This window comes from Carcharhinus amblyrhynchos, chromosome 7, assembly GCF_965287045.1.
Source record: "Carcharhinus amblyrhynchos chromosome 7, sCarAmb.v2.hapA, whole genome shotgun sequence".
Lineage (NCBI taxonomy): Eukaryota > Metazoa > Chordata > Chondrichthyes > Carcharhiniformes > Carcharhinidae > Carcharhinus > Carcharhinus amblyrhynchos.
The window spans coordinates 10,877,748-11,005,779 of record NC_137330.1 but is presented as its reverse complement, the minus strand read 5'-3'; the positions used below and the strand labels follow the sequence as shown (position 1 = coordinate 11,005,779).

Here is a 128,032-nt window from a genome sequence, read left to right as displayed (position 1 = left end):
GCAGCAAGGTGCATTTTCTCAATCTACTGAATTGTTGCTGCAGATTGGAAAAGTCCATTTTTTTTTAGAAGGTGTTCTTCTATTTCTTTCTCTCTCTCCCCTCATCCTGTACCTGATTTGACTCTTATCGGTTTCCTTTCCCCCACTGCCCATAACGGTCACTTGGCATTACGGAACTAGATATTGTTGAATAAAGTGCCACGGTAGTTATTCATTCGTGGGACAGCCTCTGGCTGGCCAGCATTTATTGCCCATCGCTCGTTGCGCCTTTGAGGTTAGCACTGCTGCCTCACAGTGCCAGGAACCTAGGTTTAATTCCCAGGTTGGGTCACGATTAGTGCGGGGTCTGCATGTTCTCCCTCTGCGTGGGTTTCCTCCGGGTGCTCCTGTTTTCTCCCATAGTCCAAAAGACGCGCTGGTTAGGTGCATTGGCTGTGCTAAATTCTCCCTCAGTGTACCCGAACAGGCGCCGGAATATGGCAACTGGGGGATTTTCACAGCAACTTCTTTGCAGAGTTAATGTAAGCCCACTTGTGACATTAATAAATGAACTTTAACACTTAAAAATGTAAACACGTTGGAAGGTTTTTCTCTTACACTCATCAGGAGAAATGCAAGAATACAGAATTTCTAACAATTAAAATTTATAGGAGAAAAGGGTGTTGATTGGTTTGCAAGTTGACTCTGATTGGCTGGAGTCCCACTAGCTTAAAAAACCCTACATTGAAATAGCACCTTTCCTCACCGCAGGATAACTTTGCAGCCAACGAAACACTTTTAGAAGTTTCCTCTGTTATTGCAACAAGAAAAATAGCAGCCAATTGCTACACAGCAAGATCTCATTAAACAGCAATGAGGAAAGGTTGGGACAATCAGCCTGAAATATACTTACATTTCAGGGAAGTTTGTTTAAAAATTATGTTGGTTGCAGTTTACATTGGTTCCTTTTAAGGGAACTATGAATTTGAGTCAGCCATATGTACCACCTTCAATTCAGTTGACATGAATAACACCCATTATGTTTATGGGAGATTTTGACTTATTGTCACATATTGGGATGCAGTGAAAAATATTGTTTCTTGCTTGTTACTCAGACAAAACATGCCGTTCATAGAGAAGGAAAAGAGAGGATGCAGAATGTAGTGTTACGGTCATAGCTAGGGTGTAGAAAAAGATCAACTTAATATGGGATAGGTCCATTCAAAAGTCCGATGGGAGCAGGAAAGCTGTTCTTGAGTCCGTTGCTATCTGATCTCAGACTTTTGTGTCCATTTCTTGATGGAAGGTGGAAGAGACAATGTCCAGGATGTGTCTTTGATTATGCTGGCTGGCTTTCCAACGCAGCAGGAAGTGGAGACAGAGTCAACGGACAGAAGGCTGGTTTGTTTGATGGACTGGGCTACATTCACAACCCTGTGTAATTTCTTGCGGTCTTGGTCAGAGCAGATAGCCCAGCGTATACTCAAATGTATGATCGTGGGATCAGGATGACTAACACCAGTCCTCCTCATGATAAAAACCAGCTTAACATGTATTTTGTACACGTACATGTTCAATCTCTCTGAATTTGGGCAGAGCAGGCACTTAATGAGAGACTTGGTTCAGATGTTGTTCCATTTCATTACAACATGCTGTACGTACAAAAGCAAGAGTTATAAATCAGATCCACTTAATGTAATTGATATCACTTTGCCTTTGAGCAGAGAGTTGTAGGCAGAGCTAAAACACAAGTCCTTAATGAGATCCTGCAGCTCTGCTCATGTATTGAGCATTCTGGAGAGTTAAGGGTTAATAATCTAACTCCCTCATATCTTGGAATACCAGGCTTTCCAATAATAGGATGGCTCTGAAGTGAAAATCAGTGACAGCAATTAAAGTGTAATTTTCCTGGCAAGAATCATGTACGTAGGTATGGTAGGGGTGGTGTGGTAGCACAGTGGTTAGCACTGCTGCCTCACACAGTGTGCCAGCGACCCAGGTTCAATTCCTGACTTGGGCCACTGTCTACGTGGGGTTTACATGTTCTCCCCGTGTCTGTGTGTTTCTTCTGGCTCCTCAGGTTGCCTCCCACCGTCTGAAAGACGTGCAAGTTAGTTGCATTGGCCGTGCTAAATTCTCCCTCAGCGTACCCAAAGAGGCGCCAGAGTGTGGCAACTAGGGATCTTCCCAGTAACATCATTGCAGTGTCAATATAAGTCTACTTGTGACTAACAAATAAACTTAAACAGATGTCCACTGACTACAGTATAAAAAGATCATGATTAATAAAAGCCATTAATCAAAGTTAAGGAACAGGCAGGAAGTCTTGTTTGAAGAAAATAGCCCTGCAGTAAACAGACACAACCGTTTACATCAATACTGTCTTCAAAAGAATTTGCAAACAGGGTCATCATGAGGTCTTTCCAGTGACATGTAACTTTGATGTTGGTAAGGTATGGGGTATCATAGAATCCTACAGTGCAGAATGAGGCCATTGAGCCCATCGAGTTTACCCCAAACACAATCCCATTATGGTACGATCCCCATAACCCCATGTATTTACCCTAGCTAGTCCCTCTGACAGTAAAGGGCAATTTAGCATGGCCACTCCACCTAATCCATACATCTTTTGGACTGTGGGAGAAAACCGGAGCACCCGGAGGAAAACTACACAGACATGGACAACATGCAAACTCCACACAGTGACCGGAGGCTGGAATTGAACCCGGGTCCCTGGTGCTGCAAGACAGCAGTGCTAACCACTGTGCCACCCGAAGAAGGGGGAAAGAGAGTATGTCCAACGTGCATGGGGTCTTTAATTGCTACCACCACCTTCTTGAGCGCAATTAGGGTTAGGCAATAAATGCTATAAGAGATCTTGTTGCACAGTGGGTAGCGTCTCTGCCTCTGAACCCAAAGGTTCTGGATTTGAGTCCCACCTCAGATTGGCCAAGGAAGGTACACTCATAATACAGCCAAACAGTTTGAGTATCATCCTGCAATATTCTTCCAACATGCCAATGGCTGGCAGTAAGAGGAAGGGAGATGAGACTTCTGGGTCAGCCATGCTTGATGTGCAGTGGTGCCCCTCAAGCCATAAGCCTCTGGTGAAAGGCTAGTGACCTGCTCCAGGCAAAAACTCATGATGGAAACAGATGACAGTCCTGCACACTGTGGACTATTGTAACAACAGTAAATGCTGGCCCAGCCAACACCCACCACATCACTTCAACGAATAAAAAAAAATTGGCCTCTATCACAGCCAGTAGATGAGAACCTGTATATACAGAGTTCACAATTCTAACCTTTCCCTCTTGGTCCTCAACAGTGCTAATACTGAGGGAGTGCCGCATCATTATAGGTGTCACCACCTTTCAGATGAAATCTGACTGAGGTCCAGCCTTCCTCTCAGAGTCAGAGGTTTACAGCATTCCTCAGTACTACCTGTCCCTCTACATCTGCAAACTTAGCAAGAGTGTCTTCTGCTCCTTCCTCCAAATCGTTAATGTGTATTGTGAAAACTTGTGGTCGCAGTACTGACCCCTGAGGCACACCACTACTCACCAGCTGCCATCCTGATAAAGACCCCTTTAACCCCACACTCTGCCTTTTGCCAGTCAGCCAATCCTCTGTCCATGCCAGGATCTTAGCCATAACACCAGAGGCACCTAATTTAAGTCTCCTAATGCAGCACCTTGTCAAAGGCTTTCTAGAAATCTAAATAAATCACGTCCACTGGCTCTCCTTTATCTAACTTCCTTGTTACCTCCTCAAAGAACTCCCAAGATTTGTCAGATATGACCTCCCCTTGACAAAACTGTGCTGACTCAGTCCTACTTTATGGGCCTATATTTGGCCCACATTCCTCTCTACCCATATAACTTTCAAAATGCTTTTTAAAAAGAAAAAAATTGTACTAGCCTCTATTGCCTCTGGCAGCTCATTTCAGACACTCAACATCCTTTGTGTGAAAAAATTGCCCCTCTGGACTCTTTTGTATCTCTCTCCTCTCACCTGAAACCTATGCCCTCCAGTTTTAGACTCCTCTACCTTTGCAAAAAGATGTTGACTATCTACCTGATCTACGCCCCTCATTATTTCCACAGATCTCTATAAAATCAACCCTAAACCTCCAATGCGCCAGGGAAAAAGTCCCAGTCTATCCAGCCTCTCCTTATAATTCAAACCATTAAGTCCCAGTAGCATCTTAGTAAATCTTTTCCACCTTTTTCTTGTCTAATAATGTCCTTTCTGTAATAGGATGACCAGAACTATACACAGTATTGCAAGTGTGGCCTTATTAATGTCTAGTATAACTTCAACAAGACATCCCAACTCCTGTTTTCAACGTTCTGACCAATGGTGGACGTTAAAAGGTCCCACTACACAACTTCAAATAACAGTGAATCTCATCCTGGTTAATGTTTATATCTCAACCAATATCAATACACCAAAGAGTACATTGCCACTTGCTGTGCCAAAATGACGACACTTCAAAAGGAATTGGCTTGGAACCATCTTTGGGATGTCCCAAGATGAAAAATGGCGCAACATAAGCAAATTCCTTCATTTTCGAGCAAGGTTAGAGGTTCCTACGCTTGGCTGAGCTGAGCTAATTCAATGCATGCACCAGACATTCACTCAGTTTATTGAATCATGGAACGCTTACCGCACAGAAGGCCATTCAGCCCATCACGTAAGTGCTGGATCTTTGCAAATGCAACTCACCGACTCTGTTCCACTGCCTTTTTCGCACAAAACCTGCAAACATGAGAAGGCCTCGATTGATTCTGCCTCTGCCACATACTCAAGACTGTGGATTCCAGATCAACATCAAAACCCACCACCACTGAATTATCAGGAGGTCCGTAATCTTCCTTGTCTGTGTAAACCCAAGTGCCAATCATGCTCAGATGCTGTGGTATTCTAAAAGGGTGCCCATGCCATAGAAACATAGAAGATAGGAGGAGGATGACATTTGGCCCTTCGAGCTTGCTCCGCCATTCATTACGATCATGGCTGATCATCTACTCAACAGCCTAATCCTGCTTTCTCCCATAACCTTTGATCCCATTTGCCCCAAGTGCTATATCTAAGCACTTCTTGAACACATTCAACGTTTTGGCATTAACTACTTCCTGTGGTAATGAATTCCATAGGCTTGTCACTCTTTGGCTGAAGAAATGTCACCTCGCCTCCATCCTAAATGGTCTACCCTGAGTCCTCGGACTGTAACCCCTGGTTTTGGACTCCCCTGCCATCGGGTACATCCTGCCTGCATCAACCCTGTCTAGCCCTTTTAGAATTTTATAAGTTTCTATGAGATTCCCCTCATTCTTCTGAACTCCAGCAAAAACAATCCTAACCTAATCAATGTCTCCTCATATATCGGTCCCGCCATTCTCAGAATCAGCCTGGTAAATCTTCGCTACATGCCCTCGAGAGTAAGAACACGTTTCCTCAGAAGAGGAAACCAAAATGGCACTCAATACTTTTAGGTGTGGCCTCACCAAGGCCATGTATAATTGCAACAACATATCCCTGCTCCCGTATTTGAAATCTCTCGCAATGAAGGCCAACATGCCATTTACCTTCTTTACCATCTGCTGCACCTGCGTACTTACCTTCAGTGACTGGTGCACTACTCACCCAGGTCTTGAGGGAAGACTAATTTAGGGACAATTTGTTACAACAATCAGCCTAAGAGCACGTTTTTTGGGATGTGGGAGGAAACCGGAGCACCTGGAGAAAACCCACGCAATCACGGGGAGAACGTGCAAACTCCCACAGACACTGGCCCAAATCCATGTATCTGCACAGCAGTGATAGTCACTGAACTGTCGTGTTTGCCCATCAGATGGTCCAGTTTAAGCGTACACTAACAACGTGTTTACAGCCATTCAGGTAGTTATCAGCTTTCTTGGTTTTGCTTCCAAAGTGAATAACCTCACACTTGTACCCAAATTATATTACATCTAATTTGCCCAGTCACCCAACCTGTTCAGATCATTCTGAAGGATCTCTGCATCCTCATCACAGTTCACCCTCCCAACCAACTTGGTAACGTATTGAGACGTTAACATTTTGTTCCCTCATCCAAATCATTAATATATATTGTGAATAGCTGGGGTCCCAGCACTGATTCCTGTGGCACCTCACTAGTTACTGCCTGCCAATTTGAAAAGCACCCATTCATTCCTACTCTTTGTTTCCTCTCTGCCAGTCAATGAGGGTGACAATGGAACAGTTTGCACCAGAGTTGTTACTAATTTGTGTCGCACGGATCCCCTTCCTGTTCAATTTGTGTTTGAGCAGCATGGGCTTTCCAAGCTTTTGCAGAGATCAGTGATTGCTCAATTAACTGGATTTCTCACATTTTGCTTCCTTTATTGAAAATTAAGGTGTTAAAATGTACAACTGGCGAAATCCGCAACAGCAACTGCCCTCTCTGCTTGCCCTGTCTGCCTTCCAAACCCCTCATGATGAGAATTAAGGCAACAAGCATTTTCTTTAAAAAAAATATAAACATGCATTTTGTTTTTAAATGGTGGCAAATGTTCAAAACCTGCCCTCTCTTGCCATGTTATTTGTTGAACTGACTGGAAAATAAAAGTGTTGTTCTGTGCCCTGTTTTCTTTGATATACCACTATTCTTACTGTACAGAATATCTGCCTGTTTCTCGATGGCCGCACTCTCAAATAAACCCTGCCTCATCCTCCCCTCTGCACGCAAAGGTGGATAACATTTGCCACTGAACCCATCATGCTTGGTTGCTATGGCATCCCAAAGGGTGCCCCTGACGATGGAACACGAGAAACTTTGTAGAGTTGTGACTGTTACGTTGATGTCGGGTCAGAGTCCGTCTGCAAACAAGCCCTTATTGTTCTCAGCAAGCTGCCTCCATCAACTGCCATGGCAACCAGGCACTGGAGCCTGGCGTATGTTTAAACGCGCATCATGTGCCTCTACTCTCCCGCCATCTAGAAACGTCCTGTCCTTGTCCCTTGCAGGGAAGAATGAAAAGCTCCACCGGGCAATTAGCCGCAAGCAGCATCTCCTCTCGGCGAGAGGGGTCTGGGAAAGAAAGCTCCAGCTTGGAAAGTGCTTGCGTACTTTTCCTTCTGTTGTTCACAGTTTGTTCAACCCCCTCTGCGCTCATGCTGATCTGTCCGACAGGGCTTCCCATTTCCACTGCTCCCGCATCACTGTTCCTCCAGGCTCCGCAAAATAGCTTCTTCAACTGCGGCGTCTGAAATTTGAAAAAGAAACACAGGTGGTCAGGCAACTTGTGCTTTTGGTAAAATAAAACGCCAGAGGCCATTTGGCCTATTATACCCGTGGTGCAAGTGGAAAGTTCCACTCCCCAGAATCGTGCAAACATTTCACCCGGCCCACCACGGGAATCATAGCGACCTGGGGCGGGGAGTTCTCTGGTTTTGGGCTGGAGAATCCCACCCTTCCTTTCTGTCCAATTCCCTTTATGAAATTATTGAACCTGTGTCCATCATCCTGTCAGGCAGTGCATTCCTGATCGTAACTAAAACAAATGGCTACTCAAGTTACAGTCATAGAGGTTTACAGCATGGAAACAGGCCCTTCAGCCCAATTTGTCCATGCCACCTGTTTTTTGTAAACCATTAAGCTAGTCCCAATTGCCCACATTTGGCCCATATCCCTCTATACCCATCTTACCCATGTAATTATCTAAATGCTTTTTAAAAGACAAAATTGTACCCACCCTACCTTTGAGAAAAGATGTTGACTATCTAGCTGATCCCCATTATTTTATAGACCGCTATAAGATCACCCTGAAGTCTCCTACGCTCCAGGGAATAAAGTTCCAGTCTATCCAGCCTCTCCTTGTAACTCAAGCCATTAAGTCCCGGTAGCATCCTAATAAGTCTTTTCTGCACTCTTTCCAGTTTAATAATATGCTTTCCATAGCAGGGTGATCAAAACTGTACACAGTATTCCAAGTGGGGCCTTACAAAGGTCTTATACAACTTCAACAAGACGTCCCAACTCCTGTATTCAATGTTCTGACCAATGCTGAATGCCTTCTTCACTGCGACTCCACTTTCAAGGAGCTACGAACCTGTACCCCTAGATCTCTGCTCCATAACTCTCTCCAACGCCCAACTATTAACTGAACAAGTCCTGCCCTGGTTCAATCTACCAAAATGCATCATCCAGCATTTAAATAAATTAAACTCTTCATCTGCCATTGGTTGGCTCACTGGCCCAATTGATTAAGATCTCGTGCAATCCTAGATAACCTTCCCTCACTGTCCACTATGCCACCAATCTTGATGTCATCTGCAAACTTACAAACCATGCCTCTAAATTTGGATCCAAATCGTTAATAATATAAGTAACAAATAACAGTGGAACCAGCACTGATCCCTGAGGCACACCGTTGGTCACAGGCCTCCAGTTTGAAAAACTCTCTATAACCACCTTCTGTCTTGTCATCAAGCCGATTTTATATCCATCTGGCTACCTCAGCCCTGGATTCCATGAGATTTAATCTTATGCAATAAGGTCAAATCTACTGGAATTTCTTGAGGAAATTATTAGTAGAACCAAGGAGAACCAGTGGATGTGCTTTAATTAAACTTTCAGAAGGTCTCACGTAGCAGAGTATTATGTAAAGCTAAAGCACGTGGGATTGCAAGTGATGTCTTGAGATAGATAGAAAGCTAGTCAGTAGACAGGAAGCAAAGAGTTGACATAAATGGGTCTTTTTCTGATTGGCAGTCAGTAACTAGTGGGGTTCTGCAGGGATCCGTGCTAGGACCCCAACTTTCATGTTATATATTAATGATTTGGGAGAGGGAAATGAACGTATTATTTTTTCCAAATTTGCAGATGATACAAAGTTGGTGGGAGGGTGAGCTGTGAGGATGCAGGGATGCTTCAGTGTGATTTGGATAGGCTGTGTGAAGCATCAACATGGCAGACGCAGTATAACGTGGATAAATGTGAGGTTATCCACTTTGGAAGCAATAATAGGAAGACAGAGTGTTACTTGAATGGGTGTATAGCAACGAGAACTTGGCGTCCTTGTGCATCAGTCACTGAAAGTAAGTGCACAGGAACAGCAGGCAGTAAAGAAGGCAAATGATATGTTAGCTTTCATATTGAGAGGATTTGAGTATAGGGATAGTGATATTTTGCTGCAACTGTATAGAACATAGAACATAACAGCGCAGAACAGGCCCTTCGGCCCACGATGTTGCGCCGACCAGATTTTTTTTAAAAAAAAACACTGACCCACTAATCTAAACCAATCCCTTTTCGTCCATAAACCTATCCATAGATCTCTTAAACGCCCCCAAACTAGGCGCATTTACAACCGCAGCAGCTATGTACACATACACCTAGATCCCTCTGCTCCTCCACACTATTCAAAGTCCTCCCGTTAGCCCTATACTGAACACATCTGTTACTCCCACCGAAATGAATTACCTCACTCTTCTCCACATTAAACTCCATCCGCCACCTCGCGGCCCAGCTCTGCAACCTGTCTAAGTATAGGTTGTTGGTGAGGCCACACCTGGAGAATTGTGTGCAGTTTTGGTGTCCTTATCTGAGGAAGGATGTCCTTGCTATAGAGGGAGAATAGCGAAAGGTTTACCAAGCTGATTCTTGGGATGGCAGGTCTGTCATATGAGGTGACACTAAGTCAGTTAGGATCATATTCACTGGAGTTTAGAAAAGTGAAAGGGGATCTCAGAGAAACTTATAAAAATTAACAGGGTTAGATAGGGTAGATTCAGAAAGAATGTTCCCGATGGTGGGGGAGTCCAAAACTAGGGATCATAGTTTTATTGATGACCAATAAGGGAATTAAGGGTTATGGGGAGCAGGCGGGTTAGTGGAATTGAACCACTACAAGATCAACCATGATCTTAATGAATGGTGGGCAGGCTCAAGGGGCTAGGTGGCCTACTCCTGCTCCTATTTCTTATGTTCTTATAGTTTGAGGATAAGGACTAAACCTTTTAGAACTGAGGTAAGGGGAAATTTCTTCACCCAGAGCGTGGTGAATGTGTGGAATTCACTACCACAGAAAGTAGTTGAGGCCAAAACATGGTGTCTGATTTCAAGAAGAAATTAGATGTAGCTCTTGGGGCTCAAGCAATCAAGGGATATGAGGGGAAAGGTGGGGATCAGAATATTGAATTTGATTGATGAGCCACGATTAAGCTGAATGGCAGAGCAGGCTCGAATGGCCTATTTCTGCCTCTAGTTTCTATGTTTAAGATTCTTTTCAGAAAGATAGCAAGGAACACTTGAGGTAAAGTAAGTTATTAATAATGAAAACAAAGAGAGCACCTTCATGAGCTGTTCTCTGCTTTTCCTCTTGCAAGCTCAGCGTCAGTGTTTTCTGCAGAACTTCATCCTCATCATCACTGTCTGGAACCCAGGAAAGAAAATAAAATTAACAGCGTGACTACTGCAGCAGAGAGGAGCCAGGACTGTTTGTTATCTAACCAGAGACAAACATCCAATTCTAATCACTCACATTCATCAAAAGAGAGGGAGGTTCGTACATCACTGTATCGATTCAATAATAACTTAAAGAAAATTGGTTAAATACAAGTAGGGGAAGAGATTAAAGGGCTGTGGGGAAAGTGCAGTACAAACTAAGTGGAGAGCTCTTTCAGAGAGTTGGTACAGGCATGATGGACCAAGGGGCCTCCCCTCCTGTGCTGTTTGATTCTCCATAGTGCTAAATGAAAAACTTGACGCATGAGGAGCATTTGAGGACTAGGGATCTGTACTCTGAGTTTAAAAAGGACTGGGGGGGGGGGTGAAATCTCATTGAAACTTACAGAATACTAAAAGGCCTGGATAGAGTGGACATGGAGAAGATGTTTCCATTAGTCGGAGAGACTGGGACCCAAGAGCATAGCTTTAGAGTAAAGGGACGACCCTTTACAACTGAGGTGAGGAGGAATTTCTTCAGCCAGAGGGTGGTGAATCTGTGGAACTCATTGCCACAGAAGGCTGTGGAGGCCAGGTCTCTGAGTGTACTTAAGATCAAGAGAAATAGGTTCTTGATTGGTAAGGGGAATCAAAGGTTGAGGGGAAAAGGCGGGAGAATGGAGTTGAGAAACTTATCAGCCATGATTGAATGTGGAGCAGAGTCGATGGACCGAATGGCATAATTCTGCTCCTCTCTCTTATGGTCTTATGAGTCAGCAGCGTGGCAGTATTCCAGAGGGGAGATAGCAGTGAAGAGCATCACAGATAGAAACAGGTAATACCTGCTGCTTTGTATATCTATACCATGCAGCACAGGATGCCATTCAGCCCATGGAGCCCATTGCTCTTACAGCAATCCTGTTAGGCCCACTCTTTCCCCATATTCCTGTATTCCTTTCTCCTTCAAGTATTTATCCAATTCCAATTCCCTTTTGAAAGTTACTCCTGGATCTGCTTCCAAAGCACATTCAGAGCATTTCTGATCCCAAACAGTTAATTCACGATAAAACAATCTCATGCCGCCTCTGGTTCTTTTTCAATTTGTGTCCTCTCAGCCCTTGATAACAATGTCTCCATTTATTTACTCTAATCAATACCCTTCACCACCAACAACCTGTCCTGGTCCTTCCACGCCGATGCTATAGTTAAGAAAGCCTGCCAACACCTCTACTTTCTCAGGAGGCTAAGGAAATTCAGCATCTCCGCTACAACTCTCACCAACTTTTACAGATGCACTACAGAAAATATCCTTTCTGGATGTACTACAGCTCTGACCAAGACCGCAATAAATTACAAAGGCTCGTGAACCCAGCCCAGTCCGTCACACAAACCACTCTCCCACCCATCGACTCCATCCACACTTGCCGCTGCCTTGGAAAAGCAGCCAGCATAACCAAAGGACCCCAGACATTCTCTCTTCCAACTTCTTCCATCAGGAAAAAGATATCAAAGACTGAGGTCACATACCAACTTCTTCGCTGCTGCCACCAGACTTTTGAATGGACCTACCCTATATTAGGTTGATCTTTCTCTACACCCTAGCTCTGATAGTGCAGAATGAAGTGTTACATTCTCCTTTCCTTCCCTCTTACGTACAGCATAGAACATTACAGCACAGTACAGGCCCTTCGGCCCTCGATGTTGTGCCAACCAGTGGAGCGAATCTAATGACCCTCTAACCTAAACTATTCCAATGTTATCCATCTGCCTATCCACTAACCATTTGAACGCCCTTAAAGTTGGCGAGTCCACAACTGCTGCAGGCAGGGCATTCCACGCCCTTACTACCCTCTGAGTAAAGAACCTACCTCTGACATCTGTCCTATAATTACTACCCCTCAATTTAAAGCTATGTCCCATGAATGGTATGCTTTGTCTGCATAGCGCACGAGAAACAATACTTTTCACTGTACACGTATGACAATAATAAATCAAATCAAAATTTTAAACATCTCCATCAATTCTCCACTTCACCTTCTAAGCAGACAACTCCAGCCTCACCGATAACCTCACATAACATCCTTTTTGTTTTTCTGAGAATGTCTTAGTCGGTTTTGTTTTGAAAACAAGACAATAAACATGAGCTCATGGTGTCTTCCTCCTTTGACCCATCTAAAAAATATGGCAATAATGACTGTCGACAATCTTCCCAAAAACAGAAGCACCGTCAAGAAATCTTGCCCTAACACCAGAGAACATAGCCATCCAGATCTCCATCTCTTTACTCACTCAGTAGATCACTCACTATTTGTATTTCTTTATCTAATTCCCCGAGCATCAGCCCCAGGCTGTTGCAGACGGGAACAACTGCGCAAGAGGGAAGGAGATACTTGGCTCAACCATGTATATTTACAAGGTGTTCAAGTAGAATCATGCAAAAGAGGCCATTTAGCCCATCAAGCCTGCACTGACAGCAATCCCACCCCATAACCTCACATATTTACCCTGATAATCCCCCTGACACAAAGGGGCAATTTAGCATGGCCAAACCACCTAAGTCACACATCTTTGGAGCATGGGAGGAAACCAAAACATGCAGAGGAAACCCGTTGGTTCACCACATCTTCTGACATCACCCCTCGAGTCCTTTAATCATTTCTTCCCTGCAAACTTATTCCCCTTCTGTTTGTTTTTTCTTTGCTTTTGTTTAAAATATTTTACATCTCTGACTTGTTCCAATTATAGAATCCCTTCTGTGCTGAAGTAGGCCATTCGGCCCATCGAGTCTGCACAGACCAGAATCCAGGCATTTACCCTAGGCAGTCCCCCGACACTTATGGTCAATTTAGCATGGCCAATCCATGTAACCTGCACATCTTTGGAGTGTGGGAGGAAACCGGAGCACCCAGAGGAAACCCACGCAGACATGGGGAGAATGTGCAAACTCCATGCAAACAGTTACACCAAAGGCTGGAATTGAACCTGGGCCCCTGGCACTGTGAGACAGCAGTGCCACCCTTCTAATGGAATCTCATCGACCAGAAACATCATTTTCTCTCTCTCACTCCACAGATTCTGACAGAGGTATGAAGCGTCTCCAGCAGCAGACGCCACATTTTGTTTTTCTTCCCGCAGTCTAATCAAAACAGCCACATGGTTAAAAAAAAACTTCAGTGCATCGACAAAAAAAAATGCTACAGTCGTCAAACTTAAAAAAAAACTACATCTAACATCAATGTAGGAATCATAGACGCATTTATTCCAGTTAAGCAGTGTCATGGGATTTAACCTCTCTTCAATCATCTTATTGCTTCTGCCCCACCTTTCCCAATATCAGATATACTATTCAGTAAGGCACACATCAGCTCCCCTTCCATCTGGTGGGGGTTCAGAACGTGGCCAGGACGCATCGTTTTCTTCAACTGATTCTTCAGCTCCTCAAAGCCCTTGTCTCCAGAGAGCACGGTGAAGGGGATGTGCTTGGGCAACTGTTCATCCATACGCCCAGCCTGCAAAAGCGAGCAGGGACAGGAAGGTCACAGAGGAGAGCGAGAGAAGAAAGCAAAACATTACATCTTTAACCATTTGTCAGTCTCCCTATTCGCCACTGGTACAATTTAAATAGTACAACGTTCAAAGGGGGGGCCCCCCCCCAGACCGCAGAGTTGACATACACATGGAACTTGAAGGTGTGTGGGCAAGTTGAGAAAGTGGCTAACAAAGCACACGGGATCCTTAGCTCTATCCCTAGAGGGGCAGAGTAAAAATAAGATAAGGAAGCTATGCCAAGCTTTTATAAATGAGTGATTATGAGTCAGCTGCAATGTTATGGTCAATCCTGGATATTTTACTTTAGGAAAACTGAAGACTCAAGAAAGTTTTTTTTTATTAATTTGTCACTGATGGAGGCATTGCAATAGCTCTCAAGAGGGTGATGGTGCGCACCCTTCTTAAACCACTGCAGTCATGTGGTGTAGGTACACCCACAGTGCTGCTAGGGAGGGAGTTCCAGGGTTTTTATTAGACATCAGTCAGTTCATGCAGTGTAGGTGCACCCACAGTGCTGTTAGGGAGGGAGTTCCAGGATTGATACTGGACCTCAGTCAGTCCATGTGGTGTAGATACATCCACACTGCTGCTAGGGAGGGAGCTCCAGGGTTTTTATTAGACAGTCAGTTCATGTAGCGTGGGTACACCCACAGTGCTGTTGGGGAGGGAGTTCCAGGAATGGTATTGGACCTCAGTCAGTCCATGTGGTGTAAATACACCCACAGTACTGTTAGGGAGGGAGTTCCAGGATTGGTATTAGTCTTCAGTCAGTCCATGTGGTGTAGGTACACCCACAGTGCTGTTAGGGATGGAGTTCCAGGAATCTGACTCAGCAACAGTGAGTGGATGGCCATATATTTGTAAGTTAAGTTGACGAGTGCTTTGGAGGTGAATTTCCAGCTGTTAATATTCCCACGTGTAGGCTGTGCTTGTCCTCCCGGGTTGCAGAGATGTGGGTTTGGAAGGTGCTGTCTCAGGAAACTTGGCAAGTTCCTGCAGTTCATCTTGTAGATGGTACACACTGCTGTCACTGTACATCTGTGTTGCAGGGAGTTGATGTTTGTACATGTGGTGACAATCAAGCGGCTGCTTTGTCCTGCATGGTGTCAAGCTCCTTGAATGTTGTTGGAGCTTTACTTATCCAGGCAAGTGGGGAGTATTCCATCACACTCCTGAATGGTACAGTGTGGATGGTGGACAGGCTTTGAGGAGGTGAGAAGGAATCTGTGCAAGATTCCCGGCCTCTGACCTGCTCTTGTAGTCCATTCCAGTTTCTGGTCAATGGTAACCCCAGGATATTGATAGAGGGAGATTCAGCAATGATAACGCCATTGAACGTAAAGGGACGATGGTGAGATTCTCTCTCCTGTTGGAGATGGTCAGTGCCTGGCACTTGTGTGGCGTGAATGTTACTTGCCAGCTGTCAGCCTAAGCCTGGATGTTGTCCAGGTCTTGCTGCATTTGTATTTAGATGCTTCAGTATCTGAGGTGTCGCAAATGGTGCTGAACATTGCACAATCATCAGTGAACACCCCCACTTCTGACCTTATGATGGGAGCAAGGTCATTGATGAGGCAGCTGAAGGCATTTGGGCCTTGTGCACCACCCTGAGGAACTTTGAGGTATGGACGGAATTTACTACAATTGTACAAAGCATGAGAAACTTGAGTCAGTTTTAAACCGGAGAAGCTGGGGTTCTTCTCCCTACAGCAGTGGAGATCAAGTGATAGTAAGGGAGCTACGATAGGCTGTAAGGTGAAATTGGCAGGAGTTCAGCACAGACACCGGATTTTCCAGTCGGTCTCGGGGGTGGGATCGTTTGGGCCTGCCGACAGTGATGCATCACCGGGGAGACTCCGGTGCGAGTTACAGCAAATCCTATTGACAGTGGTGGAACCAGAAGGTCCCTTCTGCCTCTGCCACCGCAGCACACGCCATGGAGGTAGTGAAAAATCCTGCCCGGTTGGTGCAAGCGACCTCCTTTTGTGCTGTATTTCTCTCTCTTCTTTCCCCACTGGGGTTATTAAAATTGATTGAGGGGCACGGCTAATCTGAGGTTTATACGGGGTTCAGCAGAATGACTGATCCAGTTAGATACATTTATACGGCTGCCCCTTTTCTCATTAGATCTCCATCGACAGGGTCACGGGCTGAAATCTCCCCATCCTCCGTCAGTGTTGATAGGGTACATTAATGTTTATGTGACTTGCCTGCCGAATGCAGCAAAATCAAAAGCACCCAATTTTTTTTTTTTATTAGGGAACACTAATTGTCATCCAGTTGCACCGAAATGCTTATCCCTTCAGCTAACTGCACTTTCACAAGGTGTGAATAACTGGAACAGCAAGACACTGCCTTTTCCTCCACTACGATAGTGACTACACTTCAGAGTATTGGGCTGGCTGTAGGGCACTTTGGGATGTCTCATGGTCATAAAAACGCTAATATAAATGCAAGACTTTCTTTAAGACAGCAAAGCTTTTTAAAAATAGGTAAGTACTTAGCATTACCTCTAATAGCTGGTGAACTTAATACAAAATAAGTGACTTCTTTCTAACTGGCCCCTACAGTACTGTATATAGTACAAGTTCCTTCTTTATTTGCCACCATTCTACCTGTGGATGTAATTACATCCCAACTCAGTCCATAATTTCTGAGCTCCTTCCTGCATTCACAGTTTGCCCTCATGGACAGATCTTTCCCACTCGATAGCACAGTTTCACAATCCCATTCATCGATGTAAGTTCATGGCCCATTGACCCTTGTCTCGGCCCTAAACGCGAAGTTATCCTTTTTATTCTTCCATCCATCCACAGTTGCCCACGGAACTGAGTGTCTCGCTCAGCCATTTCGGTTAAAAGTCAAGCACATGGCTATAGATCTGGAGTCACACGTAGACCAGACTTGGTTAAGGACGGCTGATTGCCTTCCTGAAAGGATTCCCTAAGCCAGATGGGTTTTTACAACAATTGATGATAGTTTCATGGTGACCATTACTAACACTAGCATTATATTCCACTTCTTTTACAACTCCGTGGAATCCCTACAGTGCAGAAGGAGGCCATTCAGCCCATCAGGTCTGCACCGACCACAATCCCATCCAGCCCCTATCCCGTAGCCCCACATATTTACCCTGCTAGTCCCCCTGACACACTAAGTGACAATTGAGAATGGCCAATCAACCGAACCCATACATCTTTGGCCTGTGGGAGGAAACCGATGCAGACACGGGGAGAATGTGCAAACTCCACACAGGCAGTGACCCAAGCCTGGGATCGAACCTGGGCCCCTGGCGGTGTGAGGCAGCAGTGCTAACCACTGTGCCACCGTGCTGCCAGTGGAAAAGAATTGAATTGGGATTTGAAGCCGGGGCTTCTGGATGACTAGTCCAGTGACATTACCACTACAACACAGTCTTCCCCCGTAGCCCCTATTTATGGTTATTGATTGTATAAAAGAATCAAGTTTTAAAAAAAAGGGAAAGAACACAAACATGCATGCAGATGGCAAAATCCGCAGCATCCTTCCTAGTACTGCACCGTGGATGAAGGAAAAAACATCCAGTGTTGACAAGAAAATTGTAGACAGGACAGTTTTCTGGTGGTTTCCAATGATTCTTTCCACCTGGGAGAAAAAAGATCACATTAAAAGACATGGAATCGTGGAATAATACCAGGCAAGTTAAACATTTTCTTCCCATTCACCCGGACACCTAACCTGGTCCAATTTATTTTAAAGTAATAAGATCGGTTTATCTTCACCGTGTAATATTACTGGGCTGGGGAGAAAATAAGGTTAACGTTTGCACTTAGGGACCAAGCAGAGCTGCTGTGCTTTCAGACAGTTGGAGACGTTACTCAAGATTCAGTGAGGCCATTTTAGTGTCAGGTTCGTTTGATGCTAAACTTCACGAAAGATGCCATTACACACTTACGAATGGACCTCCCTCGCATTAAGCTGATCTTTCTCTACACCCTAGCTATGACTGTAACGCCACATCCTGCACCCTCTCCTTTCCTTCTCTATGTACGGTATACTTTGTCAGTATTGCGCACAAGAAACAATACCTTTCACTGTATCCCAATAGATGTGACAATAATAAATCAAATATAATTACAAGTTGTTGTATGTTAATGATTTGTAGACAAGCCCAGAGTGAGCAATGTTAAAAGTTCCAAGATGATTCCAAAACAAGAATTGCGGTTACCAAAAGAATTCCGCAAAGGGATTTTTTTGGATAAGCTGATGGAATGGGGCTAAAAAAAACACGAGAGAAGGGATTCTGTGCTATCAAGTGAAAGGTAAAATTACAATACAAACTGGAGTAATAATGCTCTGACTGAAAATCGGTGGAACGCAGAGATTTACTAGTACATGTCCATAGTGGGATTAATACCTGCTTTGACTCAGTGGACGACACTCCCGCCTCAGTCAGAGAGTTGTGGGCTCACGTCCCTCTACTGACTACCTAGGCTGACGCTCGCAATGCATCACCGAGGGCGTGCTGCTCTGTCCGCAGCAGATTAGACATTAACCAAAGGCATCTCATTTGGGCACAAGACATCCCATAGCACTTCAGAACAAAGAATAGTACAGCACAGGAATGGGCCCTCTGGCCCTTCAAGCCTGATGCCTGCCTAAGCTGACCATATGCGCTTACGGAAACCATATCCTTCCATTCCAATCCTATTCATGTATTCGTCTGGATACCCCATAAATGCTGCCATCGTACCTACTCCCACCATCTTCCCAGGCAGCGCGTTCCAGACATTCACCACCCTTTGTGTAAAACACTTGCCTTACACATCTCCTCTAAACTTCTCCCCCAGCACCTTAAACCTATGTCCCCTAGTACTTGACTTTTCTATGTTTTGGAGGCTTTTTACTGGTTTTCTTACTGTCCTTGACTTCCTTAGTAAGCCACGCATCTATCTTTTTCACTGAGCTTTTGTTGTTCAGTGAATAAACTTTTTATGAACATGTTGAATTGTTTTTTTAAACGTTTACCACCATACCTCTTAGTCTACTTATCCAATCAGCCTGAGCCAGTTCTCCCCTCATAACCAAATAATCGGCTGTTTGGTTGTTTTCAAACTTAGCATGGAATTCGGTTGCATTATGATCACTATTTCCCAGTGCATCCTTTACTCTGATATTACTAATTAACACTGCCTCAAGGGCTGTCAACAAGAACTGGATAGGCCAAATGATCTGCTACTCTGTTGTAACTTCTATATATCCTTCAGATGTAACCATAATCCAAGACACTTTTTACTCTTCAATACAAAACAAAATTTCAACATATTGAACTAACCTTGAAATCCCCAGAAAAATGTGCCTTGGTTAAGATGTCCTGGTAAATGGTTGAAAAAGCCCGCCCAATTATCCAAGTCAATGAAAACAAGGTGAGTCATTGTACGGAGCAGGTCTAAGTCGGGTAACTCTACGTCTTCCTCGTGATTTGTGGCATCCTTTTCTACTAGTTAGAGAAAGGGAAAGAAAAGGCAGAAAAGAAGTTTATAAGTTGTTGCAAGGTTACAACTTCAATAAGTCCTTAAGAGTACAGTAGACTGTGCCAAGAAGCACCAAGCTCATATCAAGTGGACAAGACTTTATTGCAACAATAATGTTGTGTTAGCGATGCACTCTGTTATCAATGCACAAATGTTATACTTTTATTTGCTCTTCCTGTCTGTCTCTTTTCTTTATCTCCAGATTCGTTCTCTCTGTTCCTCTCTTCATTCCTCCTTCTGTACCTGGTTGGACTCATTAGCTCTATTTGATTCTTAATTTGCATTGGTTAAGAGACAAACTACCCCAAAGGTGCCAGATGCCCCACTGCCCTCCCTGCAGCTTCAGCAAATTACAGGGAAAAAGCATTGTTTAGTTTTAGTTTATTTATTAGTGCTACGAGTAGGCTTACATTAACACTGCAATGAAGTTACTGTGAAAATCTCCTGGTCGTGTCACTCTGGCACTTGTTTGGATACACTGAGGGAGAATTTAACACCTAATCAGCATGTCTTTTGGAGTGTGAGGGGAAACCTGAGGAAACCCATGCAGACGTGGGGAGAACGTACAGACTCTGCGCAGACAGCGACCCAAGTTGGGAAGCGAACTTGGGTCCCTGATGCTGTGAGGCAGCAGTGCCAACCGCTGTTCCAGCTGTAACCGCTGTTACTTGTAAATCAAGTAAATCCCGTTTCATGGGAATTTAAAACCAAATTACTCCATGTATCGTACATGCTGCCCTGCTCAGCTGAAGCTTGCTTCAGCACCTGCACTTGTTCAGGCGAAAGATATCCATGAAGCATGAATGAGCCAGTTTAGTTAGCCATATGCAACAATAACTTCAGAACAAAGTTTAAACAGAAGACATGGCTACCACCATGACCAGAAAAAAATGGTAATTATCAACAGGTCAGGCAGTATCTAGGAGAGGTACAGAGTTAGCATTTCATGGCCAATAACCATTTAACATGTCTGATGAAATGTTAACTGTTCTTGTCTGACCTCCGGAGTATTTCCAGCATCTTTTTCCATTACAGATGTCCAGCATCTGCAGTGTTATACTTTTGAATTAAATTAGTGTCAATCCTATCTGGAGTACATGTGCCCAGTTCTGGGCAGCTCAGGATAGATATATATGGGAGGGCAGAGGATGCAATAGAAGTTCAGCAGAGTATCAGAGAAAACAGGGTTAAATTATGAGACAAAAGTATGTAGGCGGCTTGTGTTCCATTGTACACCGAAGATCAAAAGGTGGACTAATTGAGGCGTTTAAGATGATTAAAGGATTTGATAGTTGGACAGAAAGGAACTATTTCCGTTGGTGGGAGAATCCAGAACAAGATGGCACAATGGCACAGTGGTTAGCATTATTGCATCACAGCACCAAGGACCCGAGTTCAATTCCAGCCTCAGGTCACTGTCTGTGTGGAGTCTGCACATTCTCCCCACGTCTGTGCGGGCTTCCTCCCAGTGCTCCGGTTTCCTCCCTCAGTACAAAGATATGCAGGTTAGATTGACTGGCCATGCTAAATTGCCCTTTAGTGCCAGGGGGATGAGCAGGGTAAATACGTGGGGTTACGGGAATAGAACCTGGCTGGGATGGTTGTCAGCGTAGGCTTGATGGGCCAAATGGCCTCCTTCTGCACCATAAAGATTCTATGAGAGCCAAGTCATTCATGGGTGATGTCAGGAAGCACTTGTTCACAAATACAGTGGAAATCTGGAGCTTTCTCCCAAAAGGCTCTTCCAGCCAATGGGGGTGTTGGTGTCTAACTGAAAATTTCAACATGTCTTAACAGATCTCTGTGACACGAGGGGATTAAGAGTTACGGAACCAAAGCAGGGAGATAAAGTGGAGTTATTATCATCTAACTGCATGATACAGCAAGCTTCAAGGGCTGAATAGCCTCCTCTTGACCCTGTTAGGAATACTGCAAGTATATTCATAGAATCCCTACAGTGCAGAAGGAGGCCATTTAGTCCATCGTATCTGCTTCGAACACAATCCCACTATCCCCATAACCCCACACATTTACCCTGCTAGTTCCCCTGACACTAAAGGGCAGTTTAGCATGGCCAATCCACCTAATCCGCACATCTTTCAGACTGTGGGAGAAACCCGGAGGAAACCCACGCAGACACAGGGAGGACGTGCAAACTCCACAGTCGGCCAAGACCGGAATTGAACCCAGGTCCCTGGTGCTGCGAGGCAGCAATGCACCGTGCCACCAAACCACTACAGTGAATCTCGAATTGCAGAATGCAAAACTCCAGTCCAAGTCTCTTCAAAAGGCAAAACCTTGACACTAGAGTGAAAACTGTAGAAACGGGTGTGTGGCTTAAAGCCTACATCCAAGCAGATGCTGCCCCTCCCCCCACCAAAGAGAGGCAATGACTGCTATAAATAACTTCAATTGTGAAATATAAACATAGCACCCTAAAGCCCGAGAAAGCAATACATGAGGAACCAGCCTTCAATGCATCAAGCCTTGTTAGCCTGTTGCAAAGCTGCTGCAGCTGAATCTTCCAAGGTGTCATCACTGGCACTCCCCCCTTCCTTTCTGCCCCCAGATTACCATGAGATCAGCAGATGGTGTCAGTGAGAGAAGGCAGGAGGATTTGAGAAACAAATCTCTTTTGCAGAGTGGAGAGCCTTTTACCCAGCATCCTTAGCAGCACAGAAACCCCTCTATCCCGATAGAGAAGGAAACACCTGTGTACCAAGCAGACTTTTGAATGGAACTAATTTAGATTAAGCTGATCTTTCTCTACTCCCTAGCTAAGACTATAACGCTACATTCTGCACCTTCTCCTCTCCCCTATGTACTCTATGAACGGTATGCTTTGTCTGTATACTGTGTAAGAAACGATACTTTTCACTGCATATTAATACATGTGACAATAATAAATCAAATCTCTGCCACTGATTCTTGCAATCTCTGTCCCAGAGAGATAGTGGTTTGTGTGAATGTGGATGCTGGATTATTCTGGACTATGACAGTGCTGTGAAGCACCTGAGAAGGGTTTATGTTGTAACTTGCACTATAACTACTTACGGTCAATGAAAACAACATTATCAAGAGAGAAACATTTGATCCGCGTACGTGACAGATTTCTTCAGGAGGTTGAATAAATAAACTAAGATTGTTTTCAATGGAAATACGGAGGCTGAGGGGAGACCTGAGAGAGATGTACAAAATTGTGAGGGGCACAGACAAGGTGGATAGTCAGAAGCTTTTCCCCAGGGTGGAAGCGACAATTACAAAGGGGGCACAGGTTCAAGTTGAGAGGTGAGGAAAGTTTAAGGGAGATGTGTGGGGGAAGTTTTTCCACGCGGAGGGTGGTGGGAGTTGGAATGCGCTGCCAGTGGAGGCAGTGGAAGCAGGCATCTGGATGGGTACATGAAGGAGGAGGGAACAGAGGGATAACGGACCACGGTTTTTTTTGTTGTTTAGTTAGGGCATCATAGTCAGTTTGGACAGTCAGAGGGACTGTTCCTGTGCTGTACTTCTCGTCGTTCCTTTCACCTAAAAAGCGTGATATTGTGTGGCCACGGTGTCTCAAAGACTTGTAAGAAAGAACATAAGAAATAGGAGCAGGAGTAGGCCATCGAGCCCGCCCCGCCATTCAATAAGACCATGGCTGATCACGTCATTGAATTGAGTAGATTCGGATACAGAACCAGAGCATCAAAGCATGTGGTTCATTAAACAAAGTCTGGTCAGTTGTAAAACAGGTCATAGGATTAGCAGTTAACAATTTTGTACTAAAGCAAAATTCCATCGCTGACTACCTTTGTTCTTTAGTGTCCTGGCATAACTGGTGAGCTTCCTGCCTTTCTGAGGAAAAGCTGCCACTGCCACTGCCCTAGTTGCTGGCATGGTTTGGGCGGGTGGAACGCGAAAGCTACCTGCGGTTGCTGGGAAGGCCTCACGACTGGTCGAGGCCTTGGCATCCTCGTCCCACGGCGCCTCCTTGGGGCTGCCGCCTAAGGCGGCCACGTGAGCAGCGGCAGCCTCAACGTCGGTGGGCGAGGAAGGAGCCGGATCCCCCTCCTGTGAAGCGCAGTGCTTACTGTGGTAGTGCATCTGGGCACTCCTGCCGTCCGTGAAAGCCTTGCCGCAGGTGCACTTGACGGTGAAGGAGCAGGAGCCTGTCTCCGCGGCCCCGTGACACTCCAGCGCGTGACTCTGGGCGCCCTCCTCCGACTGGGCCGTTGCCGAACACGAGCAGCGGAACCACAGCTTGCCTTGGTCAAACAGGTTCCTCAAGCACCTCTGGCCGTCCTCCTTCCTCGCTATTTTGGAGCTGTAGTGCTGCCGGCACCCGCAGGCCATCAGCGAGTGCTCTTCCGCAGGGCCCTCCTTCTCCGTCGCCGCATCCCCCTGCTCCACAAAGACGTAATCGGTGCCGTGGAAGGCCTTGTAGTGCTCAAGGAATTCGCCCTCAGAGTTGAACTCAATGTCGTCGCACAAGCCGCAGAAATACTTGACGCTCAGCTCGTTGCCGTGCTGGTCGCGGCTGTGGCGGTACAACGTTTCCACTCGGTGGAAGTGCTTCTTGCACAACCCGCAGCTGTACTTGTGAAACTGGTGGTTGGCCAGGCAGCCGCAATGCTGGGCAACACTCTCCTCCGAGTCGAACATCTCCTCGCACAACCTGCACTGCCAGGAGCCCTCGGCCCGCGGGGCAGCTTCCGCCTCGGGGCCGTCCGCGTCCAGCTGCATCCCTTCGCCGCCTCTGCCCCCCGAGCCCCGCGCGGATTTGAAGGGAGGTGGCTCCGAGGCCACCAACTGGTCCTGGTCCACTTGCCTCTCGTAATAGTAAGCGTGGCCGCTGTGGGACTCCACGACGTGGGCCATCAGGTCCCGTTTCCTCAGTATTTCCGTGCGGCAGCTCTCGCACCACAAGCGGTAGTTGGTCAGGTGGGCTCCGCCGTGGCTCCGGCTCATGTGCAAGCCGATAATCCCGGCATCGAACGCCAATTTGCCGCACACCAAACACTTGTGACGGATTCCGTTGGCCGCCATGACGTGCTTCTCCACCGCCTCCTCGCTGTCGAACCGCTGGTGGCACTCGCAGAACCACTGACTGACTGCCGGGCGGTTCTCGCACTCCACCTTCTCCTCCTTCACCTGAACGCTGTTGCATTCTCTCCTGGTCCTCTTGCTGGAGGTGGGCGCAGCCACCTCGCCGCCGCACGTCTCAGTCAGAGGCCTTTTGAACGGGAAGTTCTTCTTGGCCTTCGACTGATCCAGTGTCACGCGGAGGTTGGAGGGAGTCTTGCTCTTCTCATTGAAGTGGCAAAACACCAGGATGGCCTTCTCCATGGTGCGAATCCACCGGATGTTGTGCATAGTTTGCCGAGTGTGCTGATTGATCTGGTTGTCGTCCACAAATAACTGACTGCAGTCCAGGCAGCATCCCCTCACTTTGAATATTGCCGCGACTTGGCTGATGTCCTTCGCCGACACGGCAACAGGGCCAGCCCTTCTGCATCGTGTTCTGCAAAGAAAGCAAGCCAGGGAGTTAAAAGTTTATAACAACTTGACACACCAGAACAGCGAGGAGACCAATTCGCCCCCCACCCTGGTCCTGCTCCTGTTGAATGACAGTAAGAAGCCTTACAACATCAGGTCAAAGTCCAACAGGTGAGTCACTTGATGAAGGAACAGCGCTGCGAAAACTCATGACTCCAAACAGACCTGTTGGACTTCAATCCGGTGTTGTGAGACTCCTTACTGTGCCCACCCCAGTCCAACGCCGGCATCTCCACATCCTGTTTAAATTACATTACGGCTGATCTGCACCTTAATGCCGTTATCCATTTGTTCTCCAAATCCCTTGATGCTTCACCCTGACAACAATCTCTTCATCCGGGCTTTAAATATCCAACTGATGCCAGGCGCACACAGCCATTCGGGAGAAATTTCCACTTTGGACCGGTGCTTCCTGATCTCTCCCTCCTAAATGGCCCAGGTCTGAGTTAATCAATCCCGATTGAGGGCAGCACGACGGCACAGTGGTTAGCACTGCTGCCTCGCAGCACCAGGGACCCGGGTTCAATTCCGGCCTCAGGTCACTGTCTGTGTGCAGTTTGCACATTCTCCCTGTGTGTTTCCTCCAGGTGCTCCGGTTTCCTCTTCAAAGTCCCAAGATGTGCAGGTTAGATGGATTGGCCATGCCAAATTGCCCCCGAGTGTCCAAAGGTGTGTAGGTGAGGAGGATTAAACATGGGAAATGTGCAGGGCTCCAGATATAGGGTGGTGAAAAGGGCATGGGTTAGGTACTCTGTCAGAGTTAGTGCAAACTTGATGGGCCAACTGGCCTCCTTCTGCACTGTAGGGATTCTATAATTCGTGCCACCAGATGGTTTCCACTCATCAACCACACCAGATTCCTTTAATACTCTAACATCTCCATAGAATCCCTACAGTGTAGAAGGAGGCCATTCGGCCCACTAAGTCTGCACGAACTCTCCGAAACAGCATCTTATCCAGGCTTACCCCCACCAATCCATCCCCGTAACTCTTTGCATTTATCATGGCTAATCTAGCTAACCTACACTCTTTGGATGGTATGGGGAATGATGTGGAGATGCTGGCGTTGGACTGGGGTAAACACAGTAAGAAGTCTCGCAACACCAAATTAAAATCCAACAGGTCGATTTGGTAGCAAAAGCCACTAATTTTCGGAATGCTGCTCCTTCGTCAGGTAAGTGGGAGTTCTGTTCACAAACAGGGCATACAAAGGCACAAGCTCAATTTACAAAATAATGGTTGGAATGTGCGTCTTAACAGGTAATCAAGTCTTAAAGGTACAGACAATGAGAGTGGAGAGAGCGTTAAGCACAGGTTAAAGAGATGTCTCCAGCCGGGACAGTTTGTGAGATTTTGCAAGTCCAGGCAAGTTGTGGGGGTTACAGATAGTTACATGTCACACTGTGTAGCCATTTTCCCAAAGGTAGGGGAGTCTAAAACTAGAGGGCATAGGTTTAAAGTGAGAGGGGAGAGATAAAGTATCCAGAGGGGCAAATGTTTCACAGAGAGAGCAGTGAGTGTCTGGAACAAGCTGCTAGAGGTAGTAGCAGAGCTGGGAATAATTTTGTCTTTTAAGATGCATTTAGACAGTTACATGGGTAAGATGGATATCGAAGGGCCAAATGCAGGCAATTGGGACTATTTCGGGGTTTTAAAAAAAGGATGGCATGGACAAATTGGGCCGAAGGGCCTGTTTCCATGCTGTAAACTCCTACAACTCTATGACTAAACTGGGAGCTTGAGATTGATGAAGATGGCCAATAGCAGGGATTACCAGGAAACAAGACCTGGTGCAGGAGATGAGAGGAGTGCTGGAGTGCTACAACTGATGAGGCCAGTAAGGACAGCAACGGAGGCTGGAAGTAAAGGTTAAGACTTGAAGAAGGACGAAACCGTGGCAGAAGTGGGTTATATTGTGCAAGTGCAAACCTAGAGCCTTGATGTTGCTACAAGCTGCATCTTCAAGCCTAGCGCAAAGCCAACCAGCAAAGTGAGGTTATACATAACAATCAAGAGACAATTGTCGCAATTCTTTTTTTTTACCCGAATGGGTAACAGCTTCATTTCTAAGGAGGCGGGAGGACTTATCAGAGAGGCGTTAAGAGCCCAAAGATGTGCGGGTTAGGTGGATTGGCCATGCTAAATTGACCCGAGTGTCAGGGGGTTAGTGGGGTAAATATGTGGGGTTACGGGAATAGGGCCTGGGTGGGATTGTGGTTGGTCCAGACTCGATGGGCCAAATGGCCTCCTTCTGTACAGTAGGAATTTAATGATTCTACGAGTTAGAAAGCAAGGCAGTTGAAGTCCAATGGGAGCAAAACAGTGGTTAAAGCACTCAAGTAATCTTTGCCCCCAAATTTGTTTTTTTAAAAATCATTTGTGGGACACGGGCTCCGCTGGCTGGTCAGCCTTTATTACCCATTCCTAGTTGCCCCCCGAGAAGGTGGTGGTGAGCGACCTTCTTGAATCACTGCGCTCCATGTGCTGTGGGTTGACCTACAATGCCGTTAGGGAGGGAATTCCAGGATTTTGACCCAGCGACTGCAGAAGAACAGCGGTATACTTCCAAGTCAGGATGGTGAGTGGCTTGGAGGGGAACTTGCAGGTGGAACTTAACGTGGAACTTAACGGTGGGAGGAAACCAGAGCAGCCAGAGGAAACCCACACGTCACTGGGAGAACGTGATGACTTCACACAGACAGCGACCCAAGCCGGAATCGAACCCGGGTCCCTGGCGCAGTGAGGCAGCAATGCTAACCACTGTGCCGCCCCTTTACTGTGTATACAACGAGGTGAGGCCATTCAGCCCCTCGAGCCTGCTCCACCATTCAGTTAGATCATGGCTAATATGTATTTTAACTCCCTCCAACTCCATAACCATAAGCATCCTTGCCAAAACAGAAATGTACAAACAAAATGATTCAAATAAAAATCTTCAAAAACATATTTTCTGAAAGTCAGTTTAACTGAATGGAAGTTTGCCCGTTGCACCTACATAGAATCAGAATGGAGATATCCCTGCAGGCACCAACATATGTTGTAATGTCCATGCTACCTCTTTATGACAGCAACTTAGCTCGTGCCAATCTCCTGGCCTTTCCCCTGCAAACTTTCTCCCATCACACAATTATCTAATTCCCCTTTGAAAGCCCTAATTTTATCAGCCTCCACCACAATGAAGTAGTTCTCTCCAGATCCTAACCGGACACTGCCTGGAAAAGCAGTTCCTCACATCACCATTGATCAGTTTGTCACTCAGTTTAAATCAGTGCCCTCTATTTCCTTCCCTCTCCCCAGTGGGAACAGCTCTCTCTGCCTGCTCTGTACACTTCATGATTTTGAACACTTGGATCAAATCTCCTCTCAACCTTCCCTTCTCAAGACCCCAACCCTAGATTCTCCAATCTATTGATGAAACATGATCCTCACACCAAGAACCAGATCGTTCTGTCCCTGCATCTATTTTAGAATTGTGCCCGATTTCTTCTATTGCCTCTCATTCCTTTATAGTCATAGAATCATAGAGGTTTACAGCATGGAAAGAGGCCCTTCAGCCCAACTTGTCCATGCCGACCTTTTTTACAAAACTCCTAAGCTAATCTCAATTGCCTGCATTTGGCCCATATCCCTCTATACCCATTGTACCCATGTCACTATCTAAATGCTTTTTAAAAGACAAAATTGTACCTGCCTCTACTACTGCCTCTGGCAGCTCATCCCAGAGGCTCATCACCCTGTGTGTGAAACAACCGTCTCTCTGGAGCCTTTTGTATTTCTCCCCTCTCACCTTAAACCTATGCCCTCTAGTTTTAGACTTCTCTACCTTTGGGAAAAGATATTGACTACCTCACTGATTTATACCCCTCATTATTTTACAGATCTCTTTAAAGATCACCCCTAAGCCTGTTATGCTCCAGGGGAAAAAAGTCCCAATGTATCCAGCCTCTCCCTATAACTCAAACCATCAAATCCCGGTAGCATCCTACTATATCTTTTCTACACTCTTTCTAATTTAATAATATCCTTTCTATAATAGAACGACCAGAACTGTACACAGTGTTCCAAGTGTGGCCTCACCAAAGTCTTACACAACTTCAACATGACATTTGTAATTCTCCAGTCCACTGGCACCGCCCTCTATCTGAGGAAGATTGGAAGATTATGGTCATTGCCTCTGCAGCTTCCACCCTTACCTCCCTCAGTATCCTCAGACGCACCTCATCTAGTCCTGGTGACTTATCACAGGTAATCAACAAATTAATATGTCCTCTTTCTCAATTTTTAGCCCAGTGTCGCAGCCACCTCCATATTCACTATAACTTTGGTGGCAGTTTCTTGCTTGGTAAAGATAGCTACAAAGCAGCCATTCAATACCTTAGACATATTCTACTCCCCGCCCAACACTGCATACGTATGTAAATTTCCTTTAACTTTTTTTGTTCTTTCACGGGATAGGGATGTGACCGACCCTTGCACACCTTGTGATGTCGGCACACCCATTGTCCTATCAGGGAGGAAGTTCCAAGCTCTTAAAAGTCCCTGATCAAATGCTTCTTTATTCCTGTTTAATATTTACTAAATAAGACTTTTGAATTTTATGTTAGCTGACAGTACCTTCTCATACTTAGTGTTAGGGGGACTAGCTAGGCTAAATACATGGGGTTATGGGGATAGGGCCTGGGTGGGATTGTGGTCGGTGCAGACTCGATGGACCGAATGGCCTCCTTCTGCACTGTAGGATTCCATGATTCTATTCTTAATTGCCTTCCTCACTCTCCCCTCCGTATTTTTATGTTCAGCCTGGTTCTGATTTATATAATCAACCTGACACCTGTCATACGACCTTTCTCTACTCAAACTTTTTTCCTTTTCCCATCCAGGGAGTTCCGCCTTTGCCTGTCTGACCTTTCGTCTCTTTCCCCGGCATGGTGGCACTGCTGCCTCAGAGTGCCAGGGACCCGGGTTCAATTCCGACCTGGGCACGGCGTGGAATTTGCCCATTCTCCGAGGGAAAAGGAAAATGACCTGGTTGGGAATATTGGACACTCGCCGCCTCTCTGGCAGCTTTGTGACAAAGTCAACCATCACTGCAGCTCAGTTATTGAAACGAGTAACCATACACGTGGCAAGCTCCGCACAGACAGTGACCCACGTGCCGGAACTGAACCAGGATCCGTGACGCTGTGAGGTCGCAGTGCTAACCACTGTGCCACCCACATCCAATGATTTAATCTATGACAGTCAGGCCCAGTGCTTCTTTCCAATGGGTTACAATGAAGGAAAAATAACCACCATCAAATTGATCAGCAAACAACTTTTCATTTGCACAGCGCCTTTAAGCTTCTGTAACATTTTACTGCAGTAATCTGGCAAAAATTGACACAAAGCCATACAAGGAGCTATTAGGACAAGCGAGTGTAATTTTGGTCACACAGGAAGCAGCATAGCACAGTGGTTCGCACTGCTGTCTCACAGCACCAGAGTCCCAGGTTCAATTCTGGCTTGTGGGTCGTTGTCTGTGCAGAGTCTGCATGTTCTCCCCGTGTCTGGGTGGGTTTCCTCCGGGTGCTTCAGTTTCCACCCAAGGTCTAAACATGTGCAGATTAGGTGGACTGGCCATGCTAAATTGCCCCTTAGTGTTAGTGGGATTAGCTGGTGATGGGGGTAGTATAGAATTTTAATATGAGGCCCTTCATTTTTATAATTATCTTGATCTAATCTACTTATTATTAAGTGGTTTTATATATATATTATATATATATTATACGTACATGGATAACATATGCAAAGGTACAATAAACCACAGAAGTATTATAAACTGTATAACCACAAATTAACCAAGTACTATAAACTTTATTTGTATTTTCAACATATCTGTATGGTGCGCTTTGGCCAAGTTTGTTCCGAATGCAGCATATTGGGAAACAGTGGTGGACAGGCCAAATGATTTTAATACAATGGAGCACAGAAAGGCAGCTTGTGTTATTTGTTTTTGGATATGCGAAAGGCAAGTTTAATAGCCTGCTACTTCAGGGAGTAAATTCGTTCACAGGTAGCGAGGCTGGAGCAGTCTCTCAAACTGATAAAGGCGGCCCAGAGTTCCAGCGAAAGAGTGGCTCCTTTCACCAATTAACAATCACAGATGTTGGTTGTGGCCTTGATCGCTGGCAATGACGTGGGTTAGGTTTTCTCAGAAAAGGGGAAGAAACCTACATGGGCAATAAGCTAATAATCTCCTATTCCTGTTGACAGGTGGAATGTTATAGGCTAAGGTAATAATGTTGAATATTGTGATTGGGTCCTCCAGTCTGATTGACAAGGCAGGGTGGGATATTGAAATGTTCAGAATAATAATAATAATTTTACCTAGCAACATTAGCTCAAAGAGGACAACCAACCCTCATTGACTTGTCTCTCTCCTGATACATGCAGTAACAAATAAATTTCTTTTCATTCTTTAACCATATATATTGTCTTTCGCAGTCTATGTATTGCTTCAGTGAGGTTCAGCAAGTACACAGCACCCCGGGGGATACCTGAGAAAATTTCTCTTTACAGCAGGGTAAACGCGTGGGGTTGCAGCAGTAGGGCATGGGCGGGATTGTGGGTTGGCGCAGACCTGATGGGCCGAATGGCCTCCTCCTGTACTTTTCAGATTCTACGAAGAGAAAAGGTTTAAGGAGGAATTTTCAAAGCTGAGGTCCCAGGCGGATGGAAGCACCGATGGCGAACGAAGGTCACGGGAGAGGAACGAAGACACAAACACACACCCACCTGAAATGAGCCGTCAGTTCGACATGGGTGCGAAGCATCTGTCGGCAGGCTGTACACTTCACCTGGAAAGGAACTTCCTGGCACAGAGAAATCAGCAGCTTTTTTGCATAGTTAGGGAATGGAAGAGGACAGCGCGTTCCCTGCTCACCTGTTCAAGAAAAATGAGGGGAAAGAACGAGGAAAAACTGAATTAGTGTTCAGTCAACGTAGACACTTCTGCGAGAGAAAAAGTGATTTTTTTGGCTTCAAACAAGTGAATCAAAAAACCCAGTAGATTTTTATAAATACAGTTAATTGGGCTTAAAAAAAAAGACTGCTTAATGTCAAATCAAGGCTAAGAATTCATTAGCGGCACAAGAAACTTTCCGCCGAATCTTTCATCTTCAAATTCTGCTGCAAGGCCACTGAACCGAAACCGTTTCAGTTTCTTTCTCTCACCACAGGCTATTCCTGACCTGCTGAGTCTTTTCCCGAATTTTCCATTTTCCGACTCTCCCGCGTTAACAAAGGTCTGCAGATCAGCACCGGGGAATGCAAAACTGCACAGACAGGGAAGGTTTACACGGTTCAATTCTTTCTGTGCGGGGTTAGCTCATTTCAACCATTTCTTTGGGGGCTCTGGGAAGGGAACCACTAGGTGCCCAGCGTGGGTCTGAGCTTTCCTCGGCGAAGTAAAGACTCACCCCTCTACGGCTCATCCAGCAATCGATGTTTTCCCTTTAAACAACAATTTGCTTCTGGGGTGAGAGTGTCACTGGCAGGGCTGGCATTCACTGCCCATCCCGAATTGTCCTCGAGAAGTTAGGGGCGAATTGTTTTTAAAGCTTATTTATTAATGTCACAAGCCGGCTTACACTAACACCGCAATGAAGTCACTGTGAAAATCCTCCAGTCGCCATACACCAGCGCCTGTTCGGGTACCCCCCGAGGGAGAATTTAGCATGGCCGACGCACCTAACCAGCGCATCTTTCGGACTGGAGGGGTAGAAACCGGAGCACCCAGAAGAAACCCACACAGACGCACGGAGAATGTGCAAACTCCGCGCAGACAGTGACCCCCCCCCCCCCCGGAGCCGGGAATCGAACCCGAGTCCCTGGCGCTGTGAGGCAGCAGTGCTAACCACTCTACCACTTCCAGTGGAGTGGAATGGAGTAGGGCTGTTCGATTTTGGTTCGGCAGTGTTACAGGAACACCGAAGATTGTTTGGAATCCAGGATGCTTCACAGGCATTCATGACAATCCACTTTCACGTTTCTTACTGTGTTAAGCAAATCATTAATCGAAATTAAAAACTGCTACACAGGAAAAGAAATACTGGAAATGGAGCATCTCTGGTGAATTTCAACATGACCTGCCCCCTCACAACTGAGATTCTATTCCAATCAGAGCTGTTTGTTTTGTTGGGAATTTACAAAATGATTGAAATGGGGATTGGTCAAAAGTCCATGAAAATTCCCAGACTAGGGTGGCCCAGTGGTTAGCACTGCTGCCTCAGCACCAGGGACACTGCCCATGCGGAGTCTGAACATTCTCCCTGCATCTGTTTGGGGGGGGGGGGGGGGGGGGGGGAGGTTTTCCTCTGGGTGCTCTGGTTTCCTCCCACAGTCCAAAATCAACAGTTAGGTTGATTTTGGCCATGCTAATTTGGCCCTAGTATCAGGGGGATTTGCAGGGTAAATATGTGGGATTTTTGGAATAGGGCCTGGGTGGGATTGTGGTCGGTGCAGACTCGATGGACTGAATGCCCTCCTTCTGCACTGTAGGATTCTATGATTATTGTAACCCAATAGACAGTGCATCATTTTAAATACGTGTGCAAAGAAGTTTGATGCTGGTAACTGAAGCAAACTATTTAGCTATATAGGCGGCACGGTGACACAGTGATTAGCACTGCTGCCTCACAGCACTAGAAACGAAGGTTCGATTCCCAGCTTGGGTCACTGTGTGTGGCGTTTGCACATTCTCCTTGTGTCTGCATGGGTTTCCTCTGGGTGCTCTAGTTTCCTCCCACAGTCCAAAGACGTGCGGGTTAGGTTGATTGGCCATGCTAAATTGACTCTCGTTCCCGCGAGATTAACAGGGTAAATATGTGGGGTTACGGGGATATGGTGGATTTATCGTTGGCGCAGTCTCGATGGGCCGAATGGCCCCTTTCTGTACTGTAAGGATTCTACGTTTCTATATGAAATAAAACACGGTCTAGGTTTACCAGAATGGTGCAAGAGGTAAGAGAGTTCAGCGACGTGGAGAATGGAGAAATGGAAATTGTCCTCTTTAGAGTAAAGATTATGGATGATTCAATGCAGATATTGAAAAGTTAAGAGAGAGCATAGGTGGTGAAGAACTCTTTTCACTGGTGGGAGAGTCAGTAAGCAAAGGATTACAGATTTAAGATAACTGGCACAAGAACTGAAGGCAAGATGAGTTTTTTTTTAAACACAGTTGAGATGTGATCAGAAATGCAATGCCTGAAAGGTCAGTGAAAGCATAGGCACGATGGGTCTAATAATCTCTGTGGTATAAGATGCTATGCGTCAACACCAAATAGATTATGTGCACGCACACAACCCTGTCCCTCACCTACTATCATCTGACTTCGACCTTCTTAGGGGCTTATGGTTCCAGGGCACTGGGTGAGCATCGCTCCAATGGAAAGTGCGTCTGGGGAATTGATAATGGAAAGTCTGGCTACGGCAGATGAATTGAACAGGTACTTTGTATCAGTCTTCACGAGAGGACACCAGTAACATTCCAGAAATGTTGTAAATCAGGAAACGGAAGGGAGGGACTCAGGAAAATTACTAACACCAGGGAAGTGGTGTTGAGCAAATAGTCGCGACTGCGGACTGAAAATCCCCTGGTCCAGGTGGACGAGATCCTAAGGTCTTGAAAGAGGTAGCTAATGAGAAAGCTGACGCATTCAATTTGGAGAGTTTGGGAAAATGCAGAGAAGATTCTATTAGATTTGAAGATAGCAAAACGGGAGGAAGACAGAAACCAGGAACCAGTTAGCCTAACATCAGTTGTAGGGAAAATGTTAGAAGCCATTATTAAAGATGTTACAGCAGGGCACTTGGAAAAAAATCAAAGCAATCAGGCAGCGTCAACATGGTTTTGTGAAAGGGAAATCACGTTCAACCAATATATTGGGAGTTCTTTGAAGGACTCGTGTGTGCTGTGGATAAAGCGGAATCAGTGGATGTACTGTACTTGGATTTCCAGAAGGCATTTGATAAGGGGGCCACATCAAATTCATTGCAGAAAATAGAAGTTCATGATGCAGGGGTAACACAATGGCCTGGATTGATGTTTCCTGGTCTTTCGCCAATCAAATAGAGTTAGCATAAACGTACCTTTTTCTGGCTGGCAGGATGAGTGGTGTACCATGCCACAGGGATCAGTGCTGGGGGGTTTAACTTTTCATAATTTATCTAAGAGAGTTTGATGAAGGGACTGATATTACGGCTGCTAAATTTGCTGATGACACAAAGATAGGTAAGAAAGTAAATTGTGAAGAGGATGTCAGGAGGCTATATGGGACATGGATAGGTTAAGTGAGAGGGCAAATGTGGAATTGTCCACTTTGGGAGGAAGAACAAGAAAGGAGATTATCTAGACGGTGAGAGATTTGAGAGCTCCGAGATGCAGGGGAGGGACCTGGGCCTCTTGGTGTATGAATCACAAAAGGCTGGTGCCATACAGGTATAGCGAGTAACTAGGAAAGCTGAGAGAATGTTTTTGTTTATTGTGAGGGGAAATAAATACCCAAGGAGGGAGGTTATGCCTCAGTTATACAGGGTATTGGTGCGACCACATCGAGAGTATTGTACACAGCATTGGTCTCCTTATTTCAGTTCAGAGGTTTATAGGAAGACCGGGTTGTCTTATGAGGGAAAGTCAGAAACTTTAGGTTTGTACCCATTAGAGCTTGGGAGATAACTTCAGCGAAATAATTTGACTGAAACCTCTAAGATCCCAAGGGGTGGATGGGGAGAGACTGTTTCCTCTTGTGGGAGAGTCCAGAGCTAGGGGCAGCTGTTTAAAAATTTAAAACTCATTTAAGGCAGAGATGAGCATTTTTTTTCTCTCAATTGGTTGAGAATTCTCTTCCTCAAAAGGCAGTGGAAACAAAGCCTTTGAATACTTTTAAAGCAGAGAGATACTTGATTAACAAGGGGTGAAAGGTTATTTTGGTGGTGGGGGGTGGAAAGAATATGGGGTTGAGGTTACAATCAGATCAGCGATTATTTTACTGAATGGCAAAGCAGGTTCGAGGGTCTGAGCAGATGACTCCTGCTCCTAATTTGTATGCATGTTCATACGTAACAATTTAGATATGCAACAGCAAAGATCTATTCGATCATTGAAGTGCTTTCTCCTGTAAAGAAACTTGTGAAAAGTTTTGTCTTATAAGTACAGCGTTTTAAAAAGCCGTTTTTCCGCTGAGCAGCGGAAAGCTCCACACACACAATTTTAACTCTGCATCCACAGCCCCTCACCCCACAAAACCTACCACTCAATTTGTGCTTCTGAAGGAAGTGGTTGGTCTTGGCCATATGTTGTAAGCATTCATCCCTCAAATTAAAAAGGAGGTAACAGCTCGGGCAAGCGAAGCACTGAGTAATCTGTGGCTCAAGGTCACGCTGGTGGCCGTCAAGGTCCTGTACGTCAACCTGCGAAACAACAAAAAAAGATAAAGCAATTGTTTGATCAACACGTTCTGACATTGGAACAACATGCTCTTCATTAACTATTTGATTTGATTTACTATTGTCACATCTCAAAAGATTTACCAGGACGTTGCCTGGTACCGAGGGCATTAGCAACAAGGCGAGGTTGGAGAAACTTGGTTTGTTCTCACTGTGACGATGGAGGTTGAGGGGCGACCCGATAGACGTCTACAAGATTGAGAGGCACAAACAGACTGAATAGTCAGAAGCTTTTCTCCCAGGGTGGAAGAGTCAATTACCAGGGGGCATAGGTTTAAGTTACAAAGGTTAAAGGAGATTTACAAGGCAAGTGTTATCTTTACACAGAGGGTGCTGGATGCTGGAACTCACTGCCAGGGAAGGTAGTGGAAGCAGATACGATAGTGACTTTTAAGGGGCATCTGGACAAATACATGAATAGAATGGGATATGGTCCCTGGAAGGATAGGGGGTTTTTGTTCAGTCAGACAGCATGGTCGGTGCAGGCTTGGAAGGGCGAAGGACCCGTCCCTATGCTGTAAACTTTTTTTGTTCTTTGTATTGAGATACAGTGAAAAATATTGTTTCTTGCGCACTATTTAGACATAGCATTTAGGCATTCATAGAGTACACAGAGGAGAAGGAAAGGAGAGGGTGCAGAATATAGCGCCACAGTCATAGCTAAGGTGTAGAGAAAGATCAGCATAATATCAGGTAACCCATTCAAAAGTCTGATGGCAGCAGGGAAGAAGCTGTTCTTGAGTCGGCTGACACGTGACCTCAAACTTTTGTATCTTTTTCCTGACGGAAGAAGGTGGGAGAGAGTGTATCTGGGGTGCGTGGGTCCTCGATTATGCTGGCTGCTTTTCCGAGGCAGTGGGAAGTAGACAGAGTCAATGGATGAGAGGCTGGTTTGCATAATGGACTAGGCTTCGTTCACAACCCTTTATAGTTTGTTGCGTTTTGGACAGCAGGAGGCATACCAAGCTGCAATACAACCAGTACCACAACTAGCTGTGGACAGTCTGAGGACTGCTTGCAACCAGAGGTCGAGTGACTGGTTCAAAGTCGCATGCACCCCTGGTCATTCCTCTCAGTTGGATCTTGCTTTGCACAAAGTGGCCACATAGCTGAGCACACAGCCATTTAACTGCAATGTAGCTAATTTTATGCTTTGAAGAGGAACACTTTCTGTTTGTAAACAGGGATCGAGCTACCATGAAACGTCAAACGTGTCAAGTGACAGACCTAGTCTTCTGAATAGTTTATACACAGGAAATGAGCAAGATGCAATCAGTGTGCTTTACAGAGTGTCTAAGAATCGTGGGAGTAGCAACTGTGTGTGGTATTTGCTTTCAGCAACATTTCAGTTTAGAAGTAAACAAAATCCTGAAGGATTACTAATCTGTAATCATTTGATTTGCATAGCCAACCAATTCAAACCAAAACTAGTTGGGGATAGCTTGAGGAGAATACAGTGTTCCAACACTATTCTAAACATGCCCACTGTACTGGGTACATGACATTAATGGACAATGTCCATCAACTGTGGCTCAGTTTCACACTGACCTCTGAAGCAGAAGGACATGGGTTCAAATCCCACTCCAGAAACTTAAACCCACAGGCAAGGGGGAGGAGGGAGAGGAGGATGAGGATGAGGATGAGGATGATGAGGATGAGGATGATGATGAGGAGGAGGAGGAGGAGGAGGAGGAGGATGAGGAGGATGAGGAAGACCGGGGTAGAGAGGGGGAGGAGGAGCAGGGTAGAAAGAGAACGAAGAAGTGGGGGAAGAGAGAGGGAGGAGGAAGTAGCAGAAGAACGAGGGGAGAAGGAGACGCAAGAAGAGCTAGTTGGGAGGGGAGACAAAAAATTTTAACTTGAACCAAAAGAGGTAAACTACTTGGAAGAATCCATTAATAATTCAGGAAGGTGTATATTTCAGCATGTACAACTAATGGCTATCATGGTTGAGCTAAAAAGGGAAAAAGGCATATTAAATATGAATTTTATTCATCATGCATTTGTCACAATGTACCTTTGAAGCCAAATGCTCTTCATATTTCTGTGGGTTTATGAATCGTTGACAGCATGCAACACAAATATACCAAGTGGATGGAGACCCATGAAGTGTAATCGTGGGATCACAGGGAGAATGGTCAAACCTTTTTTAAAAAAACAAATTGCCATAGTTACCACAGTGTACGAACTGGACTTTCTCTGCGCCAGCCAATAGCAAAGACTAGAGGAGCCCAGCTCCCAACTAAAAAAAAAATGCTGTGCTTAAGTCTAATTATCAGTGTCACAAGTAGGCTTATATTAAAGCTACAATGAAGTTACTATGAAAATCCCCCAGTCGCCATCCGGTGCCTGTTTGGGTACACTGAGGGAGAATTTAACACGGCCAACGCACCTAACCAGCACGTCTTTGCACTGTGGGACGAAACCGGAGCACCCGGAGGAAACCCACCCAGAAACGGGGAGAAGGTGCAGATTCCACACAGACAGTGACCCAAACTGGGCATTAAACCCGAGTCCCTGCTGCTGTGAAGCAAGCACTGCTAACCACTGTGCAGTCCCCACTGGCAATATGAAGAGGGAGAGCCTAAGAGGGAGAGCTCATGTTCAGTCTGTCAGCTCGTGTGCCCATTACATGAAGCATAAACGCTTCACAGCTTGCTAGCCAGAATGGTTTATAATGGTCAGGGATCAATAGTAAAACACAAGAAATAACCTTCATCGTACTCTGCCATTCGGTAAGATCAAAGAGCAAAGAACAGCACAGCACAGGAAACAGGCCCTTCGGCCCGACAAGCCCACGCCGCCCATTTTAACACTCAGTGAGTGCCTTATTCAAGTCTTTCTTCTACCTACAACTTTTGTCTACCTCTAGTGGACCCCACAATAAAGGGGTGCAAATTAAGGGAATATGTGCGCCAGATTAAGGGAGATCCAATTTAGGGACAATTTATTGACACCAATCAGCCTAAAAGCACGTTTTTGGGGTGTGGTAGGAAACCGGAGCACCCAGAGAAAACCCACGCAAGCACGGGAAGAATGTGCAAACTCTCGCAGACATGGACCCAAGCCAGAGATCCGACCCAGGTCCCTGTAACTGCACAGCAAACAGTGATAGTCACTGAGCTATCGTGTTGCCTGTCAATTGGTCCAATTTAAGCGAATGCTCAGCTAATTGGCCTGCAGCTTCCACCCCATTTCCCAATAATGCTGGACTCCCTTATAAATCAAAAATCCGTCTCAACTCAGCCTTCGGGAGATATTCAACGTCAGTCTTTTGCGGGAATGACAACAAGCCCACTCAACACGGATTTTTCCGTCAAGTAACCTAAACGTCAGCACAGCCATAAGGCTGCCAGGCTCGGGACTGGACTCAGATGGACTCTCTCTTCCAGCCTGCCACAGAGGGGTCCCAATTTCACCAATGGATGGATTCAGGGCTTTGTAAAACACCAACACTGCGGACACTGCGAGAGGACCAAGCATTCCTTGATGATTCCCACACCTGACTTTTCCAGCAACTGCTGCCGCACGTTTGCTCCAAAAGTGGGTCCCAGGAATCCCCGCTGGAATGTGGACAGTCATTAATTCAAACCTCATCACTGGTTTCCAGACTAGGAGCTAAAACAGAACCCATTTGTGTTACCCATTAAGCATTCCTCGTGTCCCTCTCTGGGGAACACAGACAGGATATATTCCCCTCCACTTTAACTGCTTTAATTATCTTACACATCTCAAATTAGATCACCCTTCCTCCCCTTTCACTTACCATGCCAAACAAGACCTTGGTGGCCACGGTTCCACCATTGGATTAGTCCCATGATTATGCATGCCTAAGTAGTGCAGTGATTTGCCATTGTCTCCTGCAGTGTGGCTGGCCAGGAGACTCTCCCACTCTTCCCACCTGCCCTTGGAGGGATTAATACACATCTCTTTAACCTATGCTAATGCTATCTCCACTCACATTGTCTGCATCTTTAAGACTTCAACAGCAGGTTAGCTGCAAAGACTCGCATTCTAATCAGTATTCTGTAAACTGTGCGTGACTTTATACGCCCTTCTCTGATCAGAACCTGACGAAGGAACACCGTTTCCGAAAGCTTGTGGGATTACTATCAAATAAACTGGTTGGACTCTAACCTGGTGTTGAGAGACTTCTTACTTGGAAGGATCGACAGGCTAATCATCAATCTGCTTGGCCACGTTATGAACATACCTGCTGTGGCCATCAAGTCCAAAAGTGGGACTTGAAACCAGGGCTTCTGGCCCAGAGATTGGGACGCTTGCACTGTACCCACAGGATCGCTAGATCACCCATAATCTTGTATAATCAATGGAATATAACCCGATCTCCATGGCTTAAATCTTTTAACCCTGGAGACATTCCACTCAATCTCCAAAGCAGCAATTAGAATGTGAGTCTTTTCAGTTAACCTGCTGTTGAAGTCTTAAAGATGCAGACAATTTGAGCGGAGATAGCATTAGATTAGGTTAAAGAGATGTGTATTAATCTCTCCAAGGCCAACATATCCTTCCCGAGATCAATATCCAGAACTTGACACAATGAATGGAGGGAAGAACAATAAAACACAACTACAACAGGCTGATGGAGTCATACACCAGTATCTCTGAATCAGATAGCTACAAATTCAGTAATATCTGCAGCCAATCCGCATCAGTAGGAGTGTCTTATAAAAAGATCGAGCTGGTGAAGAATTAATTTTCAGTATGTATCCAGTTGCTTAATCATTACGGAGCAGCACAGTGATTAGCACAGTTTGCCTCACAGCGTCAGGGACCCAGGCTCAACTCCCAGCTTGGGTCTCTGTCTGTGTAGAATCTACATGTTCTCCCCGTGTCTACGTGGGATTCCTCCCCGTGCTCCAGTTTTCTCCCACCATCCAAAAGACGTGCATTGGCCCTCAGCGTTACCTGAACGGGCGCCAGAGTGTGGCGACTAGGAGATTTTCACAGCTACTTCACTACAGTGTTAATGCAAGCCTACTTGTGACACTAACAGATAAACTTTTAAACTTAACTCTGCAGCGTTCCAATTCCTCAAAGCAGTCTTACGCAGCCAGTGACCGATATCACTATTTGCACTGTTAAGTTTAAAAACAAATGCCTACCTTTTCAGGTGCCCGAGAAGCAAATGTCGATTGTCAAACTTCCTGTTACAGTTCATTATCGGGCAGTCAATGGGATCAGCAGTCACTGAAGCACTTGTACATCTCCTATCTCCTCTCCGACCAAAACTGACAACCCCAGGCTTCGGCCCTGTTTCAAAAAGGCATTGCAGGTTGAGGAGGAGCAGGGAGCAAAATAAAGGAGATAAGAAATCAAGTGCAAAAGAAGATACAAAACTTGTTAACGTGATCGGAAGCATCGGAATAAAATTCATCTGTGGATTAAGCAAGTAAATTCTTTCTAATGTCATAAATAATTAAGGGCTGAGAAACTCCCCTCATTCTTGGAGCATAATTCTGCGCTGAAGAATAGATTGCAATTGTTTACCAACACATTATGGTCAGGGATGTTGTCGGAAGGAGGAGTCCAGAAAGAGGACCAAATGAAAGATTTTTTGAGTTGGAGAGAGAGATGCAATCATGGCTTCAACGTTTGTATTTTTTTTTGAAGCCGACCCCAATTGAAAAGGGAAATTAGAACCCTTCCTGTTTGGGCTGGAAACCAAAATTTCTGAAGGCCCTCAAAACCAGGTTGGAACCAAACAGAAGTATACAGAGCTGTCACAGCTCAGATAATGAGTCCATTGATGCAGTACAGGCAGACTGATGAGACATCGATCCAGAAGCTAAGACGAGGTAAACATGCAGTTGAACTTGTTTCTGCTACTTAGCGTCATAGAAGTTGACAGCATGGAAACAGGCCCTTCGGCCCAACTTGTCCACGCTGGCTTTTTTTTAAACCACTAAGCTAGTCCCAATTGCCTGCATTTGGCCCATATCCCTCTGTACCCATCTTACTCATGTAACTGTCTAAATGCTTTTTAAAAGACAAAATTGTACCCCCCTCTACTATTACCTGTTCCAGACACTCACCACCCTCTGTGAAAAAATTGCCCCTCGAGACCTTTTGGTTTCTCTCCCCTCTCACCTTAAACCTATGCCCTCTCGTTTCAGACTCTCCTACCTTTGGGAAAGATATTGACTATCTAGCTGACCAATGTCCCTCATTATTTTATAGACCTCCATAAGATCACCCCTCAGCCTTCTACGCTCCAGGGAAAAAAGTCGCAGTCTATCCAGCCTCTCCTTATAACTCAAACCATTAAGTCCCGGTAGCATCCTAGTAAATCTTTTCTGCACTCTTTCTAGTTTAGTAACATCCTTTCTACAATAGTGACCAGAACTGTAGATAGTATTCCAAGTGTGGCCTCACCAATGTCTTGTACAACTTCAACAAGACATTCCAACTCTTGAATTAATGTTCTGACCAATGAAACCAAACATGCCGAATGCCTTTTTCACCACTCTGTCCACTTGTGACTCCACTTTCAAGTGGAGGGGAACCTGCACCCTTTGATCTCTTTGTTCTGCAACTCTCTCCAACGCCCTACCATTAACTGTCAGTCCTGCCCTGGTTCAATCTACCAAAATGCATCATCTCGTATTTATCTAAATTAAACTCCATCTACCATTCATCAGCCCACTGGCCCAATCAATCAAGATCCCATTGCAATCAGAGATAACATTCTTCATTGTCCAGTGTGCCACCAATCTTGGTGTCATCTGCAAACTTACTAACCATGCCTCCTATATTCTCATCCAAATCATTAATATAAATGACAAATAACAGTGGGCCCAGCACTGATCCCTGAGGCACACCGCTGGTCACATCTCCAGTTTGAAAAACAACCCTTACAGAATTTATATATACTTATGGTATCAATTATTGTAATGAAGCAACAGAGGAGATCTCAGCACTGAGTCCATCTGCACAGGGAACTCTATGATCAAGTTCCATAATTGTTGTAAGAATGTAGTTAACTGTTCCAAAGGAAAAGTTTTGCTCTGCATCAGGGAGCTTGACTGTTCTGTCAAGTGTGGGGCAGTACTGACAACTGGAATCAAGTCACAATGCAGCTTTCTTTTCCTCTTCCGCATTGGAGGCTCTGTTAAATTCACCAATGCTGGGGTTCCAGCTAATTGCCTGTAACCAATGTTCTGAACACTTTCAATGGCTTTCTTCCAGAATGATCCAGACACCTGAAAGTTCTTGGGTTTTCCAGGAAGTGCCAAAGAAAAAAGTGCAGAAGGAGGCCATTAGACCCATCAAGTTTGCACCGACACCCACCCCACCTAATCCCTATCCCCACATATCTACCCCACTAACCTATGCACCCTGGGACACTAAGGGGCAATTTAACATGGCTAATGCACCTAACACGCACATCTTTGGACCCTGGGAGGAAATCGGAGCACCAGGAGGAAACCCATACAGAGACCGGGAGCGTGTGCAAACTCCACACAGACAGTGACCCAAGCTGGGAATCAAATCCAAGAACCTGGAGCTCTGAGGCAAAGTGCTAACCACTGTGCCACCGTGCTGTGAAGTTAACAGTGGTGGATCCACAACGTACAAGATCTTGTAAGCCAAGTTAACACTGCTTTTTGCAACATTCTGCATGGGGGGGCAATGAAAAGCCTTTCATTGCACACTCTGCATCTTCTGAGAGATCTTTTGGAAGATCCCAGGTATTTTCAGCAATTAACGGTAATCTTTGGTGAGTTGCAAAGCCAAGACTTCGGCAAGTGGATAATTTCAAGGAGGGTACTGAGGCAGAGATGACATCGTGTAAAAAGTTCTACCAGGGCCACTTACCTCCTGACTTTGTTATCGTCGAAATTTGGGCTCAAATGAACTGAGTGCCAGAAACGAAGTTGGGTGACTATCCTTCACATGAAGGCAGCATTTGACTGAGCGAGATACTTTTTATTCTTTTATTGGATATTGGCTTTGCAGGCAAGACCCACCTCAAACTTCCCCCAAAAAGGTGGTACTGGGCCAATCTATTCAATCTTTAAGAACATAGAACATAACAGCACAATATAGGCCCTTCGGCTCTCGATGTTGTGCCGAGCTATGCCCAATCCCAAGATCAAGCTATCCCACTCCCTATCATTCTGGTGTGGTCCATGTGCCCATCCAATAACCTCTTGAAAGTTCCTAAAGTGTCTGACTCCACGATCACAGCAGGCAGCCTATTGCACACTTGGTCTGGCCTACGTGTGACTCCAGAGCCACAGCAATGTGGTTGACTTTCAACGGCCCTCCAAGGGCAACTAGGGATGGGCAATAAATGCTGGCCAGCCAGTGACGCCCATGTCCCACGAATAAAATAAAATCTTAAAAAATGAAGTTTCGAAGTGAAACGGAGGAGAAATAATACCTGGTACTTTCAACCACCCATCAACACATCTTCTTGCTTCTTCTGTTGCGGGTTGTCCCTGAATGAACTCCAACTCCTGCATGCCATGGGCATGCTGCGAATCCACCTTCTCCTGCACAGAGGCAATAATAAGAGGCAAATTCATCGACAACAGCTCGCAGCAACACCGCAGTTTACAGAAAATGAAAATCAGCTCGTTGAGGGAGATATGTGCCCAATGTAATGACATTTCTATGAAACAAAATGATTTATAAAGTCCCTCAGAATAAATATTTAAACTCAATGTTATTCAACAACAAACCTTACGGAAACTGATGGATCTCGAGCCACTTGGCTCAAAAACATGAGACATTAGATCCCGAGAAACATGTTTCTTCCCAGAATCTAGAGGGCGGAGGGGTCACAGTTTCAAAATAAGGGGTCTCCCATTAGAGGTACAGAGGAGGAGGAATTTCTTTTTTCTCAGTGGCTGGTTTGTGTTTAGAATTCTCTTCCCCGGAGAATCGTGGAAGCTCAATATATTCAAGGACGGGTTAGACAGATTGATTGATCAGCTGGGGAATAAGTGGCAGGAAAATGGATTCAGACCACAATCAGATCAACCATGATCTTACTGAATGACAGAGGGACTGAATGGCCTACTCCTGCTCTTATATTTATGTACATACACCATGATTAAGGCATACTTAGAAGCAATGTGCACAGTTCCGGTCTCCATGTTATGAAGACCATATTGAGGCACTAGGGGAAGCACAAATAAGATACTCAAGGATGTGACCAGAATTGAGGATCTCATACCCAAAGAAAATTGACCATCTGACAGAGCTGTTTTAAGACTGGAAGTGTTTGATAGGTTAGAGAAGATGTTTTCCATTTGTTGGTGACACCAAAACTAGGGATCATAAACATCAGGCAGTTAATAACAAATGCAAGAGGAAATTAAGGAGAACTTGTTTATCCAGAGAGTGGTTAAAATGTGGAACTCACTATAACATGAGGTGAATATCACAGATCGATTTATGGTGAAACTGGATAAATAGATAAGGGAGAAACGAAGGAGAATGTGCTGATGTTAGTTGAAATACATGGTTGCTTGTTTGGGGAGGGGGGTGGGGTGTGGTGCTGCTGTTGAATGGCCTATAAGAGAGGAGGGCAGTGAGAGTGCCTCCAAAAGGAGGGTTTTCATTATTTTCACTCAACGTTTGATTCTTTGTTTTCTTTCACATTATAACAATGGGTGGTACAGTGGTTAGCACAGCTGCCTTGCAGCGCCAGGCACCTGGGTTCAATTTCAAGCTCAGGTGACCATCTGTGTGGAGTTTGCACATCCTCCCCATGTCTGCGTGGGCTTATCCTCCAGGTGCTTTGGTTTCCTGCCACAGTCCAAAGACATGCGGGTTAGGTGGGTCAGCCATGGTAAATGTGTGGGATTACAGGGACAGGATCTGAGTGGGATTGTTCTCAGTGCAGACTCAATCGGCCAAATGGCTACCTTCTGCGCTGTAGGAATTCTATGATTCTGGAGCACACAACACTCACAGCTGTCTGAATGATCCAGCCTATGCTGCTGGGATATATCACTGCTCAACCTTACAGCAAAACAAAGGTGGTTTTTGGAATCTATCATCACGGGAATAAAAAGCAACAAGAACTTGGGAGAGGTTTGAATTAACAATAGCCAGCATGGATTTGTTAAAAGGAAGAACACACTTAGAATCATAGAATCCCTACAGTACAAAGGAGGCCATCCAGTCTGTATCAACCACAATCCCACCAACCCCTAATCCCAGAACCCCACATATCTACCCTGCTAATCCCCAACACTAGGATCAATTTAGCATGGCCAATTAACCTAACCCGAACATTCTTGGATCGTGGGAGGAAACCGGAGCATTCGGAAGAAACCCATGCAGACTTGGGGCGAAAGTGCAAATTCCACATAGACAGTCACCCAAGGCCAGAATTGAACCTGCGTCCCTGGCGTGTGAGCCAGCAGTGCGAACCACTGTGCCACCAAGACTAACTGAACTTGACTAAATGAATTTGTTAATGCAGCAACTATGAAGATTGATGAAGGGAGTGCAGTGGATGTTGTCTGTGTTGATCTTAAGAATAAGTTTGACAAAGTACCACAAAAAAAAATTATTAATAAAACTGAAGTTTATGAAACAGGAGGGTCAGTGCTCAGTTGGATAAAAAAATGTTTAAGACCAGAAAGCAGCAAGTTTTGTTATTTATTAGTGTCACAAGTAGGCTTACATTAACACTACAACGAAGTTGCTGTGAAAATCCCCTAGTCGCCATTAGCATGGCCAATGCACCTAACCACCATGTGTTTCGGCATTCCTCAATCATCATTACTGGGACCACTTCATCTTTTGCTGTGTATAAATCTTGGAATACTGAATAAAATTACAAAATTTGCTGATGATACCAAACCTGTAGGGCTGGCAAACAGGGAAGATGATATGAAACATGCAACAGGAATTGGACTGACAAGCAGAATGGGCAGATAAGTAGCAAATGGAATTTGAAACAGTGGCGTGAGGTGATGCATTGTGGCAGATGGCATATTTCAGCAAGATGTAAGGGATTAGTGCTGGGACCTCAACTCTTGACAATTCATATAAACAACTTGTCGTTTGTCCATCATCATCGATAAGGACTTCAACACCATTAGTCATTTTGATTGCGGTGTGTCCGAAGGTGACTGATCAGGCCAATTCGGGCACGCAATGTCCTGGCAGATATTGGACAGACTTGTGTAGACACTGTAGTTGTTGTGCTGGTGGCTCTGGACTTGCGCAGCTCGCGCTCAAGTTGTGCTTCAGCAATACACCTTGCTTTGTAAGCTTGACAGCCTTTGTGGATGAGGTAGCGCCAGGTAGGGTGGTTTTGTGCCAGCGTTTCCCAGGTGGTCATGTCTATGTCTTGACTTGACAAAGGGACTGAAGATATGGTTACTAAATTAGGTATAGTTCCTGAATTTGCTAATGACAACAAACACAGACATGGAGAGGACACAAAAAGGCTACAAAGGGATATAGGTAGATACAGTGAGCGAACAAAAATCTGGCAAATGGAATATAATGTAGGGAAGTGTGAAACTGTCCATTTTGGCAGGAAAAGTAAAAAAGCATATTATCTAAACGGAGAGAGATTACAGAGAAGATGCAGAAGGATCTGGGTGACCTAGCGCATGAATCATAAAACGCTAGTAATCAGGAAGTAATTCGGAAAGCTAACAATTTGTGACGGGAATGGAATACAGAAGTAGGGAGGTTATGTTTCAATTGTACAGGGCAGTGGTGAGACCACATGCTGTACCACAGTACTGGTCTCATTTAAGGAATGAGGTAAACGTGTTGAAAGCAGTTCAGAGAAAGTTCACTAAAGTGGTGTTTGAATTGGGAAGCTTGTCTTACACTGAAAGACTGGACAAGCTAGGCTTGCATCTGCTAGAGTTTAGAAGAGTAAGAGATAACTTGATTGAAACAGACAAGATTCTAAGGAGTCCTAACAGGGTCAATGTGGAGAAGATGCTTCCTCTTGTGGGAGAATTTAGAACTGGGAGTCATTATTTAAAAATAAAGGATCACTTATTCAGAGCAGTGATGAGGAAAATATTTTTCTCTAAGAGGATAGTGTGTCTTTGGAATGCTGTTCCTCAAAAGGCAGTGGAAGCAGAGTCTTTAAATATTTTTAAGGTAGAGCTAGGTAAATTTTTGATGGACAAGACGTGGGAAAGGTTATCAGGAGGTCGGCAGGCATGTGGAGCTGTGGTTAAATCAGATGATTTTATTGAACGGTGGAGCAGGCTCGAGGGGCTGAGTGGCCTAGTCCTGCACCCAGTTCATATGCAAGCTAAGTATTCCAAATACCTATCAGTGGAAGCTCTATCGACCAGATTCAAACCACAGTTCTTTCATCAAACGTACGCAAGCTAAAATTGGGGTAGGGGAATCTGCTTCATTTATTCATTTAATTTGATTTGATTTATTATTGTCACATGTATTAGTTTACAGCGAAGAGTATTGTTTCTTGTGTGCTATACAGACAAAGCATACCAGTCAGAGAAGGAGAGACCGCAAAATGTAGTGTTAGCCTTGCTAGGTTGGAGAGAAATATCAACTTAATACAAGGTAGGTCCATTCAAAATTCTGATGTCAGCAGGGGAGAAGCTGAGAGACAGAGTGGCACCTCTTGCTTCTCTTAGGCCCAGGCAGAAACTGACTCTTAAAATAAAACAACTGTGTATTTTCTCTGCAAGATGAGTTCCATCCAGTCACATGTCATCAACCTAATCAAAACTTTACTCTGAAACCCCAGGGAAAAAACAAAATTGCATCAATTCAGATTAAAATAAACATATCTCCACCTAAAATAAATCATTAGCCTGCATTCTCAACACGCGAGTTGCCTGCTGTAGACAAATCAGCACCGTGTAAACAGAGCTGAATTATAAACATACCCCTTACCAAAAACATGACATAAATGCAACTGTTAAAGGCACAGTATCATCACAGAATTTAAGACAGTTCAGGAGAGATTTAATGGAGCTGCTTAAAATATAGAAAGATTAGATTTGATAGTTTCAAATAATTGGCTTGGTTTCATGAAGGAATCCAAGATGGGGTGCAGGTGCAATCTGAAAATTAGTGCTTGGTGATCAAGGAATGAAATTGGAGAGCACTTTTTGAAAGGATTAGTAGAAACCTGAAGCTCCAAAAATCAAATCAGTGCTGAGTCAACTGAAGCTTTCAAAACTGATATCAACAGATTGGGAGCCAATTAGCCGAGTTGGTTAGATGGCTAGCGTGGCGATTAGAAGAATTAAAACAGCAGAGGTTTAATTCCTGTCCTGGATGACGCTGACATGGGATCTGGTCTTTGAGCATGGAAGGCAATGGCAAACCACCACTGTTGAAAGCTTCAATGAAACAACAGCACGTGACGAAGCTCCAGCAACCACGAACATGCTTCAGGCATGTATAGCACGCCATCAATACATTATTGTTAAAGCAGAGTATCAAAGCATACAGATCAAAAATGAGGAACTGGAGCTGAGTTACAGATCAGGCAGGGTCTGACTGAAGTAGCTCAAGGGTCTGGATCACCAATGACCATCTCATTACAACCAGGAACAAGGTCAAATTTTAGAAACCTCTCTAACCACAAGCCTGCATCGATTTCAAGAAGAAATTAATATAGCTCTTTGGGATCAAGGGATGTTGCGGGGGGGGGGGGGGGAGGGAAGAAGGAAATCAGAATATTGAATATGACGATTAGCCATGATCATAATGACTGGCGGAGCAGACTCAAAGGGCCAAATGGCCTACTCCTGCTTCTTCTGCTTTCTCTCTCTCTCACTCAATGCTTTGTGAGAGATATGGGAATCATCTTGATTTCTTTTCCCTAATTACTTTCTGAAAATCAATCCAAAAGCAATTACTGCGCCAATTCCAAGATGTCCTATAAACGTATTTCCGGAATCTTTTAGGGAACGTGCACAGATTGCACATTTCCAACAGCGGAACTGCTGACTCACTGAGCTATTTAAATAGCCCTTCACCAAGCAGTCAGAGAAACTGAAAATAAAACACAATTGTGCATTGGTATCACACCTTTCGCAAGCCCAGGAAATCCCAAAGCCCTCTACAGTCGATAAAGTGCTTCTGAAGTGTCGTCTGTCTCGTCATGTGAGAAACGCAGCAGCCAATTTGCACACAACAAGCTTCCATAAAAAGCAATTCGAGAATCACTAACCAACAATGTGATGTTGTTTGAAGAATAAATATTGGCCAGAACATGTGTTAAATAGCTTGCGCTTCTTTGAAGTAGCGTCGTGGGATCTTCCATGCCTGCGTTTATGCTCCACACGCGCCTCCTCCCATCCTTTCTTGGTTTTCTCATTCATGGTGTGGAGATGCCGACAATGGGAGTGGGGAGGGTCACAGTAAGAAGTCTCACAACACCAGGTTAAAGTACAACAGGTTTATTGGGAAGCATGAGCTTTCAGAGTGCTCAGTTGAGTGGAGGATTTGGTCCACAAACTGCAAGATAATGGTTGGAATGCAACTCTAAAAGGTAAACTCTAAAGTTCCGCACACATGAGGACGGCCTCACCCGGGATCTTGGGTTCATGTCGCACTATCTGTAACCCCCATGACTTGCCTGGGCTTGTAAAATCTCACTTACTGTACTGTCTGGAGACAATACACATCTCTTTAACCTATGCTAACGCTATCTCCACTCACATTGTCTGCATCTTTAAGACGTGAATAGCAGGTTAGCTGTAAAGACTTGCATTCTATTCAGTGTTCTGTAAACCGTGTGTGTCTTTATACGCCCTTCTCTGATCAGAACCTTCCACACGCCTGACGAAGGAACACCGTTTCCGAAAGCTTGTGGGATAACTACCAAATAAACTGGTTGGACTCAAACCTGGTGTTGTGAGACTTCTTACAGTGATGAGCACCAGGGACCCAGGTTCGATTCCTGGCTTGGGTCACTGTCTGTGCGGAGCGTGCATGTTCTGCCCGTATCCGTGAGGATTTCCTCTGGGCACTCCCGTTTCCACAAGAATGTGCTGGTTAGGTGCACTGGCCACACTAAATTCTGGAGTACAGAAGTTTGCTTCCCCTGATGCCACACACCAGTGTCCACCTGGACAGCTCTGCGCTGCGGGACTCAGGCAGCCATCGCAACAAAGGTCTGAAGTTCGATGGGATGGAGTGCGGGGTGGGGGGTGCAGCCTACCAAATGAAAGGAGTCAGGGTGAATAACAGAGGCTCGCAACAGCATGCAGCAGGGCAAGGAGGTCGATGAAGGACAGAAGGCAGAGGGACGACTAAGAGGGAAGCTGCACCCTGACAAGCCTGCATGAAAAGCCCATAAATCAGGGAGTCAAAGGGATACCACACTGTTCATTGGAAGCAGAGGCACAAAGACTCCAGAGGCCCAAGTGCAGCATGGATGCCTTGCAGATGATGGGCTCAAGGGAGGGAGGGGAGAGATAGAGAAAAGTGGTTGAATCAAAGAACAGACTTGTTCTGGAGGCTGCTAGCCTTTCTCCTCTGGGTTGCTGACATCCTGCACACAGTCTAGTGAAGGCAGGTGGGCTGGAGAGATTGATCGAAGTGTGCTGGATTGTGTGAAACAAGTGTGCTGGACTGGCCCTCAAGTGTGACACTGAAAAATAAACTTTAAAAAGATGCTGCCTGACATCTTCTGTTCTTCAGATTTCCAGCATTCCGCGGTTATTACTATTTTGCATCCGGTGCTTGGGTTATTATATAAAGGTCTTATTAGTCTGTGTCACCTTGGTTCAGTACCAAGCTTTTGGTTTTGATGCGTCAGTCTGTAAATACTAACACAAATAAGTCCAGCCTATATTCAACCATGTGTATGTTGCTCAGGTCTCTAAGTTTAAAACCAAAGCCCCTGCTATAAAAGCAAGTCTCCTTCTCCTCCTGCATCAGCATGAATTCAACCTGTTCAATTTTCACTCTTTCTCTCCTCAATGATACAAAAGTGTGAGGTCACGTACCAAATGACTCAAGAACAGCTTCTTCTCTGCTGCCATCAGACTTTTGAATGGATTTACTTATATTAAGTTGATCTTTCTCCATACCCTAGCTATGGGTACAGAGAAACTCTACATTCTGCATCCTCTCCTTTCCTTCTTTATGAATGGTATGCTTTATCTGTATAGCGTGCAAGAAATAATACTTTCCATTGTATGCTTATGCATGTGACAATAACAAATCAAATCAAATAAAACTTGATGCGCGCATAGGTATCGTATTCCTTGGGCACTGTCCCCAGTTGTCTGCTCTTTAGGCTTAAGCTGTCAGACTGTCTGGGTGCTTTGCATGTTCCTGAGCCAAAGGTGCCAGTACTGCCAGCTATACCCACTGCAGAGGTATCTCAGAAATCTATAACCCTTACAATGAGAAAATAAGTACCAGTTGATCATTAGCAACCAAAGTGCATACTTTGCAACAATATGAATGAGGATTGGCTTTTGCATGTAATTAAGATTGCACTCTACCAGGCTATTTGACTTAGTGTCTATACACCGTACTCAGTGTCCTTCTCACATCTCTCGGTGTAAACCTCATCATTTTCTCCCAAGTTTGATTCTTTAACTTCCATTTAAATGCATCTATCCGCTTGAAGTTCCCTATGTTACACAGCTGGAAAGTGGGATTTAACTGGATCTCTCGTTTCAGCCAATACAAGACATGACGGGCTGAATATGCCGCAGTCTTCCATATCATAAATCTCTACAATCAGTGCTTTTAACTAACTGCTCCTTTCGGAAGCAAGTTACACATACACAGAACCTTCTCCGGCCTGTGGGAGCGGCTTAATCCAATTAATTACAAGCCTGACCACTGACATCAATGCAGCCTGCAAAATGCTAGGTGTCTTGGTTGTTTTCTCATTTGCGCCTGTATCCCTGCTGTTTTAACCATCAGCCATCTCAGCAACACTTCCTCCACCACCCCTACTACTTTCATTCTGGGGTTGTATGAAAGTAAGAAGCATTAAAGTGGGGTCACGGCAGAAGGAATATTGGACAGCACTCAGCCACAAGGGTTTGGCAGCAACTCACCAAGGCTCCTTTGACCGCATGTTGCAAAACTACAACCTCCACCACCCAGGAGTACAAGGCAACAGGGTAATGGATACACCATCACCTGTAAAAATTGCTTGCCAAGTCACACACAATCCTGACTTGGAACTGTGTCGCCATTCCTTCACTTGTGCAGTCAAAATCCTGGAACATCCTCCATAATAGTACCATCTAAACCACACAATCTGCAGCAGATCAAGTCATGGGGTTCACCACCCCTTCCTTGAGAAACTCGGGAAGAACAAATATTGGCCTTGCCTGTAACAGTCACGCTGTCAGCACAGATACAAAAAACACACTTTGCTTTCAAAGCCTCTATCAGTGCCTTAATCTGTGAGCAACTTACTTGAAAAGCTTTACATTTCTCCTCTTTCAATTGTTTTTCAACTTCCACATGTCGTGCCAATCGATCCAGTGTTGACAGGACTCTTTCCTTTTGCCAATCAATGTGATCTTTTGGTTTCTGTTTCATTAGCAGAACAAAAAACAAAGCAGGAATTGATGATGTTATTTATGAAAACAAAAACTGGGAACATCCGTTTTAAAATTTCATCAAAATGCCCTATTTCTAAATTCATCATCAGCGTTGGTGTCAGACATCTATTGTCCATGCTCCAATTCCTGGGAGGTGGTGGTGGTGCTCTTTGTTAAACCACAGTGACTTCATATAATGACCCAGGAAAAGGTCAACCTGCCCAGCACGCATGTTCCAAGTTTTTGGTAGAAACATCCAATTAGTTCATTTCCCCTTTCTCTTACTTTTTCCCCATGGTGGCACAGTGGTTCGCACTGCTGCTTCACAGCGCCAGGGACCCAGGGTTCGATTCCAACCTTGGGTCACCGTCTGTGCATAGTCTACACTGGAGAATTTCCCCTCTCAGTCTGAAAGACATGCTGGGTTAGGTGGAATGGCCATACTAAATTGTGCCTTAGTGTCCCAAGATGTATAGGTTAGTGGGGATTGGCAGGATAAATGTGTGCGATTGTGGGAATTAGGGCCTAGGTGCAGATTCAATGGGCCAAATAGCCTTCTTCTGAACTACAGGGTTGTGTAATTCTCTGAATAATGTATTTCTCCAATTTTCTTTGGGAAGTTACCACCAAATCATCTTTTCAGGCAGTGTTATAGTAATTTACTGCGCAAAAGCAATGTTTTCTCACAGTACCGAGCGTCTTTTTTTTCCAGCTCTTTAAATCTGTCAGCTGGTAACCAATCCTTCTGCTTGTGAAAGTTTCCTCTTATTATTCAATCAATTCTTGCACACCTGTATTAAATCTCCCCTTAGGCTTCTCTGCTCCAAGGAGAACAAATTTCTGGAGTCCCTCTAACATAATTGAGCCTCTTCATTCCTAGAATCCATCTAGTTAAACTTCCTCCCCAAAATCTTCCTCCGAAATTAAACACAATGCTCCAGCAGAGACCTATCCTGTGTCCCATGATGGTTGAGCAGAATTTCTTTCTGGTATTCCATTAAAATCAAAAATTACATGAGTTTTTTTTAAAAATAGTCTCATCAAACTGCCCTGCCATCCACGCCTCTACTTTCTCAGGAGTGTAAGGAAATTCAGCATGTCCATTATGACTTTCACCAATTTTTACCAATGCACCATAGAAAGGATCCTTTCTGGAGCTATCACAGCTTGGTATGGCTCCAGGTCTGCCCAAGACTGCAAGAAGCTACAAAGGGCTGTGAACGAAGCCCAGTCCATGATGCAAACTAGTCTCCCAACCATTGACTCTGTGTACACTTCCCACTGTCTCGGAAAAATAGCCAGTATAATCAAAGATGCCGGACATACACTCTTTTTCTGATTGGTAGTCAGTGACGAGTGGGGTTCGCAAGGATCTGTGCCAGGTCTCCAACTGTTCACATTATATATTAGTGATTTGGAAGAGGGAACGGAACATATTATTTCCAAATAATACGTCACAATACAAAGTTGGATGGGAGGGTGAGTGCTGAGGAGGGTGCAGAGATGCTTTGGTGTGATTTGGATAGGCTGTGTGCATGAACAACTGCATGGCAGATGCAGTATTCTGTGGAATAAATATGAAGTTGTCCACTTTGGTAGCAATAATAGTAAGACAGATTATTACTCAAATGGGTATAAACAGAGAGGTGGATACTCAACTAGAACTTGGAGTCCTCGTGCATCAGTCGCTGAAAGTAAGCGCACAGGCGCAGCAGGCAGTAAAGAAGGCAAATGGTACGTTAGCCTTCAAAGTGAGGGGATTTGAGGATAGAGATGTTTTGCTGCAATCGTATAGGATGAAGTCACATCTGGAGTACTGCGTGCAGTTTTGGTATCCTTATCTGAGGAAGGATGTCCTTGCCATCGAGTGAGTACAGCAAAGGTTTACCAGGCTGATTCCTGGGATGGCAGGTCTGTCACATGAGTCGGTTAAGATTATATTCACTGGAGTTTAGAAGAGTGAGGGGGAATCTCATAGAAACTTATAAAATCCTAACAAGATTAGACAGGGTTGATTCAGAAAGAATTTTCCCAATGGTGGGGTCCAGAATGAGGGTCATTGTTTAAGGATGAGGGGTAAACCTTTAAGAACTGAGGTGAGCAGAAATTTCTTCACCAAGAGACCGGTGAATGTGTGGAATTCACTACCACAGAAAGTAGTTGAGGCCAAAACATGAGTGATTTCAAGAAGAAATTAGATTTAGCTTTTGGGGCTAAAGGGGTTAAGGGATAAGGGAGGAATCAGGATATTGAATTCAATGATCAGCCTTGATCAAGATGAATGTCAGAACAGGTTCGAAGGGCCAAATGGTCTACTGCTGCTTCTCATTTCTATGTCTGCTGCAAGTCCCACATTTTAACCAGTTTCTGGCTCAAAGTTATCCCTCCCAAATTCCTTACCTGATCTATCGGTGATTAACATTCTCTGATTTTGAACTCTCTTAGATGTCGACACCTGAATAATCTTGTGTACGATCCTGTACTCACCCTTTGGTGCTGCGCAGTATTTCCTTCACCGTCTTCATCGCTTAACAGATCGATACATTCCAAAACCGGCCTTAACGGCTGCTCCTTTAATCACACGGGAAAGAATAATTACTCCACAGACAGGCTTCAACACCAAGTTGTTGTGCTAGCTCTCTCTTGGTTTCTGTACCACAGACACCAAACCCATTCCCAGGCAGGAGGTACCGCACCGCTACAAAGCCGATCTACCAGGCCAAAGAGCTGCAAAATAAGTGAGCACAACGCGGTCCAGAAAAGCAAAATCCTGTTTCCTATTGCCCTACCAGTCAGTGGTCCCAATTAGACTTTTCTCAGTGATATCAGTGGTGAGGGATAGCTTTGTATCCGCTTTGTACCATCCACTCTCCCAAATGGGAAAGGAGTGAGAGGAGTTCTTTTAATAGATTAAAGTTTATTTATTAGTGTCGCAATTAGGTTTACATTAACACTGCAACGAAGTCACTGCGAAAATCATCCTATCCTTGCCACACTCTGGTGCCTTTTCGTGGCAGAATTTAGCATAGCCAATACACCTAACCAGCACATCTTTCGGACTGCGGGAGGAAACCAGAGCACCCGGAGGAAACCCATGCAGATACAGGCAGAACTTGCAGACTCCAAACAGGCAGAGACCCGAGCCAGGAATCAACTCCAAGTCCCTGGTGCTGTGGGGCAGCAACGCTAACCACTGTCACCCATAATTACGTCAGGGCTAACTTAGCTGATTAAAAGTCTCCATTCTTGAAATAAGAACACCTATGATTTAGCAGCGATTGCAATTTCAGTTGTATAACTGTTTCTCTGGCTCCATCGCAGATGGTCAGTTGAGAAATGCCCATTTCCTCTCCCTTGTGAATTGCAAGACATTTTCTTATTGGTAATAAAAAAAAGGCAGAAATGCAAAAGGATGCTTAGAAGTCAAATCTGAAGGCCATAACACTGAATTTACAATATACTTCACAGAATGAGAATGCAACGTTGCGAAGGGAGAGATAGTAAGGTCATATACTCCTTGAAATAGAAGTGTTTAAATGAGTTAGAGGGACACAAGGATCATGGATGGTTTTTTTTTTGTGAGGAGAGGCTGTGTAGGATGGGCCTGTAGTAACTGGAGTTTAGAACAATGAGAGGTGACGTTATTGAGAGACATATAAGATTCTCAGGGGCCTTGCTGAGAGATTATTTCTGCTTGAGTGGGGGGGGGGGGGCTTCAGTCAAAGAGCCAAGGGCATAATCTCAGAATAAGGCGTTGCCCATTTAATACTGAGGTGAAGAAGAATTTCCTCTCTCCAAGGGCAGTGAATTTGTGGAATTCTCCACCACACATGGCTGTAGGGTCATTAAATGTGTTCAAGGTTGAGATAGATATCTAATCAGTAAGGGAACCGAGGGTAATGCGGATAAAGGTGGGAAAGTGGAGTTGAGGATTATCACCAAATCTATCATGAGCTCATTGAACTGGGCAGACTCAAAGGGCTGAGAGGCCTACTTGTGCTTCTACATCTTAAGGCTGAGGCTGAAGGCAGACAAATACACAACATTTGAATACGTACGCTCACAAATATCACTTCTTCTTCACTCTCACGTTTTTCTGCTGGCATCAATCCATCGCTGGACGACATGATAGAAAAGGAGGATCTACAAGGGAAAAGATTGCATAAAACATTGGCGAAATGCCTTCAAATACCTTTGAAAATCATCAGAGAGCAGGCTTGCCAAAAAAAGCTGCATGCTATTTATAAGCCACCACCACTAAAGCAAGCTTATAAAGAGAAATTAGCTGCTTGAGAACTGCTTCACAGAGTCAGCAATGTTATCTTCTGTAAAGGTTTGCCCAACCATTCCATGAGACAGCTTTTCTTCCTAAGCCTTTCGGCTTCACTGGCAAGACCAGCATTTTTTGCCCAAACCAAATTGAGGAGGCGGTGTGGGGCTGTCTTCTCGGACTGCTGCAGTCTGTCTGGGCTGACTTATCTGTAGCAGTTGGCACTACTTGAGTGGCTCATTTCGAAAGCAGTTAAGAGTCAACCACATTGCTGTGGGTCTGGAGTCACATGTAGGCCATATAGAATAACCACAGTAAGTAGGCTCACAACACCAGGTTAAAAGTCCAACAGGTTTATTTGGTAGTAAACGCCACTAGCTTTCAGAGCGTTGCCCCTTCATCAGGTGAGTGAGGAGTTGTGTTCATAAACAGGGCATATATAGACACAAACTCAATTCACAAGATAATGCACGCCTTTACAGGTAATCAAGTCTGTCTGCTTTCCAACCATTATCTTGGAATTGAATTTCTGTCTATATATGCATTGTTTGTGAACCAAACTCTTCACTCACCTGATGAAGGGCAACGCTCCGAAAGCTCGTGCTACCAAATAAACCTGTTGGACTTTAACCTGGTGTTGTGAGACTACTTACTGTACTTAGCCCAGTACAACGCCGACAACTCCGCATTATGCAGGGCAAGGACAACAGATTTCCTTCCCTTCAGGACATTATTGAGCCAAGTTGGTTTTATGACAATCAATGACAATTTAATGGTCACCACCACTGAGGCTAAGTTTATTTATTAGTGTCACAAGTAGGCTTACGTTAACACTGCAATGAAGTTACAGTGAAAATCCCCTAGTTGCCACACTCTGCTGCCTGTTTGGGTACAGGGAGAATTTTAGCATGTGCACCTAACCAGTGCATCTTTCAGACTGAGGGAGGAAACTCATGCAGACACGGGGAGAATGTGCAGACTCTGCATGGAGAGTGACCTAATTCAGGAATCAAACTCAGGTCCCTGACGCTAAGACAGCAGTGCTAACCATTGTCCCACCGTGCTGCCCAACTAGATTTCAAATCCAAATTTATGAACTGAATTTCTAAATTAAATGTAAATTCCACCAAATGCCGTGGTGGGATTTTGAACCAGTGTCACCAAAACATTAGCCCAGGTCTTCAGATTGTTAGATCAATGACACTGTCATTATGCCACCATCTGCCCCCTTCTTTTGCTCACACCTCCATATGATTTGCTCATGTTAAGTTGATCTTTACCTATACTCTGCAACACTACATTCTGCACCCTTTCCTCTCTTTCTCCCCTATGTACTCTATGCACAGTATGTTCTGTCTGTATAGTATGCAAGAAACAATACTTTTCACTGTATACCAATACGTGACAATAATAAATCAAATCATAGAATCCCAGCAGTGCAGAAGGAGACCATTTGGCCCATCCAGCCTACACCGATAATCCCACCCAGGCCCTATACCCATAATCTCACGTAGTTACCCTGACATGATCAGACAACCTACCATGGCCAATCCACCTAACCTGCACATCATTGGACTGTGGGAAGAAACCCATGCAGAGACAGGGAGAATGTGCAAACTCCACACAGTGACCCGAGACTGGAATTGAACCCAGCCCCTGGCACTGTGAGGCAGCAGTGTTAACCAGTGTACCACCATATCACCCCAAATCATTCTTCCAAAATCAAAAGACTTCCTAATAGAACTCAATGTTTCCCCAAGACCTCTACCACCCGCAGCTTTCTCTCCCTCAAACTCCAGAGGGAGGTGATGGAGCAGTGGTCTGAATTTCCAGAAGCCAGGCTAAAGCTCCGAGACACAGGTTCAAATCCTACCACTGCAACTGATGGATTTAAATTCAATTAATAAAAGCTTGTCTCGGTAATATTGACCACAAAACTATCGTGGATTGTGGTAAAATCCCATATGCTATCCCTTGGGAAAGGAAATCTGATGTCCTTACCTGGTCTGGTCTACATGTAATTCCAGATCCACAGCAATGTGGTTGACTCTGAAATGCCCGCTAAAATGGTCTAGCAAGCCACTCAGTTGTATCAAAAGGCTACAAAATCCGCAAAGAGGAACAAAACCAGAGAGACCACCAGTATTAGCCTGGGCACTTGAAACGTCAACAGCAAACCCAGCCTTTTGATCCTGCACTGTCCTCCTTACTCATATCTAGAAGGTTGATGCCATAATTTGGAGAGCTGTTCCACAGACTAGTCAAGCAACAACATGGCATGATTGGTAAGTTCTGATTCCATGAGTATGACTGCATCCCAGGCACTACCAGTCCTGAGTATGTCCTGACCCACCACCAGGACGGATCCACCAGAGGTGGTGTTACAGTGATGTCCAGTTGGGAGGCAAGTGCCCTGGGAGTCCTCAACATTGACTTCAGATTCAATGAAATCACGTGGCATCAGGTCAGATCTGGGCAAGGAAACCACATGCTGATTTCCACTTACTGTCCCCCACCCCTTCAGTTGATGAATCAGTACATGTTGAAAACCACTTGAAGGAAGCACTGAGGATTACAAGGGCACAGAATGCAGTCCGAGGTGAGGATTTCAATGTCCATCACCAAGAATGGTTCGGTAACATCACTAAAGACTGAGCTGGCCAGCAGCGAAAGGGCACAGTTGCGAGATTGTGTCTACCATAGGTGAAGAAACCAACAAGAAAAACTCACTTGACCCCATCCTGCCCATGACAGTATTTGTATGAGTGACCATCGCACAGTCCTTGTGGAGACGATGTTCCACCTGCACATTGAGAATATTTCCCATCGTGCAGCATGGTGCTACCACTGTGCTAAACAGGATAAACTTCAAATGGATCTGGCAACTCACGGCTGGGCATTAATAGACAACACAGCCACAGCAGCAACAGAACTGTATACAATCACAATCTGTAACCTCACTGCCCAGCACCCCATTATCTTCAATCCTGAAGAGTGCAGGAGGACATGCCAGCCATACCTAAAAATGAGGTGTCAACTTGGTGCGCTACAACACTTGAATGCCAAACAATGAAAGAACATGTGCCCCACAGAGCTAAACAAGTCCACAACCAACGGACCGGATCTAAGGTCTGCAGTCCTGTCATAACCAATTGTGAATGGTGTTGAAAAATTAACAGCTCACCAGAGGAGGCTCCATAACTATCTCCATCCACCATGCTAGGAGAGCCCTGTACATCAGTGCAAAAGATAAAGCACATGCATTTGCAACAATCTCCAGCCAGAAATGCTGACTGGATGGTCCATCTCAGCTTCCTCCGGAGGTCCTCAGCATCACAGACGCCACTCTGCAGCCAATGTGATACCAATAAACAGCTGAAGGCACTGGATACTGAAAAGGCGATGGCCTTGGCAATATTCCAGATAAGATGGCCTCTTGGAGTCAGTGCAGGTGCACGGGCCAAATGGTCTCCTTCTGCACAGTAGATATTCTAAGGAATGCAGAAAATCACCAAGGTTTATCCTGTACACAAGAAGCAGGACAAGCCAACCTGGCCATTAATGCCTCATCAGTTTACTCTGTCAGCAATAACATGCTCTGTGAAGCTTTAATTCATCTCCTGACTGCATTAAAGCCTTGATCCAAACGTAGACAAACAGCTGAATTGCAAAGGTAAGGTGAGGTGAGAGTGACTGCCTTTGACATTTGACCAAGTGTGGCATCAACAGGCCCAAGTAAAACTGAAATCAATGAGAACCAGGGGGCAAAGTTTCCGGTGATTGGGAGTAATTCCTAACATAATGCAAGGTTGTTGGAGGTCAATCATATCAGTCCCAGGACATCGCCACCTCAGTTCCTCAGGGTTGTGCCCTAGGCCTGATCATCTTCAGCTGCTTCATCAATGACCTTCCCTCCATTATGTCAGACAGATGTGGGAACGTCACCAGTGTGTACCATAGAAAGATGAACTGCAGCAACTCACCAAGACTTCTTTAACAGCACATTCCAACCCAATGAGTTTGGCCACTCAGGGGGACAAGGGATCAGTTGCATGGGGGAGCCACCACCTGCAAGTTCTCTTCCAAGGCACATTCCATCCTTGGAAATGTATTGCCTTTCCTCCACTGTCCACAAGTCAAAATCCTGGAACTCTCTTCCAAACGGCATTGTGGGTGTATCTAACTCACGTGGACTGCTGTGGTTGAAGAATGCAGCTCAACACCACCATCTTGAGGGCAATTACATACTGGCAATAAAGGTTGGCCCAGCTAGCAATACCACATCCCAAGAATGAACAAAAAAAATCAAAAAGTTTAAACTCATGCTTGATCACCTTTGGAGGCATCTTCAGCTGTAGACATTAGTCTATTACCAAAATTCCACAGGGCAGAAAAAAGCCATTCAGCCCCTTAAGTCTGCTTAACTAATCACTTAGACTATGCATGGCTGATCTGTACCTTAAATCCATCTACTCACACACATGCATGGCTTTGATTACATGTCATCCAGACTTGAAACATTGGCTCTATTCTCTCTCCACAGATGCTGTCAGACCTGTTGAGACTTTCCAGCATTTTCTGTTTAAGACTCCAGCTTCCACAGTATTTTGCTTTTATCTCTACTCACCTTGGCTGTTACCTAAATACCTTTGACCAACAATAATCTATCCAAGAAAATAAGCATAACACTGCAGATGCTGGAATCTGAGCAGAGAATGTTCTGACAGCATGTTAGGAGAGAAAAGAGTTAGCCTGCCCACCTCAGCCTTACAATTTTCCACAAATCTCCAGACCTCAACAGTTACTTTGGTAGGAAATTTCCAGATTCTCACTACACACGGTGCAAAAAAAACCTTGACATCATCCCAAAATGCTCAGCTCAACTCATTTGCTCACCTTAATGGTAAAAAAAAACTCGATTTTCCACTTTTCTTTTTGCACATTCATTGATTTCATATTCTGCACTCAAGGAGATAAATGAACAGCACATAACTGATCCTCTGACAGCCCCTTTTTTCAGACCCAGACAGCTGAAAGCATTGCTGCTAATGGTTGGGTAATGGACCAGAATTGGGCAACAGCAGAGATTTTGGACAACTAAAACTCTAGAAGTTAAATAAATACACCTTCAGAGTGACTATTTGCAAACAAATTGTCTAATGGAGGCAACTGCCTTCTGTTGATGGAGCAAAACCTGTGTGTTTTTTTAAACAAGTCAGAATAGTAAACATCCCCACCCCTTGTAGCTTGTCTTTCTGCAATCCCCCAGATCAGTTTTCATCTCTACACCAACCTGCAGCACACCAGCTTGCTTCTTCAGCAATCCACACACACAGGCAGACACAGCTTGCAAACTTGTCCCCAGTCCAGCAAAGGTTCAGTGCCCTCCTGCAGCTGCCTGAATGCACACTCCTCTCAACATTGCATTCAAACCAGTGCATGTGTTTGCGAGAGCGCTGAGGGAATTAATTATTAACCCAGGAAAGGAGAAAGCTCACAAACCGCGCCAAACAACTCTTCACGTTGACATCAAAGCTGCTCCAGCAACTGGCTGTCCCTCACTACGCCTGCGCCACTGCCGTCTTCCTCAAGTCAGTGAGCCTGCGCCGATCTCTTCGACCGGTCTGCGCACATGCGCGGACCGCTTCCTCAAGTCAATGCGCCTGCGCCGACCTCTTCCACCGGTCAGTGCGCCTGCGCCGACCTCTTCCACCAGTCAGTACGCCTGCGCCGACCTTTTGCCGAGGGAGAAGTGCGCCTGCGCCGCCCTCAGTGAGCCGGCGTCGCCGTCTTCCCACCTCCTCGTCACTGCGCTTGCGCTGCCTTTGCACACTGGTCACCGCGCGTGCGCTGTTCCTCACTTCCCCACCCTGGTCACTGCGCCTGCGCCGCTGTCTAGATTCCCCGCCGGCCGCCCCCGCCCCCCCGGCCTGAACCCCAGGTTACTGCGCCTGCGCTGCCCGCCCAGCGTCAGCCCGCTCCCTTTCCCGCCCCTTGCTCTCTGCGCCTGCGCTATCGTCCCTGGTACTGCACACAGAGGGGGCGCCTGACTCACAATGTACACGTCAGGTGTGTCTGCAGCATCCATCACCTGGTGTGGCCCAGGTACAGAAACTTAAGGTCAAGTCATTGCTGGACATTTACTTTCTTAAATAAACAGCAAGAAAGTTCATGCTAATCCAGCACAGTTTAAGAAATTCGTTACAATAAACAAAAAAAGTGCTGGGAAATCTCAGCAGGTTTCACAGCATCTGTGGAGATGAGTGTAGAGCCAACCAAGGGTTACCTAGACTCGAAAACTTGGCTCTATGCTCATCTCATCACAGATGCTGTCAGACCTGCTGAGATGTTCCAGCATTTTCTGTTTTTTGATTCACACTTCAGTATTTTGCATTTACCTAAAAAATTACTTAATGTACTGAGATATTTCAATTTGCTTTCCAAGGAACTAAAATATACCAATATATTTATCAAAGTTTATGTATTCGTGTCACAAGTTAGCTTACACTAACACTGCAATGAAGTTACTGTTAAAATCCCTTAGTCATCACACTCTGGCACCTGTCCAGGTAAACTGAGGAAGAATTTAACATGGCCAATGCACCGAACCAGCACTTCTTTTGGACTGTAGAAGGAAACCAGAGCATCTGGAGGAAACCCACTCAGAGACGGGGAGGACATGCAGACTCCGCACAGACGGTGACCCAAGCCGGGAATCGGCTTGTGAGGCAGCGATGATAACTATGCCACCCAGTTTAGTTTTAAGGAGCTAAAATGTACTAAAATATAAGTGTTTCCATGGTTTCAGTGGGTAACAGTCTTGCTTCTGAAGGTGATGGTTTAAATCCCCAATCCCAGAGACTTGAAGATCTCACTTATGCTGATATGCTGATACTCCCAATGGAATACTGAGAGAATGCTGCACTGTCACAGGTGCTGAAGTGACAGCAAAGACCAAGCCTGTCTTAAATGAAGATGCAGAATCCCATGACTGCTTAAAAAAGGATGAGTGTTTATGGAGTGCCTTCTGCAGCTGCAGGATGCTGCAAAGTGTTTTACAGCCAATGAAGAACTGTTAGACTATTGATATAATTAGAAACACAGCATTCAATTTATCAACTGCAAGATCTACAAATAGCAATTCAATAATGACTAGATAATCTGTTTATTCCAGCGATGCTAATTGAGGGATAAATATTGACCAGGGCGTTCAAACAGAAACTTATAAGTCTGGCAGCATCTGTAGGTAGACTGAGATAGGACACTGGGGCAACTCCCTTGCAGTTCATAGAATATCCCATAGCATTTCAATCACACTGAAAGGACAGACAACATGTCTGACAGCATAGCACAGTCTTGGTCTGAAATGATCTGCTTTATTACCTTCTTTACTGAAATGACAACACTTAAACTGTTTTTTATAAGCTGTAATGCACTTGGCAAGTCCCAAGGAGCAAAAGACGCTGTATAAATGCAAGCCAAAAGAGAAAATGCCGGAAAATCTCAGCAGGTCTGGCAGCATCTGGAACAAGAGAGAAGTTGATGTTTCGAGTTCAGATGACAAAGGATCATCTGGAGCCGAAACATCAGATCTTTCTGGCCTTACAGATGCTGTCAGGCCTGCTGAGATTTTACAGCACTTTCTCTTTTGGTATCAGATTCCAGCATCCGCAGTAACTTGCTTTTATATAAATGCAAGCCCTTTCGTTTATAAAGGGAATATGGGCGAAGACCCCAGATCCTCCCCTCTCATAAGATGTAACCATAGGCAAAGGCTTCGTGCATTTCAAATGCGAATCATTTACCCAGACAGAAGCACGTGCCTGTTACATTGTTCTTCACTTTGACACAAAGATTCCAAGGATTGGTGGGATTATGACCTCGATGCTTTATTTGAAGATTAAGCTATATACAGATAAAGTTAACTGGGAGATGATGATAGACACATCTCAAAAGCCCTGCTGCTTGCATTGTGGTTGTGAATCGTGAGATTAATATATTGCATCCTGTTTTTTGTTTTTATTCCAATTCAATCAAATCAAGTCCAATTCAGAGTCTCAACAAGTTGAGACATTCCTGACCCAAGCTGACAAGACAGGGCTCTCACCTCCTGTCTTGGGCTTGATCTATGTGATCCAAGCTATGATTGACAGTAGTTTAGGATACGCCCCCTGAAAGATGCATGATGTCATATGACAACCAACACCAACACCAACAGACACATGCTACACAGACACTACATCACAAATACAGTTTTTAAAGTTTATTTATTCATGTCACAAGTAGGCTTACATTAACACAATAGTGAAAATCCCATGGTCGCCACACTCCAGATTTTGTTCGGGTACACTGAGGGAGAATTTAGCATAGTCAATGCACCTAACCAGCACGTCTTTCGGACTGTGGGAGGAAACCGGTGCACCCGGAGGAAACCCACGCAGACACAGGGAGAACATGCAGATTCTGCACAGAATGGAACCCGGGTCTGTGAGGCAGCAGAGCTAACGACTGTGCCACTGTGCCCCTGGGGGTGCGAAGGAGATTTATCAGAATTATGCCAAGGATGAGGAATGTCATTTATATGGAGGGACTTAAGAACCTTCGAGCAGTGAGGAGTAGAAGATTCAGTGATAACAAAAGATGATTGCCACAATGGTTAGCACTGCTGCTTCACAGCACCAGGGACCCAGGTTCAATTCCAGCTTAAGGTCACTGTGTATGGAGTTTAATCCGTGCCCTCTGGTTTCTGACCATTCCAGTGTAAGCAGTTTCTCCCTTCTACTCCATCAAACCTGTGATATTATTGAGCATCTTTATTGAATCATAGAAAGCCCTCCAATGCAGAAAGAGGCCATTCTCCCTGTCTCTCTGTGGGTTTCCTCCCACAGTCCAAAGATCTGCAGGTTAAATTGCCCCTAGATTAGATGGATTAGCCATGGTATATTTGTGGGGTTAGAGGGATAGGGTGGAGGTGTTGGCCTGGATAAGATACTTTGTCAGCGGGTTGGTGCAGACTCGATGGGCTGAATGGTCTTCTTTTGCACAATAGGAATTCTGTGATTCAATGAAGATATTCAGTGATGGAGTAGTAGGGAGTTATTTATCTTAATGAATTGGATGAAAATTTAGGAGGTGTGGTTCGAAAATTTGCAGATGACACCAAGATTGATAGCATAGTGGACCGTGAAGAAGGTTATCTAGGATGGGATCTTGATCAATTTGGCCGGTGGGTTGAAGAATGGCAGATGGAGTTTAATTTAGATAAATACAAGGTGATGCATTTTGGTAAATCGAATCAGAGCAGAACTTAATCAGTTAATGGTGGCGGAGTGGCGGACCATGCAAAGGTCCATTGACCTTGGGTGGAATTTTCCGGTTCTGTTCTGAGAGCGGTTGGAAAATCCTAACCATTGAGTTCCCAGTCCTTCCTTTTTGCAGCCAGGTCTTTATTATTAGCACTGTATTATTCCATGTGGCTCCTTGTGCTTTGCAGCTCCCATGCTCTCCCAGATTCATCCTGCATTTTTCAAATTTGCATATCCAATTCTGTTTCGAAAGGTGTTTTAAAATACCAAGTAACCTGCTTTCACCACCCTTTCAAGGCGGTGTATTCCAGATCATCATAAATCACGGCACATTTATCAGTGTCACAAGTAGGCTTAGATTAACACTGCAATGAAGTTACTGTGGAAATCCCCTAGTCACCACACTCCGGCCCCTGTCTGGACTTGGTTTTTTATCCTACCAGTGTAAGCAGTTTCTCACAGAGTCATGGCTCTCTTTCCTTATTTCTTTCCTCCCATGTAAACGTCTCTCTCTCTCTCGGGAGTTCAAGTTCAAGGCTTCACATTTCTCTTCCTTTCTCTTCTTCAATTTGAAATTCCTTTTTCCATTTCAAGCTGCTTTATCTGAAATTGAATTCTAGCCAACTCGATCTGTATTCTACCTGGGTCAGACATTACATGCAGCAATCTCAGTCGCTCTGCAGGGCAGCATGGTGGCACAGTGGTTAGCACTGCTGCCTCATGGTGGCAGGGACCTGGGTTCGATTCCCAACTTGGGTCATTGTCTGTGCGGAGTTTGCGGGTGTTCCAGTTTCCTACCACAGTGTGAAAGACGTGCTGGTTAGGTGCACTGACCATGCTAAATTCTCCCTCAGTGTACCCGAACAGGCACTGGAGTGTGGCAACCAGGAGATTTTCAGGGTAACTTCATTGCAGTGTTAATGTAAGCTTACCTACTTGTGACTAATAAATAAACATTTGATTACTTCAATTATTTCTGCTGTACACCGAGGGAGAATTTAGCATGACCAATGCACCTAACCAGCATGTCTTTCAGAAAACTGGAATACACAGAGGAAACCCACGCAGATACGGGGAGAACATGCAGACTCCACAGAGACGGAGACCCAAGCTAGGAATCGAACCCTGGTCCCTGGCACTGTGAGGCAGCAATGTTAACCACCGCACCACGGTGTTGCCTTGATCACTTTGTTGCTTTTTTGTACTGAAAAGCTGTGATTGAACATTCCCAAAATACTCCCATCTTCAGCTAAACCAGATGTCGGTTTGAAATGGATGGATGAGTCAACACCTCAGTGACAGGAAATTGGAGGGTGAGGTAATTCGGGGAGCTGTGATGCAGTTCCCATCAGCTACCAGAAGCAGCATTAGCCGACGGCTGGAAGCAATTTACATGTCAATTTACTCAACCAATGACAGATAGAACTATGGGGTGTAAATGTATATATTTTATATTCAGCTTGATGCATGGATTGAACTCTGTATTAATAATTCCTGTTGCCTTGGTGCTCGCTGATCTATGATTACCAGTCGGTCAATGCCTCAGTTTTAAAATTACCTCCTTCTTTCCAATCCCCTTCATGACCTTACCCCTCCCTACTTTTACAACCTGCTGCAGACCTACAACTCCACAAAGGTCCTGCAAAGAATATTATTAAACTAGAAAGAGTGCAAAAAGGATTTACTAGGATGCTACCAGGACTTGATGGTTTGAGTTATAAGGAGAGGCTGGATAGACTGGGACTTTTTTCCCTGGAGCATTGGGATCTTAGGGGTGACCTTATAGAGGTCTATTAAATAATGAGGGAATAGATCAACTACATAGTCAACATTTTTTCCTAAAGGGGAGTCCAAAACGAGAAGACATAGGTTTAAGGTGAGAGGGGAGAGGTACAAAAGGTCCAGAGTGGAATTTTTTTTCACACAGAGGGCAATGATGTCTGGAACAAGCTGCCAGAGGCAGTAGTAGAGGTGGGAACAATTTTCTCTTTTGAAAAGTACGTAAACAGTTACATGAGTAAGATGGGTATAGAGGGACATGGGCCAAACACAGGCAATTGGGAGTAGCTTAGTAGTTTAAAACAAAGGGCGGCATGGACAAGTTGGGCAGAAGGACCTGTTTCCATACTGTAAATTTCTGTCACTCTGTAACTAACCCTCTGAGATATCTGCGCTCTTCAAATTCTGACCTCTTGTACATCCAGGTTTGTCTTCAGTTCACCATTGGCAGTGATGCTTGCAGCTGACACAGCCCTCAGCTTTGGCATGTCCTCTCTAAGCCATTCCATTTCTTTCAAGAAGGTTCTGAAAAACCTACCTCTTCAAGTTTATTTATTAGTGTCACACATTACATTAACACTGCAATGAAGTTCCTGTGAAAATCCCTTAGTCGTCACACTCTGGCGCATGTTTGGGGACACAGAGAGGCAATTTAGCATGATCAAGGCACCTAACTAGCACATTTTTTGGACTGCGGGAGGAGACCGGAGCACCTGGAGAGAACCCACGCAGACATGGGGAGAACGTGCAGATTCCACACAGACAGTGACCCAATCAGGGAATCGAACCCAGATCCCTGGAGTTGTGAGGCAGCAGTGCTAACCACTGTACCACCATGCCGCCCAACCAAACTTTGTGCTTGCTCTAGTATACCCTTACGTGACTTGGTGTCAAAGGTTGTTTGATCACTCCCCTGTGAAGTGCAGTAGAAAGTTTTATATGTATCCTGATCGCTGATGCTGTTGTGAAAACAAATTACAAATACCTGCAGTCCCTATAACTTCCTAGCTGGTGCAATGATATATGTATTTAATCTTGAAGACATCACAGTTTGCCTGTCACAGAGTGATTCACATCAGCTTTCCGACAATAACTGCTATCTGAGAGCAAATATTAATTTTGGTTTGCAGGTTTCCCATTCCATTTGAAAACACGTTAAAATTTCTCTATAAACCTATGGTAAGATAATATATGAGTTCCTGCAGTACTCATTGCACACCTAATTCAGGCTCTAGGTAAAAATATCAACTCCAAGGTTGCTTTATAACAGCTATTTTCAGTGCTAAAGATATCAAAGCTTTATCTCTCATGTTATTTTATTGTGCTATGACCAGAATGTCCAGTTTATCTTGTCCAACATTGCAAATCACACGGGCAGTACGGTGGCACAATGGTTAGAACTGCTGCCTCACTGCGCCTGGAACCCGCATTCAATTCAGCCTTTGGAGTTTGCACGTTCTCTCCTTGTCTACATGGGTTTCCTCTGGGTGCTCTGGTTTGCTCCCACAATCCAAAGATGTGCAGGTTAGGTGCATTGGCCATGCTAAATTGCCCATTAATGTCCAAAAATGTATAGGTTAGGGAGATTAAATATGTGGGGTTACAGGGATATGGCCTGGCTGGGATGCTCTGTCAGAAAGTTGGAGCAGAACTGAGCCACGACAGATCAGCCATGATCTTATTGAATGGCGGGGCAGGCTCGAGGGGCTAGATGGCCTACTCCTGCTCCTATTTCTTATGTTCTTATGTTCAGATCTGATGGGCCAAATGGCCGCCTTTTGCACTGTAGGAATTCTATGATTCTATCTCACAATAGTGATCAAAGTTTGTAAATTCATCCATACTTTAAGTTTAATTCACACACCAAAATGACCAATTATTTACCATCCATTGTTGTTAGATGCAGAATCAAGACGATTTTAACTAGGTCTCTTTCAATAAACTCAGAATAGCTGATTTACTATGTTGTCACTGGACTGGTTAACTCGAGACCAGGCTAACATTCTGGGGATTCTGGTTCAAATCCCACTAAGGCCGATGAGGTGAAATTTGAATTCAAATCTGGAATTACAAGTCTCAGAATAACTATTGTCTATTGTTGTGAAGAGCCATCTGGTTCACTAATGTCCTTTCGAGAAGGAAATCTGCCGTCCTTACCTGGCCTGGCCTACATGTGGCTTCAGACCCACTTCAGCAGTGTGGTTGACAGTGACCCAAGCTGGGAATGGAACCCAGGTCCCTGATACTGTGAGGCCCAGTGAAAGGGCACAATATTATTTGGACACTTCAATATTTTTAAAGAAAGTCATTAATTCACCTTGGACTGTCAACAAGCATACTACTTAAATGCCCTCTGAATTGGTCTCAGTTCAAGGGATGAGCAATAAATGCTGGCCCAACCAGTGACACTCACAATGTGTGAATGAATAAAAAACACACACAGTTGTACAACTGAAGAATAACTATCCCTTCAAAACAAAACCCAGCACTTGCACGTGCACATACACACGCACGCAAACAAAGGACAAACAGCTCGGCTCTCTGTGAAGATGGGCTTTGGAGGATAGGCATTATAACATAAAAGATAAAGTTTGCAGGGTTTCAATGCTGTCAATCTGCGAAGATGGGCTTTGGAGGATAGGCATTATAACATAAAAGATAAAGTTTGCAGGGTTTCAATGCTGTCAATCTGCGAAGATGGGCTTTGGAGGATAGGCATTATAACATAAAAGATAAAGTTTGCAGGGTTTCAATGCTGTCAATCTGCGAAGATGGGCTTTGGAGGATAGGCATTATAACATAAAAGATAAAGTTTGCAGGGGTTCAATGCTGTCAATCTGCGAAGATGGGCTTTGGAGGATAGGCATTATAACATAAAAGATAAAGTTTGCAGGATTTCAATGCTATAAATCTGGAGCTCCCTCGTATGAAGATTTAATGGATGTCTGGAGGCTTTCAGTAATGGAGCTTTGACATGGTTGGTTCAATTCTCTCATCTCAGCTTTTTAGATTTCCAACTGCAGAGAAGCTATACTCAGATGAGGATTTTCTAGTTGCAGGTTAATAACCCTACGTGGAATTTTAGCAAGGCAGGGAGAGAGCAAATTAGAGCAACCTTCCTTCTCAGTTTATCCCCTAAAACACACTGATTTGAAAAGCAACAAGTCAGAAACTTAAGGTTTGCCTCTGTCATATGATTTGCTGTAAACCCTTAGCCTTTGCCAGTTCTTTCCCCATCAATTAAAGTGATTGCAGTTCAAAACAGACAAACAACCTTCTCTCTCAAGTAGTATGCTGCTCAGGTGATTTCTTAGAAAAGATATGTTTGTTGACAGTCCAAGGTGAATTAATTACCTTCTTTAAAAGAATCCAAGCGTCCAAATGATTTGAGGAATGTACTGATCAAAAGTGTAAGGAGAAGAAGAATATTCCATCAATGCAGCAGATTGAAAGGGACCCGGGTTTGATTCCCAGCTTGGGTCACTGTCAGTGCGGAATCTGCACGTTCTCCCCATGTCTGAGTGGGTTTCCTCCGGGTGCTCTCCCACAGTCCGAATGTAAGCCTACTCGTGACACTAATAAATAAACTTTAAACTTGGATCTTTATGTCTCTCTGTGTCCTCGTTCAGGTTTTTAACTTGAAAGTTTCACCGCCTTCCAAATCCTGGGCTTGGATTTGATCATTTTGCCCAGTGACTGCATTTTGATTTGGCATTCCAAGTGTGCGCAGTGTACCCAAATCCCCAAGGCAGATCAGTACCTTTCAGTCTTGCTGCGTTGATGGAATATTCTTCTTCTTCTTAAACTTCTGATCAGTACATTCCTCAAATCATTTTGAAAAGTGAAGAGGAAGCTTTGTGGAGGTGAAACTTATAACTGTATCTTTCCAAAAGAGTGTGGTTCTTCTTCAGGCAATAGAATCATAGAATTCCTTACAGTGCAGAAAGAGGCCCTTCGGCCCATCGAGTCTGCACTGGACACAATGCCACCCAGGCCCTACCCCTATATCATACCACTAATCCCTCTAACCTACGCATCCCTGGATGCTAAGGGACAATTTCTTAGCCAATCAACCTAACCCGCACATCTTTGTTCTGTGGGAGGAAACCCACACAGACAGGGGGAGAGCATGCAAACTCCACACAGACAGTGACCCGAGCCAGGAATCAAACCCAGGACCCTGGAGCTGTGAAGCAACAGTGCTAACCACTGTGCTACCGTGCCGCCAGATAATAACAGAACATTTGTATACTCAGACACAGGAACGCAAATGGCCATTTGCAACAAGTATATGCTTTCTCAACACTATTTTTTTGCATTGATACATAATCAGCATGGTGTTAGGGTGAAAAAGGGGCTTCTCAGATCTTCAAAGTACAGCATTGCATGTGGGCGATGCAATTATCGGTGGACATGTGGAGTTCAGCTTGTTAGGTCTGAGGATTCAAGGGATTTATACTTTGATTTGCCTCATGATAGAACTTTCACGTTATAGACAGACCTTTAAAATTAGCATTCACTGGTTCTAAGGTGGAGTGTTCTTTTCAAGTAGTAACGCCTTGCTGCAAGAGACGGTTTTTGATGTAGTGCGGTCACTCTCAATGAACCAGACTGCCCACACTCTTGCCATCCAATTTGATCTTGAGATGAATCTCTGATCCATATCTTCTACATCACTAACACCACTTACTTCTACCTCCTTAACATCACCCCATTCCCCACCCCCCGCATCTCCATCCTCCTCAATTCATATGATACTGAAATGCTCATCCATGCCTTCATAACCTCTTAGTTCTATTATTCTGTGCCTGTGTGGCACAGTGGCACAGTGGTTAGCACCGCTGCCTCACAGCACCAGGGACCCGGGTTAACTCTGGCCTTGGGTCATTGTCCGTGTGGAGTTTGCACGTTCTCCCTCTGTCTGCATGGGTTTCCTCCAAGTGTTCCGGTTTCCTCTGACATTCCAAAGATTATAGAATCCCCACAGTGCAGAAGGAGGCCATTCAGCCCATCAAGCCTGCACTGACCACAATCCTATCCAGGCCCTATACCCATAAACCCATGCATTTACCCTAGCTAGTCCCCCAATATGAAGGGGCAATTTAGCACGGCCAATCAACCTAACCCGCACATCTTTGGAGTGATTGACCCTGCTCAAAAGTAAGTGTGGTTGACCCAATCAACCACAGGGTCAATCAATGTCAGGGGGATTAGCAGGGTAAATGTGTGGGGTTATGGGAATAGGGCATGGGTGGGATTGTGGTCAGTGCAGACTCGATGGGTTGAACGGCTCCTTCGACACTGTATGAATGCTATGGATTCTATAGCCTATTCCAATGCTCTCTGGACCAGGTTCCTATCTTGCTCAATGGGTACACTTGAGTATACTGCACATGCTTGGTATGCCTGCAGTCACTGCAGTCTATAACCATAGGCTCACCCAAATCTCTGCCTATCGTAACTTACACCAAGTTCTATTCACCCATCACCTCTGTGCTTGCTCATCAATAGTGGTTCCAGGTTTGCCATGCCTCAGATTTCTTCTACTCATCCATAGCACATCGGCATTGCTGGCAAGGACAGCGTTTATTGCATGTCCCAAATTGCTCTTGAGGAAGTGGTGTTGCAGATATTAAAGGCACGATCTTACCGCTCGCCGCACCAATCAATCACATGGTGGCGACCTCCGCAGAGGTGGTGGTCGGAGTGGCAGGGGGACCTCTGGAAGAGCGGCGATCAGGCTTGGGGTAGAAACTTTACAGCGGCGGTGATTGGGATGATAGGGGGATCTCAGCAGGGATGGCAGTCGGGGAGGGAAGGGAACTGTGCCAAGTGGAGCAATCGGTAGAGGGGACAGATGGACAAGCCACGATTTCTGTTGGGGGGAGGTTGGCACAGGAGGGAAGGGAGTGGAGTCCTGATATCTGCAGGGAGGGGGGCGTTGGTGGAGGTGGGGAGGAGAAGCAGGAGGTCTCCCAATACACTGGGAGATCAGGGTGCCTGTGCAGTGGTCCCTCAAGAGCTCAGTAGCTGGCTTCAACAGTGAGAATAGGCTCCATCCACCTCACCCCCAATGGCGAGAATTGCATCCTGTCTCTTTTTTTGCACTAAGGGCCATAAGGTTGAGACTTGCCGGAAAAAAAGGCACAATTCTCTCCCGTTTTCCCGCTTGTTTGGCACTTCAAATTAATTTTATAAAATTCCGCCCTAAGTGTCTCATTGTCGTGTTCAAAACCCTTCCTTACCTCTGCAACTTCCTCCAGCCAGACAACCCTCTGGGATCTCTGCATTCCTCCAATTCTGTCTTGCAGTTTATTTCATAAAACCTCCCAGTTTTCCAAAGACCTCACTATTGGCTGCCACTGCTATCAAAACTAAAGCCTGTCCTTAGCCTCATGCCTTCCTCTCTTTCAAATGTTTAGCCATTTTTCCCTTAAAAGATGCCATGTTCTCTGCTCCCAACACTAAAAGGCAAAGTTGCCACGTTCCCAGATGACGAAAGGCTTCTTTCCCCTTTGTGGGAGAGAGCTGACTGGTGGTGATTTAAATTGAGGGTCATCACACCACAGGCAAGGGGCGAGGTTGAGTCTGAATGAATAACTTCAGCTGGTACGGGAATTGAACTTGCGCTGTTGGCTTTGCTCTGCATCACAAACCAGTTGTCCAGCCAACGGAGCTAACCCAACCCCCTCCCAAGTGCTACCTGAGAAATGATGTAGAGATGACAACGTTGGAATGGGGTGGGCACAGTAAGAAGTCTCACAACACCAGGTTAAAGTCCAACAGGTTTATTTTATATCACGCACTTTCGGAGCGCTGCTCCTTTATCAGGTGAGTCACTCAGGTGAGGTCAGGTATCAGGTGACCTGATGAAGGAGCAGTGCTCTGAAAGCTCGTGATATCAAATAAATCTGTTGGACTTTAACCTGGTGTTGTGAGACTTCTTACTGTGCCCTACTTCAGAAAGGAGTTCAATTCTCCCCCCAATTCTGCACATAAAGAAGTTTCTTCTCACCCCTTTTTCCTCTTGGGGTGATGAGACAATTTTAAATTGATGAGTCTTTCTCACTTCATGTTTGACCAGAGAACACAGTCTTTCACTCTACCCTCTAGCTAAACCCTTCACAACTTTATTTCAATAGACCTACTTGCTCTGTCTTTAACAGGGTGTTTAAATCCATTGTGTTTTTCTAAATCAGAGCTGGGAGTGCTCGCAACTGGAGTTACTATGGCAACATGACCTGATTGAACAGCACTGCTGAATCATAGAACGTAGAACCCTGACATTGCAGAAGGAGACCATTCAACCCATCGAGCCTGCACCAACTCTCCGCCGGAGCATCCCGTTCAGGCCCTATCCCAGTAACCCCATTATTTACCCCCTAATCTATATATCCTGTGACATTAAGGGATAATTTAGCCTGGTGAATCCACCTAAGCTGCACATTCTTGGAGTGTGGAAGGAAACCGGAGCACACGGGTGAAACCGATGCAGACACGGGGAGAACATGCAAACTCCACACAGACTGTCACCCAAGGCTGGAATTGAACTGGGTTCTTATGAGGCCGCAGTCTTGCGTTCTCACATTTAAGTAGCTTCTGACATCTCCCTTCCAAACAGCACTGTGGGTATACCTACACCTCAGGGAGTGCAGCGATTCAAGAAGGCTGTTCACCACCACCATCTCAAGGGCAATTAAGGATGAGCAGTAATGTTTAAAAAAATGTTTTGCCCCATCATTAAAGTTCATAGAATCCTACAGTGCAGAAAGAGACCCTTTGGCCCATTGAGTCTGCACCAACCACAAATCCACCCCCATATCCCTACATATTTTACCTGCTAATCCCGTGAACCTAAGCATCCTAGTACACTAAGGGGCAATTTTAGCATGGCCAATCAACCTAACCCGCATATCTTTGGACTGTGGGAGGAAACCGGAGCACCCGGAGGAAACCCACACAGACACGTGGAGAATGTGCAAACTCCACACAGACAGTGACCCGAGCTGGGAATCAAACCCAGGTCCCTGGAGCTGTGAAGCAGCAGTGCTAACCGCTGTGCTACCTTGCCACACACTCAGTTGTGCAGCCAATACTCAGAGTGGGCCAGGCAAATCCACTTCTTGCTTGCTCCAGAAACCAAATTCAAAATCCAATTGAACCCTGCTCATGATCCTCACATGGGAGACAAACAAGATCGAAGCTGACAGGATAAGGCACTTTGGCCTTGATGTGACCCTTGAACTAAGCCGAAATGCCGAGATGCGCAATAAATGCTGGCTTTGCTAGTGATGCCCGTGTCCTTAGAGAGAATTTAAAAAACTGGAATTGGATCCAGTCATGGCAAAATCAGAGATTCATAGAGGTTTACAGCATGGAAACAGGCCCTTTGGCCCAACTTGTCCGTGCTGCCCTTTTTTTAGCCACTAAGCTAGTCCCAATTGCCCATGTTTGGCCCCTATCCCTCTGTACCCATCTTACCAGACATGTGTCTGTCTAAATGTTTTTTAAAAGAGAAAATTGTACCCACCTCTACTACTGTCTCTGGCAGCTTGTTCCTGACACTCACCACTCAAAGCGCTTGACCCATTACAGTCCTGCTGTCCGGAGGCACCCCCTCACACAAAGGGTAATGGAAATCTGGAACGCACTCCCTCAAAAAGCTGCTGGCACCAGGGATCAGCTGACATTTCAGAACTGGGATTGATAGATTTTTATTGGGTTCGGCGGTTAAGGATTATGGAAGTAAGACAGTTGGATGGAGTTAAGATACACATCCGCCCTGATCCAATTGAATAACTAAATGGACTCAAAGGGCTGAATGGCCTCAGGTACCAACGTTCCTCTGTGGTGGGCCCATAGCTGCAACCGCACACTCTCGGACACAGATTTATTTCATTTCCTGTGTGGGTGGATGGAGGTTGATTGCAATAACCAATTGACTAAAGTTTCCTGTTCTTGAAACACAGTTACCAGATAATGTCTGTAGATAAAGAGATGTGGGAGAAAGGAATAATGCTGATAGGGTGAGATGTGGTAGATGTGGGAGGAGGCTTGGTGCGGAGTGGAAACACTGACATGGAGCACTTAGATAGAACTGGTGTTTCTAATGCTGCAATTTCAATGTTCATTCCATGTCTGGAAAAATGATCAGCTAGCTATTTATTCTGCATGTAATTAAGTGAGCGTAGCAGATATTTGGCAATTACAAACTGAGTGTCTATTCTTGTGCTGCAGAAAACTCAATTCAAACAATCAGGTTTGGCACAAAATATGAACCCCAGTGAGAAACTGGTCTCACATTTCCTGTCATGTACCTTAAGCAAAACTTTGTGTAACTGTGATATGGATAAATAAGAGGTGGCACTGCAGTTTCACAGTGCCAGGGACCCATGTTCGATCCCTGGCTCGGGTCACAGTCTGTGTGGAGTCTGCATGTTCTCCCCGTGTCTGCATGGGTTTCTTTTCAGTTGTCTGGTTTTCTCCCACAGTGCAAAAGACGTGCTGGTTAGCTGCATTGAATTTGCTTTGATTTATTATTGTCACATGTATTAGAAAACAGTGAAAAGTATTTTTTCTTGTGTGCTGCACAGACCAAGCGTACCATTCATAGAAAAGGAAAGAGTGCAGAATGTAGTGTTACAGTCACAGCCAGGGTGCAGAGAAAGATCAAATTAATGCACGGTATGTCTATTCAAAAGTCTGACGGCAGCAGGGAAGAAGCTGTTCTTCAGTCGGTTGGTACATGATCTTAGACTTTTGTATCTTTTCCTTGAAGGAAAAAGGTGGAACAGAGAATGTCCCTCATTCTCCCTCAGGGTACCCCAACAGGCGCCAGAGTGCGGGGACTAAGGGATTTTCACAGTAACTTCATTGCAGTATTAATGCAAGCCTACACTAATAAAAAGAAACTTAAAATAGAACTGTTTTAAAAGGACATTTCTGATCTTGCATCTGTCTTTCAAAAATTGTATTTCCTTGGGTTTGCCTGGTGCTCTGCACAACTGCGAACATTCAGAGGACTGTGTGCAATGCGTCTGGATTAGATGCACCACGCTGGTGATGATGTAAAAAAAAATGCTGTGTCGGATAACTGGGGGAAAGAAACATGACACAGAATTCTTCAGGAGTTGCTGCTGGGTGGTGTCAGGTTGGAAGAAAATCTGTCTTGTTTCCCCACCCCCAAACCCCGCAAGCTGCTGCTTTTGCTGGTCAGATCCCGAGCAATGTCCCCCCAAACTGGGACTGATATTATTAAATGGGTCATGCTAATTGCAATGTGAAAGCACAGCCAGTCTCCCGGTCCTGTCTGCCCCTGAAGGTGGAGATTATGTGAATGGCTTAGGTTATGCCCTGGGCGCTTTCTCTCTCTCCAAATTCACAGGGACTGCGGATGCAAGCGCAAGGATGCTGCTTTGCATCATGCTGACTCATGGACTAGTGTCCTCCACATTTATACCCAATCAATAATTCTAACCAACCACCCCCCAACCACCACCACCTCCAACCCGCCTTCCCTTCCTTCTTACACGTCCCAGGATGGCTGTCTGCTGGGTAAAATATCAAGAGACCTTCCCCCCTGAGTTGCTGGCAGAGAGGGACATGCATGTGTAACGGTGCCTGGTGAGGCTGCGGACACGCCGGTTTGTAGGGAAATACAAGTGCCCCCCACCCTCTCCCCCTCTGAGCGTTCACACCCAGGTAATGTAGCAGCCGAGAGAGGTTTGCAACACACGCCGCCCACCCACCCAGGATGATAGCCGCGGCGTTCCTGGTGCTGCTGAAGCCCTACAGTGTCCAGTGCATCCTGCTGCTGCTGCTGCTTCTGCTGGGCACCATCGCTACCATCTTGTTCTTCTGCTGCTGGCACCGCAAACTCCGCAAGGCTCGCCACCCCATCAAGTCGCTGGGCTCGGGCCGCTCCAGGAGTCGAGGTGAGTGAGCGAGCGTCTCCCCACCACCCCCCCCCCCACCCCACCAACTCCCCCCCCACCCCACCAACTCCCCGCGGCTCGCTTCCCCCATCGCCCTGCGGATTCTCCCGGCTCTGCACCTACACATCTCACCACCACCCCCACCCCCCCCCACCAATTCCGCCACCTCACCCTCCAACACCCCCCCCCCAACCAACCAACCAACCCATTAGCATCGCCCCTCACCCGAATGCCATTCATTCTCTCATCTTCTACCCTCTCCCCCTCCAGTCTCATCCCCCTCAACTTCCCTCTCTACACATTTAACTGGGTCTCCTCCCCACTCTTTCCCCCACTGCCCTCTCCACTCTTTCCCCCACCCCCTCCTTCCCACTCCCTCCGCTCTCTCCCCCCCCCCCCCCCCCCGGTCTCCCCCCCCCCCCCCCCCCCGTCTTTCCTCCCTCCCTCCCTCCCCCCGCTCTTCCCCCCGCTCTTTACCCCCCACCCCCTCCCCGCTCTTTCCCCCCCACCCCCTCCCCGCTCTTTCCCCCCCACCCCCGTCCCCGCTCTTTCCCCCCCACCCCCTCCCCACTCATTTCCCCCCGACCCCCCCCGCTCTTTCCCCCCTCCCTCCCCCCCGCTCTTTCCTCCCTCCCTCCCTCCCTCCCCCCCGCTCTTCCCCCCTGCTCTTTCCTCCTCCACCCCCTCCCCGCTCTTCCCCCCCACCCCCTCCCCCGCTCTTTCCCCCCTCCCCCACTCTTCCCCCCTGCTCTTTCCCCCCCACCCCCTCCCCGCTCTTCCCCCCCACCCCCGTCCCCGCTCTTCCCCCCCACCCCCTCCCCGCTCTTCCCCCCCACCCCCTCCCCGCTCTACCCCCCCACCCCCTCCCCGCTCTACCCCCCACCCCGTCCCCGCTCTCTCCCCCCCACCCCCTCCCCGCTCTCTCCCCCCCCCACCCCCTCCCCGCCCTCTCCCCCCCACCCCCTCCCCACTCTCCCCACCTCAAATTTTGCCTACTCATTCCCCCTCACCATCTTTCCCACTGTTCCTCCCTCCCCTCCTCCTTTCCTCCCCCTCTCCCCCTACCCCAAACCTGGCTCACCCACTCCTTATTGAACCTTCCATCATTATTCCCCCTGCCCAGGCCCTACCCTTCACCCCATCTCTACCACACCTTCCCCTCCCTACTTCAGCCCTTCACCTCACCTTTGACCTCACACTCTCCCAACCCACCCTCTCCTTCCTTCCCGAACTCTACATCCTCCCGGTTATCCCCCCTCCATCCCTCATTACCCCACTTGGCCTCCTAACCTTGTCCCCTCCTTACACCTGGCCCCCTGCCAACTCCCCATCCTCACCTCCACCCCGTCTATCCCTACCCTCTCAACCTTCCCGACACCCTCACCCCATCCGACAGGCCATGCTGACTTAAGGCTTAAAGGAACTGGATTGCATTCAATGTTTAGCAGATAATTTGTATCAAGAAAGGCATTAGCAGGTTATATTCAGATAGATATTTGCATGAGGTGACTTGGAGATTCATATGCACCGTTGTCATTTAAATTAGAACTGTAAACTCTCATCCCGAACTAAATGTAACATTGCCATTATTATGTAACTTGTGCTGTGATTTGCTTTTGTGCAATAAATCTATTTGTTTCCCCTTATTTTCTCCCAGATGCAGGAATGAGATCGCACTTCCGTTCTGAGGTACAGCATTCCGTTGTCGCTTTCTGAACTCAAGGTCATGCAAAGTTACTTATCAAGTCTTACAGTTGTGATCAACTCAGCCTTTGGATAGCATTGAAATGTTAACTCCCCTAAAAATCTAGCAGCTGGGCTTGGGAACAGATAAATCAGCATATTTTGGTGGGCATGGGTGGTGGGGGGGGGGGGTGGTGTTGTTGGGGGATGTGGGTGCGGGGAAGTAGTGACTACACAAAGTATAAAATCATCCTGTGGGAGATGGCCCCAGTACAGTACCTCACTTGTATTAAGAATGTGTTGAGGTTAAAATCAACACTTTCAAAGTTGGTGTCATATGTTGGCGCAGTGGTTAGCACTGCTGCCTCACAACGCCTGGGTTTGATTCCCTGCTTGGGCCACTGTCTGTGTGGAGTCTGCACGTTCTCCCAGTGTCTGCATGGGTTTCCTCCGGTTGCTCTGGTTTCCTCCCACTGTTTGAAAAGACGTGCTGGTTAGGTGCATTGGCCATGCTAAGTTCTCCTATGTATCCAAACAGGTGCCGGAGCATGGCGACTAGGGGATTTTCACAGTAACTCCATTGCAGTGTTAATGTAAACCTATTTGTGACAATAATAAATAAACTTAAATATGAGTGACTGACAGTATCTTACCCAGGTCTTCCCCATTGCTCAATGTATGTAACCACCAACACTTTCCCATGGCTAATCTTTCTAATCCACACATCTTGGGACAGCTGTGACTTTGACGTTGTTATAGGGAGTAGAATTCCTCCGGCAACACAACAGAAATGCAGCCATCAGCATTGTCATCGATAATCATCAGAAACTCAGGATCATTTTACCCACAACCTCCTCGGAAATTTGTATCACTGCTTCCAGTGACTAGTTCTACAAGTATGGCAGGGGTGGCACGGTGGCACAGTGGTTAACACAGCTGCCTCACAGCGCCAGGGACTCAGGTTTGATTCCTGGCTTGGGTCACTGCCTGTGTGGAGTTTGCACGTTCTCCCCGTGTCTGCATGGGTTTTCCCCAGTTGCTCCTGTTTCTGACCAAACTCCAAAGATGTGCAGATCAGGAGGATTGGCCATGCTAAAATACATCTTAGCGTCCCAGGATGTGTGGGTTAGGGTGATATAGCCATCGGAAAATGAGGACAGGGTGGTGGGGAGAGCCTGGGTGAGATACTGTGTCAGAGAGTCGGTGCAGACTCAATGGGCTGAATGGCCTCTTCTGCACTGCAGGGATTCCATGATTCTATGAATACCACTGCATCCACCAGAGCTCGTGATAGGGGAGAAAGGAAATAAGACTGTGATCATTGGCCTCGTATAAACCTTTGGAGCTTTGCATGTAAAGCTCAGGTGAGACAATAATGACAATAATGAGTGTATTGCTTCCTGTCTGGTAGAAAATCATGTAATGTTTTCAAATCCTCCACTGTCTCCTCCTGGCCTATTTCTGTGTAACTTCCTCCAGCTCTTGTGGGTTGGCACGGTGGCACAGTGGTTAGCACTGCTGCCTCACAGCGCAGGGACCCGGATTCGATTCCCGGCTTGGGTCACTGTCTGTGTGGACTCTGCACATTCTCCCTGTGTCTGCATGAATTTACTCCAGATGCTCCAGTTTCCTCCCACAGTCTGAAAGATGTGCTGGTTAGACGCATTGGCCGTGCTAAATTCTTCCTCAGTGTACCATAACAGGTGCCAGAGCATGGCAACTGGGGGATTTTCCCAGTAACTTTATTGCAGTGTTAATGTAAGCCTACTTGTGACACTAATAAGTAAAATGAAAACGAAGATATCTGCACCCTTCCAGTGCCAGCCTCTTGTAAATCTCCTTTCCCCCATCATTGGCTGCTAGGCTTTAAACTCTGGAATTCCCTCCCTAAACTCTGCCTCTCTACCTCCCTTTCATCCTTTAGGACGCTCCTGAAAACTTCCTTCAAGATCAAAGTCACATTTCATCATATTTCGCGTGCTTCGGTGTCAGTTTTTTTCATAAAACTACTGTGGAGCTCCTTGTGGAATTTTACGATGTTAAAAGGTCAAGCAGGTGTTCCAAGTAGAAGGAATAAATCCCCCTTATTCATTCAAGGCATTTGGGCCAGCATTATTTACCCATCCCTAGTTGCCCTTGAGAAGGTGATGGTGAGCTGTCTGCTTGAACCGCTGCAGTCCATGTGGTGTAGGTAGCCCCACTGTAGTGTTAGGAAGAGAGCTCCAGCACCAGTGAAGGAACGGTGTCATATTTCCAAATCAGAATGGTGAGTGGCTTGGAGGGGAACTGCCCTTGTCCTCGGACGATGGTGTTTGTGAGCTGGAAGGTAATGTCTAAGGAGCCTTGGTGCACAGTGCAATGACAATACATCGATGATGGAGGGAATGAAGGTTCGTGGATGGCTTGTCAGTCAAGTGGGCTGCTTTGTCCTGGGTGGTGTCAGGCTTCTCGAGTGTTGTTGGAGCTGCACCCATCCAGGCAAATGGAAAGCATTCCATCGCACTCTTTGTTTTTTCAAAAGCTCATTCAGTGCACCATAGTGAGGGTTGCAGCAATGGAGATGGTCATTGCCTGGCACTTAATGTTACTTGCCATTTGTCAGCCTGAGCCCAGGTCTTGCTGCATTTGGACATGGACTGCTTCAGTATCTGAGGAGTCACGAATGGTGCTGAACATTGTGCATTTATCAGTGAACATCCCCACTTCTGACCTTATGATGGAAGGAAGGGTCAATGCTGAAGTCAGCTTTTATTGCCCATCCCTAATTGCCCTTGAACTGAACTGGGCCATTTCTGAAATGACTCTGAGAAGCCGGTGTCCCTTCACCTGATTCCTTTTAGTTACAAACTCTATTCCATTCCTTGAACACTTTTGGTACACTGTCAGAATCCGAAGTGCCAGAAGACCTGACACTTCCATTTTTATATACAGGCAGGGCAGGCAATTATGATCTCAATCAGGGAGCTCATACTTCAAGAGGCCAATCTGATGTGCCTCGTTGAAGTCATCAGAATTTCAGAGTCAACCACATTGCTGTGGGTTTGGTGTCACACGCAGGCCAGACCAGCTAAGGACGACAGATTTCCTTCCTTAAAGAACATTGGTTAACCAGATGGGTTTTTATGGCAAACAAAAATGGGTTTTAATACCTGATTTTCCTGCAGTGAATTTAAATTTCACCATCTGCCATGCTGGGATTGGAATCTGGGTCCCCAGACCATGACCCCAGGATCATTCCCATCACACTACCACCTCCTCTGGCCTGTAGATAATGATGTGGGTATGCCGGCGTTGGACTGGCGTAAACACAGTAAAAAGTCTGACAACACCAGGTTTTAGTCCAACCTATTTATTTGATAATATACTCACAAGCTTTCGAGGGACACCCTCTTCGTCAGGTGAATGGAGAGTTCTGAACTCTCCATTCACCTGACGAAGAGGGTGTCCCTCGAAAGCTTGTGAGTATATTATCAAATAAATAGGTTGGACTAAAACCTGGTGTTGTCAGACTTTTTACTGTAGATAATGAACAGGCTTTGGGGGAATTAGGAGGTGAGGTACTTGCCACAGGTTTTCTGACCTGTTCTTGTAGCCACAGTAATTATATGGCTAGTTCGGTTAAATTGCTGGTCAATGGTGACCCCCAGGATGCTGATAGTGAGGGATGCAGCAATGGGGGTGGTCATTGTCTGACCCTTAATGTTACTTGCCACTTGTCAGCCTCAGCCCATTTGGACAGGGACTGCTTCAGTGTCTGAGGAGTCATGGATGATGCTAGACATTGTGCAATCATTGGTGAACTTTTGACCTTATGATGGAAGGAAGGTCAGTGTTGAAGCTGCTGAAGGTCTTTTGGGCCTAGGACACTACCCTGAGAAACTCCTGAAGAGATGTCCTGGAGCTGAGATGGTTGATCTCCAACAACGGCAACAATCTTTCTTTGAGCCAGGTATGGCTCCAACCAGCCGAGAGTTTTCCCCTTAATTTCCATTGACTCCAGTTATGCTACCTTATTACAAGGGCGGTCACTTGCGCTCCTGGGGCTCAAGATTTTAATTTCTTCAAATGACATTGGGATCCATTCTCAGTCTGTGAGTCCTCTGACAGTCTGTGAGTCTTCTGACTTGACAACAATAAAAACTCTGGAATTGTTTAACCGTGACAACGTCAGGTCAACTTTCCAGCATTTAAAAAAACCTTGTTTCGTTTGATTGCCAATTTCGTGCTGAACTGGCAGTGGTCATAGCACTTGGCCATCAGTGTTTGTGGCAGGTCTTACGGTATTGGACAAACATGCAGATCGCTTCATAAATGGGTGGTGTACGGGACCACAGTTTTCCGTTTCCCCTTCTTCACACAACACACTCTCTTTCACTACTTCCATTCTGGTGACAGGTTTTTACCTCTCAGAGGACATGTACTTAGTATCTACGTGTGCATTATAATCCAGGTCAGAAACTCCAGGTTATTTTGCAAAGTCAGCCCAGACCATAAATTTGAATTGGCGCAGGTAAGTATTAGATATTTCACTCCAGGTATGATTCAAACGACCTCTAGGGAGCTTTTATCAAACAAAGTTTATTTAAGAATACAGTTGACAGAAAATGATAACTTTTACCAATTGCAAACAAAATAAACAACAACCATGACATTGTATAAACCTTAACAACTAAATGCACTGTTCCAACCAAATGAGCCTCCATACAAATTTGCACCCATTCCAAGTTTAGCACAGAAAACAAGGATGCTGATGTGATGCTGGATTTTTTGAGCTCTGTAACACCTGTTATGAATTAGTCCTTTAGACAGAGAATTGAAAGTCTGGCTTCCCAGCCCTGTAACTTCCAGCGGACCTCGAAGTAGAAATAGAGTCACTGCTGACCTCAAGCTTTTAGCCAGCCAACCGCTTCAAGTGACAGAGGCAATCCTTGCCTCTAGTTACTAGCCATCCAGCCATCAAGAGCTGAATTTCCAATACCAGTGAGAGACATAAAAACATACTGCTTTTCAGTCTGGAGTCCAACAGTTTCTAAGTAACCAACAGCCAAAACTAAAAATAAAAGAATTCTTGCAAGAGAGAAAAAACTGTCCCACCTGACCTGTCAATCAATCTTCGTACAACAATTCAAAAAGGTCTTAAATTCCCAGAGAGTGCATTAGGCCCAGATTAAACGTAAGCAAAACCACATTTAAACCATTTAAGCAGCAATAAAAAGGCAACTAATCAGGCAGCCAGTGCCACAATGAAAATAAAAACAGAGCTGCTTATAACTGCAAAGAACAGGCTTGAAATATCTTTCTTAAAGGCACAGTAAAATCACATGTGACACATCACTGGGAGGAGATTTCACATTCCACACACCATATTCTGGCAGTCAAGAGGATGTCAATATAGATTTTGTTAAAAATAATACCACACCAGGATTGTAAAAGGTTACTGAGAAATGAAGTAAAATATGCCTCTCTCTTTATACTGAGCCATTGTACAATTTTGCACAAGAATTTACATGATGTCTGACTTCTTTAATATTCTTTCATGGACATCACTGGCAAGGCCAGAGTTTGTTGCCTATTCCCGTAGAGCAGTTAAAAGTCAGTCACACAGTTGGAGTCACATTTAGGCCAGATAAGGGAAGACAGCAGATTTCTTCTACAAGACATTTATGAACCAGATGGGTTTTTCAAAAACAATTTTTGCTCATTTCATGGTCATCATACTGCAACTAGTTCTCAATTCCAGATTTTATTCATTGAACTTAAATTCCACCAGCTCCCTAGTTATTACCCCAGTGTAAAGAATGTACTGTAATAAGTCTTTGGAGGCAGAAACCTCTTCATTATAACCCCTTTCTTTACAGTTCCAACAGCAGTATAGAGTGCTATCAGTCAGCAGTGGACCTTTGGAACTGCCGCTCCCAGTTAAATACAAGGAAGAGACTCCCTGATTGGCCCATCAATTGACTCCTTAATCAGAGAGTTCATATTCCAGTCGGCCAACCTCAATGGCTTGTTTGAAGTGATTATAGGAGGGACTCAACAATGCACTCTGAGTTCACCTCTTGAAACAGGGTTTAATGCTAGCCCATACAGCTGGGATGAACGTGTCCCCTCTAACTTGCTCTTGGAGTCCAAAGTTGAACTGTTTGGGGAAGTCTCCTGTTGATTCCTATTGGATGTTGGGACCACAAAAAAAGGAAGAAAGGACTTGCATTTATATTGCAGCTTTTGCCACCGAAGAAAATTTCAAAGCGCTTTCAAAACTATTTAAATACTTTTTAAAGTCTGGTCACTGTCACATTTCTTTCAGCAATGTAATAACCACCAGACAGTTTGATTTTACTGTTGTTTGTTGAGGAATAAATGTTAGCCAGAAGGTTAGTAATAACCCCACATGCTCTTTGACATATTCCTGTTCACTTGAGGGGACACATCAGCCTCTGTTTAACATCTCATTTGAAAAATGGCACCTTCAACAGTGTGGCACTCCCTCGATTGGTTGAGGGATATCTGTTGATTTGAAAACCAGGGATAACTCCTCCATTTCTCTTTGCTGTAGAGCCATGGGTTACATAAAAACATAAGAACATAAGAAATAGGAGCAGGAGTAGGCCATCTAGCCCTTCGAGCCTGCCCCGCCATTCAATAAGATCATGGCTGACCTGTCGCTGCTCAGTTCCACTTTCCCGCCCTCTCCCCATAACCCTTAATCCCCTCTCTTATCAAAAACCCATCAACCCACGTCTTAAAAATATTTAGCGAGGCAGCCTCCACCACTTCAACGGGCAGAGAATTCCAGAGATTCACCACCCTTTGAGTGAGGAAGTTCCTCCTCAACTCCGTTCTAAACCGCCCCCCCCTTTATCTTGAGGCTGTGCCCCCTAGTCCTACTGTCTTTTTTGAGCGGGAAGAGTCTCTCCACCTCTATCCTATCCATCCCATTCATCATCTTATACGTCTCAATGAGATGTTCTTCTAAGATCTCCCGAGGGGGCAGATGTGCCTTGGTTTAATGTCCCATCTGACAAATTGATACTGTAGATAGTCTCATCAAAGAAGCCACGAGGGTTCCAAGTGTGCAGAACATGAGTAGGTACACATTTGAGGTTCAGATCAATTTTATACTCGAAGCAAGCAGAATAATGTTTATCCTGTGTGTAATCTCTGAGTTCCCCAGTGCCAGATTTGGAGGGGCCACGCCAAACATACGGTAAGGAACTGTAATAAGTCCTCAGAGGTGGAAGTCCCTTTACCAAAATTCCTTTATTTACAAGATCCAACACTATGCAGGATACTCTCATTGTGCAGTCTCCATCCGGAGTGCCAGAGGAATGGACGCTCCTGTTTAAGTACAGAGCATGGGACTCCCTAATTCGAACATTAATTTGGCCCTTAATCAGGGAGTTCATTTTCAAGCAGGCCAACCTTAATTGCCTGATTAGCATCATTACAGGACCCCTCTCAAAACTTTGCAGCTCAGGGTTCATACGTCAAATGCCCAAAAGGGCAAACTTCCTCTGGACAATGCTGGGAACCATCCGTGAAACGCAATTCAAATAGCAAACTTCGGATGGTTCTGACTATGTTAAACAACTCATTCCCCAACAAAAGTTAGAAGAATGAAAATCTCTTCGAAGTTTTGCGTAACTACTGTGAGCATACAGACTGGCAGCCCCTCCCCCACCATATGACTGTACCCCACCATGGTAGCCCACCCCCCACATGAAACTCCCCATGAAATTCTTTCCCCCACCCCGACCCCAAACCCACTGATATGACCAGACTTCCTCTGGCCGTGTCCAACACCCACTCCCCCTGCCGCAGGTCTGAACACCTCCAACTGAACCTCCAACCACCCTGATGTCCAATAATTTCCCCCGCCCTAGATGACTGATCATTCTCTCCTCCCCCCCACTCCCCTGCCCAGGGCTATCCCTTTCAGTATCCAAATCTGCTCAATGGCCGGAATTTTACTGGCACACCCATCCCGATTCCACGGGTGGGCGAGGCTCGGAGAACGGTGTTCTCCTTGGCCTCAGGTGGGATCGTACAAACCTCGGGCGGGCAAGCTGGTAAAACTCCACTCGATGCCTGACCTGCCCCGCGTCACACCCCTACCACCAACCCCCCCCCTCCAAATATCCGGTACCCTCAACCCAATGTCCATTCCCCCTCCCTCCACCCCCAGCTGACATCCAATTCCCCCCCTCTCCCCACAATCTTGAAGACACTATCCACTTACTTTAGCCATTGGCCTTCTTCCTGGCCTGTCAATTTCACTGGACCTTTAAACCTACCTGGTCTACAGCCGTCAAAATAGGGGTTTTGGAGACAGCTGCACTACCTTGATCTCTACCCTGTCTGAGTAATAAGCTCAGGTGAGCAGGCATGGAAGGAATTGTGTGCAAATAATTGGGCACAGAGTGGAGATCAGCTTGCCTCGGTGAGGAAGTTACGGCCCTATGTCTGTGGCCTCTGTCAAATCCAACTAGGGCGAGGCTGAATGTTAATGCTATTCAGTTTGCCCACAGCAATCACCATTTCTCACAGCAGTGACCCTGCACCGAGATTATTTTCCCTATTGCCGTTTTTTCAGACTTATTTCCGACTTTTCAGATTTATTTTCTAAATCTCTGCCGACAAAGAATAATCAGTGAGGATTATCAGAATACAGATGTCAGAAATAAAATGAAAAGCAGTTTTTCTCCCCACTAAAAGTCTCCTTGAACATTGCTTCATTTTTAATAGAGAAACTTCCATCTGTCATTTTAGAAGTATTTGGTATTTTATGCAAAATAATGAATATAGATATGCATATATTTATTTATCGATTGCTCAGTAATCAGTAAGTATTATGAATGGGATTTTCCAGCTGCGTTCACCAAAAAAACAGAGAATCCCATCCGAGGTCAATAGACCTTTGCCTGGTTCCACCCACTACGCTTCCCACGGAGGGCAAATGGGACAGGAAAATTTCGTCCCATGTCTGGGTAAAGAAAATGAGACTTGCATCTCCAGTTGCTGGCGCCTTTGCTATTCATAGAATCCTCACAGTGCAGAAGTAGGCCATTCAGCCCATTGAGACTGCACCAACTCTTACCCAGGCCCAATCCTTGTAACCCTATGCATTTACCCCCTAATCTCCCTCATCTATATATCTCGGGACACCAAGGGTCAATTTAGCATGGCCAATCAACCTAACCCGCACGTCTTTGAACTGTGGGAGGAAACCGGAACATTCAGAGGAAACCCACGCAGACAGGGGGAGAACGTGCAAACTCCGCACAGACTGAGGCTGGAATTGAACCCGGGTCCCTGGCATTGTGAGGCAGCAGTGCTAACCACTGTGCCACCCAATGCATGGCCAATGCTTTCACTGATTAAGCTACAAAGTACTATCAGCTGTGATACTATTTTGTGACAAGTCAGACTCTGACTCTCTTACCCAAAGAAACATGAGAGAATGGTCTTAAGTGCCTACGTGTAATGTCATGGCATTCACAGAAGCCCCAGTTATTAGAGGGTTACAGCCCCTATCCCCTGTTTGTGGGTTTGTGAGGACAGCAAGACCTGCCAATCCTGTTCTCCCAGCTTTATCTCAGAAACAATGCCGACCCATATGGAAAGTGTTTTCGGCAATATGTTCCATTAGCGCAAGGCAGTCCAGATGACTAACTGTTCAATAAGACGTGTTTTGAAAAAAACAGTTGGATGACTCAAGGGGCTGTGATGTAAGAAAGCATATTAGTGTCTACTGCCGTAATAGAACTATGTAATAAAACAATGACAGGATTCGCAGGTATTGCTTACGCTTATTGTTTCCCTGATCAAACTGATACATATATACGATATAATAACAGAAATTAGGATTTGAATTATTGCCTTCGGCAGCACAGTGGATGTCACTGCTGCCTCACAGTGCCAGGGACCCGGGTTCGAATCCGGCCTCGGGTCACTTTCTGTACAGAGCCTGCACGTTCTCCCCGTGTCTGCGTGGGTCTCCTCCGGGTGCTCCGGTTCCCTCCTACAATCTGAAAGATGTGCTGATTAGGTGCATTGGCCATGCCTAATTCTCCCTCAGTGTACCCGAACAGGTGCCGGAGTGTGGCAACTCGGGGATTTTCGCAGCAACTTCATTGCAGTGTTAATGTAAGCCTACTTGTGACCCTCATAAATAAATAAACTTTAAACTTGAGCATGTGAGATGCACGATTTACAAATAAAGTGCAGAAAGGTGAAAAGGAGTTGCTGTCCCACCCCCCCCACCAACACCCCACCCCCCCGGTATTTTCCGGTGGTTGAGGAGAGACGATTTGCTGTTGGCTTACGATTGGATTACTACGACCTTGTGCGTTGTTAGCCAGCTGCACTGCAGCAGGGCAATTGGAGGGCGGTGGGGAGGAGGCATCAGCAGGAATGCAAGATCCCGCTGGCGGGAAGGGCTGGAAAATTCAGCCTGTTGAAACCATTCCACAATTGTCAGTGATGTCTCAGTGGGCAGCCCTCTTGCTGAATCATGAGGCAGTTAGTTCAAGCTCCACTCCTGAGACTTGAGCAGCAAATCCAGGCAGACACTCCAGCGCAGTTCTGAGTCAATGCTGCACTGTTAGCGGTGTCATTTATTGGGTAATAGATCAAACTGAGAAACTGTCTGGCCTTTCAAATGGATATTCAAATGTAATATCCCACTGTCTGATACTCACTGACAAACACCTAAAAACAAAATGATGTCCTTTCAATTTACGGGAGCTTGCGGAGTACAGTTTGAGGAAGCGATGGCCTAGTGCTAATATCATTAGACTATTAATCCAGAAACTCAGCTAATGTTCCCGGGACCCAGGTTTGAATCCTGCCACGGCAGATGGTGGAATTTAAGACAAAGAACAAAGAACAACCCAGCACGGGAAACAGGCCCTTCGGCCCAAGACAATTGAAAAATATCTGGAATTAAGAATCTACTGATGACCATAAAACCATTGTCGATTGTCAGAAAAACCCATCTGGTTCGCTGATGTCCTTTGGGGAAGGAAATCTGTCATCCTTACCTGGTCTGGCCTGCACGTGACTCCAGAGCCACAGCAATGTGGTTGATTCTCAGCTGCCCCTCCAAGGGCAAATAGGGATGGGCAATAAATGCCCATTTATTGCCCAGCGATGCCCATGTCCCACACATGAATGGAAAAAGAAACAAATTGGCTGCTTGTTGGCAGCAGTGTTAACCATTATGCTACCGTGCCCATAGATGAGCAGGGAAATTGGAAAAATGCATTATTGTATTTGCTATCTGCAGATAGGTAGGTGTGGAAAGTATATGTTTCTCAAGCTCCCTTTTAAAACAGTATAAGGTTTGTGGGGAATGCTTTTCTTGGTTGCTCTACAAGGGTGACTCTGGATTGACATTGAATCATAGAATGTTCCTGCTCAAAACAAGTCTATTCAGTCCGTTATACCTGTGTGAGTCACTATTGGAGACAAAATAAGCAAGAGACTTGTTGTCAGCAGACACAGCTCAGGGAACAATTTATACATAAAAGCTGATTTGAACAAAGCCAAAGTAAACTTCTAATCTAAATTGTGATGTTAATATCTGTGTCTATCTGCCAATCCATACCTGTGGTGTACACTGGTCATGGATGGTCTTCAGCACATCCGTGGACACCTTCTCCCCTCAAGACCAGCCAAACACAGACAAGGCCATGAAAATGAGTTTGGAAACCAGAGTGACTGTCCCACGGGTTTCATCAGTGCTGGACCTGTGGATCTTTGCTCGGTGCAAGAGCAGACCCACGTGAAGGTCCTCTGACGTGCTTGCAAACCCCACCCCAACCACCATGCTCCTTCCCCCTGTGACTAGAGTCCGGGTGTGTAGGCCTGCACTTCAACCCTGAATTCGGGAGCAGCCTCTCAAATCATATATCGTGGGCTGCAACACTCCACAAAAAGGTTGAAGTCTTTAATTTATAAGGTGTCTTTCATTAAGAGAGGCGCGGTGGCACAGTGGTTAACACGGCTGCCTCACAGTGCCAGGAACCCAGGTTCGATTCCCAGCTTGGATCACTGTGCAGAGTCTGCACATTCTCCCTGTGTCTGCGTGGGTTTCCTCTGGGTGCGCTGGTTTCCTCCCACAGTCAATAGATGTGTGGGTTAGGTTGATTGGTCAAGCTAAATTGACCCTTGGTGTCCGTGCGACGAGTAGGGTAAATGCATGGGGTAATGGAGATAGGGCCTGGGTGGGATTGTTGTTGGTGCAGGCTTGATGGGCCAAATGGCCTCCTTCTGCACTGTAGGGATTCTGTGTGCTCAGGTCGACCCTGAACACTTTACACCAATCAAGTACTTTAGAAAGATAGGCTGAGATTTCAGCCACTTTGTAGAGGGACCTTCTGTTGGGGATGCAGTGGGTAGCCAAAAACCTATTTTTTTTGGGAAATCCGGCTGACAGTCACTGTGAAAATGTAGGAAATACAGCAGCCAGTTTGGCAGAGTAGGCCCCACAAATAACAACATGGTAATGACCGGTTAATTTGATTTCAGCGATGGTGATTTCAACTTCGAGCTGGTGGCTCTCATGTCTATAGGCAGACAAAGTTTTCCACTCTCTCCTATCCACAGCCAGTGTACTTAGAACACTCCAGCGTTTGTTGACTGGCTGGAGATCTCTACTGACAGTCTGAAGCCAGTTCACCTTGAGTTGCCCTCTTCCTCTACATCCAGTAGGAGCCCACTGCATGATTTGATGGGTTGATCATGACGACAGACGATGGGTGATGTGTTCAAGTCAGCTGAGCCATCTTCTGCGGATGATGGATGAAGCTGGAGGCTTCCTCGTTGGTCAGCAGACAGGGTCTTGGTTTTACATATCCTCTGAAAAAAAGCACCTTCAATAGTGCAGAATTCCTTTTGTTATAAAGCGGAGGTTGATCCTCCTTCTGAGAACTAACACCAAACCCGCAAAGAGGAGTACCTCGCCTTATAATCTGTAAAAGGTATGTGAAGTGTGACCTGCTGTTCAGCAACTTCTAGTGGTTAAATAAAAATAAATCCCCGACACTCTCTCTAAAATCTATATTTATCTCACAACAGTGAACAAATTAACTAAACTCTTCACAAACCGAATAAATCCCTTCTAACTGTTAACTATTCCTGAATTAAACAAGAATCTAATGGTATGCTGTTTAAATAAACGCAATTCCCACAAAAAATGAATTTAGTCACTCTCTAAATTACGATCAGATGTTGTGTTTTCTGGAGTATTCTGCTCCTTCTCTGTTGATTCTTCTGCCTGGAACTTCCTTCTTTCTTCTTCTTCTTTGCTATCTAGATGGGGCTTTGAGCTCAGAGCTGTGGCAAGTGGCAATTGCTCTCTCCTTTTGTGACACTGCTCCCTTTCTTTTATATGTGTGACGATATACCAGTGTTTCCCACAATGGGATTGGTCCTAGGTTGTCAAAACCATCACATTTAAATTTAATAGGTTTTTGGTATCTGAATGCCTCATTCAAACAGATTGGCTGCATTCAAAAAATTTAAAAGCCTGAAAGCCTGTTGTCTTGGTAACACTGCTGCTTGGCCTTCTGATACAAATGTTTCATTTTGGGCACTCTATATGTACTTGCACTTTTTTAACTTTCTAAGCACGGAAAAAGCACCACATTTTAAATGGACCATGCAGTCCTTTCTCTAGGATTTTACAATTTTATAAACACCAGTCTACAATTACTCTATCCAACTTTGCAACACTTTGAACAGGAATGCATCCAAATATTTGTGTTGAGTGTCTGAAGTGGGGCTCGGACTCAATACCTTCTGAGTCAGAGGTAACAGTTCTCACCGGAGTGCCACAAACAACACTGTTGGACTCACCCAAGTCACAGAAGTTACTAAGGGTCGAGGTATCTGTGAAGTGGCTCAAAGATTCATTGAACACCGCTGCCTCATGCCACATAAATGGATACTAGGACAGGTCAACAAATGTTTGGTCAGTAAGGTACATTTAACTTAAGAGTTGTGTAGAAAAAGAGACAGGAAAGTTTAGGATGAGGAGGCTTGGGAATTTTGTGTTTATTTGGTCATAGGATGGGGACATCGCTGTCTAATCCAGCGTTCATTACCCATCCCCAATTGCTTTTGAGAAGGGGGTGGTGAGCTGACTTCAAGGATCGCTGCAGTCCATGTGGTGCATGGACAGAATTCCAGAGATAAGGAATTTGGCATCTGAAGGCATAATTGCCAGTGGCGGATCCCTAAATATCGGGGGTGTCCAAGAGGCTAGAATTTACAGAGACATCTGAGGGTGAGGGACTGGAGAAGGTTGGAGGAATGAGAACTTTAAGATTGAAGTGTGGGCAGACCAGCACCAGTGTAGGTCAATAAGCCCCAGAGTCCTGGGTGAACAGGACTTGATTTGTTACCAAGTTTTATGATACAACTAGGCAACATGCATTTCTAATATTTGGTAAATACAATTCCTATCTCATTATTTGAAGGTGAAAACATATGCAAATTTCATCAGAGTGGCACAGCGGTTAGCACTGCTGTCTCACTGTGTCAGGGACCTGGGTTTGATTCCCGTTTAGGTCAAAGTTTATTTATTTATTTATTAGTCACAAGTAGGCTTACATTAACACTGCAATGAAGTTACTGTGAAAATCCACAGTACAGCCACACTCCGGCGCCTGTTCGAGTACACTGAGGGAGAATTCAGCATGGCAAATGCTACCTAAGGTCACTGTCTGTGTGGAGTCAGCATGTTCTCCCCGTGTCTGCCTGGGTTTCCTCCGGGTGCTCCAGTTTCCTCCTACAATCTGAAAGATATGCTGGTTAGGTGCATTGGCCGTGCTAAATTCTCCCTCAGTGTACCCGAACAGGCACCGGAGTGTGGCGACCGGATGACTTTCACACTAACTTCATTGCAGTGTTAATGTAAACCTACTTGTGACACAAATAAAATAAACCTTAAATTTGATTTTGATCTGTACACGACCATTTAAACCAATTTTATGTGAAAAATGTAAATTGAGAAATATTAAGCTGAGCCCCAGGGTATGTGGATATTGTAAAATGGTTCACAGCATTTATATGCAGTTGTAAGTTGCAAGGATCAGTTTGCCTCAGCCTTTGCACTCCAATAGATTTGATTTGATTTGATTTATGTGCAGGTTAGGTGGATTGGCCATGCTAAATTGCCCTTTGGTGTCGGGGGACTATCTGGGTAAATACATGGGGATAGGGGTGGATTGTGGTCAGTTCAGAATCGATGGGCCGAATGGCCTCCATCTGCCCTGTAGGATTCTATGATTTTATGATTCAGTGCTGAGTTTGGAAGGCAGCAAAGTGTCCAGTGGAAGGATGAGATGCTTTTGCTCAAGCTTATTTTGAGCTTCATTGGAATGGTGCAGGAGTTTAAGAATAGCTCAGAGCGGGGGCAAAGATAGAGAATTATAATGACTAGCGACTGGAAGGTTAGGGTCCGTGTCTGGTTTCCCCAGTGTGGAGGAGACGGCATCATGAGCAGCAAACACAGTACGCTAAATTTGACTATAAATCACTGTTTCGTCTGGATGGTGAGAAGAGAGTAGACAAAAGGCATGGTGGCACAGTGGTTAGCAGTGGTCAGCACTGCTATCTCACAGTACCAGGGATCCAGGTTCAATTCCAGCCTCAGGTCGCTGTACGTGTGGAGTTTGCACGTTCTCCCTGTGTCTGTGTGGGTTCCTCCCACACTCCAGAGATGTGCGAGTTAAGTTGTTTGGCCGTGCTAAATTGCCAATGAGTGTCAGGGGGATTAGCAGCTAAATACCTGTGATTACAGGGATAGGGCCTGGCTGGGATTGCTGTTGGTGTAGAATCGATGGGCCGAAAGACCTCCTTCTGCACTGCAGGGATCCCATGAAAAGGGCAGATGTTGTGCTTTGCAACGGAAAGAGATCGGGGAGGGGACATCTAATTGCTTGTCATTTTAATTTTCCATCATACTTCACTCTGACCTTTCGTCTCTTGGCCTCCTGCAGTGTTATTGCAGGGAGTGTGGAGTACATTGTGATGGGGAAATGACTGCTTTGTGACCGGAGTGCTGAAGTCAGGCATTCAATGCAGAGGGGAAAGGGGACACACCCCCTCATTCTTCATGTTTGATCTCCGCCCACTGGTTTGTCACTGAGCTAAGAAACTGCTGTATGCAATTGATTTACCACACGAGGAACAAATTAACGAAATAAATTAGTAAAAATGATTAAACAGACAAGCAGGGCCTGTGGTGTGCCGTAACGGCAACATGCAGGATTTGGTGGAGAGCATTCTAACCATATTTGTGCGAAGCATTTGAAGCACAACCAACTTACTCTCAGACTCAGGGACAGCACAGTGGTTAGCACTTTTGCCTCATTGCGCCAGGGACCTGGGTTCAATTGCCGGCTTGGTCCACTGCCATAAAGGTTTACAGCGTGGAAACGGTCCCTTTGGCCCAGCTTGTCCATGCTACCCTTTTTGTGTAAACCCCTAAGCTAATCTCAATTGCTCACATTTGTCCCATTTCCCTCTATACCCATCTTAACCATGTAACTGTCTAAATGCTTTTTAAAAGACAAAATTGTATCCGCCTCTTCTACTACCTCTGGCAGCTTGTTCCAGACACTCACCACCCTCTGTGTGAAAAGATCGCCCCTCTGGACCCTTTTGTATCTCTCCCCTCTCACCTTAAAAGTATGCCCTCCAGTTTTAGACTCCCCTACCTTTGGGAAAAGATATTGACTATCTAGCTGATCTGTGCCCCTCACTATTTTATAGCCCTTGATAAGATCACCCCTCAGCCTCCTACGCTCCAGAGAAAAAAATCCCAGTCTATCCAACCTCTCCATATACCTCAAACCATCAAGTCCCGGTAGCATCCTAGTAAATCTTTCCTGCACTCTTTCTAGTTTAATATATCCTTTCTCTCATAGAGTGACCAGAACTGTACAAAGTATTCCAAGTATGGCCTTACCAATGTCTTGTACAACTTCAACAGGACATCCCAATTCCTGTATTTAATGTTCTGACCAATGAAACCAAGCATGCCGAATGCCTTCTTCACCACTCTGACTACACTTTCAAGTAGCTATAAACATGTACCTCTAGATCTCTTTGTTCTGTAACTCTCCCCAATGCCCTACCATTAACTGAGTAAGTCCTGCCCTGGTTCAATCTACCAAAATGCACATTAATATAAATTAAATTCCATCTGCCATTCGTCAGCCCACTGGCCCAATTGATCAAGATCCTGTTGTAATCAGAGATAACTTTCTTCACTGTCCACTATGCCACTAATTTTGGTGTCATCTGCAAACTTACTAACCATGCCTCCTATAGTCTCATCCAAAGCATTAATATAAATGACAAATAACAGTGGACACAGCACTGATCCCTGAAGCATACCACTGGTCACAGGCCTCCAATTTGAAAAACAACCCTCTATAATCACCCTCTAATTTTGTATTCATTTAGATACCTCCCCCTGGATCCCATGAAATTTAACCTTATGCAACAACATACCATGCGGTATCTTGTCAAAGGCCTTACTAAAGTCCAAGTAGACAACATCAACTGCATTGCCCTCATCTACCTTCTTGGTTACCCCTTCAAAACACTCAAATCAAATTTGTGACACATGATTTCCCACTCATAAAGCCATGCTGACTGTCCCTAATCAGTCCTTGCATCTCGAAATGTCTGTAGATCCTGTCTCTCAAAATACCTTCCAACAACTCACCTACCATAGATGTGAGGTTCATTGGCCTGTAGCTCTTAGGCTTTTCTCTGCAGCCCTTTTTAAACAAAGGCATAACATTTGCCACCCTTAACAGTAAACACTGATGAGAAATATTCATTTAGGATCTCACCCATCTGTTGTGGATCCGCGCATAGCTGACCTTGTTAATCTTTAAGAGACCCTACTCTGTCCCTTGTAACTCTTCTGCCCTTTCTGTTTTTGTAGAAGTTCTTCATATTCTCCTTTGCCTTATCTGTCAAAACAATCTCGTGTCCCCTTTTTGCCCTCCTGATTTCTCTCTTAACTCTCCTCCTACACCCACAAAGATTCAGTTGACCCCAGCTGCCTCCTTCTTCTTCTTCTGCATGTTCTCCCTGTGTCTGTGTGGGTTTCCTCTGGGTGCTTCAGTTTCCTTCCACAGTCCAATGACATGTTGGTTAGGTGCATTGGCCATGCTAAATTCTCCCTCAGTGTACCCAAACAGGCACTGGAGTGTGGTGACGAGGGGATTTTCACAGTAACTTCATTGCAGTGTTAATGTGAGCCTTGTGACACTAATATCATAGGATCTACAGTGCAGAAGGAGATCATTTGGCCCATCGAACTTGCACCAACAACTGTCCCACCCAGGTCCCATCCCTGTAACACAACATATTTACCCTCCTAACCCCGCTGCCCTAAAGGGGCAATTTATCATGGCAAATCAACCTAACCCACACATCTTTGGACTGTGGAAAAAAAACCAAAGCACCTGGAGGAAACCCACACAGGCGCAGGGAGAATGTGCAGACTCCACACAGCCACCTGAGGTCAGAATTGAACCCAGGTCCCTGACGCTGTGAGGTAGAAATGCTGACCACTGTGCCACCATTGTTTTATTAATAAATAAACTTAAACTTAAAAACATTGCCCAATTGTGGAGAGTGATGGTGTCCTCATAGTTTAACCATCTTAGCTCTCCAATTATACTGGTGAATCTATGCGGCACTCTCTTCCAGGCATGTATGCTTTCTGAGCTTTACACAGCACTCCAGATGTAGTTTAACCAGAGCTTTATATTGCTGGAGCACTCTATCACACTCTTGGGATGAAAGGGCCAACACTCCATTGATTGTGGTGCTGTTCAGTAGTACTTAACGATTTCTGTAGGTGAATCTGTAACTCTCCTTGCTCCTCTGCAGTCCCAACCTTCTGGTCATTTGGAAAATACTCTGATTTGCCTTTTTATTGGGGGGTCGGTGGAGTCCAAAATAGATGAGACCACATTTCCCTAACACGATTTACCAGTTTGCCCACCCACTTAAGTTATTAAGTTTATTTATGAGTGTCACAAGTAGGCTTACCGCAATGAAGTCACTGTGAAAATCCCTTAGTTGCCACACCTCGGCGCCTGTTTGGGTACACCGAGGGAGAATTTAGCAATGTCAATGCACCCAACCAGCATGTCTTTCGGACTGTGGGAGGAAACCGGAGCACCCAGAAGAAACCCACACAGACACGGGGAGAAGGTGCAGATTCTGCACAGACAGTGACCCAAACTGGGAATCGAATCCGGATCCCCGGAGCTGTGAGGCAGCGGTGCTAACCATTGTGGCACCGTGCCATCTCATATCCATCAAGCAATGTTCTGCTCCTCAACTTGCCATGTCACTCAATGAACATTGAGAGAGCCGATCATTGAATTTGAAGACAAAAAAAACCTGAATGTGTAGGTGTCATGTTTGGATGAGCCAACATCCTTATCCTCATTCCAAGTTTTATTCTGTTGTGTGTAATATCTCACAAAGATGTTGCTTAGGAACAATGTGGAACTCAGATTCCCCCACCCCCTGCACTTTAGTAATTGTGGTTATTGTAGTGATGCCAGACAAAACTCTAATTTTAATGCACACACTTTGTGTCATCCTTGTGGTTTCTTGGCAGGGTTTTCGACACAGCCCACGGCATGGCAGGAGAAGCAGCAGGTTACGAGTATCGGATGAGTCCAAGCCTCTGGTGGAGATACCCGAGAGTGACCAGGAACATCTGGTGAGGCGGAGGAAACTCAAACGGAGCAGCCGAGTGCAGGCAGAATTTTACCACTCTGTGCAAGGAACTCCAACTCGCAGAGCGGTGAGTGTGCCCACAAGCAGACCAAGGGGAGTAAGTGTCGCTGCCAGATACCGTGTGTATCGATGCAGGGTGGGAGAGTGGCAATTGGCAAATTAAACTTCTGACCTTCACCTGCCCATCTCTCAGGATACAGGATTGTTGATTAATTTATTGATGGCATTTATAGGACACGATCTTCAGATATGAAGATGTTGGGTCAACTTGTGGCATTCCTTTGTAGCTTTTTTGTAGCACAGTTAACATCTTTATGGGCCACTTGCTGTTATACTCTCTTATACAACCAAACAATCTTTTTTTTATTGAATGCGGGCATCGCTGGCTGGGTCAGCATTTATTGTCCATCCCTATTTGCCCTTGAGGGGACATTTAAGATACAACCACATTGCTGTGCATCTGGAGTCACATGTAGGCCAGACCAAGTAAGGATGTCAGATTTCCTCCCCTAAAAGACATTAGTGAACCAGATGGGATTTTCTTTATGATAATTGACAATGGTTTCATGGTCATCATTTGACTTTTAATTACAGATTGTATCCAATTCAGATTTCCCTATCTGTTGTAGTGGGGTTTGAACCTGGAGCATTATCCTGGGTATCTAGAATATTACTCCAGTGATAATAGCACTGCCTCCACCCCGCCCTTCCACAGATCCACTGTAGAGGAAAAATTGGTTGGTATTCCTTGTTTGGAAATCAAAATTTTAAACAGTAATAACATAACACATAATCGTAAGTCCAAGTCCAACAATAAATCCAAAGATGTGCAGCTTAGGTTGATTGGACATGCTAAAATTGACCCTAGTGTCAGGGGGATTAGCAGAGTAAACATATGGGGTTACGGGGATAAGGCCTGGGTAAGATTGTGGTCGGTACATACTCGATGGGCCAAATGGCCACCTTCTGTATGGATTCTATGACAATCAATGTTTTACTTGATATATTTGAATTATGTAACAAAATACTTAGTCTGTACATGATGTTAAAGCAGATTTTGAATGCAATTGGATTAGAAGATAGTGAGAGGGTGGAATATATAAGACTCTTGGGAGAGGGCAGGGAGTGGGATTGATTCGATAGCTGTTTCAAAGAACTGGCACATGAATGGGCCGAATGGCCTCCTTCTATGGCTGCAACCGACAGAGTCTCAAATGTAATGCCTTGTGAAGGTACCTGGCTCAGCACACTTTGTGGTATTGCCCTGAATTAGACAGTGGAACATGTTCTGATTTTTAAAATAGATGTTTTAGACCATCTGGGTAATGTTGAGGATCAACTGATTTTGACTTTACCTTTGTAAATGCTTTGAATCACAAAACAGTTTGCGTTCATAAAAACTGTAAAAAGCTTGTGTGACCCACTGCTGTTTGACAAAAAAAATCCCAGCAGTGATATTTTTCCCACAACTATACTTCCCCTTCAAGTTATTTCCTTCGATAATTTTGATATGTTGCAATTTGGTAATACATGTTTGAAAGGGAGGATTTGATTTCATTCCTTCTGTTCAAATTATATATAGTTGGACTGACTTGATATTCAAGAAAACATTATTGAAGAGTTCATAGTGAAAGGAAATAAACACGGGGGAGATAGGACAAAAAAATTATGCTGGCTCAGATTCTTAAAGTTTATTTACGGGATGTAGGTATCACAGGATAGGTACCTTTTATTGTTCATCTCCAATTGCCCATGAGAAAATGGTGAGCAGCCTTCTTAAACTGCTGCAGTACATGTGGTGTAGGTAAACCTACAGTGCAGTTAAAGAGGGAGTTCCAAGATTTTGACCCCCGTGACTGTGAAGGAACGGTGATATATTCCCAGGTCAGGATGGTGACTCCTTGGAGGGCAACTTCCAGTTGATGGTGTTCCCATTCATCTGCTGCCCTTGCCCTTCTAGATGGGTAACTGTCATGGGGTTGGAAGGCGCTACCAAAGGCACCTTGGTGAGTTGGTGCAGTGCATCTTTGTAGATGGTACGCACTGCTGCTACTATGCATCAATGAGAGAGGGAGTGAATGTTTTTGATTTGATTTGATTTGCTGTTGTCACATATATTGGTATATAGTGAAAAAATTTGTTCTTGCACACTATACACACAAAGCATACTATTCATAGAGTAGATAGGGAAGGAAGAGGGTGAAGAGTATAGAATCATAGAGTGTAGAAGGAGGCCATTCAGCCCATTGAGTCTGTACTGACCACAATCCCACTCAAGCCTTATCCCCATAACCCCATCCACTTACCCTAGCTAGTCCCCCTGACACTACAGGGCAATTTAGCATGGCCAATCCATTTAACCTGCATATCTTTCGCACCGTGGGAGGAAACCAGAGCACCCAGAGGGGACCATGCAGACATGGGGAGAATGTGCAAACTCCACATAGACAGTGACCCAAGCCTGGGATCGAACCCAGGTCCCTGGTGCTGTGAGGCAGCTGTGCTAACCACTGGGCCACTGTGCTGACTATTATGTTATACAGTAGGAAGTGGTAGCAAAAGCCTATAAAGATTCTCATTCTAACCATTATTTTGTAAATTGAGTTTGTGTCTTTATATGCCTGGTTTGTGAACAGAGCTCCCACTTACCTGATGAAGGGGCAGCACTCCGAAAGCTAGTGGCTTTTGCTACCAAATAAACCTGTTGGACTTTAACCTGGTGTTGTGGGACTTCTTACTGTGCTTACCTCAGTCCAACGCTGGCATCTCCACATCATGACTACTATCATGTTACAGTCATAGCTAGGGTGTAGAGAAAGATCTCTTTGTGGCAGGAGTGTTGTTCAAGCTGAGTGCTTTGTCCTGGATGGCACAAAGAACATACATCTGACCCTTGGTTCTGCTCTGCCATTCAATAAGACCATGGCTGATCGGAGTGTGGCCTCAACTCCACCCGTCTGCCCCCGATACCCTTCCATTCCCTTGTCAGTCAAGAATCTCCTTGGCTCAGCCTTGGGAAAAAGAAGCATAAAAGCATAAGTCAGGAGGGGGGCCATACATCCCCTCAAAGCCATCCTCCACCTGATCTTGTCTCTTGACTCCACTTCCATTGCCCATCTCCGTCAGATGAAGAGAGGTGGGAAGAGGTTTCAGTGAAACATTATCAAGAGTGGCGCAGTGGTTGGCGCAGTGGTTGGCACAGCTGCCTCACGGCACCAGGAACCCTGATTCAATTACAGCCTTGGGTCACTCTTTGTATGGAGGTTGCATATTCTCCCCGTGTCTGCGTGGGTTTCCTCCACAGTCCAAAGACGCGTGGGTTAGGTTGATTGGCCATGCTAAATTGACCCTTAGTGTCAGAGGTACTAGCTCAGGTGGGGTTACAAGGATTAGGCCTGGTGGGATGGTTGTTGGTGCAGACTCGATGGGCCAAATGGCCTCCTTCTGCACTGTAGGGATTCTGAGTGCGGGCCAGTCCTTGCAGATGGCTTGTTTCTACTATGTTGACTCGATGTTAGTTTATATTTGATAGAATTCAACTTTCACCCTGGGACGTTCTATTGTCAATGGGCCAAGTGGGGGCGGTGGTAGATTCACTCTAAAATGATACAGCACAGCAGAAAGGAGGCTATTCGGCCCACCATGCCAATGACATCTCTTTTAAAAGAGCCGCCCAATTAGTCCTATTGCCCCGGGATCATCTACAAGAAGAATCAGCCTCCCTCCGAAGTGTGAGCGTGAAACACAGCCAGTTTTATTTTCCCCCTGGTGACAGGAGGAGGCGCGGCAGTAACAGACGCGGTTCCACTTCTGAATCCGTGATCATTTCCGGGTATTTACGGCCTCCCTTTTGTGCCTTGATTGCCCTTTTGTGATGCAGGGAAAGTGTCTGGGACACGGCCAGTGACTGTCAGTGTGCGGTGAGACTTCTCACTGTGTGTACCAAAGCAGAGTCCTCCCTTCCGAAGGATTGACAGCAAGGTGCAGCCAATCGCTGCTAGAGTTGGGACCCATTGGGTGGGTGGGTGGATGGATGGACTGGCCTGTGGGAGAAACAAGAGTTGGTTAATTCGCCCATTGAAGGTGAGGAGCGTAGGGGATTTTTTTTGTTTGTTTGTTTGTTTTGCAACGTACCAGCAGACCAGTGCATCCCTTGTCGCTCATAAATGATGCTGTGTCTCTCAACGTCGGGGTGGACAAAAGGCATTATTGTGCGGTCTTAGAGAGGGGAGGACAGAAGTTAGCAAGCAAAGTGGTGAGTCACCGAGTGATGCACTGAAGCCAACGTCCCCTCTTGGCCGGAACTGCGGGTTTGCCCAGTGTGGATGATTCTACGGATGGCTTCAAAAGCACTTATCTCGGCAGCTTGCGTACTCTAGGGAGGGCTTGCCTCCAGCAGCTGGTGCTCAGCAAGGAGAGAGAGAAGGAAAGAGAGCATTGCTCATTCTTTTCCTGGGCGTACAATGGAAATAATAACTAGTTAAAAAAACACACACACACACACAATCAGGAATCTACACCAACAAAAGGAATATTGGTGAAACAGTCGCTTCCTGCAAGCCATGGTAAGTTTGCCCTGATGGGGGAGACAAATACAATTTATTTGTCAGTAGAAAATATCCACCAGCCTTATATGTTCATATGTGTGTGTTAATCGTTAACGTAAAATCAGTCGTGTGTTTTGGAAAGGAAACACATCCTTTATCAGTTAGAGAGAAAGGATACAGATTATATAGGTGGGTGGTTGATTGCAAATTGGTATCCTTTTTTTCAAAAAAAAAGGGGGGGTTTAGATCAGGTGCCCTGCTCATCACTTGCGCACCAGTGGATGTCTGGCTGTCTGTGTGTGTGTGTGTGTGTGTTTCATTTTGATCTTTTGTCTGTCTCTCTGTGTGTGTCTCGGTGCAGAGTGTCGGGAGCAGCTCTCGCCCCTGCTCCATGTCTTCAGCCGACTATTCCGACGATGAGGACGACTCCGGCCAGAGATCCGGGACGGTGTCGCCGGCTCCCGGGGACACGCTGCCCTGGAACCTGCCCAAGCACGAGAGGTCCAAGAGGAAAATCCACGGGGGCTCGGTGCTGGACCCGGCGGAGAGAGCTGTTCTCAGGATAGCCGGTGAGGAGGCTTTTTCTTTTAATGATCTGTCATTTCTTTGAAAAAAAAATCTGGAGCGCCGTGTGCAATGGGGAATCTTAATATGCATTAAAAACCGTAGGATTCTCTAGCCTTATGGCTCAATCATTTTTTTTCTCTACTGAATTGGAACAATGATTTAATTGAGGTGTGTGTGAAGTCGACACCTACATTTGTACTTTCATTTTATTCCCCATTTAGAATCACACTGAGCTGTCTGATTTACAATTATGTACCGATTTGGTCTAATGAATACTCCTTGGCTCCTCTGATACGCACGTCGCATCTATTACCGATGCTCTCATCTAATGCACTAACAGAACAGACCAGGAATATAATACGCGAATGTACTGTAATATAGCACACTGCTGGAAATACAGAACCGCTTGGGTTCAATGCAATGTGGACAATTCCCCCACACATTGTGTGTGTGTGTGTGTGTGTGTGTGTGTGAAGGGTTAATTGTTCTCTTACCTTTCTTTCCCCAATTAACCAGGTGTCAATCCTCACCCAATCTAGTCAGTGCTGAACTAACGGTCTGTTCTGCACCCAGACATGCTAGCATTGGGTTGAATTTATAAATGGTTTGAAAACCTGTTTTTTTTTGTCAGTAATTTTGCTCCATTTTAAGGTATTTCCACTTCGAGGTCTGTGGTGGGGTGGGGAAGGCAATCTATGAATGTGCAGTGATCACTGTGGTGGGATAATTCCATTCGTCTCCCCTCAGTCTCAGACAATCGCCTTTTTTAGACAACAGGAGAGACCCCTCCACGCCATCTTCTGCGGGCTGTTTTAAACAGTAACGTGGAAAGGAATGCCATTCAAATGTTGCTGATCTATGATGGAGACCCCCCCCCCCCCCCCCGTCTTATAGGGGGTGCATCTGTATGTGTGTGTGTGGATGAGTGGGGGTCTCATTTTGGATTAGAGTTAAGATTGGGGAATATCTGTGGGTCAGAACTGGGGGTGGGTGTTTTTTTGAGAGGGGGGGGAAAGAGATAGTGTTGAGACAATGATATGCTGTAGGTGATTTTTAAAATTATTATTAATAATGGGAGAGGGAGCAAGGGGGAAAGCAGCGACCGGAGTCCATAGCTTGTCTCTCGCCTCTCTCTCTCTCCCCCCTATATATATACACAAGTCCTGGGAGGGAGGGGATTCATGCGAAAGGATAAGGGCTGGGCTTACAGGAGCTGCCCATTCTGGGGCGGTCCTTATCCACACAACTCGGCCTCCACCCCCTACCCCCGGCGCCTGGCTCTGCCAAGTTCCCAGCCCTCACTGTGTGTGTCTCTGAGAGTGTCAGACCTTCCTCTCCAAGTTGAAAGGAGAATCGGCGAGCCGGCCGCTCCCTCCAGCACCCATGGCCGGCTACAGCCCGGCTCTCTCTCCCGCTGCTTACCGTTACGCCGACGAACTGGAATATCTGCAGGCTTACGAAGACGTGCTGGAACGCTACAAAGGTAAATCCGCTTTGCCAAGGGTCTATTTAAGCTAACGGTTTCTTCCCCTCCCTCTCCCTGTGTGTGTGTCTACCTTTTTTTTTCCCCTCTTTTACGGTCCGTCCTTAATAACGACTAAGTGAAATGTTTGTCAGCATTGCGGTCGATTTCTGTATCCGTGGCTGCTCCAGATGCAAATATTGTGTATCAGAGAGAGAGAGGATGTGCTTGCGGTGTGTGTACAGAAATATAATTCCAAAGGCTGAGATTGCTTTGCTTTTCTCAATCCTCCTGCCTTACGATGCCAGCCTGGAATATTTATTTTATGCCCCCCCCCATTAGTGTCTAACTCTCCTATAAATAATAACAAAACACCATCATCTGTGTCCCAGTTTGGTCAGACCTATTTTCCCCTCCCAAATCAGATTCGTTTGAGAAATGTCCCCATTACTTGGCCTGTGATGTGTCACACTTGAGCCTCTTACTGATAGCAGTCAAATGACCCTTTACGCCTCCTGTCTCAGTGTGACACACATGCTGTGGCAATTTTGTACCCCAGTAGCCAGGAGCTGTTGCTGCGTTTTTGTGAGTGTCCCATCTCCCAGAGAGAGAGAGACTGGAATTGTTCTGTGAGATGATGATAATTCTGCTTAGTCATTGGATCAACTTGGGGGCGAAATGACGTGACTTTTGATTCACCGCTTTCCGCCCCCCCCGTCACCACCAACTGGGAATTAAATCTGTCAGTCGGTTTTATGAAGAAATGAGGACACCTTTGTGTCGCTCAGTGCAGTGGAAGTGCTACCCTATGCAGAGCAGGGAACATTTTGAGGCTGTGTTGTCACTGCGTTGGCAGATTGATGACAGCAAAACAGAACAGAAGCTGACAGTGCCCTTCGGCCCATCCAGTCTGTACTGACTCTTGGATAGAATTATCCAATGAGCCACATTCCTAACCTACACCACCATAAATGTTCTCCCTTCCACCAGTTTCCCATTTGAAAGTTGCTGTTGAATCTGTTCCCACTGCCCTGTTCAGATGGTATGTTATTGACCACAACAATCGCTGCATTTATTTCCAAAAACAAGTCTGACAATTGCCTTTGGTTCTTGATTTATTTTTTGCTCCCCGCAAGTTAACAAATAACAGTTTTGTGCACTGCCTGTTTATTTCTGGGTGAGTATCAGAATGGCTGCAGCATGTTCACGAGCAATAGAACCTCTGTTGACAAGTAACATTTGAACTGTTGGCTTTACTTGACAGAGAAGTACTGTTTACTTTAGGAACAGCCTATCTTTTTTTTTTGTAATACGCTCCATGGAGTGCTGTGGAACAGGGGGTGTTTTTTTTCTTTCTTTCTTTCCCTCTTGCTACTACCCACACTGTGCCACCTTCAGCTGCTGGTGGCACAGGGTCCAGTCCTACCCAAACCGCCAAGCATCTGGTACCATAACTAAGTGCTCGTTCTCTATAATTATAGCCTTGACTGTGAAGCATTACGGCTGCCTCGATCGCATCCTACAGCGCCAGAGTCACTGTTCAGGGATTAGAACTCAAGTTGACTTCCAAATCCTATCCGAGGCCGTGTTCGCTCATCCCACCCTGGTTGAGATTTATTTCCCTCTTGACGTCATAGTATCCTGACAGTGTGGAAGGAGGCCATTCGGCTCATTGAATCTGCACCATCCATCCTAGCTCCTATCCCCGTAGCCCCATATATTTACCTTGCTAGTCCCCCTGACACTAAGTGGCAATTTAGCATGGCCAATTAACCTGACTCGCACATCTTTGGAGTGTGGGAGGAATCCAGAGGAAACCCATGCAGGCATGGGGAGAACTCCACGTAGAAAGTGATCCAAGCAGGGAATTGTACCCAGGTCCCTGGCGCTGTGAGGCAGTAGTGCTAACCACTCTGCTGCCCCTTTATCTTAACACTCCTCAGAAGGCTCAACATGTAAAGTAAAATGTCCATGTAGGAAACTAGGGAGTGGTCAGTTTTCTTCAAGTTGAGACAGTGTGTTTATTAAATAAAGTTAAACATCACGGATGTATTTGGGATGCATTGTGGATATTCCTTTCATGCCTTGACCACGTTTAAGATCACCAGACCAAATACTCACTTGTGTAGATCAGTGCCAATTTCTATTGGATGACATTCCTGAGAAGTGCCTTGGGATGCTTTACCACGTACAAGGTGCCATACAACTGGAAGTTGTAGTGGTTTGTCAGAATCTGGCAGCATCACACAGTGTATTGGCATTGTCTGTTATGGACACGTTCACTATTTTAATCCATTAAACAGGATTAAATTGTAAATGAATAAAATTAGATCTCCATCTCAGCTGTTGCATAATGTAGCCAGGAAAGTCAGCTGTGGAAATAGCAGTTGCTGCACCCTCCAAGGGACAGGCTTGCATGATGCATCGGCAGTGGAATCTTGGCTCTTTGTTCCAATGCATTCATATCACAATAAGTCTGTTCCTAAAGTCTCTCTTCCTCCGGCGTTCCCTCTTCACACTTGATATGAATTTGATGTTGCTTTTAAGTTTGAATTTTCTGAAACGTTCATACTGGGGCTACACAATTAAGCTTGATTAAATAATGCTGAGTGTCTGCAGGTACCCCGTGGGTCCAACATTAGGTGAATTAGTCGGCAACTGTGTAGATAATCTGGGACAAAGCATAACAAGCTTTTTTTTTCTCTTTGTGTATAATGCTTGTCCCTCGTGATGGATTAACACTGGTCGCCTACATTGTGGTACATTGTCTGCAGTTGTGAAACAACTTTTATTTTTTAAATATCAGTACCATCCGCTGTTGACTGTTTTTGACAGATTTTGATGTGCAATAGCCCATTGAATGTCCATTCTGTCCCAAGCAGCATTTTTCACTCAAAGTATCATTGAGATTTTTTTTTTTCACGCAGCGATTGGTGAAACCAACTGGAACTTGCTACCCACGAGGGTGCTGGGGGAGAAAGCAGTCAATTATGTTCAAAGGAAATTGAATGGCCACTTGCAAGAGACAGGGTTTGAGGGAGTGGGACTGACTGTGTATTGCTCTCTGGGGAGTTGGCATGGACTCGATAGGCTGAATGGCCTCCTATGATGCAAATTACTCTATTTGTCGTAAATTACATTCTTTAGTCACAAGATTAGTGAATCATCAAAGTTAACCTTGTTTTTTTTATTCATTGAGACATGGGTATTGCTGGCTGACCAGCATCTATTGTCCATTCCTAGTTGCCTGAGGCTAGTTGAGAGTCAACCACATAGGTGACACTGCTGCCTCACAGTGCCAGGGACCTGGGTCCGATTCCTGGCTTGGGTCACTGTCTGTGTGGAGTTTGCACATTCTCCCTGTATCTGTGTGGGTTTCTTGCAAGTGCTCCAGTTTCCTTCCATAGCCCGAAAGACATGCTGGTTAAGTGCATTGGCCATGCTAAATTCTCCCTCGGTGTACCTGAACAGGTGCTGGAATGTGGAGATTTTTCACAGTAACTTCATTGCAGCGTGAATGTAAACCTACCTGTGACATTGCTGTGGCTCTGGAGTCACATGTAGGCCAGACCAACGAAGGACAGCAGATTTCCTTCCCTAACGGAGATTAGTGAAACAGATGGTTTTTCAACTACATTGTATGGAATTAGCATGCATTATACTAATTATCCTTGTTTTTAATATACATTGTATGGCATTAATGTGCCCTGAAAATGGTAATACAGATCGTGTAAGGAGCCCCTATTTAGAGTTGGCGTGATATAAATGTCACTTTAAATTTTAATATGGGATATGGGCCCTGATTTGGAAATTTCAGTGGATGTTTTGCTTCCAAAAGCAGTCTGTAATTTTGTGTATTACACTTGTATTAAACCACAACTGTGATGGTGATGGCGTGGCTTACATAAGAGACAATATGTACTTTCCTGGATAACATCATTTCCACATTACAGGGTAAGCTTTGAGAAATGGATTCTTGTTCAAATTATTTGTGATTTGAAATGTTTGTACGTGCCACTTGGACTACTGAAATTGGTTTCTGCATTGGAGCAACCTTTCCCGAAACTCTTTTCCCCAGTGTATTACCATATAGTCATGTGGACTGCTAATAGGCACTTTGTTTCATGCGTTGACTCTACACATTTTTTTTCTCATCTTGAGATATTTATATTTTCTACACATACTACCTGCAGTGACAAGGCAACAAGGAGACTTCCTGAGTGCATCCCCCTCTAGCCTGTTACTGAGAAGTACAAGCGAGTGCAAGGTCAGGAATGGTGGCTGCTCCACACAGGTCTATGCTGGCCTGTTGTTGTTGTGCTGGAATATTGGGATATAATCACTGAACTGCAGCCTGCATATTTCCATTCAGCATTGCTACTTTCAGTGTATGCTGAGGCCAAGTTCAAGCTTTAAAGACACTTTTTGTTTTAACGTTGGCTGTCCGTCCATGCCTCAGTTGAAACCCACATCTCTACCGTGGTTACTTCCAGGCTTGAGTATTACAATGCCCACCTGGCCATCCTCCAACCTTCTCATCCTCTGAACTTGAGCTCAAGAAGAACTCTGTTACTTGTATTTTAACTTGATCACCCATTATTCAAGTGCTCACTGATCTATGCTAAGGACCAGATCAGAAACTCCAGGGCATTTTATGAAGTTAGCCTAGACCCTAACTTTTTTGATTTTGGCATTAGGGTGAGCATAAGGTGTTTCACTCCAGGTTTGATTCAAGTGACCAACCAGAGAACTTTTATCTAACCAACTTTATTTAAGAACACAGAATATATCAGAAAGACCAATTGAAAGACTTAAACATGAAAAATACAATTCTTAACAGTTAGCCATCTCTGTTCCAATTTTTAGTAGTATCCAAACATTGACATAACTCCCTTCTTTAGAACCAATTAGCACAGCAAACCAAATATACTTACGTAGCCACTCGATTTCTGGCCTTTTTAACACTTCTGGAGAGTGATCCAGACAGGTATTTGTCTTCTAATTCTCATGCAGCAACTTCCAAAGAAAGCCCCAGCTCCAGACAGCAGAATCTCAGAGAAAGAGACTTATTTCCTGACAGATTCCAGTCTCCCCTTCAAAAAGAGGAAGCAAACTCTAAATATCCTAAAAGGCAGACTGCTTTGTATTCTTTGGGAAAGCCTAATCTCACCCAGTCATAAGACCTTATCTGTCAATCAACCTAACCTAACCAAACCCTACTCTGCAATATCCCAGAGGAAAACACAAAACAGCAGAACCCTGCATAATTTCAGATCAAACCAAAAATTGTAGCAATTGAGATCAATTATGCTGCTGCAGCAACAATACCGTGCTGCTGCATGCAGACAGAACAGTTCCAATAAAGTGGAAGGGACCAAACACATTCTGTGCAGAAATGTAACTGAAATACTTTTCTTAAAGGCACGGTATCATCATGCCTACAATAATTTCAGCTCTATTGATAATACAAATTTCAATATTTTCATTCAATGTGTTTGAATCCCTCCATGACCTTATTTCTTCCCTCTTTCTGTAACTCTTGTTCCTCCAGTTTTGCATATCACCCATTTTCATCACTTCAGCATCGAAGATCATGCCTTCAGTTCTGCAGTTCCCTCTGCTTGCTTTTATGTTGCTTCTTTTAAAGGCTTTTGTTCTTCCTATCCTGTGCAGCTCAGTGTCAATTGTATCTGATAATGCTCCAATATAGAGTCATAGGATCATAGAGGTTTGCAGCATGGAAACAGACCCTTTGGCTCAACTTATCCATGTCACTTTTTTTTTTGGTTAATCCACTAAGCTAGTCTCAATTGCCTGCGTTTGACCCATGTCCCTCTGTATATCCATCTTGCCCATGTAACTGGCTAAATGCTTTATAAAATACAAAATTGTACCAGCCTCAACCACTACCTCTGGCAGATTGTTCCAGACACTCACCACCCTCTGTGTGGAAAAAATTGCCCCTCCTGGACACTTTTGTATCTCTCCCCTCTCATCTTAAACCTATGCCCTTGAGTTTTAGACTCCCCTACCTTTGGGAAAAGATGTTGACCTTCTATCTGTATATGCCCCTCATTATTTTATAGACTTCTATAAGGTCACTAAGCCTCCTATACTCCAAAGAAGAAAAATCCCAGTCAATCCAGCCTGTCCTTATAACTCAAACCATCAAGTCTCGGGATGATTTCTCATGTTGAAGGTTTGATATGACTACAAGTCATTTAAAATTAGTTCTGATTATCCATTTGAGATCAACTGTTTGCATCCAATTGTGTGAGGTCGCTAACCAGGAGTCTTGTGATTCTTTTTGGGTGGAGCTGACTTTAACATGTGAATTTAAAAAGAATTCCCCTGGAATAAGCATAGATTTCTCATTGATCGATTGCACCCTTTCTTTTCAAAGTCTACAAGAAGATTGAATGTCTAAATACGTTGATCCTTTTTTGTTTTGTGGTCAGGTCACTTTTTTTTTTGTTTCTTTCTTTGGAGAAGGAGTTCAAAAATGACGTGACCCAGTCGTTAGCGTTGCTGCCTCACAGCACCAGGGACCCGGGTTTGATTCCCAGTTTGAGTCACTGTCTGTCCAGAGTCTGCACATTTTCCTCCTGTCTGTACGGGTTTCCTCCAGGTGCTCTGGTTTCCTTCCACAGTCCGAAAGACGTGCTGGTTAGGTGCATTGGCCATGCTAAATTCTCCCTCAGTCTACCCTAACAGGAGCCAGAGTGTGACGTTTAGGGAATTTTCCACAGTAACTTCATTGCAGCGTTAATGTCAGCCTACTTGTGACACATAAATAAACTTAAGTTAGTGCCACTGAATAAGTTTTTAGTCATGAGACTGAAGCAGCTAAAATTCCTTAAAAGCTTTTTAAATGTCAACAGATGAATCCGCCTCCTTTAGTGGCAGCACAATTGGAATTTTTTAATTAGACTAGCTGCATAATGAGCTCTGTTTAGAGGCACCTGCCTACACGCTCCCGCCTCCGACGCAGGCTTGAAGTCAAAGCACTCCAGTCAACTGGAATGTATGACTACTGCATGGGAACTTGCTGCAAAGCAAGGGTCAAATTGGAGAACACTGAACTTGTTTGTTCCAGGATGTTCCATGATGTTACAAATTTTGCGTACGCTTCCGCTCTTTTTTTTTTCCTCCTTTTATTCCCCTGTGGTGTCAGCTGTGGCTCAGTGGGTAGCACGTCCACTCGGTGGAGTGGATCTGAGGTTGGAAACTTAACTTGGACTCAAATAGGATGTTGATGCTGATGTTCCTGATTTGTCCACCTCAAAGTCCAACAGCTCGTCCTGCTATTCCCAGTTGCCAGCCACCACCACTGTGGCCCGCTTAAATCTCCACCCCAGTCCATCTATTGCTATAAGTCCATTTAAGGGAGATGTTTGACTAAGCAGCCGACAGGTCTACTTTTTTTTAAAAAAAAAACAAAAGTCTGATTGTTGGCTGGGGAGGGAATGATCAAGAAAAGTGTGCGCAGAAATACCTCGCCATTCCTTCGCAGTCGCTGGGTTAAAATCCTGGAATTCCCTCCCCAATGGCTTTGAGAGTCAGCCCAATTTAAGATGGGGTCTGGGGAGGTGAATCAAATCCACGGCAAGGGTACAGAGTTTGCAACGGATTCACTGGGAAAACCAAAGGCATGGGCAGCATGGTGGCACAGTGGTTAGCACTGCTGCCTCGCAGCGCCAGGGACTGTGGTTCAGTTCTGGCTTTGTGTGTCTGTGTGGAATCTGCATCCTCTTGAGAACAAGTTCGAGGTGAGAGGGGGAAAGTTGACAGGGAAGTTTTCCACGCAGAGAAGTGGTGGGTGGATTTGGTGCAAGCAGGCACATGAGCAACATTCAAGAGGCGGCTGGATGGATACGTGAATAGGGAGGAAATAGAGGGATGCGGACTGAGTAAGGGCAGAAGGTTTTTTTTTTAAGTTTACTTAGAGAATCATGATCGACCCAGGCTTTGGGCCGTAGCGCACTGGGTGCACTCTGATGTATAGTGAGATCTTGTAAATAAACTTTTGGTGACGAGACTCACGCCTTCGTGGACTTCTTTAAAAGGTGGAAGTGTCATTGCGAAGATGAAAGCATTAAGTTGTGGGAAAGACAAAGATTTGGGGCAGGTGCCAGTACAATCAAGGAAATGGTTACAGGAAGGGAGGTTGTTGCTGGAGTGAGACGTTCCAAAAATGGAAAGAAAGTTTGAGGGTTGGTTCTTCACGGAGAAGGATGACGAATGGTGGCTCTGAAAAGAGGGTGACAAAAATGGATGAGAAAGAATATTTTTCGTGTCATCCCTCGTAGGAGCCAGGAAGGGAAGTTTGGCGCTCAGTGGTACAGTCGGAATAGGCCTGAAAAAACAGGAGATGGACATCTTGGAGCAATTGAGCCGGGAGAGGGTGCAGATGGAGCTAGGCGAATTATTGGAAATAGGTTCGGAGCTGTGGCAGGAGCCAACAATTGGGCAACAATCCCCGAGTGGACAAGGGGCAGTGTCACACCAGAGGTAACTGAATAGATGATCTCAACCTCCAAGACAAAGGTTTGTAGCTGTTGCTGATAAAGCAGGAATGGGGAGGGGCGAACAGTAGGAGAAAATGATTCAGTGTCTTGATTGTTGCAGATTTGTTTTTCCAAGTCAGCATTTTCCAATGTTTTAACGCACAGTTATCCACAGAAACATAGAACATAGGAGCAGGAGGCAGCCATTCGAACCTTCAAGCCTGCTCCGCTGTTCATTATGATCATGGATGACCATCCAACTCGATAGCCTGACCCCACCACCTTCCCAGATCCTTTTCCCCTTCATCTCAAGTGCTGTTTTCCACTGAATGTTTTCAAGCAGCAGTGTTTTGGCCTCGTTACGTGGTGGCGAATTCCACAAGCTGACCACTTTCTGGGTGAAGAAATTTCTCTTAATCTCTGATATAAATGGTCTACCCTGTCCCCTCAGACTTGTGACCAGTGGTTCTGTACACCCCCACCACCGGGAACATCCTCCTTGCATCTACCCTGTCTAGTCCTATTAGAATTTTATGGGCTTCTATGAGATTTCCCCCTCGTTCTAAGTGAATACGATCCTAACCGACTCAACGTCTCCTCATACATTAGCCCCACCATCACCGGATCAGCCTGGTAAACCTTCGCTGCACTCGCTCAAGAACAAGAGCATCCTAGTTCAGTAAAGAAGATCAATACTCTATCTAGGTGTGACCTCATTAAAGTCTTGTATAATTGCATTAAGACACCCCTGCTCCTATTCTTGAATCCTCTCGTGGTGAAGGCCATGCCCCAAGGCTACTGTGAGTTGCATACACTAGTCTTCTGACTTCAGAAGTCTAGACAACAGAAGACCAATTTTATTTATATTTCTACGCGTTTGTTCTGTTCATTTTTTTTTTGGTTGACCTTGGGGGTTTTGTAAGAGGCTTTATTTAGCAGCTCTGTTGCCTCACTTTTTGATAAATTGCAACCGAACTTCAAGATCTCTTCAGACTGAGATTATGTACAAGTAATTTGTAACTTTGATTTTTGTGAGTACTCTAAGACTCTCTCTGTACATAGTGTGGCCCAAGCAGACACGAGTTTGGGACTTGCTCAGTTTGAGCAAGTTCTATCCAAGACGTCACAATATTTCACTTCACATTTCCCGTTAGCCTGAGTTGTTTGAAATTCCTTGTCCATAAAGGGTGTCAGTTTATTCTTAAAAATGCCATGGAGGCACAAGTGTATGTACACGTTGGTGTCCTGGAATCCAAGTATTTCTCCCGTGTTTACCAGTGTACAGAGTGTGCACGCACACTTTGTGCACACTGACTTGTGGCTGTGTTCCGAAACCCGACATATTGAGTTGGGGTAGGGGGCAGCTGTTCTAACTCTGCTTCCGCGCTATGTAATAAGCCCTCCAGAGTATTGTGATTTATTTTTCCATTTCCTACAGATGCCTCACAAGAGATGGCCAATTGCTGTGTAATGGTCATTTAAGAAGTCCCTCCCTGACTTGTGTAAATAATGTTTGTGCTATTTACTGAGGAACTTGTGTTTCAATGTAGGACTTTGGATAAATTTCTTGCCTTTTTAATAGTTTTTCTCTTTTGCCCCCCCCCCCCCCCCACCTCACTTTTCTCTGTCTTCCCTTTCTCTTGCATGTCGACTCAAACTCCATCTCTCCTTTCTTTCTCTCCGTTTTTTTTGTATGCTTTCCCTTTCTCGTGCTCTCAGCCTTGATATTGCATTTCTGCCTTCTCTTCAATCAATGCTAGATTAGTCAGTGGTCATTGTTTTGACTCTGTGCCCTCGCATCAAAAATTCTAACACCCAGAAAAATGCTAGGGTCGTGCTGATGCAAATTATGTCACCAGAAAGTGTCAGCAGTGTCAAGCGATGAGTGCGAAACATCCAGTGACTGTTAAACATAAATGAAGTAAGGTTTATCTCAATTTGAGTCACAAGTAGACTTACATTTAACACTGCAATGAGGTTACTGTGAAAATGCCTGAGTTGTCACACTCTCTGGCACCTATTCAGGTACATTGAGGGAGAACTCTAGCTTGGCCAATGCATCTAACCAGCCTGTGGGAGGAAACCCACACAGACATGGAGAGAATGTGCAGATTCCACAAGCCGGGAATTGAACCTGGGTCCTGGATGCTGAGAGGCAGCAGTGCAAACCAGTGTGCCACTGGGCTACCCTTTGGCCACCCTTAAATATCTGCGTGCACTCCTGTTTCCCACTACTTCTCTGTAGGTTCAAGATTTAGACAGCCTGATTGCATCTGAAGTATGATGTGGAGATGCCGGTGTTGACATTGCAAATAAACCTGTTGGCAACTAAAGTAGAAACACTGGCTCTACAAATTTATGCATCTTTGTGGTTTCTTAATTTTTAACCCTGTTCTTAAAGAGCCAATGGTCAGAATGGATGGGGCAAACCATGCTTCCCCCTAAAGCCAAATTCAAAATCCAATTCATGGTCCCCACAAGGAAGACAAACAAGATCCAAGCTGACGAGATAAAGGAGGCATTATAACCCCATCTTGAGCTTGATCTGACCTTTGATCTTAGCCAAAAGGCTGAGAAGCAATGTTGAAGCTGAGAATTGTAGCCCAGCTTCCTAATTTAGTTTGTTCTTTGCCAGTGTCCCTCGGCAGTGGCACTCTCTGCCTTCTTTAGCCACTCTTTTCTTTGACAACCTATAAAAACCCAAGGATTTCTTCACCAGCTCCTTGCCATTTCCCACCGTTTGCCCCCTTTTCACCTGTGGCTGTATCTTGCACAATGGGGTTGGTAACCAAACCCATTTGATAATTGACCCATCAATCGCTACCAGCATTGATGTAATATAAACATAATGGAAAATGGAATTTAATGTTGGCAAGTGTGAAGTGGTCCACTTTGGTAGGAATAATGGTAGGAAGGACTATTACTTACGGGGCGAAAAACTGCAGCAGGCGACGGTGCAGAGGGACCTCGGGGTCCTTGTGCATGAGTCGCAAAAACCCAGCTTGCAGGTACAGCAGGTGGTCAGGAAGGCGAATGGGATGCTGGCCTTCATCGTGAGGGGGATTGAATATAAAAGTAGGGAGGTCTTGCTGCAGCTGTATAGGGCATTGGTGAGGCCGCAACTGGAGTACTGTGTGCATTTTTGGGCGCCGCACCTGCGCAAAGATATTTTGGCCTTGGAGGGAGTGCAGAGGAGGTTTACTAGGCTGATACCGGAGTTGAGGGGGTTAAGCTATGAGGAGAGGCTGAATAAACTGGGCTTGTACTCGTTAGAGTTTAGAAGAATGAGAGGAGATCTCATTGAGACGTATAGGATGATGAATGGGATGGATAGGATAGAGGTGGAAAGACTCTTCCCGCTCAAAAAAGACAATAGGACTAGGGGGCACAGCCTCAAGATAAAAGGGGGGCGGTTTAGAACGGAGTTGAGGAGGAACTTCTTCACTCAAAGGGTGGTGAATCTCTGGAATTCTCTGCCCGTTGAAGTGGTGGAGGCTGCCTCGCTAAATATTTTTAAGACGCGGGTTGATGGGTTTTTGATAGGAGAGGGGATTAAGGGTTATGGGGAGAGGGCGGGAAAGTGGAACTGAGCCACGACAGATCAGCCATGATCTTATTGAATGGCGGGGCAGGCTCGAAGGGCTAGATGGCTTACTCCTGCTCCTATTTCTTATGTTCTTATGTTCTTATAAACCAATTTAATGCTATTTACTGAGTGCTACACAAAATAAGTGTTGTTTATAGAGGTGTGGGGTTTCTTTGTTCCTGAATGATAGGTATACTCATTGCACCCAAATGGACTTGGTTACATCCACACAATGCAATTCATTCATCTACTTCACATTAAAAAAAAATTAACCCCTGAGTTTCCTATTTAACAGCTCTGCTACTTAGGAGTGATTGTTTTACTGGCATTTCATTTTAATCATTATTGTCTCCACCCTGCTTCCCATCAAGCCTTTTTCAGTGTTAGAAAGACCTCCCAAAAAAATTCTAAGCGTTGGATCTGTGTAAAACTGGACTAAATTGTGCTTTTTTTTTCCCAACGGGAGTTTCAAAATGTATCTGCCACGCTCTGCACTGCAGAGTGCACAAGCATGAATCTTGTTCAAAATCTAGGGGTGAGGCCTACTCTCACTGGAAAGGCCGGCAGCATAATGCGGAGTGAGCCACTGCACGTGCACTGATCTGTCAGACCGTAGATCAGCGCGTGCGCAGTGGCCCCACACTGCCAGCTGCCTGATTGCGGGCCGGGGTTCAATTCTGGCCTCGGGTCACTGTCTGTCTGTGTGGAATTTGCACATTCCCCCCGTGTCAGCGTGGGTTTCCTCCCACACTCCCAAAATGTGCAGGTTAGGTTGATTGTCCATATTAAATTGACCCTAGTGTCAGGGGGACTAGCGGAGTAAATACGTGGGGTTTTGGGGATGGGGCCTGACTGGGATTGTGGTCAACGCAGACTCAATGGGCAGAATGGCCTCTTCCTGTACTGTAGGATCCTATGATTGATCTGGGAGACTTGTTAGGAAAATTGATAATTCTTTCATTCTCTTGCAAGGGATGAAACCAAGTGTTTTGCTCCATTTTATTGTCTCTGTGGTATAAATTTCCAGTCATCTATGGAGGAATTGTGTGTTAACTTTTCAATTGTTTGATAGGAAGCCTGCAGGGTTTAGTAATTCAAATTGTCACTCAATTAAAACTTCATTTTTGAAAATTCTTTCCGACAACATTTTAAGCACTTCTCAACACTTCTGTCTTCTAACCCGATTGACATCTTTTTTTTCTCCCCTGTGCCTGTGGAACAACTTAAATTTAATCCATGGCTTTCACCTCAACTATAGGTAGTGAGTGCCAAAGGAGGCCACTCAGCCCATCACATTTGCACCGACCACAATCCCACCCAGGTCCTATCCCCATATTTATCCCCAGACGTTTATCCTGCTAATCCTCTGAGGCGAAGAGGCAATTTAGCACGGCCAGTCCACCTAACCGGCACATCCTTGGACTGCGTGGGAGGAGACCCATGCAGACAAGGGGAGAACATGTACAGTGACCCGAGCCGGGAATCAAACTCGGGTCCCTGGCATTGTGACGCAGCAGTGCTAACCACTGTGCCGGCCTGAGCAGCAATTTGGAATCTTGTTGTGACTTTGTCAAGATAGCTCAAGATTTTTCTCGTGCGTGTTAACCTGCCTTCTTTTATTGCCATATCTTGGGTGTGGTTATCTCAAGAGCTCTCCCGAAGCTTTAAAAAAAATCGCCATTTGTCTAGCCCACAGTGCCTGTTTGTTGAATACAGATCCTTTCAGATGCATGTGTCCTGAAGGGCTGCTGTGTTTGTGACAGAAACTGAGAGCTATTGGCCAGCTGCTGGGGCTGAGTATCGATCTTTAGGTAACTCTCCTTGGGGGCGAAATTGATCCAAGCCAGCATGCAATGGGCTTGCAATAAATCTGCAACTCATTATATTTTTCATCCCATTCCATCTTCTTTCCTTAAGCTCCATCCTCTTTCCACCTGACTATGGATCAAATTATTTTTGGGGCTTCGTTTCCAAGTCTTATTTCCTCTCTTTCATACCTGGTTTGAAATAAAAATCTTAGTAGTCTTTTCCTAGTCAGTGGAAAATAATTGGTGTGACTGGAGCAGCATAACTATCTACTTGTTTTGCCCCCTTTTCTCTTTGCTCTTTTTCCCTTCCCTCACTTTTTCTTCTCCTCCCACCTCCCCCTCTTTTTGTAGCCTTATAATGCTCTGGGAGTGACAGATATCCAGAGAATGAAAACCCAAAGTCAATAAAGAAGGGGAAAAAAAATACTCTTTTAAAATTGTCCTCCAACCCCTTCAGGTGTGGGAAACCGATCTATGATTACCTGGACCAAATAATTTTTAAAAAAATTGACCAGCAATTTAGGGTGGCATGTTGGCACAGCACCAGGGACCCAAGTTCGACTCCTGGCTTGGGGCACTGTCTGTGCAGAATCTGCATATTCTCCCCGTGTCTGCGTGGGTTTCCTCCCAGGTGCCCCAGTTTCCTCCCTCAGTCTGAAAGATGTGCTGGTTAAGTGCATTGGCCGTGCTAAATTCTCGCTCGGTGTAGCCGAACAAGTGTCAGAGAGTGGCGACTAGGGGTTTTTCCACAGTAACTTCATCGCAGCGTTAATGTAAGCCTACTTGAGGCTAATAAATAAAATATGATAAAGTCATTATTGCTGTGATCACAATAGTCATATTGTCAAGTCTTGTACCAATGTCACTGATACACTTCCACCTTGAAAAAGGTAAGCTTTTGTTAATGATCGAATGCTTCACTTCATAATATTTGCACAAACACGGCAGTGCAGAAGAGGCCTTTCGGCCCATCGGGTCTGCACTTGGTGAAAGAGGTCCCTACCTTGGCCTAATCCCCCACCCTAACACTGTGCATGGCTAATCCATCTAACCTGCACATCTTTGGGCTGTGGGATGAAACCACAGCGCCTGGAGGAAACCCACGCAGACATGGGGAGAACGTGCAAACTCCATACAGCCAGTTACCCAAGATTGGAATTGAACATGAGTCCCTGGCATTGAAGCAGCAGTGCTAACCACTGTGCTGCCCTAAATTGTTTGGGAACTGATCAATTTGTACACATTAAGCATGTTCGTCACTGTGTAAAAGCACTCAGCTAAAATGAGGGATAAAAGCAGGCAGTGGAATCTGCAACCAAAAGAGAAAATGCTGGAAAATATCAGAAGATCTGGCAGCATTTGAACAAAAGGTCATCTGGAAACATCAGCTCTTGCTCTCCATACAGATGTTGCCGGACCTGCTGAGATTTTCCAGCATTTTCTCTTTTGGCTTCAACTAAAAGGAGTGTTGCCAATGTTGGAGAATTGCTCACGATATTTGGGATGCTTGTGGATAATTCCTCCGCCTTAGCTTCAGCTAGCCGTAAATGCCTTGCTCCGTTCTGAAAGGGATAACTGCATTGTGAAAAAATTCACTCTGTCAATAATTGGGGGAGCAAAAAATGAGGCGCGCTTTATAAAAATTGATGCGGCATTTGTATTAGTAAGGTGCATCTATACAGTTCAATAATGAATATCACTGGTTGCCGTGTCTTGCTGGATGTTTTCTCCAGGTTTTTAAGACCTTATCTAGTTTCATATATAGATCGAGTAGTAATGCACTGTCGCTTTTCCTTCCTGCTTTGATTCTGACTTTTGACTTACACTGCGTTGCATACCTAGACCATAATGTATCAAATGACCTCCTCCATTAAGTGTTCTCTTGTATGCCGGCCAGAATAAATCTTAAATAGGCTCAATCAATTCAGTGCTGTTCTGTGAATTTGTGTGGAAAACTGTGTGTGTGTGTGTGTGTGTATGGCTCCCTACAGAGTCTGGCATTAGATGATAATCAATAGTTGTGGCTTTTTCTGCACATCCTTTGGACGGATCAATGAAGATCTGTTCCACCCTAACATTGTTCATTTCGGCCTTGGGAACTTGCAGGGGTATATAAGGGGTGACTTGTTTATGGCGGGGGATTCTTCTTCCTGAAAACTAAGCTACAATTTAGGCTATTTTAGACTCAAAAATATTGTCCCCGACCTATAATCGCAGAGGCTGGCTGCGTGGCCCAGCGGTCCATGTAAGTGTTTATGCTTCATGAGTATTTTCCCCACCCATCACTTCCTCTCTCTCGTCTATTCGTTCTTCCCTGCTTATCTTGCTTCCATTTGAATGCAACAATTCCGTTCACCTCAGCTCCTCCTTGCCACAGCGTGTTTCAACTGGTGTGACAGCAATGTCAGTAAAAGGAAGGAGATTATCATTGATGTCAGGAAGTGTAGCGGAAGACATGCCCTGCCTACATCAATAGGGACAAAGTAAAAATGGTCGAGAGCTTCAAGTCTTTCGGTGTCGAGGTCACCAACAACCATTCCTGGTCTCCCTCCCCCCCCCCCCCATGCCGACACTATCGTTAAGAAAACCCACCAATGCCTCTATTTTCTCGGGAGACTAAGGAAATTTGGCATATCAGCTACAGCTCTTCTCTCCAAGTTTTACAGATACACCACAGAAAGCATTCTTCCTGGGTGTATCACAGCTTGGTATGGGCTCCTGCTCTTCCCAAGAAACTACAAAAGGATGAAGCCCAGTCCATCACTCAAACCAGCCTCCAATCCATTGACTCTGTTTACACTTCCTGCTGCCTCAGAAAAACAGTCAGCATAATCAAGGTCCCCACGTGCCCCAGGAATAGTCTCTTCCGTCGTCTTCCATCGGGGGAAAAAGGGACAAAAGTCTGAGGTCATGTACCAACTGATTGAAGAACGCTTCATCTCTACTGCCATCAGACTTTTGAATGGACGTACCTTATATTAAGTTGATCTTTCTCTACATCCTCGCAATGACTGTGACACGACATTCTGCGCGCTCTCCTTCCCATCTCTCCTATGTACTCTGTGAACAGTATGCTTTGTATAACACGCAAGAAACAATATTTTTCACTATTCACAATATTTGTCATGGGACAAAGCAAATCATATTTAAAAAATCAAATTTGCAACAAATTTTTTCTGAATTCCAAATTGGTGGTGATCTTGTAGTGATGGCACCTTGTATCGGATTTTGTTGGTGTAGTTGAATAAAGACATTTTTGACAAGAGCCCTGGATTAGTAATAGATATGAGCTGCAAAGACACATTACAGTTGATAACACATTGTGGAATAGTTCCCAGGAGTTGGTTCAGTGTGTGAGGCTTATGTTGCTGGTGTTATCTGCAGAGTATTTGGAACACAGTTGTGACTTGTTGTCTCCTGGTGGCCTTTTTAACTTGTTTCTTCAACAGCATCTTCCAAACCCATGGCTGCTATTCCCTCCAAGGACAAGGACAGCAGACGGATGGGAGCACCAGTGCCTGCAAGTTCCTCTCTAAGCCTGACTTGGAACTACATCACTGTCACTGGGTGAAAATCCTGGAACACCATCCCTAACAGCACTGTAGGTTCACGAGCATGAGATGGACTGCAGTGATGCAAGGCCACCAAGTTTGCCACCACCCTCTCAAGGACAGTTAGAGATAGGCAATAAGTGCCAACTTAGCCAGCAATGCCCAACCCTGTGAATGTCTTTTTAAAAAGACAGAAGAACAAATTGTCTGATTTTTTTTTTTCACATCCTTTGGACCTCTCAAAGCACGATGGCATAGTGGTTAGCACTGCTGCCTCACAGCACCAGGGAGCCAGGTTCAATTCTCGGCCTTGGGTGACTGTGTTTGCGTGAAGTTTGCACATTCTCCTCGTGTATGGCTGGGTTTCCTCCCACGTTCTAGAGATGTGCAGGTTAGGTTGCTAAATTTCCCCCCTTGGTGACAAAGGGATTAGCAAGGTAAATATGAGGGGTTACGGGAGTCGGGCCTGGGTGGATTATGGTCAGTGCAGCCCTGATGGGTCAAATATAGTGCCAAAAAAGGCTATGATACTTTTTCTCTCTATGGTACTTCACTGCTGAATACCTACTATTTGAAGTGTTATGACTGCAATGATTCAAGGAATGCAGCAGGCACATTGTTCACAACAAGCTCCTACAACAGCAGAGTGATGATGACCAGATAATCTATTAGTGATGCTGGTGGAGGGATACATATTGACAATAAGGTTTAAAATAGTGTTACAGGGTCATTTCTGTCCATCTAAGATGGGACTTCTGTTTAAAGTTGTCTCTGACCACAGCGCCTTGATATTATGTGGAAGCGACAGCATAAATTCTTGTGTTTGACTGACTGGAGTGGAACTTGAACTCTCAACCGTCTGACTACATGACACAAGTGCCACTCACTGAGCTATGGTTGACACCCATACGCAAGAGAAACAAGAATTAGATTTATAGAAACTCTGCAGTGCATTTAGCCCATCGAGTCTGCACCGACTATAAACCTACCCCCATATCCCAACATATTTACCTGCTAATCCCTCTAATTTATGCATCTCATGACTCTAAAGAACAATTTTTAGCATAGCCAATCAGCCTAATCAGCGCATCTTTGGATTGTGGGGGGGAAACCCAAGCAACCAGAGGAAACCCACGCAGACGCAAGGGAAATGTGCAAACTCCACACAGACAGGAACCCAAGCTGGGAATCAAACCCAGGTCCCTGGAGCTGTGAAGTAGCAGTGCTAACCACCGTGCTACCATGCTGCCCAAAGAATTCCATTTGTGGAAAGCTTGGAAAATACTGCTGACTAACCATTTGTCTATCATATACAATGAAGAGGGAAGAAGCCATGCTTGGTATTTACCAATGTGTGGATCTACAAACTGCATTGAGCCCAAGAGCCAGGGGGAGGTGATGGCCTAGTGGTATTATCACTGGACTATTAATCCAGGAACTCAGCTAACGGTCTGGGGACGTGGGTTCGAATCCCACTATGGCAGATAGAAGAAAGAATTTGAATTCAGTAAAAAAATTATCTGGAATTAAGAATCTACTGATGACTATGAAGCCATTGTCGATTGTTGGAAAAACCCATCTGGGTCATTAATGCCCTTTAGGGAGAGAAATTGTGCTGTCTTTACTTGGTCTGACCTACATGTGACTCCAGAGTCACAACAATGTGGTTGACTCTCAACTGCCCTCAACAAGGGCAACTAAGGATGGGCAATAAATGCCGGTCCAGCTAACGGTGCCCATGTCCCACGAATGATTTTAAAAACAAAGTGAAAGGTTCAGGCCCTCTGGGAGTGAGAGAGAAGTAGATGAGGATGTTACTTGAGCACTCTGGAGAGTTCCCACTTGTTTATCAAATTTGTTACTTGTTGCTGCAGATCAGCTGTTACCGTTAAGCCAAAGAGCTAATGTGGATCTGTAAATGGGGGAACTGTTTCCAAACTCTTGCAGTGTCAGAGAGGTTTACAGTGTGAGATAGGCCATTAGGCCCAACTTGTTCATGCTGCCCGGTTTTTACACTACTCTCGTCCCAATTGTCTGCGTTTGGCCCATATCTCTCTATACCCATGTAACTGTCTAAATGCTTTTTAAAAGACAAAATTGTATTCGCCTCTACTACTGTCTCTGACAGCCCGTTCCAGCCACTCACCACCCTCTCTGCGGAAAAAATTGCGCTTCTGGACCCTTTGGTATCTGTGCCCTCTAGTTTTAGACTCCCCTACCTTTGGGAA

The 128,032-nt window shown here is 45.3% G+C and overlaps 2 protein-coding genes across 7 annotated transcripts in view; one reads left to right on the top strand and one right to left on the bottom strand.

The window, feature by feature from the left end:
- Positions 1–6,368: 6,368 nt before the first annotated feature.
- Positions 6,369–63,868, bottom strand: znf451 (zinc finger protein 451). Of its 5 annotated transcripts, none has more exons than XM_080191944.1 (15): positions 63,790–63,868; positions 58,076–58,160; positions 56,505–56,588; positions 53,890–54,006; positions 44,903–45,014; positions 41,622–41,769; positions 38,513–38,639; positions 36,300–36,459; positions 31,786–31,933; positions 23,265–24,976; positions 19,275–19,439; positions 17,454–17,584; positions 13,734–13,920; positions 10,319–10,399; positions 6,369–7,229 (listed from the first exon to the last, which is right to left on the bottom strand). In XM_080191944.1, the coding sequence occupies exons 2-15, from the start codon at positions 58,142–58,144 to the stop codon at positions 7,183–7,185; spliced, it is 3,288 nt and encodes a 1,095-aa protein (XP_080048070.1). In that variant the 5' UTR covers positions 58,145–58,160; positions 63,790–63,868; the 3' UTR covers positions 6,369–7,182. The 5 variants fall into 5 exon arrangements, 4 of the variants coding, with proteins under 4 accessions (XP_080048070.1, XP_080048072.1, XP_080048074.1 ...); XM_080191946.1 differs by having other exon boundaries at positions 23,382–24,976; XM_080191948.1 differs by having other exon boundaries at positions 19,275–19,436; positions 23,382–24,976.
- A 41,962-nt stretch (positions 63,869–105,830) lies between these two features.
- Positions 105,831–128,032, top strand: part of dst (dystonin) — a 614,201-nt gene continuing 591,999 nt past the window's right edge. The window contains exons 1-2 of one of the 2 annotated variants that reach the window (XM_080191940.1): positions 105,831–105,859; positions 106,685–106,892. In XM_080191940.1, coding sequence (XP_080048066.1) covers positions 106,715–106,892 — 178 coding nt within the window. In that variant the 5' untranslated portion in view covers positions 105,831–105,859; positions 106,685–106,714. Of the gene's footprint in view, positions 105,860–106,270; positions 106,342–106,684; positions 106,893–128,032 lie in introns of those variants that run through there. The other variant, XM_080191941.1, reaches the window with a different exon arrangement.

What these genes read in the sequence shown, in the direction of transcription:
- znf451 (XM_080191944.1), bottom strand. Translation starts at nt 58,144, where the DNA reads ATGTCGTCCAGCGATGGATTGATGCCAGCAGAAAAACGTGAGAGTGAA. An exon ending in AAGAGCATTTGGCTTCAAAG is followed by an intron (nt 36,460 to 38,512) that starts GTACATTGTGAC and finishes GTTGTTTCGCAG; the next exon opens with GTTGACGTACAGGACCTTGA. An exon ending in ATTTTTCTGGGGATTTCAAG is followed by an intron (nt 17,585 to 19,274) that starts GTTAGTTCAATA and finishes TTTTTCTCCCAG; the next exon opens with GTGGAAAGAATCATTGGAAA.